This window comes from Rhinolophus hipposideros, assembly GCF_964194185.1.
Source record: "Rhinolophus hipposideros genome assembly, chromosome: 21".
Lineage (NCBI taxonomy): Eukaryota > Metazoa > Chordata > Mammalia > Chiroptera > Rhinolophidae > Rhinolophus > Rhinolophus hipposideros.
In genome coordinates, this window is record NC_138067.1 from 29918184 (window position 1) to 30030185 (window position 112002).

The window sequence follows — 112002 nt, forward strand, 5'->3', positions numbered from 1 at the left end:
CACCCTCGCCAACCCAGGGAGACTGCCAACCCACCCCCCACCACAGCCAAAAATACCATCCAGGCCTTCTGCGGACACTGCTCTGACTGACGCCCAAGGCTGCAGGGTCCCTTCTCCAGGAGACTCTTCATTTCCCCTTTACAATCTTACCCTCCCTGTTTGAGGGGTCCGGAACCTGCGGGGAGGCTGGGTCATGAACACTGGCTTTGGGGACAGTCTCAGCAGCCTGCAAATCTGCCCAATGCCCACTTCCCAGCTACCACTCAGAAGGGTTATTTCCAAGCTTCCTGCCTCTGTCTTCTTTCCGCCAAAATCAGATGACAATGATGCTGATTTCATAGGGGTGGAAACAGGTTCCGTGTGACCATACGTGTGAAGTGCTTGGCAGAGGACCCGGACCCCAGTGAGTGTGCGGTAAACTCCAGCCAGGACTGGTTATATAATCTGGGGGTCCAGGGCAAAATGAAAACGCGTGGCCCCTTGTTCAAAAGGCAGAAAACCCCCTTTCCCTTCTTCTGTACTAATCTGTTATTTAATGGCATGCTCCCATGGGCACAGGACGCTCAAAAGATAAGTGGGTGAAGAGCAGCAGTGGGGGAGGGGTAGTGGCAAGGGCCTGGGTTTCTGAGAACTCATTCTGGGAGGCAGGGAGGCAGGGAGGCCGGGGCAGACAGGACCGCCAAGCTCCTGACGCATGCTCGGTTGTCCCATCACACTTCCCTTGCAAAACACAAATGCAATGATAAAAATTATTGAGAATTTCAAGACAGCGACCACGGAGCATTAAACCCCAAGCAGAGGCCGGTCTGAGCAGAGATTGCCCGTGAGGTCAACCCTGACGGTAGCTATTATTTCTGTTCATCCATCACCCTGATTCTTTGACTCCAGAAAGCCATTCACTGAATAAACATATTCTAACCACTTGGGAATATCGAATAAAGCTGAACACAGACATACACCATAAGCCAGCAATTCCACTCCTTGGTATACATTCAACGGGAATGTGTACATTTGTGAGAACTTGTACTAGAATGTTCTTAGCACCACTACGCTCAAGAGCCTCACAGTGGAAACTCCCCAAATGCCCACCAACCGTCGAATGGTTAAATAAATGTGGTCTTATCCCTGTGACAGAAAACGACACAGAAGAAAGAATGACTTACAACTACATGACAACAGGGCTGGATCTCACAAATGTAATTCCGAACGAAAGAAGCCAGAGACAAAAGATCACACAGCGTGTGCTTCGTGTAGAAAAGCAAGACAATGAATCTATGCTGTCAGAAGTCAGGGTAATACTTACCATTGAGGGGCACTCCTAGGGGGTGCGAGGTGAGGCTGGGGGCTGGTAATGTTGGATTTCTCGAGCTCAAGGCCAATCACGTGGTTGATTTCGGTGTGTGAGCCTTCGCGGAGCTGTATACCTCAAATGTGTGCACTTCTCTGTATATGTTATATCTCAATAGAAAGTGATAGTAAAACATTATAATCACCTTTCCGAGAGGTTCACTGTGGGGATGATTTAGGGAGTTAAGGAACTGCTGAGGTCCCAGTGCAGCACCCCCACCCCAAGTCCCAGGTTTCCTTAGCCTTATGCCTAGCTTCTTATGCTAGATGTGATTTTGTGATTCTCAGAACATCTCTTGGGGTACAATGGTGATGAGAGAGAACCAGCAGATTCAATGCCATGAAATACAGCAACCTGGCACATCCTCTCAATTTTATTTATAGTCTTTATTCAAGTTCAGCTAACATTGGATGAGCACTTACTATGTGCCAGCTCCTAGGGACACAAGGATGAGGCTGTCCCTCCTCTCAAAGAGCTCAGGATCTGGTGACAGAGCAAATCCCAGTGACTCGGGATCCGTAGGCCTTCATCTACAATGGGCACGCTGAAATGCCAGTATCAGGGGTCTTGTCACTCAGCTCCTCAGAATTTCTGATTGGTGGCATGGAAAGAGTCACACGACAGCAAAGCTTAGCTGCTACACTGCTCATTGCATTGTTTAAAAGAGTAAAGAAAAAAAATGGAAAACAACATGCCTTCCCAACAATGGAAGATTGGTCCAAAGAGTGATGGAAAAGCCAAGTAAGGGAAAACTGTGCAGTCATTGGAGATAATGCTGGAGAAGACGCTTAAAAACTCTCAAGAACTGTGAATGAGCAGAGACTATACCCTCTGCTCATGTGCAAGCCCACGAGTTGGCCGGCGCGTTCCATGGCTGCTGGCAAAAGACATAAGACTCTTGGGTCTGAGACAAAGGACATTACTACACGCAGCATAGCAGGTAGCAGGAACGTTAGGTTTGCATTGGTTGTTCTTGTCCCAGTTCCCACAGGGGCGATATGAAGGGGCCCATGTGGATGTCACACAAAGCATGCTCTTCCCTGCTGAGGAGCCCTGACCTTGGGAAACCCCGATCTCTTCTGCTGGGAAGGAAGCCTGCCTGACCTTTGTTCTGGAGGGAGGCTCTGCATTATATGGGGCAGAAAACTACTTGCTCTTTACTCAGAGGGAAACACCATGTCTGACCACTAAGGCCATTTGTTACACAAACATCCTTGAAAAGACAGTCAGTGCTTCTGCTTGTAAGACATGCAGAAACCTGCGACACCCACGGAGAACTGTCTCTCATCAACGACTGAGAGAAATTTTGGGGTCACTGAGAAACAGGTTACAAAACAGACCCTATGGTGAGATCTTGAGAAATGGGCATACACGCAGCACATTACATCAGCACTGATATAAGACTGGCAAAATATACCCACAAATGTGCACAGGGGTTCTCTCTAGTGTTCTAAAATTTCTATAATGAACAAGTATTACTTTTTTATATGGAGAAAAATAAACATAAAAATGTGTTATTGCTATAGCTAATAATGTTTGCAAAATGTCAAGCCCTCTTATAAGCACATTCCCTGTTTCACCTCATTTAATCCTCACAAGGCAGGTGCAACTTATTAGTGCCATTTTCCAGATAAAGCAAACGGAGGCCTGAAAAGGTCATAGAGTGGGAAATCCGTACAGCTGGATTTTGAACCCAAGTGGTATGGCTACAGATATCGTGCTTCTAAAAATCACTTTCCTACGTGCCTCTAATAAAGCATCATTATTACAAAAGAAAAGGCCTACTTGCCAGCAGCTTTTTAATTTGTAGATGTAATAATAAATCTAAAAAATGGAGAGACAGGGATTTTTCTCTCCACCCAGAAAATAAAACGAATCGAAAACTGAGCATAGTTGGATAGGAAGTGGGCGTGATAACACGAAGATGCTTATAACTAAGTCAAAAGGCAGGATATATGATTTATGCAGAGCAAATTACAAATCTGTCAGAAAAAAATACATATGTACAAAGAAAACAAACCACTGGGACACAAGATGCAAAAATACTGCTGTGTTTGCTTTAGGTGAACTTCTGGTGATCGTTTTTTTCTTTTCTCCAGTTTCTGAATTTTCTATGATGTGGTTATAGTTCTTTTGTAATGAAAAAAGTTATAAAGATGTAAGAAGACAAAACACAAATGAAGCTAATCGTAGGCTATGAGGGCTAGTACAGAATGTAAATCCAATCCAGACCAAAGGTTGGAAATGCTGCCAGCAAGCCTAATCTGCCTGAAGAATGTTTTCCTTGGCTGACGCCTTGTTTAAACAAATATCCATTGTGTTCTGTCACTATTAAAATAGAGATTTCAGATAAAATTCATCTTTCTCTGAATGCTTGCCTTCCTATGACCCAGCAGTTCCACTCCTGGGATACATTCAAGAGAAATGTGTTCGCCAAAAGGCATGTTTTAGAATGTTCTTAGCAACTCTATTCATAGTAGCCCCCACAAGAAACCACCCAAATGCCCATCACGGTAAAGTGACTAAATAAACTGTGGTATATTCACACGATGAAATGTGATACAGAAGATGAGAATGAAAGATTTACAACTTTGCCCAAATTATATCAATTTGAGACATAATGTGGAGAGAAAAAAAGCCAGACACAAGAGAACACCCTGTAGGTGAAGTGTTAATACACACCAGCAAAGCTGATGTCCAGTGTGAGAGGTTGAGACAATAGTCACCTCCAGGGAGGGGATGGGGGAAAAGGTGGGATTTGGGGGCCAGCTCTGCCCTGTTTCTTGATCTGGTTGCTGAACGGTGTGTTCAGTTTTCGAATTCATCCAGCTGCACACTTTTAATTGGAACACCTTTTTGGGGCATGAACGTTATATTAATAATAAAAAAAAATTTTAAAATGGCAAAAGTGCATGTGATAAAATCTTAACATTAAAAAAAACAAATCCAAAGTCTGGTTTCTCTTAAAAAATCAGAAGCTCTGGAAACCCAAGCCCTTGTGGTAAGGGAGGGAGGGCTGGCGCCCCAGTGGCCCTAGCTGACTTAGCCTGAGCACACCCTCCCTATCTGCTTCACCCACCTCCCTGGCCCCCAAAGGCACTTGCATCGCAGTCTCACTTCTGAGGTGAGGAAGCTGAGACTGGGAGGGAGGAAGTGGCTTGCCTGAGGCCACACAGCCATGTGGGTGGCAGAGCAGTGACTGGAACGCAGATTTCCAGGCCCACAGGCCATCACCCCATACGGGTCAGTCTAACTTCAACTGGGCTGGAAGAAGGCAATGTCACACTCAAGGTTAAAGCTGGATTCTTGTTATGACTGCAGTGAACAGAGGCCAGCTGGTTCTTAGCCTCTGGCTTCTAATTTCCTGGACAGCCTGGAAGGGGACCTAGTTTCAAGCCCTCCTACTCTCGACTTTTCTCTCATGTTTAAAGCAACTGGGAACCATTGAGAAAGCGGTACTGACCCCCTGGTAAGTCCTAAGCCTGGGGGTGGCTTTACTAAGAGCAGGACATTGGGTATTCTCCCCAAGAGCCAGCAGACATGTGGGTGCTAATGCAGGGGGGTGTCCCATGGGCTAGTAACTCACAGTAACATCGAAATAGAAAGTCTCAGGTTCAGCTCTTTCCACAACCTATATTCTCATTGCAACAAATTCTATGGGGTGACTTCCGGGAGCAAAGAAAGTGGGGACTTAAAATATTCCACCCTTCCCCCTGCCTGAAATTCCACGATGGAAGCTTCCATCCCATGATTATTTCTCTTCCCCTGGAAAGGGCACTGCTTTTCTATTATCAGTCCTTGGCAGCTCACCGTGGAGGAAGGAGCTGAGAGTAAGTGCTCCAAGGTAGAAGGCCAGATACCTGTGATGTGGGGGCTTTGAGGGGCAGGACTGGAGAGTGGAGTGCAGGGAAGACACAAGTCTCCTCTACGAACGTATTGAGCCCTTTCTGTGTTCAGGTGAGGTCCTTGCCCTCCAGAGGGCACTGGATGGACAAAGAACCAGAATGGAGTGATGGACAAATGTCCTGGGCACACAGGAGAGACAGCAAACCACACAGGTGGGAAGGGCTTCACCTCACAAAGCCTCAGTTTCCTTATCTGCAAAGTGGGGCTCATATGAGTACACACTGAGGACTGTTGTGAAGCCTGGATGAGAAAGTCAGGGAAAGCGCTAAGTACAGTGCCTGGCATGCAGTAGGTGCTCAATAAGTGCCAGGGGTAGGTGTCATGGTTGCGCCTGGGGCTGGCCCTGGCCTGGTGGTTCTCACTGATTGTTTTAACCCGCTGAGTATTTTTGGCCCAGTTGCTGGCAGCTGGCCACACCCCCATCCCTACTCGTTCAATTCAATTCTCTAACCTGTAAGCCCCAGGAAGATGGGAACCCCAGTGTAGCCCCAGCACCTAGAACAGTGTCTGCACATGGTTGACACTCAATAAGTATTTGGCTGACAATGAATGAATGAATCAATCAATCAATCAATCAATCAATCAATAAGTGCACCTTTCAAGCCTAGCTCAAACGGCACCTCGTCTCTGAAGCCTCTGATTGCTTCCTCCCCTGGGCTCCTAGGGCGCGTGTACACCCCCTCGCCCCCCAGTGGTCTCTGAGCACCATGAAAGTGTGTGTTCTTTGAGGGCAGGAAGTGTGTTCTCACCCACCCAGTGCCTAGCACCGAATGTGTGCTCAGTCAGTACTTGCAAGAAAGAATACATGAACGGAATGAGTAACAAATGACTGATGAAGCTGGTGAAGCAGCGAGTGAATGAGGAGATGAGTGATTAGACGATAAACCCACGAGAGCTGCACCCCTGGCGTGTGGCCACAGGGAGGACTTGCTTCCTGTTCCCGCCTTCCCTCTCCCATCATCACATCTACTCCTGTAGTCAAATCTCCCTCAGCGTCCCTCCTCTAAGGACAGGTGTGATCTCATAGGGCCCACCTGGATAATCCAGGATGACCCTCCCGTATCAAGAATCTCAATCACACACACAAAGTCCCTTTGGCCATAGGAAGCCACAAAGTTTCCAGGGATGAGGATGTGGACAATGCAGGAGGCCATTATTCAACCTACCACGGTTCTTGCCAAAACACCCCAGGTCTTCCATGGACAATGCCTCCTCAGCCTTTAGATTTCAGCCTCCGCTTCATCATCAACAGGGTCTTTTGAGGAACTTAAGGTCAAAGGGTCCTGAGTTTGACTTCTGGACTTCTCTATTATTTCTCTATTTTTAGCCTCCCTGAGCCTCAAATCAGCAGGTCGTCCTTGTAATGTATGCAGTTAATGCCCATGAAATGCCCAGTACATCCAAGACTGGGCACCAACACTGGTTCTGGTCCTGCCTCGACTTTCCCCCATGGAAAGCCCACAGCCGGGGTCTTTGCAAACTCTCCGAGCTGGAAGGACACAGGGAGCCTATGGCATCCCACAGATCTCTTCCTTCAAAGCCACCTAGACAGATCTTCCCATTTCCAGCCACTACATCGGATGGATTTTTTTTGTCTCTGTGTTCTCTATTTACACAGTGATAAGATCTTCAAGGAATGTGCATAAATCCAAAGTTTAGGTTGAGTGTGAGTTAGCAATCCTGTTGAGAAGTCAAAGCCATCATGAGCATCTCAGACATCTAGAAACATCGTCTGAACACGTTGATCCCCGAGTTCCCTGCTCGTGGAGCACTATTTTCCTGACACAAGCCCCAACTTGCCTACTGGTATGAACCTCTACCACTGTGGAAATGCTTTGGGACCTCTCCTCCAAAGGAGGGCACTCCCTTCCCTTATAAATAAACCCAGGAAAGCCCATCTGCCACCTGAGCTAACTCTGTTGTCTGTCACACAGCAGTGCTATTAGTTAGTTCATATTTTTAAAATCAACCTACTGTGGTTTTTCTTTTCTTAGCCTTAGCCTAGGCATTATCCGTGAAATTAGAGTTTGGATGAGCTATATAGCTCAGTAATAACAGCACAGAGAGTGGATCCAGACTGTTGAGATGGAAAGCCTGGGTCTTCTACAGTGGTGTGACCTTGTTTAGACTTCCTGGGCCTCCATTTCCACATCTGCAGAATGGGAATACCAATAGCATGTACTGCATAGGGTAGTTGAAAGGATTAAACGAGTTCATATATGTAAAGTGCTTAGAACAGCTATGTGCTGTTTAACAACTGGCTCTGAGGTGAGCCCTGATTTGCAGTATTTGCTGATATCCAATTGCCTCGGTGTAAATACTTTCATCATGGCTGGTTTCAAGCTACTAATGTGAGGTCACCAAACGTGGAACTGGGAAGGGACGAGCACAGTTGGCTCCTGTCAGTCAATAATAGCTGGCTCCAGCACACCATTGAGCCCATAGCACTCTTGAGGATTACGTTAGTCAGTAGTTTTCAATATAGGGTCCCTAGACTGGCAGCGTCAGCACCACCTGAGGCCTTGCTAGAGATGCAGATTCTTGGGCCCCATCCAGAACCACTTGACCAGAAATGCTAGGGATGGGCGCAGCAATCTGCATTTTAACAGGTCCTCAGTGTATGCTCAAGGGTCAGAACTGCTGATGGAAGGCTTAGCGTGTTTTTGTACGTTTTAATACATTCCAATTACATAGCAACTAGCGTAATGACTGCTCCTCTGTGTTCCCTGAAGTCACATGCCAGTCTCCTATCTGTCTGTCGCCTTTTGGGAAGAATGACCTAATCCCAGGGACCACAGAGAGCCATAGAAGCAGAGGGACCGCGTCAGGGCCACACAGCTTGTCCGAGGCAGACCCAGAATCAGAGCCAGGTCTCCTCACTCCCGCTGGTCTTCACCCGGGGAGCTCGTTTCCAGGGATCTCCTGGGGTGGACCTAATGCCTTTGGCGTTCTGACTTTTCTTATTTGGTGGTCTTTGTTGATTCTCAAAAGGCCCCTGGCTGAAGGGAACATTATTTCAAATGAGAAAGCACAGGTTTAGGGGTCAGACAGATAGCTTTCAAGTGCCAGTTCTGCCCCTTCCGGCTACATGACCTCAGGCAGGCAGGCTGGCAGCCAGGCTGGCCATTCCCAGTGTGGGCTCCTCAGGCTGCAAATGGGGACGCACCACTCGTCCATGACCAGCTGCACCAACGCCTGGCACCCAAAGGCAAAGGGGCCATGAGGTCATCCCAGGGTTGAAATTGGAAACTCTGAAACCAGAGCCCAGAAACAGCATTTCAGAGTAGAACCCCAGGATACCAGGAAAAGGGCCTCTGGCATTTGTTTAAAAAAAAAAAAAAAAAAAAAAAAAACTAAGTGTGAAACATGAATCATTAAAAAGCTGTCTTGTCCTGTACTTGCAATGAAGTCCCAGGGGTTCCCAGAGAATTCAAAGGGATGCTGATGTGTGTTGTCACTGTCAGGGGTCCCCAAGAGTCAGTGACCATTACCAGGGGTCCCCAAGCATGGGTTGTCCCTGCCAGGGGCCCCAGGAAGGAAGGAACATTTATTCCCAGGAGGGAAGCATTTGTAGCATCTTTTTTCCTGACCTGGCACCCTTACCCATCCCCCACTCTCTCCTTTCAGGTTTATTAAAGATTTTTTTTTTTTTTTTTTTACTTCAGTACAAATAACTAGTGAAGTCACCAGTTTGGCCTTGGGAGAGATTTAACCCATCTCAATTTTCCCCCATTTGCACGTGGCAAAACCTAGTCAACACAAGGCTGGAACATGTTCTCACATTCCTTCCGAGTCCTTGTCACACTGCCAGTGTTTTAGGACAACGACAGTAGCCCCCGTTTACTGAGTGCTCACTGTGGCCCAGGTGCCCTCCTAGGTGCTGGGAATAGAGAAGAGAAGGGAGCAGATGGAGCCGGCATTGCACAGGGAGGCAGGTGGTAGGCGAGCACACGCAGGACTAAATCATTCCATTGCAGCCTGAGATGCTCCTTTGAAGAAGAAAAACAACGCAGTCTGAGGGGCAGAGAGGCCCGGAGGCCAGGGCCGGGGCCATGGGGCTGCACACTGCCTCCTCCATATTCTAGAGGGAAGGAAGGAGGGAGGAGGAATGGAAGAGAGAGAAGGAGGAATGGATGGATGGATGGATGGATGGATGGATGGATGGATGGATGGATGGATGGATGGGAAGAAGAAAAAAAGGGAGGGAGGAAGAGAGGGAGGAAGGGAAAGAAGATATTAGCATGGACTTTTGAGCCAACAGACTTGAGTTCAAATCCCAGCTCGGCCACTTCCTAGCTTGTGACCTTTGGCAAGTAGCTCCACCTCTCGGAGCCTCAGTTTCTCGTCTGTAAAATTGTTCAACAATACGGCATCCCTTATAGATGAGACCGATGTGTGCTTGTCACATAGTAGGCCCTCAATTAAAATGGAAGCCCCTCCAGCATGGGAGGGGTTCTTGCTCCCCTCCCCACAAACAACGTGGCCAATGTCTCCTCTCAGCGCAGAGGCTTTATAGGGGGCCTCCATAGGACACCCAGAGCCAATGCCTTCCCACACATAAATGAAACCTGAGACCCTAAGTTATGGTGACTACAGATCTTTGGGCCTAATGGCTATTGAAGAAGACCCGTTTAGAAAAACTTCCAGGCAGGACCCAGGTTTTAAGGCCCCTGAGGGCTTTTTAGAGCCAGTAGCCCCTCCACCCACCCCCCTACCTCCACCAGCCCCATGTAGGGCTGCCTGCACCCCCTAGAACTTTCCCTGACATTTGGTGTACCCCCAGACTGCCCCCTAAAGGTGGGCCTCGGGGTTAGGATTTTCTCTCCGAGCAGCATAGCCCCAGGCCCCAATGCCATCTGAGCACAATTCACCAAGCTGGGAAGGTGAGAATCCGCCCACAGCATCTGCTCAGGTGCTCGTAAGTCCATCTCGACCATCCCCACCGAGGACATCTCCATGTCACGTGGGGTAGGGGTGCTCAGCCCACACTGAGTCTCTGCTACTTTTGTAGTTTAAAAGGATTACAACATCCATATGGAAAAGCTCCTGATTTAACCACTAGTTAAAGCTCTACGTTGTTAAGGCACATAAAGGAAAACCGGTCTTCCCTCACAGGCCTTTAGATGTAACGACACTGGGAGCCATTTTCAAGGCAGATTCATTATTTGTAGTTTTGAAATATTTGAATCTTCTTTAGTACAAGTGAAAGATCCCGAGAATCAGAGTGTAGTAAGGACCTAGAACCACACCCCAACACAATGTTTTTCTCCAGGAGGGGCCCAAATGCCTCCATGCAACAGGACGTAGTCTGAAGTGGGTTGTCTACACGGCGGGTAAGCGGCTGTCCCTGAGATCTGAATCTGGCTGAGAGTCCAGCCTCAGCTGGTAATGGGAGGTCAGGTGAGGCACACAGAGCAGGAGGCCAGCAGGGATGGGTACCCAGTGAGGTGGCATGGGTCAGGCTCAAGGCAGAAATGATCTAAGTATTTCCGGCAGAAAGCAATTCAGTGAAAGGTATTAGGTGTTCACAACACTGATGGCTGGAGCAAGAGCAGCTCCAGGCTCAGCTTCAGTAAGAGCCCCAGATAACGCAGAACTGACCAGCTGCCACATTCAGGAAGGTGGAGAATCAGAGCACTCCCAAGCAGATGGCTGAATCAAGACCACACTCTCCGAGCTACAACCCAGGGGTCAGCGCCTCACTGCTGCCCTACCCCTGCTCTGGACACCCACAAAGCTGGAGACTGGATGCCAGAATCCCGATGCCCTTGCTTGTCAAGGGAAAACAAGCCACAGGGAATTGACTTCTGCCTCTCTCCTGCCTTCCAAATCTCACGTGAATGCATCTAGTTGGCACAGCGACACTTGCAGCCAGGACCCTAGCTCTAAGAGAGGTTGGGAAATCATTTTTAACTTTTCAGCACTGGCAGCACTAGAAGGAGTTGGGAATCAATGCTGAGAACCAAAGGTCATTGCTCAGGAGAGAGTCTATGCTATGGGGGCGGAGGGGTCAAGGACCCGGGGGGGGGGGCGGGGGGAGAGCTGGGAAGACAGGGCAGAATCCAGCCCCAAGGTCCAACAACATGTTCACAGTCCCAGCAGAAAGGAGAGGCATGGCATGGCCCCCAGACTACCTTTCTTGGATGACCCCAGTGGTTTTTAAACATGGTAATGGGCGTTTAACCTCAGTGTGACTACAAAGATTAACTCCTGCTACGCTCATCCTCTATCATTGATAATCGAAATTTTCATGGCCGTTCTGAATTGAGTGATGGCCATTCGTCGCCAAGCACTGTGCTGTGTGCCTCATGCAAGATCATATATTGGATATTTTGCAGCAACCTTATACAACGGGGACAGTTGTTGTTATTATTATTTAAAAGAAGATAAAACTGAGGCTCAGAGGGGTTTTGCAACTTGCCCAAAGTCATACTGCAAGTGAATGGCAGGGCCAGAACTGGAATGCATTTACTTAACCATGATATCACACCGGCTACCACTATTCATCTTTGATTTTCTTTTTATATGAGAAAACAAACCTGTGCTTCCCTCAACGCAGCTTGTTTGTCAGACAATTGTCCCCAAATATGAAGCGCATCGGGAGGTAAATAAAAAAGGAATCTTTTGAGGGGGAGACACCAGAATCCATGTGCTTCTGTTCAGAGCTAATATTCTATGCTAAAAGCATGCCTACTTACCCTGCTAAACAACTGTAACTACCTCCATGCTGGAAGTGACTACCCCTGGGAGTTGGTGAGTGGCGGGGGGGGGGGGGGGGGGGGGTGCTGTTTCTTGGAGGATACTCTGATCATCCCGGAAGCAATCTACAATATGGTCCAAGGTTGCCATAGCATCTCCCCATCTGGGCTATTTACATGAAATAGAGGAAGTATCCTCTGTCTCTAGGCTATTGTGGCTTTGAAGAGTGACTCCTTCCTTCATCCATCAAATATCATCCAGGAGTGGCAAACAAATGCTTGCAGGAATCAGACAGTTAACATAAATAAATTCTTGTAAAAGAATGTCAGGAGGATTAACCGGAGAGATGGGGCTGTGGGGCCCAGGAGAGTGCACACCCCCACAATCTGTGTGGGCCGCCATAGTCCCAGCTCCCTCTTGGCCCTGCAAGAATGGAATCCAAGTGTTATTGAATCTTTGGATTTGTCAAGAAAAGTTGACAGCTGGGCTTTTATGTGAAATCTTTCTGTTTTTAAGCACTAGCAACTAATTCAAAATTTAGGGTGGGGCTTCTGAGTACTTCTGAGTTGTGCAGGTCTCACTGTACCCCTCTGGGGACACCAGTCTCATGTAAGTTCAAGTGAACTTACAGTTGTGCATTAACAAACTGTGCAGCTATAAACACGCAATCCAATCATGTCAGCGGGCCAGATCTGGTTTATGAGTCACCAGCTCTCCAATTCCAACTCTAAATATCTAGCCATAGAGATTTGGCTAAAGTAATGGTTATACCACCACTCAGTATAAGTTACTTTTTAAAAAATAATGACTATAGGAGTATTTATTGATGGGAAGAAGTGTTCAACCATATGTTGATACATGGAAAAAGCAAGTTACAGAAACATGAACAGAATATAATTGCATTTTTGAAAATTAAATTGCGTATACTGTGCTAGTGGCAGTCGTTACCTCTAGGAGGTAGAATATCAGATCATGTGTATCTTTATCTTCTTTATCTCTCTCCTCTAAATATGTTTATGATGACAAGTAATACTTATACCATGAAAAAATGTAAGTCCATTTCAAAACTTCTTCTAAAATGGAATCAAAGTTTCTTTTCTAGCCAAAGGGAGAAGAGTAGGGCTGGGGTCAAAATTAGTAGTTCCCAACCTCAAACATGCATCGGCATTTCCCTGAGGGCATGATTCAATGTAGACTTCCAGCCCACCCACAGTGTTTCTGTGTAATCTGCTCTTCACCAAGTTCCCAGGCCATGCGAATGCAATCTGCAGTCCCGGACCCAACACATTAAGAACCACTGGGAAAAAGCATCATTAAGCTCAGTTCTCTGGAAAGACCTTTTCATTAGAGTATCTAAAATGTTCTGGATAAACTTGCTAAAAATGAAGATTCCGGGATAATCCCCAAAGGTCGTCCCTCCTGGATGCTGGGGTGAGCCCCCAGGAATCTGCGTTTTAGCAAATACGTCAGGTAGTTTTGCTGTGAGTATCTGGGGACACCCTTTGAGCAGCAGGGCACTTCTTTGTGGTGCCAGCCCACTTAGGTGGCATCCATTTATAAAGTGAACGTGAATTAGGCTACTATTGCCAGGCACGGTGCCAGGAGCTGGAGGAGCTGGACAGATACCAGAAGCAGCAAGCGTCCGGGTGGGAGGCTTCTGAGGGGGCTGATGAGATGCAGTGCAGGGATACGGAGCCAGGCCTGGGCAGTGGGTGTTCCCAGGACTTGGGCGAGGCAGCCTGAAGAAGGGCAAGGGGAGCACCTGGGGACATTCTTCCTCTTGATCTTTCACACCAACCATTTGCTTCTCAACAGCAACCAGGTTCATTTTGGTGGGTGTTTTCATTTTCAGACTCAAAACTCATACTAGTGCGCAGCCCCTGGGGTCCGGTTGGACGACCACAAGATCTGACGATCACTTTTTTCCTTAGCTTCCACCTGCCTCTTCCATCAGTTCTACTTCAAAGTCTTCAGCTAAAGGTGAGGAGCCTGACTTTCCTCCCTGTGGTTGCTGGGTGTGCTAGGTGAATGCTTTTGTTAGCCTCTTTCAAAACAGTCTCTAAACGTCTATATTCTAAACCGACGGGAAAACAGAAAAGAATCTAACAAATTCCCACCTGCCCGTTACATAGATGCCTACATTTTATTGTATATATTTCCTTCCCAGGGGGATCACTTCGTAGTCTGTGTAGATGCCTGACCACTGCACTATATGCCTGAAGCTGAAGTAGAATAATATTGAATGTCAACTATAATTAAATATATATATATATATATATGTCACGGGATATAAAGTACAACATAGGGAATATAGTCAATGGTATTATAACAGCTATATATGAGGTCAGTGGGGTAGTAGATTGGGGGGGTTATCACTTTATGAGGGGTGTAAATGTCTAACTATTACGTTGCTCTGTACAGCTGAAACAAACAAATACATAAATAAATAAATAAAACAGGCACAGCTGGATGCTGTCTTCCCTGCCTACTCTCCCTCCCCTGGTCTTAACGCTCCTTCTCATGACACTTGATGTAATTTTGCTGAGGTGTTTAGAGTCAGATTATTTTGTTTGAAAATTTAGCTCTGGTATTTTCATTCCGTAATCATTATCGTTCTGCAAGCTGCCTTTGGCATCACCTTTGTGCTTTGGGATTCATGGGAAGAATCGCAGCCTGTCTGGCCTGGGCACAGCACCCACGGCCTTGCAAATCCTCAGCAGTGACATCCGACCCGGAAACTGCTGGGATCGAGCCAACACAGGAAGCGTGGCATGTCGAGGTCTGCGTCAGCTCTCTCGGATGTACCAGAAATAACCCGTGGTGGACTGTTAGCCCTCCATTCAAGGGGGCCTCATTTGTCTCTTACTGTCCAGCTGCTGGGCAGCTCCCCCCAAACCATGGAGATGGGCTCCCCCTCCAGGTGCCAGGCAGACAGAATAGTCTCCTCCCTAGGCCCAGGCTCACACGGCAGGAGGTGTCCCCTTCCCCAGGGGACCTGCAGGTCTCTGCAGGCTGAATCCTCCCAGAGGCATTGGCCTGCCCCTCCTGGCCCCCCCAGAGACAGCCAAGGCCCCACACCTGCCCCACTTCCCCAGGGTATCTTAAGACTCCTCCAGAGACAGGTAAAAGGGAGTAGTCAGGGTATTGGGTTCAAGTCTCTGAAGGCGGAGGAGCTAGACAGGTGGACAGGTACATAAGTACCTTCCAGCGTGGGCCTGGGGGCAGGGATGGAGGTGGGAGCCAGCTCCCAGGAGGAAGAAGCCGGAAGCCCCCAGCCTATTCGCCTAGTTCAGCACAGAACAGGTAGGATCCTGATCTGAGCAGGTCTGGGTTCTATGTGTGGCTTGGAGAGCTGGGTAGGGCCCATCCTGCTCCAGGGAAGTCCCACTCACCAATTATTTACTGAGCATCTACGTGCCAGGTACTGGGGACTCACCCCTGCCCTGGAGATTTTGACAGTTGGGGAGGAGAGAAGCAAATGAGGGAGGGAGATTTCCTGGGGCTCCTGTAACAAATGACCACCAACTGGGCAGCTGAAAACAACAGAAATGAGGACTGAAAAAAGAGGTTCTGCGGAAAGTAACTTCACAGGGTGATCTGATCATAAATTCCTAACTGGCAGGTCATGGTGGGGAGTCACACCCCAGGCAGGCCTACAGCTTCTTTCATGAAATGGTTTTAAGCCAGCCCTGTCCATTGTTCTTGTGCATGTAGGTTAACACACCTTTGCAATACCGGAAGTAACACCCCTCCAACGGGATAGTAACCCTCAAGGGAGCACATAATCTTGTCAACCTGTAATCTGTAATCCCCACCTTACTTTCTCCACTCTTCCTTACGTCTCCTCCTTAATTTCAAATGAATAAAAGAAGCTGCAAAACTGTAAATTCTCTGAATCATGTGCGATTTTGCTCCCCAGCCTAGGTTGTCAGTTTGGCCCAAATAAATTCTTGCAAAAATTCTCTACAGGCGTGAACGTTTCTTACGTGAGAGGGTCTGGGAAGGATCCTACCTGTCTCCCAGCTTCTGTGGCCCCAGGTGTTCCCGGGCTTCTGGCTGCATCCCTCCAGGCTCTGCCCCCGGCTCCACAAGGCCTCTTCCTCCAACTTGTCTCCCTTTGCTTACTCTTATAAGGGGCACCTGCCATTGGATGCAGGGCCCAACCTAAATCCAGGAAGAGCTCATCTGGAGATCCTGAATTTAATTATATCTACGAAGACCCTATTTCCAAATAAGGCCATGTGCACAGGTTCCAGGACTCAGATGTATCTTTTGGGAACCACCAATCAGCCTACTGCATGGGCTGTGGGGGAACTTTCTAGAAGAAGCAGGTCAGAGCAGAGACCAGTCTCTCCAGAGGGAGGAGTGGTGCCTTCAGGAAAGTGAAGGGAGGACCACCTGATCAGAGGTCCAATGAAAGAAGTGGAAAGAAGAGTCCTGGCTGGAGAGCCAATGAGGGGGCCCAGCCACCGCTGGGAAGTTTAAATTTGATCACAAGGCCATCAAGAGCTCTTGGTGGGGGGAGAGGTTAGCAAAAGGCTGACATGGAGCTGCAGTTTGGGGAGCGAAATCCTCGTCTAAATTTAGGATGAACTTTTCTGGTAGGCAAGAAAAGGCTCGAAATTCAAGCAAAATCTTGAAAAGAAATAAGCTCTACAAATGTTTTTCTTTTAGTTTCATGACTTCAGCATTTACAGTCAAACAAGAAACCAGAGTATTGTAGGCCCCGAGGCTGTCTGACTCCTGGGCTGCTCCAGGCTAGGAGGCATGTGAGAGCTAAAAACAACAGTGGGTTGATGGTTAAGTTTATTTGGGCACTGATTGCCTCTCTAGTCCAGCAAGAGCAAAAGTGATGGATTCCTCTACTTGACTCTTTGTGGCATGGTACAGTCCTAATACCCCAGCCTCTTCTCTTATTCTGTCCCCTGAGGCTGGAATTACCCCCAGAGTTGGTTTTACTTTTTTAGGGCTATGTTATGACCCATATCCACACACAGCATGCCTGGGTTCAAATCCTGCCTCAGTAGGCAAATCCTGCCTACTTACTAGGTACTTGGGGTGGACTGCATTTCTGTCCACAAATACTTGGTGTTACAGCCCTGCCCCCACTGAACTTCAGCCTGACCACATGACTTACCGTGGCTTCCTGTTCATGGCAGAGCTGGGATTGGAACCCTTCCTTATCACCCTGTGCTTGCTCCCAGTACCAGTAGCCCCACTCCATTAAGGGGTCTGAGAGCCCTTTCGGGGTTCATCCAGGTGTCAGCCTGCTCTGGCAAAACACGGCCCAAAGGCATTTGTGTTCTCAGCATTCTGACTTCTAAACCCAGAGCGATAATGCGGGGTCTGTGGGCGGTGGTGCTGACAAGCAGAGGTAGAAGGATCTAACTGCTCAGTCACTGCCTTGGTGCTCGGCTGCGAGGTGCTCACGGCCCAGACCCTCCCCAGAACAAGGCTGGTCTCCCAGGACGACACAGAGAGTAGCCATCATAACATCAAGGTAACACTGTGCTCAGCAGTTTGCACAGCTCACTTCCTTTAGTCCTCATATAAATACATGAGGTAAGGCTGTGGTCTGAATGTGTTTATCCTCCCAGATTCACATGTGGGAATCCTACCCCCTGTGGACGGAAAAGGGGCCACATGTTAAATCTGACAAGCTCAGGAGACTGGAAATAACCACTAAGAATGACGTGAACACAGACATTTCTAACTAAGGAGGGCCATGGCGGGAACTCCCATCCTCGGCCTGTGGCTTTCTTCACCAAGGTCAATCTTTACCTTACGTGAGCCTGTCTGTTGTCTTTTTGCATCTATTAATAAGATAACCTACCCTTGGAATGCAAGAATAATCCCTTTCCCAATTCCCCAGGGGGCAAAAGCCACCACACCAGAGCAGGAAACTACAAAATCCCTTATCGTTATCTTGTTCCCCAAATACCAGCTCTATGTGCTGTAAAATGCTATTAACTATCCTATACCCACCAATGCAAAAGAAGTGTGTGTCTCTCCATTTTGCTCTTTATCCAATCCCAGTGATTTCCTCCCTTTGCTTTCTCCCACCCCCTTAATCTACAACCCATGGATTTCATGTAACCCTCCTCCTTTGATTCTAATGTATAAAACAAGTTGCAAAATGGCCATTTTCCGGAGCATTTTCTAAATCTGTTGAGACTTTGCTTCCCGGCAATCGTCATCAGTTTGGCTCAAATAAACTCTTATAAGCTTTCTCTTAGGCTGGATGATTTTTCGTTGACACCCCCAATGCCCTGGCATTAGGAGGTGGTGACCAGGTCATGAGGGTGGAGCCCTCCTGAGTAGAATTAGTGCCCTTATAAAAGAGACCCCACAGCTCTCCCTTGTTCCTTCCATGTGAGGGCATATGGAAGGAATTAGGAGCTAGGAGAAGGCTCGCCCCCCCCCCCTCATGCTGACACCCTGACCTCAGACTTCCAGCCTCCAGAACTATAAGAAATACATGTCTGCTCTTTATAAGTCATCTAGCCTATGGTATTTTGTGATAGCCCAACGAACTAAGACAGGAAAGTACTGTTATCCTGGCCCATTGTTTACAGAGGAGGAAACTGAGGCTCAGACCACCTGGCTGGACACCTCCGACCTGACCTGACTCGACCTACACATTGAGCTGCCGCCAATTCCCTGATGACTCATCTCCTTGCAGCCTACCGTTTTGGGTTCTTGTTTTTACCTCTCTCTGTAGCTCAACGAGAACGGGGAACAGGAAGCAGCAGGGAGACTGTCATGAGGACAAGTCATTCTGGGGGTGGGGCAGCAGGAGGCCTTTCCCCACCAGGGAAACATCTGGGGCTGCCTCTCCCCCCACCATCCAGCCTCAGATAGCCCCCTGGAGAGTAAACTGGTAATGGAGGGGCCTGGCCAAGTTGAGAAACAGAAGTCTCCCCAGGGATAAATCAGCTAGGAGCAACCACCTCCCCAGGGACACAGGAATACTTGCTGCAATTATTGGCTTGTTTCACTATACATCTCCTTTGCCCCACCCCCACCCCCTTGCAAGTCCCAAGAGCAGGAGCGGCTTCCCCAACCCCCCAGGACTAGCATAGTGCCTGGTCACAGCAGGTGTGGTGCTTTAAAAAGAAGGTCACGTGTCTTGTGTCTTGGCATTCCTAGCATTGAGAGGTGCGGTCAATGTCCCCTCCCCTTGAATTTGGGGGCTCATGACCACTTCCCCCAGTAGAATGCTATGGAAATGCTGCCATGTGACTTCTGAGGCTTGGTCAGAAAAAGCCATGCAGCCCCTCCCTTAACCTCTGGGCCACTTGCTCTGGCGGTAGCTGGCCACCATATAGGAAGTCCACAACCCTAACACGGTTGTGCAGAGGTCATGTTGCGTGCTCTGATCCACAGCCCAAACGGGCTATCAGACGACCGCAGCATGAGCTGCCAGCCACGTGAGGGGGCCAGCTTGGACATCTAGCCCAGTCAATCTGAACACAACCAAATGAGACACCTCTGCTAGGGAGAACGGCCCAGCTCAGCTCTTCCTAAATTCCTGTCCCACAAAATTCATAGCCAAGTAAAATGGTGGTGGTTTTATACCATTGGATTTTGGGTAATCTAGCACAGCTGTTTAATGATCAATGAGTGAAGCAATTCAGAGTGTGTCTCAGCAAGGAGACTCGAATACCTAGCGCTCCGTTCCCAACCCCTGCCAGGCCCTGACGGAGGCCAGAGCCGGGTGGTCAAGGCCTTGGGCACAGACGGGAGGAACGGGTGGAGGCAGCTCCAGGCAACAGGATCCCTAGTGGGTACAGGGGATAAAGAAATGGTAAAGGCAAAGCCCCTCGCTGCCCTTGAAGACCTCGCGATCCCATCAGACCCCTTGTGAAATCCCAACGAAGTCCTGAGTAGCAGCTTTCCATTAAAACCAAGCTCCTCGATACGCAAACCCAGTTCCACCCTCTTTGCTCTTCCCCTCAGCAAACATCCCCATGGAGCATTGGTCCAAGGTCCCCATGTCTCCCCACCCCCTTTGCCTGCTTACTACTCTCCTTCAGTTCTCAGGTGTCCACCTCAGGAAAGCCTTTCTCTCATAGGACCTGGCTTTTCTTCTGGAGCGGGTCTTGTTTGTCCCAAGTTCTCTGACCAGAGCCCAAAGTCCTTAGGCCAGGAAATCAGAGACCCAGTTTGGCTCCCTCTGTTCTAAATACAGGAAAACACTGGGGCACACAGAGCTAACAAGACCTAGTGGCAGACGAGATGTAATGAGAACTGAGCCCCTACCAGACACCTCAGAATCATGCTGCTCCTTAAGCTGTCCCACCTACGACAGTAGGTAACAGTGTTGCTCATTTTGCAGATGAGGAAACTGAGGCCCAGAGAGGTTAATGAACTTGCCTAAAGCCACACAGCTTTGAGCAGAGGAGCAGGTATTAGAACTCAGATGTGGCTGGCATGGGCCACCAGTTGACCGTAGGCCCTGTGCTGTTGTGGGAAAGCATAATCATGGCCTTGCCCACACCTGGCAGGATTCCTTCCTGTTCTGACTTTGGTTTCTGCTCTCTCCCGCCACCCTCCCCACCTCACACTCAGCTCCTCCAAACCCAGTTGTCTTATGTGTCTGAAACTCTTCTGGCCTGATTCTGAGTTCCCACTGGGTCTGGTGTGCTGAAAGTCCAGTTTTAAAGCTCTAGGACAACCTCAGAAAGGACGTCACAGCCCAACTTTGTGAGAGGATGTGTTCACTCAGCTTTTCCTGAAAAGACAGAGGGAAGGCCTCTGACATCTCAGTAAATATCACAATCCTGCTGTCATGTCACTGTCTCAAATCCAGGGCCTTTCCACTCCACTCACAAGCCACAGGGACAGGGGTATCAAGAGTCCTAGGTTCAAATCCCAGCTCTGCTTCTTTCTAGCTGGGTGGCCTCAGGGGAATCACTTAATCTCTTTGAGCCTCAGTTTCCAGAAAATGGGGACACAAACAGCACCTATTTCTTAAGGTGGTTGTTAAAAATTAAATGTGATTCTTAATATGAATGTGCCTAGGCCCCAGTAGCTCCATAAACACCTATTAATTCTGAAGATGACAATGGCCTTTGTTTTTATAGTAAAGAGAGAAGCTTTATAAGACAAATCAGAGAAACTCGTTTTTTGAAAAACAAAAAAAAAACATTTATTTCTGTAAACTGTTGGAGAGCAGGTGTTCTTCACAACCCCAATACAGCACAGATTTCCTCCCCCCAAATGAAATGAGCAAGGAAAAAAAGAAAAAAGAACAATATAAAATATGCTCATGAAGAACCAAGCTAATCTCATCTTTCTTTGAAAAAAAAATCCTTTTGACTGTACGGTGCGGATGTAGGATTAAAACCACAGATGTTCTGGTCCCCCTGAGGCTGGGGCTCTACTCCACACACAGCTAAGGTGGCAGAGCAGGCCCTCTGGTCCGAGCTGTCCTTGCTGTTGGCAGTGGACCTTCCTGAAAGGAATTAGTTCCCAGGTCTACCTAAATTCCCATTCCACACCCCGGGCCTCCCTCCCTAAAATTCTGGTCACTTTGGGAGCCTCTGAAGTTAACCCTGAAAGACTCCTCCTGTCAAATCTGGACTCAGACCTTCGCCCCCACTCCATGCCATAATGAGATGTCAATCAAAAGGGTGTGAATGGGCCGTTTCAGACCATGTGGCAAAGCTAACGCCAGGCAACTTTTAAGGCAAATTTTATCTCTTCTCCCTCGGTCCGAGTCAGGCCTAAACTTTCCACCACCGAGCACCGTCTCTGTCACACATGTGGCTTAGGCAACTTTGAATAGAGGTGGGTGAGGGGCCCTGGAGCACATTGTAGGAAGTCTGAGCCTGACAAATGGGATGAATGTGTGTGCTGATGAAGGCCGCCACCGATGGCACGGCTCCTGGCACAGGTGCCTCCAATGTGACAAGCAGGCGGGAGCGCCAAAGAAAACCAACATGGCGGCACTGGCCCAGGCTCCAGAAGCAACATGAGGTCATGGTGGAGGAGGCGAAGAAGGCTAAGAGCAATGCCAAGAAAAGGGGTCACCACAGGAAGCGCCTCAGATCTGATGATGTACATCACCTTGGCATCAAAATGATTTTTCTTCAGATCAAGAAAGAGGGGGGTAAAAGAAAAAGAAGATAAAAGAAAGATGTTCCATGAGCTTTGCGAGACAGGACATAACAGGGCTCATGAGGGAAGCAGGGAAGGGAAGCTGGGTTACAGACAGGGTGGCAGCGTTGCCTCTCATTGCATCTCCTCTCCCTGGTGGGCTGGTGGGCTGGTAGCTGAGGCCGAGGTTCCCCTCCCCCGGGGAGCAGGCGAATGATTTTGGCAAGGGGCAGGGGGAGGGCTGGGGTTACTCTGCCTGGGCATCATAATTGGCTCCCCCAGCCTTCTTGAGCTCGTTCTTGATGAAATCTTCCTCTAGCTCCTTCCGATCACTGATCACAAACTCTTTAGCGAAATTCTGTAGAAACAAAATAAAACACAGAGTTCCAGGTAAGAAGGGACAGGATCTAAGCCCTGCTCAGGCAACATACCAGGTAGTCTTGGCACCTTGAAAACTATTGAAATGATTAACACAAAAATGTGGTGGCATAATGAATGGTTTGGTAGGAAAAAACAAACAAACATGACTAGAGATCAGAAAATGGGTCAAGTCAAGTTACTGTGCAGTCCCGAGACCATGGAGATGGGCTACGGTCAGATGTGGGTTTGAATTCTGGCCCTGTCACTTTCCGGCTGTGTTCCCTTGGGCGAGTTCCTTGAATTCTCTGTGCCTCAGTTTCCTCATCAGTGAAAAACCATCTCACCAGGAGAATAATAGGAGATCGAGGTTGGAAAGGCAGGTTGATGCGCTGATGTATATTTAATATGAGATCCTCCAAGACAAAATAGAGAAAAACGGGAGAAGCCCTGATTTATAGCCTTTACCCATTTCCATGGTGTAAATATTCCCACAGCGGTTCATTTCAAGCTACCGGTATGACATCCCTGTACACGGAGTTGGGAAGAGATACATGACCGGCTGTCATATGCTGGCCCAGCTCTGATCACAACAGTGCAGGGCTTCCGGCCCCGGGTCGGAGTGATCAACGCGGGCACTGAACGTACAAAGCTCTCCAGCTGTACGCAGATACTTGAGGGCAGGGGTTTATCTGCATTTATTCAACAAACACCATGCCATGCAATGAGACTATAGTGATAAACTAAACGCAGTCAATGTCCCCTCTTGGGGTACACAAGTTTCAACCACAAAATCCCACAGGCCTGGCACACATGGGGCACTCAGTAAATCCTTGTGGCACGAATTAGTGAAGCAGGTGATCTGGCTTGTCAGATAACTTTGAGCCACAAGGAATCAAGTTAATTTAATATGTGGATCATAAGACTTCAATAAACAAAGAAAAATTTCAGGACCGTGACAGATGGGAATACACAGAAATTTACCAAAATACGAACAAGAAATCTGAAAGCCAGAAAATCTACCCCATAGAAAAAGTCCACAAGGAAATAACATAAACAATTAACCACCATTTATTAAGCACCTAAGTATACCAGACGCTGCCACACATTGGCAAACTTAATTCTTAAACCTTTATAATATGACCCAGCAATTCTTCTCCTAGAGATCTATCCGAGAGAAATAAAAGCCTACGTCTACACAAACACTTGTACATGAAGATTCCTAGGAGCATTCTTCACAACAGCCAAAAAGGAAAAACAATCTAAATAGCCATTAACAGATGAGTGGATGAGCAAAATACGATCTATTCACACAATGGAATATTATTCAGCCATAAAAAAGAATGAAATACTGATTCATGCTATAACATGGATGAACCTCAAAATCATTATGCTATATGAAGCCAGACACGAAAGACTATTGCATAATTCCATTTATAGGAAATGTCCAAGAAAGGCAGATCCAAAGAGACAGAAAGTAGATTAGTGGTTGCCTGGGGTTGGAGGGGGAATAGGAAGCACCTACAAACAGACCTGGGGCTTTTGGGGGTTCATGAAAATGTTTTGGAACTAGAGAGGTGGTGGTTGCACAATATTGTAAATGTACTAAATGCCACTAAATTGTATACTTTAAATGGTTAATTTTATGTTATGTGAGTTTCACTTCAAAAAAAAAAAAAGAACACCAGGAATACACAAAAAAGTCCCCATACCTCCAAGAATAACTAAACCAGAAGAACACTCAAGGTCAAGTTTTACAGTATAAACACAAACCATTTGTCATGTCAAAGAATGGCCACTAAGAATATGAACAGGGAGAGGGAGGTTAATATTTATCAAGCAACTAGTATGTGCCAGGCGCTGCCTCACACATTTTCTCACTTAATCCTGCTTCAGTATATTAACTTCCCCCCTCCCCCATGTTAAGACCCACAAGTTGGGCTTGGAGAGATTGTGTAACTAGCCTAGAATGACTAAACATCCTTTCTATTCCCATTCTACCATTCTGTGCAGCTAAGGGTCTGTGTGTGTCATCACAGGGTATGCGTGAACATAAGCTGGACAAAGGAGCAAAAAAGGAGAACTGAGAATGAATGTGTTTCTCAACCCTGAGGCACAGGGGAGGGGCGGAGGGCAGGAGGGCAGACCCGGGAGGAGGAAGCTAACAGCCCAAGGTGCTTACAGAAGAAGTCCAAAGTCCCTCTGCTTCATGATAGCTATATATGGCAATCTAAAGCAATAAGTACACTCCTGGTTTGTGTTTGTTAGCCATTAGAAGATTTAGATTAAGAAGAAGTTTCATCATGGCAAGGAAATCTACAGTGAAACTCGGACATGGAGCTGTGCACAGTCCAATCTAAAACTACCAATATATGGGAAATCAAATCATGGCCAAAATAAGGAACAAAACAGGATAGCAGAATCTAGTAAAAACTTAACAATAAATGTTCATGAACAAAATTGCCTTTAATAAAAGCTATTCCTCAAACTACAAAAAAAAAAAGCAACCCTCTACCCTATGCTGTATACCAGACATGTTTAGAACCAAATGATTAGCAAAACATTCTTCTATCAAACAAAAGTACATAGGAAAGAAACCTCACGTACTCCTACGATGGGGACCAGCACCTGCCTTCCAGAGGCCCAAAGAGGCAAGCGGGAGGTGACGGCCACACAGGCAGTCCCAGCACGCCTCACAGGCCTCCCCACACACAGGGTGCTCACCCACCCCCAGAAGCTTCCAAAGTGAGCCGAGTCTTCCCCTCAGGATGTGGACTCTAATAAAAGTCTGCAAAAGGTCTGAGACAACCCCAAACCCAATTCAAAAGCCTTGAGATCTTCCACATTCTTTCCGCCACACAAGGCCTTACAAAGCTGATGCATATTGTCCACGTACCACACACAGCCGTCCAACGAGCCACAATTTACGTGCTCAGCAGCCATAGGTGGCTGGGAACAGCACAGGCCTAGATACAACAGTAGTGTCCAAAAGAATACTGTACACAGGGAAGGAGAATCATTAATTATAAAACATCAGAGGTGATCTGAGCGGGAGGGGGGCTGAAAATGATCCAGGTCTTAATCTGGGCGGTGGTTTCACAGGCGTATACAAAAATTCACAATTTTTAAATTCAAAAATGTATCAGGCGGTACACCTACGATTGTGCATTCTTCTATGTAAATTATACCTTGGTTAACAAAAATGGGACGGGGGGAGGATGGAGCTAAAAGAAGAGAGCATTTGAATCCCTGGCTTTTACCCTCTCATTTAATACAGAAGCAGCAAGAGACCCAGAGAGGGGGAGCGATTTACCCCAGGGCGCACAGCAGCCTCATAGCAGGGGTCCAGGGGGCAGGTCCTGGCCTTATCTCTCTTGTGTCCTTTCTCCTCCTCATCCCACCTCGTGGGCTGCTCCAGATTACTGGGGCCTCCCAGGTCAGCATATCGTACCCCCAAGACTGTCTGAGCCAAATGTCAAACACTTCTAAGCAAAACGTGCCCGTCTGGGAATATTGTCACCTGTGGTTCTAGAAAGATCTTCTTTGTCATGTCTAAGAATGCTATGTCCCTGGCTAATAACTTCCAGACAGAGTCGCTCCCTTTTCTGTCACAGCAGGACGTTTCAAAGGAACCAGCTCCATCCAGCTACAAGCGACTCCAAAGATGGTTTGGAAATACACACCCACCAAGGTCAGGACACGTTTTGTCCCTGTGACTTTTCTCAAGTGCACATATGCTCATGCTTCAAAGATGTCAGACATCAGTCTGCTTCTGAGGAAGGCAACTCTAGGGAAGGACTGGGATTAGGAACCGGGGCTCTATACATTGTCAAGAATCTATTTGCGGGTCAGCTGGATGGCTCAGTTGGTTAGAGCGCGAGCTCTCAACAACAAGGTTGCCAGTTCGACTCCCACAAAGGATGGTGGGCTGCGCCCCCTGCAATTAAAGATTGAAAACGGCGACTGGACTTGGAGCTGAGCTGCGCTCTGGAGAAACACACTGTTCCCCAATATTCCCCAATTTAAAAAAAGAAAACAAGATGTTTAAAAAAATAAAAAAGAATTTATTTGCAAGCCTGGTTTAAAAAGTACATAAATATTTTCCTATCTTGGGTTTTAAATCATCTTTTTCAAATGGTTCCCAACTGCCTGAGTTTAAACCCCAGCTTCAGTCCTAAAGCATGATGGGAATAGGTTTGGGCCAAATACAAATAGGGACAATGGTCCATGTGCATCACCAGCGGCCCGTGGACTTACCCACGCTAGGCCTCTGACTCCTCATCTGTAAACGGCAACATAAGAGGACCTCCATCCTAGGGCTTCTGGGAGTGGCTGGTTCCTCTTCTGTCACCCCACACTGATTTCTCGATCGCCATCATTTACGTTTTAATGAAGGAAAGTCCAGGGAATTCCTTGGAATAACCAAGGCAGTGACACTGGCATCTCCTCACCCTTGCAGAGAGAAAAAGATGGCAAATCTAGCTGCACACCCAAAAGAGGAGCCCGGGGTTAGCCACAGGAGGACAGGCAGGAGGCCCGTTGGCCAGAACTATCAGGTTTTCTACCTAGAATATCAGATCTGTGGTGGGTCTCTAACGTACACAGAGAGTGTGGGGAAGGTCCAGGCAGAAAAAAAATGAGTGGGGAGACTTTGACAATTAAGTTTGTGATGTCAGCAGTGCACATTTCTACAAAATGGGGCCAGGGAAGAAAGGTGCCTTTTCTTATTGAAAGACAATGCAAGCTGATGCAATTCGTTCTTCCAGCAAACAGAGGCTTCCTAAACATCAGACACTCTTCTAGGTTGTCAGAAGTCAAAATTCCATATCTAGGAGTCTCTAACATGCCCAGAAGGAAGCACTCAATGGCTCTGGGTCCTGGTTTCCATCTCTCTAAAGAGGGCTGGACAACAGGTTCTCCCGGCCCTTTTCCCACCAGCCATCCACGGATTTGCACCTAAGTCTTTTGAGCACATGGGACCAAGTTTCAACTTGGACGCCAGAATCTGAGAGGCAATGGGGAAAACTGGCACAGAAAAGTCAACTTTGGGATGGATCAGAGTGTGGCTTTCAAAAGGAAGGCTGTGTGCAAGCTCAGGCCCATACCAAACCCTTACAAAAAAGCACGGGGGTTAGAATCTCTCCTCCCACCTGTGAGAGATGGCACAGAGGGTGGAGGAGACACATGCTGGCTACAATAATACATCTTTTCCCCAAGTGGGCGAAAATTATTTATAAACCAAAGACCTTGACGTGCTGAAGAAAAGCAGTCGGTCCACAGCAGCTGGAACATGAACTAGAGGAAAATCCAACCTGCTGGGCATTCAGCTACCAAATCCTCCTGAGCTCACTACACTTCCCTCCTATCCCCATTCAAAAGCGCTTCAAAGACCAAGGTTTTAAAAATCCTCCCAGGGAGGTGTAATTAACTCAAAAAGAACAGGTTCTTCTAATAGGTATGAGTCATAATAGGTACGAGACCTACAGAAAAGTGAAAAAAACAAACAGATCAAAATGGTGTGGTCTCATGTTTGACAGATTTGGGAACAAAGGCACCTACGTCGCCATCACAGTTCAGGAATGACAAGACCCTGCCTCACTAGAAAGAGAACAAAGGACAACAGAGGCACGTGGTCACATGTCAGGTGGCACAGGGTAACTATCTAATGCAGGTGGAAGGCAGGAATGCATAGTGTCCAAAAGCACGCTGTGGGTAAGTTTGGCCGCAAACCACCTAAGGGCAGTCACCCATATGCCTCAAATCCTGACCCCTGCAGGTCCACCTACCTCTTTAGCATTTGGGGGGGACTTCCTGGAACCTGACCCCTGCTTTCCTGACATTTCCATGTCAGGAAATGCCCATTTTCTGTGGACATTTACAGAAATCCTGTCTCTGCTTTGCCTGATTTTTGACTATGGCTCCATCCAGATCAGTGAGGGCAAGAATGTAGGAAACATACTCCATTCTCTCTTCCTATATCCATGGCAGACATCACAAATCAATCATGCACGTTTCCCCGAGTTCAGATTTAAACTCAGAATCCTTCTTAATCCAGAGCTCTAATTAGTCCCTGCTATTGACACACAAGATTAAATCCAGGATTAGTTAGGTCTTCAGTTCCTGCCTGGTCAAAATTGTGCCTAGCATTTCTTCTTAGTCCTTAGCCACACCCACTTCTGGGAACTTTTCCCGAAGAAGTAATTCAACTTTTTTTTTTAAGTACAGCACATATACTCACAGATGTTCACTGGCGGTAAATACCAGACTGTTTTCACTTTTCAACAAAAGTTGAATAAATAAATAAATAGCACTTATATTGGACACTTTGCATACATATCAGACATTACATACAGTATCTTATTCAATTTTTACAATGCCATTATCATCCCAGATTTTTAGAGGAGGAAGTTGACACGCAAAAAAGCGAAGTAGCCAGCAAAAGGTCACACACGTGGTGTGGGGTGGGGCTGGGATTGACACCCACATTGAACTCCATGCCCAGGACACACACACACACACACACACACACGTTGTACTACATTCACTGAACAGAACGTTATTCAGCCATTAAAAGCATGAAAACTGATAGCATATTTATGAACTGTTCGGTGAAAGGACCCACATACCTCCGCTACGATAAATCATATTTGTAAAAACATGTACCACATGACAAGAATTCCACTGGACTTAGCAGATATTACTGTGTGAGGTAAAGGACTGTGGCTGATCATCCCTGAGTGCCTTAATTTTGTCTGAACCATTTTTATAAACCACAACACCATAGGGGAGCAAACCAAGCACACGGGGCTTGTTCCGGAAGGGACTCTCACTAGGCAGAATATCCAGGCACAAATAATGACAAGAGAACGACAAAAGTGCAGAGTGACACATGGAAGGGAAGAGAAATCTGAAAGACACAAGATGTGAAGATGCAGGCTAGGCAGCCTACCGCCACCACAGCATGGCGGGTGTCAGTGTCACACGTGAAGAGCTGTCTAGACTCAGGGCCCCAGGCTCCTTCAGTTAAGATGTGCACACAGTCTCACCCAGCATCCCCACAGCATGGAAACTGTTACCACTGACAGGATCGGGACTCACTACACAGGTGGCCTGTTAGTGGAACCAAGTGGTTAAAAGACATCAGCTGGAGCACAGAGCTGGCGGCAGGGTTCCAACTGCCCACCCCCACGGTTAAAGCAGTCTTCGATCCCCCACCATCTGGCGTCTGCTTCAACACTCCCCTTGGTTTAAGGACTCATCCCTCCAAGCCTCGATTTCTTCATCTGTATATTGGGGGCAGTCACAACACATGGCTCATGATGAATAAGCAGGGCCCTCGACACATGACACCTGGCACCCCTTTGCACAGGCTGCTGGGAAGCTCTGTATTTGTCATCAGGTGGTTTGTGTTGTAAATATACGACAGGAGCAACAAAAAGCCCCGTTCCCTGAACGGAGACCCAGGTGAAATGCACCAGCACAAAAGGCCCTTTCTGGTTCTGAGTAGAATAAGGGCCTTTCCATGCACCACAGGCTTGGAGAAGCGTAAACACTCCCTGTAACGACAAATAGCTGAAATCCTCAGGAGAGCAGCAGCCCGTAAATCTCATTATACAGAGGTGTGTGGGTTCTCCCAGATGACCCAACCAGCACTCACCTCTGCTTTCTATTGAAACAAAAGCAGACCCTTTGGAAATTCCAATCCACCCTCATATCCCTCCCTGAGTGTAACTGGCTCCCACAATTTAATTCAACCCAAATGACAGTTATTGCACATTGACTAGCTTCTGTCCTAGGAATACACAAAGAATAAGACACAGTCTAGAGCCTCTGTGAAGGGATTCATTTCTTGGTTTTGTTAACACCTGTTACGTGCCTAGTACATAATAAAGTATCCATGGTCCCTGCCCTCGAGATGACTTTGTAGGGGTACTTCTTTATGTTTCATGGAATCTAGATCATAATAGAAACACAGATAAAGGGGCAATTAATATTGATTGAGGATGGTAGGAGAATGCAGTAAAAAAAAATGGGGTTTTGAAGGACGAATAGGAGAAATGGAAAAAATGGAAAAACCCTTTTCACATCCATTGTTTTTCTTCAATCCTTCTATCGGCTCTGTTAAATTTACATTCACTTTTTTCTAAGTGAGAAAAATTCTAGAGAGAAAGTTGCTTGTCCAAGGTTCTCAAGCAAACATTTGAGCTGGAATATCAGCTTGGGTCTCCCTCTCCCTAAGCCTATGATCTTTCCCATTCAAGACAGCAGCATTTTGTTTTGTAAATAGGTGCTGAGCTACCATATTTAGTGTCCACTTAAAAATAAAAGGGTTCCACCATCAAGGAAAATTGAGAACCAGTAAGTTTAAAAATAAATGTAAAAGGTTTGTTTCCTGCAGAACTTCTCAGAAACTTTCTTGTGCCATGTGAGTCTACAAAAAGAGAGTGTCTAAAATGCATGTGGTGGGGTGGCCAGTTGGCTCAGTTGGTTAGAGCGCGAGCTCTGAACAACAGGGTTGCTGGTTCGATTCCTACATGAGCCAGTGAGCTGCGCCCTCCACAACTAGATTGAAACCAACGACTTGACATGGAGCTGATGGGTCCTGGAAAAACACACTGTTCCTCAATAAAAATTTAAATAAATAAAATGCATGTGGCCTTGGAACATTTTTCTTGGTACTGGAGGACTTTGGGAAATTTGTAGTGGAGTGAGATGATTGAGTCCGGGCTCTGGGACCAGACAGTCTAGGCTCCAGTTACTCAATTTCCCCAGGCCCCAGGCTCCTCATCTGTACAATGGGGATAATGGTAGAACTGGCCTTGAAAAGAATAAATGATTTAGTAAGTGTAAAGTCCCTCAAAGTGTCAGGAACATGGTAGGGGCAAAATAAAACTACTGTTACGGATATTATTGTCATACTGGTACATAAAAGTGACCCTCCCTAAAGAGTGTTGGGTACATCTGGCCCTGGGGGGTGGGAGGAAGTCCAAAATTTAAGTCGACCCTGCACCAGGGGTTTAGAGGCCATCAGCATCCACACTAAGCTGATAATTCCACACTGTCACTGAAATTCCACACTGTCACTGAAATGTCCTTCCTGCCTCCACTGATTCTTGGAGGAAATACTTACTCTGCCATTCTCCTATTCCAACGCTGAAAGCTGAGATGTACCCTCCGGTTACTTGGCTCCATGGACATTCATACAATGTTTAAAAGCAAGTTTTTTAAATCGTGTGAATAAAGCCATCCTGCGAGCCAAGCATGATGCGTCACTGACCGAGACTCCCTGGCCGGCACAGACAGGTCTCTAACCGTGATGAATGCATTGTCCCCGTAACCCCAAAGAGGCACTAGAACAATGCGACAGGGGCTTTGTCCTCAGCACCAGCCTGGCACTTCTGCGTAGCAGATGACAGAGGTAGAGAAGCAGCCATGCGTGCTGTGTGCCTCATTCCCGGGGTTCAAGTCTGGTGTCACCATCACCCAGCCAGACTTGTTTGATCCCTTTTCCTCTGGTCACTGACATTGCTGTTTCTCAGCCTGACTCTGAATACAGACGGAAGAGACCCAAAGTCAAACCTCCTGGATTTTAACCCACCAGCCCTGGACCTGCTGCTCGCCAGCCTGGGGGATTTGAGGCCAAGTCCTAAGACTGCTCTAGGCCTCAGTTTCCTCATATGCTGATGCACCTCTGTGGCAGGCCCCAGCTGACATATGGATTGTTGGAAGTCAGCACTGGTACGGGTGGATGAGGCCAGGACCTTGCTGTGTTGCTATGGCTGTGACTCTGGTCCAAGCCATTTGCAAGACAATTAGGCAATGTGGGTCAACAAGATTCATTCCCCAGAACTGTGGTTCACCATATGGACCTACCATCTCCTAAAGAAACAATTCACAGCATAGAAAGCTGTGCCTCACAGTGGGGTCTACAAGGGAAAGCTGGGAATAAATACAACTACTCCTCCGGGTCTTCACCAGACACAGTTCTAAGCACTTTCCCTATATGTGCTCATTTAATCCCCACAACAATCCTAACAGGCAGATACTATAGTACCCCAGTTTCGGGTCTTAGGGGACTGAAGCCCAGAGAGGGTAAACAATGTACTCAAGGCCACACAGTATACAGTAGAACTTAAATCTGAACCCACACCTTCTGGCTCAAAAGGCTACACTCAGACCACTGCACTACCCTGTCTCTTTGTCAGACAAAGCAAAATAAGGTTCCTTTAAAGATGAGATGCTGGCATAAACAAAGTACCCCATTTTTAAAAAATTAAACAATTCAGAATGTCAAAACAATATGACACAGCAAGTCAACTCATAAATGGGGAAACTGAGGCCCAGGAAGGGAGACTTGTCCACCATCAGGCAGGTAGTTAGTGGCATAAAGACCCACCATCTTGATTTCAGTGTCTCTGCAGCAATTTACACTCTCTACATTTCACAAAAAGCACAAAGAAGTGGGTGTATTACTTTTATTATAATAAAAACCAAGGGTGTACTAATAATCTTAAACTAGAAGTCAATCCACTTAATCTTCACATGGAAATTGTGGTAAAAGGCAGCTGGGGAAGTGACCCAATCCCAAAAATACGGAATCCAGAATGGCCCATCTGGAAGACCCTTTAGAGGACATCTGGTCCAAGTCACCATTAAACAGAGGGGAAACTGGCACACATGCCAGGATCAGCCTGATTTTAGTGACTATCAAAACACACCATTATACCAGCAAAATTGACCTTCTGTAACTCAGATGGCTGCATTTGCCACTGTAGTATAAATGTGAGGTCTTGTAGGGCAGCTGGGTGGCTCAGGTGGTTAGAGCACAAGCACCGAACAACAGGGTTGCCGGTTTGATTCCCACATGGGCCAGTGAACTGTGCCCTCCACAACTAGATTGAAGACAATGAGCTGCTGCTAAACTTCCTGAGGGGAGGCCAGTTGGCTCAGTTGGTTAGAGCGCGAGCTCTCAACCACAAGGTTGCTGGTTCAATTCCGCTATGGGATGGCAATTCCCACATTAAAAATGGCAACTGGACTTGGAGCTGAGCTGCGCCCTCCACAACTAGATTGAAGGACCACGACTTGGAGCTGATGGGCCCTGGAGAAACACACTGTGGCCCAATATTCCCCAATAAAATTTTTTTTTTTTTAAAGTGAGGTCTTGTAATAGCTTTTGGTAATAAACATTTTTAAATGCAGACATGGAAAATGCAAAAGATAATGGTCAACATATTACATTGCACCTGCAGTTCAAGATGTATCCCAGCTCCCCTACCAGAGTGAACATCTGTGCTTTTCATCTACTAGCATCCCTCTTAACAAGGGTGATTATGCCAGAGCTGCCAATCATGAAGCCCCACCTCCCTGCCCACATGATGTGCATGTGATCTAAGTTGGGCCAATCGGGGTCCTTTTAAGGGAACGATTGACATTGAGGGAGGAGGGCTCTCTCAAGACCTGGAAGAAGCATCATGTCTGGACCATTTCTCCTACTGTGCAGAGGCCACCTGAGGCCAAACCCAGAGAAAAGAGAGATGAAAGGAAGATACTGCTTCAGCTCTGGATCCGGCCACACCTAAAGCTAGCCATCCCTATACTTCCTAGGTCTGAAAGCCAGACAATTCCCCTTTTTGCGGCACTGTAATTGAGCTTGCAAACAAGATAATTATAACCAACATTTGCAACTGAAGGTTCCTACCAAAAAGTCCTTTTTCTCCAAAGCATCCTCAGTCACTGGCCCATTTAATCAAACTGAGAAGAGTTCCAGATTTAAAAGGAACTCAGCAGACTGCGAATGGGTACAGGGTTTCCTTTGGGGGTGATGAAAAAGTTCTGAAGCTAGACAATGGTGATGATTGTACAACATTGTGAATGCACCAAAGCCTCTGAACTCACACTTTAAAATGGCTAAAACGATCCACTTTATGTTACTGTATTTTACCAATACAATCTACAAGATTCAAAAGACTGTCCCCATGGGACACATCCTGGCAAATACTCCCTCCCTGCTTGTTCCCTTTTCTCCTGGCCTCACCCAAGCTGGCCAATGAAGAGTTAATAAGTACGGATGGCAACATCCAGCAGGAGACCTTGGCCATGGAACATGCATTCTTTTGCATTTTCCATTCCACTGCCATAAAGTAGAACCCTGAAAGCTGACTAACCATTAAAACCCAACTGTCCTAGAGAAAAACAGCTTGTAGGGTGGTGTATATAGCCTTCCAAAGCAAGGGTGTCAGTGCTGGGCCGGGTACAGTGTGTTAACTGGTAATGAAATAAATGACATTTATTGAACATTTACTATGTCCCGGGCACAGTGCTAACCCTTTTAGAAGGTAATCTGACAACCCATATGTTTTTTAAGTGATCCTCATGCCTATTAATTCCGGAACTTCACCTCCTAAAAAATGTATTCTGAAGAAACAATTCATCAGAAGAGAGAAAGGAGCTGCAGGTATCAAAATGTTGGTTAAAACATTATTTATAAAAATAAAAGTTAGAAGCAATTCAAGAGGCAAAAAAAGGGGGAAGATTTAGTACATAACAGTGCACTTGTGAAATGGGACAGTCAGCCACCAGAAAAACGTCCATTACGAAGGCTCTGCAGCCACATAATTTATGAAATTATGTTAAGTGAAAAAAAGAAAAAAAAAAGGAAGCCAGCTAGAGTGTGACTGGCAGGCTGTGATTGCATCAATGCAGGAGGTAGATGAGCTCGCCCACAGAGCTGGTAGGGAAGACGGAAAAACAGGCCTTGATGATGGAATAATAGGAATTTTTTCTTTCTTATTTTTTAAATAAAAGTTTTATTTGGGGATAATTTTAGATTTACAGAACAGTTGCAAGAGACAGTACTGAGACTTCCTATGGATCCTGTACCCGGTTTTCACAATTGTTAACATCTTGTGGTATGCTTGTCACAACTAAGAAGCCAACATTGGAACGATAGCTAAACTCCAGGCTTCATTCCGATTTCACTAGTTTTCTGTTCCAGGATCTAATCCAGGATATCACAAGGCATATAGCCTTTTGTGTGTGTGTTTTGTTTTTATTTTTTACAATTCAATAGCTTTTGGTATATTCACAGATATGTACAACCATCACAATTAATTTTAGAATATTTTCATCACCTAAGAAAGAAACCCCCCTACCCATTAGTTACCACCTCCCTATCATGGGTGTTGAGAAATCCTTTTGCAAAATAGAGATCCCTTGGATAAGGAGAGAACTCTTTCCCTCACTTCCCTTCCCCTGGTTTTTCTTTCTGGAATTCAGATTTTCTTTTCTCAGCATGACCTCATGCTCTAGCCCCAAATGAACCACCTTAGAAGAAGTTTCCAATAGTATCAATTTTCATTATGTCCAGAGTGGAAAAAAACCTTTAAAATAGAGAGCTCTACAAGTAGAACTGTTTGGGAGCTCAGAGACAAAACCAAGGGCACACTCACCTTTCCCACTTTCCCGTCAGCCAAATAGGGATTTGGGAATAAGTCAGCCTGGCCAGTGCCCAGCTACCCGGTCTAGGCGTCTGTGCGATTGCTGATGCAGCCTTTGTCATTCTGTAGCCACCGAAATGATCATAAAGCCCCCCTGGCCCTCATGAGGTTGACATCTATTCATTCAACAAGTGTTATTGAGCACCCACTGTGTGCCAGGCACTGTTCAGAGAGGGAATGCATGAATTCTCACAGTGGGTCCTTTGTGGCGACCCCGGAAGTCAACCATCCATGATCCAAACAGGTAGTGGCCGCCATTGCAGTTATCCCTCCAGCCCCCCTTCTCCATGAGCCACCTGCCCCAACCTCAAAGGTAGACTCCCAGACACCATGCTTTTCCTATGTGATGGTCAGCATCACAAGCGCAGCTACCTGCCTCCTAGCCCACACCCTGAAAACAATTCGGGTAGCATTTCACCAGCAGCTCTGGTGATCCGCAAGGCTTGCTTGAAGCTAAGTCACAGACCCAGGCGCCAAACCCAGCCCTCTCCATCCCTGCTGGATGGAGACCCTCTGTGGTGGTGACCCCCAGATCCTGAAAGAACACAAGGCCAATTACCTGCACGACCTCCTTCACCAAGGTCTTGTCCGTGCCCGTTTTGGCTCGCTGCAGCCCACTGACGTTCTCGCCAATCCACGTAATAAGGGCGAACTTGGACCTCTTGCTCATGGCGTCCCCGGTGGTGAAGCGCACGAAGGCAAACAATCGAATGTCATCTGTGGCCAACAGCAAAGAGAGGACACAGGACTTGGTTAAAACACCCCAAAACCACATCCCCAAGGAGGGGCTATGAGCCAGTGAGTGGGCTCTGAGAAGCACAACAGGGGTCCAACACTGATGATGGCCAACATTCCGTCATTCGATCCCCAAAAAAGCACCTCAGGCTTGAATACCCATTTCACAGATGGGAAATAGAGGTTCAGAAGGGTCACATGACACTCCCAAGGCCACACGGGCAGTTGGAAGACACACTGGGATGTGAACTCAGGCCTCTCTGGCTGGCTGCTACGCCTGCAACCTCCCATCCCTCACACAAGTCAGGCTCAAGTTCTGGGTCTTATTTAAGGACTTCTTCAACTCTTCTTAGCCCGAATCTTTGAGGCCCCCCTAGGAATAGGAAAGCCATGTGGTGAAGAGATGGGAACTGCGCTGGGAGAGGCGTGCGATGAGGAGGAAACAAAAAAAGTGGCGCTTATTTTGGCTTAGGATACCGTTCTGGGCCCACTGGCACACTTAGCTTATGGCTAGACAACTAGGCCTTTGAGAGTTCTGAATATTTTCTCATGAGGTGCGTTCTGCTTGTTATATCTCGCCTATTCATTTTTATTAAAATGACTCAGGGGCCTATTTTGTTCCATTGATTTACATTTATGTTTTGTTTCATTGCCACACTTTTTTCATTACTGTCACTTTAGAATCTCTTCCCGGTCCACCATAGTCAGTTCCCCCTCAACCTCCACTGCTCTGCATTACCAAAATATTATATGTGACATTCTTGAGTTTTTAAAGTGCCGTGTGTTTGTATGCGTGCGTGTGTGTGCGCGCGCGCGTGTGTGTGTGTGTGTGTGTGTGTGTGTGTGTGTCCCACGAGGATGGCTTAGGGTCACTCCACCTCAGTACTCCTGACACTGGGGGCTGGACCATTCTTTGTTTTCACATCCCCCGCCCCCGCTATGACAACCAAATATGTCTCCATACATTGCCCAGTGTCTCCTGGGGGAGCAGGACCCTAGCTGAGAATAAATTTCTAGGCATAGTTTGTGTCCCTAGTTAATCAGGACTGCTTTTGTGTTTCCACCAAAATTCTGTGCTTTTCACTGAGGAAATCACATAGCCTCCCTCTGCTTATTTCCTAAATAGTGCCTATGTTAATGGCACTTACCAGTGAGATCTCGCTGGCATTCCTCACTGGTGAAGGCTGGCTATGGGGACGCTACTGGTTTGGGTTATTCATTTTGTAGCAGCCGCTCTGTTAAATAAGCTCTGGTGTCCTCAGTGGCTTTTAGTGGCTCTCTGTCGGATTTCTCAGGTACCCAGTGACAGCGTAGAGCTGTGCTTCTCAAACATTCGTGTGTATTTGAATCACTTGGGGTCTTGCGAAAATGCAGATTCTGATTCAGCACGTCTAGGACGGATCCCTGGGGACTGCATTTCTAACTGGCACCGGCTGATACTGATGCATTTGAGGTTTTTCAAGTTTGTCTGTTTAATCAAGGTGCCTTTCTTCTTAGACTCTTTCTAGGTGCCTCCATGCTGAATCCCACATAACGTTTAGGGTTACACTAAGGCCACAAGTCTTCCCAGTGTCATGGAGACACAGTCTGGAGCTGATTAAGTCCAATGCCTGGTTAGTACCTCAAAAACTGAGCACTGTCAGAAAACAAACTACGCCATCTACTAGGTAACCATTTATCCCAGGAGCACTAAGAAACAATTGTCGGCAGGCCAGGGACTCCAGGTTCAAACTGTACAGTCCAAGCGAAGGGACTGCACCATGTTTATTTCTTAAAGGAAACAGATCATTAGGACCATTCACACCGGCACAGCACCTCTCGGTTTATAGAACGCATTTATGTTTTACTATCTCATTTTGTCTTCAGAACGATGCTGTGTGGTGGGTGATGGGGGGTTGGTTACCGCCAACCACCTTCATCAACATCCAAATCACTATTTGATAGACGAGGCTCAGATGTCGTGTGATTATGTCCAAAGTAACACACTAATAATAAAGCCAGATCTGAAGCCAAGGAATGAGACAGCTTGGATACGTCTGCCCACCCGGCCATGGGAGTCTGGTGGGTGCCTGTTGTGGGACCTGAGCATGGGGGTCAGCGGGTGACAAGGCAATGGGGATAGAGAAGAAAGGATGGTCTCAGGACACGTCACAGGCCAAATCAACAGGGCGTGCTGACCAACTCGCCATGGGAAATACAGAGTCCGGGGGATTCCCACATTCAGGGGTGGGGGAGAGCCCCTCTTACTCCCCAAGGGCTCTGACTTAGTTTCCAAACATCTGAGCCTCAGCTGCCCCACCTGTAAAACGAAGTGATTTTTGTTTTTGTCCTTCCCACTTTTTTCCTGTTTTGAGTTAAGTCATATATAAAATAAAACTCACCATTTTGAAGCACAAAATTCAGTGACATTAAGCACATTCACAGTGCTGTGTGACCATCACCACTATCTAATTCCAAAACACCTGCGTCACCCAAAAGGAAACCCGGTGGCCACTAGTAGTCTCTCCCAGGCTCCCCTCCCCCAGTCCTAAGCAACATAATCCACTTCCTATCTCTGGATTTGCCTGTTCTGAACATTTCACACAGATGGAATCATATCCTATGTGGTCTTTTGTGTCTGACTTCTTTCACTCAGCATGTTTTCAAGGTTCATCCACATCGTAGCCTGCTCAGGACTTCATTCCTTTTAGGGTTGAATAACATTCCACGGTACGGATATGCCACAATCTGTTCATCTATTCATCTGTTGAGGGGCAATTTGGAGATGTTTCCAAATTGGACTGATTTTATACCCCCCTCATTATTGGATCATGTCGATTAAATATGTACGCTGTGAAACCCGCCTGGCTGACATGATAAAACCTTTTCCCTGAAGCTGTACCCACAGGGCGGAGCTGCCAGGTGGGTAGTGAGCACAGGAAATGAGGCTGGTGCGACAGAGGAACCGAAATTCACTCGGCCACAGGTGTCTGGTGCAGACAGAGCGTGGGGGTAAGCGGCGGAGCACTTCCCAGCATTCACGACCATAGTCGGAAAGCCAATGCATTGTTTTGAGGAGTGTTATTGGAGGAAAAGGAGAACCAGCACCAAAGCATTTAATTAAATTGCAGCCTTGACCTGCGGGGGAGGCGGGGCCACACATCAGATGTCAAGGCAATGCAAGCAAAAACAGGCAGGCTGGTGCCCTAGGAACCACTCTATTTCACATTTCCTCATCGGTCAGCCTGGACATGGGGGTTTTGTGACTGCATTTGGATCCCAACCATCCATCCCTGGCCAAAGTCTCCATGTGGGAAAGTTGCAAGACATGTGTCCCAAGTACCAGCCCGGGACCTGGCACAAGACAGAAGCACAATAAGTAAGTCACTCACCCCGACACACAAGGCCATGGGGAAACAAGCCTTTACGGACCTTCCAGAACTGCAGGCCAATGTCATTGAAATTATCATGGCAGGCAAGACTGTTTCCCTGGGTGGCTGTTTGGCGCTTATCTGACCACGGTTTGCCAACAAGATTGCTGACGTTTTTGGAAATCCAAGAGTCACGTAGGCTTATAAATGTTTGCTGCTCAAGATTTGGCCCGATATTGAAAAGTCAGCTGAGGCTGGAATGAAAAACCGGCTCATCTGAGCAACATTTTCGTAGCTGTCCACACAGACTGGCCACACTTTGACCTGCCTCTCTCTCCCTCACTTACCCTGAAGGAGGCTGTAAAGGCCATTTTGACCTCAAACTGATCTGTGCAGGAGGAAGTTCTAGTTCTTAGTCACCTGTTGGGCTGCCTTCCTTCTTCGCGACAAACTGGGCACACCAAACACAAACGTACAGCCAGAGCACAGCATCAGAAGTGGAAAACACACATCCTCTCATTCCTCTCCTGCTATCGGCGCACACAGGACAACAGGTATATTGACTGAAAGGCATAGCTGTACCTCATCATATATGTACATAGTGTGTGTGCGTGTGCATGTGTGCGCGCACATGTGTTTGTGTACACTAAAACGGCAAATCTGCCAGGGGACAATTGGTACTGGAGGTTGTCATCACCATCATTGTGCCACTCAGTCCCCAGTGGGGCCAATGGCACATCTTTTCAGACTGAGGTTCCGCAGTTGAGGGTGCAGCTCTGGATGACCCCCATGGGGGCAGTTGGGCCCAGGACATCACCCAAACTCACCAGGAAAAGACGCCCTGAGCTCCCTCTGTCAGCACAACTGTCTACGCTGATCACCCTCAACCTTCTGCTCTAGGGCATCCAGGTTGAGTCCAAGTTCTGGAATCCATTAGAGACTCACCCCTACTTCGTAGCAGCTCTGTGCCCTCTACCAGAGTCCTGAATGTCTCTGAGGCTCAACTTCCTCATCTGTAAAATGGGTCACATACCTACCTCATAAGGTGCTTGTGAGGATAAAATGAAAACAGTGAGATGCGAAGGGCTTGGCTGATGGGGATTCTTGCTATTCTTCTATCTCCACCCTGCCTGTGAAACTGCCCTCAGAGAGGTCCACAGTCGCCTCCAAACTGCCAAAGCCAAGGGAGAGCCTCCTAGCCTCTACCTTCTTCACAGGCTTTTTCTGTACCCACCAAACTCACTACTCTGGGTTTCAAAGCTGGGCACTCTTAGGCACACAGTCATTTAGTCACTCATTCCAGGAGTACTTCTTGAGGGCCTACTATGTGCCAAACCCAGCGTTAAGCACTGGGGTGTACAGATAAGACCAACGAGGGTCGTGAAGATAACAGAGATCACTGTTTATTGAGCGCTTCCAATGTGCCAGGCACTATTCTAAGCACTTAGTACACATATTTGTGCATTTCTTCATCCCAATCTTTCTGGGAGGTCAGCACTGCTCACAGTCCCATTTTACAGAAGAAGAAACTGAGGCTTGGAGAGGTCAAGTAATAGACAACTCTTTCACTGCCCATCAGAGAACTGGTTATATTGAGACCAGCAGTCCTCAACGTGTGGTCCTGGGACCAGGAAGTCAGCTTTTCCCAGGAATGCACTAGAATGTGATTTCAGACACTGCAAAGGGGGCAGGGCATGGAAACTGAATTTGAATGAGCCCCCAGGGGGATTCTAATGCCCCCAAACCTTGAGAACCACTGAACTAAAGAAAGAAGTGAGAAGAGGAAATGATGGGGCTTTTAGCTTGGAGAGCTCTACCCCTGGCAGGGGGAGGGGGTGAGGCAAAAGGTCTCCTGGGTAGAAAAGCTTAAGTGTCCCAAATTCGGCCCCAGGCCCCTTCCTTCCCACCTGCACCCCATTTGTTTTAAGGACGTAATCATGTAAAGGCGCTTCCTGTGGGGCCTGGCTTCTCAATATTATAATTTACAGAATTAGAGGCATCTAAGTGTGGTTCCTGAGCATCTCCCCATCAAAGACCATCGTGACTGTCCCCCCAGAGAGTCTCCCTCCACCCAAATTCCACTGCCCAGGAAAGAGCAGAGACATATTTAGAAAAAGAGCTACTGAATCACGGTACTGGGATGAGGGAGTCCTGTTACCTCTAGACCACCTATTTGACGTAAGCCATCATGAACAAAGATTCTCAAATGCATCACAAAGTCCCACAGAGCCCCATCTCAGGGGAGATGTAAGCCAATGACAAAGCAAGGTCAGGAGCCCTGTCTTTGACGACTGTCAATCCCCCTGTGCCCACTGTGCCTTCTGGCCAGAGCCATGAGCTCAAAGCCCAGGCTGACTATATGTTAGGTGTCCCCAATTTGAGGCTGTGGAAACCTTCCCCTTCCCATCCCGTGAGAGCCTTGTTCGTGAAAAAATGGTCTTCACACGGCATTAATAAAACTCCACTCTCAAAAGAACTTGACCCTTTGGTTGGTCTCTAAAGCCTCATCACAGGCAATGACAGGTTGTCAGCGTGGAAAAGCTCCTGGACCAGCCACCGGCACCAGCCTGAACGACCCTCGGAACCTAGAAACGCTAGGTTTAGTGCCCTATGTCTTCAAGGCTCCTCACCTTCAGTTTCTAGGTTACCATGCAGCACAAAGTCATCACACATCAAGTTCTCAGAAACTGCCTGGCGCAGAGGAAGTGCTGGCAAACACTGGCTGTCGTCCTGTTTTCTCTCCTCTGCTGCCCCTTTCTCCCTCTGGCTCTCCTCTAACCCCCTCCAGGACCCTGCCTATCCCTTCTTTCTCTCCCACCTTCCACCCCCTCCCATCCCCCCACAGCTGTGTCTCCTCCTCCCCTCTCTTCCCTCTTTCACTCTCAGTCTAGGACCAGAGAGCAGGTAGGGATTTAGAAAGAGAGACACAAGGCAGGAGGACCAAGGGGTGCTGCTAAACCGTGATAGCAAAGGGATGTGGGAAACAATAATGACACAAAGAAGGAGACATGACCACAAAAGAGCATGGGCAGACGGGTAAGGGCAGAATGGAGGAGTCAGACTGCTCTGCAACCACCAAGGCCACCAGGGTGAGCTGCTCTAATCTTTGCCTCAAAACTACGAATGGCATATGATCTGCACTAACATCTCGAGGACTTTCTCTGCTCCACCCGCCCAGGCTTGACATCTCCTGAGGCTCAGGAAATCCCTGCCAGTATTCTCACCAGGGTGACCCCAAAACAGGACCCACATTGACTAGGGGCCTTCTCCCAAAAGGGACCTCGTCTTCCCCTCGGCCTGCTCCCAAAGTCAGCCCTGGCTGGAGAAGGACAAAACCCAGAGGACCTGGGACCTGCCAAGCAGTTCCCAAATTTCTCGCACTCTTGCAAATGCTTTGGACGATGGTTTTCCCTCACTACCCACGAAACACATATTAGATGTAGAATAATTAGAAGTACAAATAAGCAAAAATTAGGGTCTCACCACCTAAGTAACCTCTGCAAATGTTTCGGGGCATGTCCTTTGCATCTTTTTAACTCCTTTCATATCTGTCCAGTTCCTGTTATATCCCACAGTGCCAAGCACATAGTAGGTACCCAAGAACTATCTGCTGGCCAACAGAAAGAAGAATGAATGAGACTGTAGTCATTTCATAATTTCCACCCAAACTTTGAACTTCAGAGCAAGACAAAGAAAGGGGAAAGAAGTGGGAAGGAAATTGCCCCAGCCTGAGTTACAGGATTGTAGCTCATTCTAAAGCTGACCTTGCCTTATATAGATAGACTCCCTAAGAAGCTATGCAAACAAGGCTCAGTGAGGAGAAACAACCCACACACCAAAAAGCTGAGCTGTCAGCTTTCTCCGGCTGAGCTCCCTGGAGTGGGTATGAAAGATAATGGGAAAGAATTCTAACATCCTGCCACCCAGGGCAAGGTGACAGCTGGACAGTATCCACACCAGTGCTTGCTTTCAGCAGACTGCTAACGGGAAGGGCCCAGGCAGTGACAGGAGACAGGACAAGGGATTGGGAACCATGTGCTCTCTCAGGGCGTACTGGGTGCCTCCTGCCCAGGGGCCTGCGGCTACAAGGAGCAGGGGTTCCCTCGCTTGAAGGGAGAGCTATCATTATTGAAAAGCCCCATATCACTCACTCTCTCGTCTTCCAAGTGACTTTTATTGTGTACCCTGACTGGTAAAACAAACAACAAAGCACCCCTCCTGTCCTACTCAAAAATTTTTTAGAAAATATTAAGAAGTATAAAAAATAAAGAAAACTCATCCCAGGAAGCAAAGCCCTGTGTACATTTTAGTTTATTCCTTCCTCATAGAGGATGAATGGAGATTTTGTTTCTTGATGTGATCTCCACTGTATGTGTACATATAGATACGTACAGTCTCTGCCTTGAGACCACACAGTATATGCAATTCGATACTTGGTTCCACACATTCCTCCAAGCACAGACTTCCCAAAAGGTTCCTTCCTGATTTGCATTAAACCTGGAATGACCCAGCTTTCCCAGTTTGACAGAGAACACCGGAAAATAGAGTACAGCATAGCCAGAGGAAACGAAAGATGATTACTTCAGTGGGAACCCTCAGGGAACGGGCTGATCTGGATATCCAAATTACCAGGATAGCGAGTGGCTTTCCCCCAGTGACAAGGCACCAGAACTTTTCTTTTTAAATGATGACTTTTACTTCCTTAAATGGAAGTCAGTGTGTTATACTCGACTCCACCCTCTGACTTAGAGCACAGGGGCTGTAACAGTTTCTGAAGGTTCTGCGTACACCATTACAGTGTCTACAATGAGACACTGAAGCATCTACAGGGAGACTGAAGAAGTCGGGGATCTGATGGCTTGAGCACAAAATGCCCCTGCAACGCACGGCTCTGCTTTCTTGTATCTACTTTTTAGAGTTTTGCTGTTGTTCCGCCGTTACTAGTTAGTCATTTGACAAGCACTTTTTGACAGTCTGTGATCCAAGAACTTTGCTGAATGACACACAATCCCCTCCCTCAAAAAATACAGCATCACAAAAACAAAATGTGAACACACAATAGTTAGTGCCAAAGCAATGAGAGCCATCAGGGTGTGAATAGGAACAGCAAAGAAAGAAGAAAATCAGCTCTGCCTGGGGGGTGGTGATCAAGGCAGGCTTCACAGAGGAGGTGATATTTGATATAGGTCTTGCAGGTTGACTTAGAGTTCATCCAACTAACAGGGTAAGACTGAAGGGGGCTCATGTCAACAACTTGAGGGATAGAGTGAGAGAGCCACACAGACAAAAGCAACAGCTTCTGTGGGCAAGGCCAAAATGTCTGCCTCCCCCAGGCCTTCTATTCCTAACTTGCCACAGGCATATAATTAGCTTATCATTAATTAGCATATAAGGAGCATATAATTAGCTTATCATTACTATGTGTAAAATAAGAGTTTAAAGGCTAGGGGTGACTTCTCTGAGGACTCCACAGCGGACTCAGGAATCTTGTTCCTACTCTACCTCAAGTGCCCACAACAGTACCTGACACACTGGGCATGCTCAATAAATATTTCTTGATTAAACGAAGAGTCTTTGCACCATTTTCTGAAGCTACTCCGCGAGCCTCAGTTCTCAGCTGCATTCAATTCAGTGGGAGATGCCATTTTATACGAACAAAACCAATCTCCTTCCTGGATTTTACAGGTGTGGCTGCCACCAGCAGAGAGTAGGAATGAATAGACCAGCAGAGGTGATCAGATGTGGACAGACAGATAACAAATGACTGGTCTGGACAAATGTGCCCTTTAAAAAAACCATGTGGGAAAGGCAGACCAACATGATATTGCTAGAATTGGCTGTGCCTGCATAATGTGGGGGGTTCTTCTCTACCTTTCCTGCTCGCATCGCCAAGTAGGGTACCTCGAGGGGCAAACGCCAACCCTCAACAACCTGGTTCGTATCCCAGCTCTGCCTCTTGCCACTGTGTAACCAGGGCCCAGTAGCTTTGCCTCTCTGATATCCTGGGCTAGATGATGGCTTCTCCATCTCTGCCTCGGAGCCCCTGGGTGGTGGGGACAGACAGACGGCTCTCCATCCCCGTGGCTATGAACGACATTCCCAGCCCTTGAGTTCGCCCACACATTTCCAACTGACTCATTTTACACTTATTGATTAACCCACACAAATATCCGTGACAGAACCTCCACGTCTCATTACTCATTTCAGACGCAAGGGATGAAGGCAATGAAACATCCCCGTGGCACCCACTCTATGCCAGGCTGGATTGGGAAGATGAAACCACAGCCAAGGGTACGGGGCTGTGTCTGGGTGCCAATCCACATCAGAAGTGGTTGACAGTGTAAAGCCCTCAGAACTGGGCTTGGCACAGAGCAAGTTGTAAAAATCACTGGACAGGGACGATGACAAGGCCCATGGTAACTATTATGGAGCAAATGGAGGCAGTGGGGACCACAGGGACACAGGCAATCAAGTCATTGTGGGCTGGTGGGGTTGAGAGTCACTGTGAGGTGACTCTAAGCAGGTCTGAATGGAAGGAAAAGTGACAGAAGTAAAAATGCTGACCTGGAAAATAGCCACAGAAAGGACCAAGGTGAAATTCCAGAAGGTCATAGAACAAAAGTAGTGGGAATAAAATACGTGCTGCTCAGCAAAGTCCAGCGTCCTCACCATGGCCTGTGTGGCCAGCCACGCTCGGGGCCCGCCCATCTCCTGACCCCATGTCCCCGCACGCTTGGAGCCAAGGGCCTACACAATTTGTGTCCTGCTCACCCCCCTTCTCTTCTTTACATGAAAAAAACGGAGATATCATTTACATACCAGAAAATTCACCCCTTTTAAGTGTACAGTCATTGTTTTTTAGTATATCCACAAGATTGTGCAACCATCACCACTGTCTAGTTACGGAACATTTCATCACCCCAAAAGGAGACCTCATACTCATTAGCCATCACTTGTCATCCCCTGTCCCAACCACAGGCAATCACTAATCTGCTTTCTATCTCCATGGATTTGTTTGTTCTGGAAACTTCAAATAAATGGAATTCTACAATAAGCGGCCTTCCGTGTCTGACTTCTTTCACTGAGCATGTTTTCAAGTTTCACCCACGTTGTAGCACGTGTCAGGACGTCATCCCTTTTTACGACTGAATATTCCATTGTCCTCAACGGACCATACTTTGTCCAACCATCTGGGTGGTTCCTACTCTTTGGCTAGGGTAAATAACGCTGCTGTGAGTATTCATGTACAAGTTTATGTGTGGACACATATTTTCATTTCTCTTAGGTAGATACGAAGCAGTGGAATTGCTTAGGTGGTTTTCAGGAACCCCCAAACTGTTTTCCACAGTAGCTGCACCGTGTTCCTTCCCCATCAGCAATGCATGAGGGTTCCGATTCTCTAGAGACTCACCAACATGCTATTATAGCCTGCTAGGGCATGTGACGTCATATCTCATTGGGGACTTGACTGGCATCTCCCTAATGACGTGTATTATTGACCATCTTTTCATGTGTCTATTGGCCATTTGTAGATATTCTTTGGAGAAGTGTCCATTCAAATCCTTTGCCCATTTTTTCAATCAGGGGAATTGTCTTGTTATTGTTTAGTTGTAAGAGCACTTTACATATTCTGGACACCTGATCGTTATTGGATATATGGTTTGAGGGCCATTCCTTTTGCTGGGCCCACTCCTCATTCTGATACCCACATGTCCAGGTCCTTCTCATTCAGGTCTCTCCTCAGTGTTAATCTCTCCTCTTTAGGCCTCCCCAGACCACCCTAACTAATGGTGGCTTCCCTGTACTGCAGCCTGTCTGTAGTCCATCGCTTCATTTTATTTGCTTTATGGCACTCATCTCATTCTGAAATCATCTCACTTGCTAGCTTGTCTATTATCTGTCCCTGCACTTCCAACAGAATGTAAACTCTGTGATTTAGATCCCTCAACTTCCCCAGGATCCAGAGTGCCGGAATCCTCGATTTAAATTTATTGGATGGATGAGTCATTATAAATCACCAAAAAGAGTAAGTTATTTTCCCGGAATTGGACACATGGCTGTAGGTTTTGCCAAATCAAGAACAGAACAAGTGGCATCCAGTTCGGGACTTCAAGAGCTCGCAGAGTGAACACAGGCCCTCCTCTGTTGGGCAGGGGGCCAGAGGGGAGGTGACTGCCTGAGCTCACACAGGGGCTGTTTGGAGGCTGGCTATTCTCACTCCTCCCCAGAAGGCCCAGCATGACCCACAGGGGGTCCCTGGCCTGCCTGAGGCAGCAGCTTCCTTCATTTTCAAACCATGAACAATACACTCCATTCTACAGTCAGGGTAGAATTAGAGCCAAAAGGGGGGGTAGTACTTCCAGGTCAGATCAGATGACCTCCAAGGGATAGCCTTTCAGACAATAAAAGCGAAATTAGAATTTTACCCTGGGAAGGATGGAGGCGTTTGAATTACAGAGTGTTGCTCCCCAGAGACCCTCACAGGTTTTCCACTGCAACAAAGGCGGAAAAATTACCTCTGAGCTGCGTAGTCCCACAAATACGACACGAGCCAGTGGCACAGGCCTCAGAGCTGTCCCTTAGCTTTCAAGAAAAGAGCTTGTAGAGAGTTGTTAGGAGAGTAGCTCCTAAGAGTTCTCATCACAAGGAGAAATTATGTTTTCTTTTTATTGTATCTGTATCAGATGATAGATGTTAGCTAAACCTGTTGGGGTGATCATTCCACCATATATGTAAATCAAACCATCATGCAGTATACCTTAAACTTATACAGTGCTTGATGTATGTCAATTATTTCTCAATAAAAATAGAAACAAAGGTAACATCTCGCCTGGCGTCTTTCTTCCTTCCTTATTTCAAAAGAATTCCAGCTGCAAGGGTCAGAAAGCAGCAGGGTGTCAGGAATGGGTAAGGCCCTGGGTAAGGAACACTGCTCATCCTCCTTGCTCAACCCTGGGCCAGTGCCTTCATGTTTGAGCCTCCATTTTCCCATCTCTGAAATGGGAATAACAACAGAGCCTACCACACAGGGTCATGGTGTAGATTACATGAAATCCTGATTAGATGACTGTAGCTAGCAAAACAGTGGCCCCTAAAGATGTCTATGTCCTACTCTCCAGAACCTGTGACGATGTGACCTGACATGACAAAAGAGACCCTGAAGCTGTGATTAAGGATCTCGACATGGGGAGATGATCCTAGATGATCCGGGTGGGCCCAATGTCATCACAAGCACCCTCAAATGGAGAAGACGGAGGTAGGAGAATCAGAACCAGAGCGATAGCCCTGTGAGGACTCAGCCTGCCACTGTTAACCTGGAAGATGGAGGAAGGGGCCGTGAGCCACGAGCCAAGGGATGTGGGCAGTCTCTAGAAGTTGGAAAAGGCAAGGAAACAGATTCTCCCCTCGAGCCTCCAGAAAGAACCAGCCCTGCTGACACCTTGATTTTAGCCCACGGAAACTGACTTTGGACTTCTGACCTTCTGAACTATAAAATAATAAAATTATGTTGTTTTAAGCCACTAGGTTTATGGAAATTTGTTACCTCAGCCATAGGAAACTCATAACAATGGCCCAATGGCCTTAGCACAATGTCTGGCAAATAAAAGTTCAGTCTTCGCCATTATTTTTTCAAGTATTATTCTGACTTATTATTGGCAAGGAAGTTTACAGAAACACATAGGAGATAAAAAAAGAATAAGTGCATGATAAAAAAAATGAGATAGATGATCATAAACTAAGTCTAGAACTAAAATAGGATCTAAAGCAGGTTAATTTCAAACTGCACTGGTGAAATAAAATATAAAATGCTGAGGCAATATCCCTGCCTCTGGGGACCTGCCTCTGCTGAGGCCACTGAGCTGAATTTGAAAAGCCAAAGGCATAAAATGAAATCGGTGAGCAATGCAGCCACGCAGGGGCTCCAGGTAGGAGACCTGGGCCAGAGGCTAATGGGGGCTGGGGGCATGGGCCAGGGGCATCAACCAGGGAGTCTCAGCGCCTGCTCACCCTCCCTATGGACCGCTGGGCTGTTATGTTGGCAGAGGAGACAGCAGGCTTTCCAGGGGTGAGCTCAGCTCTCAAACATCTCGGGACTGTCATTCATTCATCGATTCAACAAATGTCGGAGGAGAATGCTGAGTGCTGATGACACAGCAGAGACCCAAACAAACCAGGATCCCACCTCCCCCAGGAGCTCAGATTCTAGCAGAAGAGTCAGAAGACAGAGACACATGCTCATGGGATAACTTGGGGAACTGGGAAGTGCTACAGCCCATGACTTGGGCCCATACAGGGAGTGACACACCCACTGGGGACAAAGAGATTGGGACTGGCTACCCATGAGGGGTGGGGATTTTCCACTGAGGAAACCACCCCCAGAGTGACAAAGTCCCTCTTTCCAAAAGATTTAATCATGGAATTGAAGAAACAGACAAGCACGTAAACTCCGCATAATGGGACGGCATCACAAAGGCAAGGAAGGCATCTGAGCAGAGGGGACATTTACACTGGGCTTTGACGAATATATGTAAGTCCTCCAGGAAAGCAAAATGGGAGACTGCCCACAAGTCATTAAAAAAGGGGAGGGCAGGGCAGTAGAGCGCAGGGGGAAAGCGGGGAGCTTCAGTCATAGACCTGGCTTCCAAGCCCAGTTCTTCCACTTAACTGCACCACCTCAAGCAAGTAACTTTTGCTTCTCCATGGAAACCATCAGATTCCTCATCAGGAAAATGGGGATGACTCCTACTTAGGATGTCATTGTACTCATTGCATCCACGGCCCTCATGGATGGAAACAATTAGACGAGCTAATACAGGCAAAGGATCCACTGAGTGCCTGGCATTTGGGCATGCACGAGGTCAGAATTCTGCATTTTGAGGATGTGCATTGGGGATGGGTGGTTAGCTGGAAAGCATCTGTTGAGAAACTGTGCCAAGGTGTCCTGGAACTGACCTCCAAAGGAGGACATAGCCAAGCGACTAAAGCAAGCAGTTGAAAACTCCAGAATTAAACCAAAAAGTTTATTAGGGGAATTTATGGATAATTGGGCAACAGTGAGATGGTGGATCTCCGCACCCAGCGGGATGGAAGCTTGATAGATAGAGCCTCCAGGAACACAGGTGGCTTGAAGCCACCTGGCACGCGCTTCTTAAGAGCTGCATCGTCCAAAGCCCACCCCTCCCGGGATGACCCAGGTCACTGACAGCAACTTTCTTCTTAAGATGGCATCGGTCACACCAAGCGCTAGAAACCATTTTGCTAATAACATCCTGTCATAAAGGGCATCGTGTCATCTCTAAGCATTTGGACCTTATGGGCGAAAGCTACAAAAGGTTCTTAAGGGGTGAGGAGTTGATACAACCCGATGTGAAGTTTAGAAAGCCACCTCTGGCCTAACCTGTTCACTAGAGTTAGAGAAAGGGACTAACTCAGCACTCGGCAATGGGCTGGGCACACAGTAGGTGCCCAGTAAATTTCCTTTTTCTTTTTTTTTAAATTTTCCCCTCCCACCCCACCCCCCTCAGTAAAGTTCTTGGAGAAGGAAAAACTGATTAAGGGCAGAGCCCTGGGAAACACCCACACTTATGGTGCAGGAAGGGAAAGGAGAACCAGCAGAAGGAAGTGAGAACAAGAGATGAGAGACACAGAAGGAGAACTAAGGGAGCATTGCAGGGCAGAAGCAGAGGGAAGGGAAAATAAATTTTCAGTAAGTAGAGGTCACTGACAAATGCTTGAGGGAGCGAAAGTGGAATAAAGACAAAGAAATGGCCACTAAATGTGGCAACTAGAAGACGACTGAAGACCTATGCATGCATGGGGTTCCATGCTTTGGGTGTGGGGGACACCAGAATGTAACAAGGTGAAGAAAGGAGGGGAGCTGGTGGACATAATTATCTATACAATCCACAAGCAACACTTCCAAAAAGTTTGCATTGACTCCTTACGATTTTCAAACAGCCAAAACTCAATTCAATTCACCTCAATTCAATTTCACCTCAATCGAACACTTTTTCCGAACAAGGGACACCCTACTTACCAGGAAGATGGACAGTTAGCAACCTTCCCCATGACAGATGTGGCCACAAACTCAAAAGGAAGCACAAATATCACCAAAGGCAATCCAAAAAAAGAGCTATCACAAAACGCATGCACCTTATGACACAAGCCATGCCATGCAGCTCAGGACCTCCCAGAAACAGGTATATGGGGACAGAAGACTTGAATGTTGCAGAAAACTATGAAGGCAATGGCTCAATAGCCCTCTAGGGTACCACTTAAAAATCATAACCCAACATTGTTTCTGGAACAAAACCAGTGCTCAATCAATGTTTGTTGAATGCACAACTGACACACTGTTTAGCACTTTACAATGTCCAAAGCACTAATTTAAAGCTTCCTTTTGACCTCAGATTCCCGTAGACTCTCTGGACAACTTCTCTCCTTTCCTTGTCACTCAAATTTCTGAAATCCATATGTGTACGTGCAGCTAGAGGGAAAAAAATCCAAGTGCAGAGCAGCATGATACAGAGACTGCCAATTGTATGTGTGTTGTACAGCTACACACAGAGCCATGGACCGCAAGTGTATCTGTCTGTTGCATGCCATCCCCCTTCTTTGGGTTACGGCAAAGATTCTCACCTTGACCAAACTCTAGTCAGGCTCTCTGAGCTCTTTCTCCACTACGTCTCAACCTATGGACTTGTGTGTTCGTCTCTGTATCATCTGATTTTGGCAACACTCCTGCTAAGTCAGTTTAGCCAGAATCCCCCAGATTCTGTATCTGATCACCCTTCATAAATAAGCATGTTCCTCATCCTCCACGACCCCCCTGGGGATGTCTGATCACCCTGGGCTGCCTTCAGCAAGAATCTTGTTAGGTTGGTTTATCCAGAATCCCCTTTACCCCTGATGTTTCCTCTTGGTACTTTTCTATCCACTGGCCACCCCACCCCACCCCTCCCACCCCACCCTGCTCTTGGACAATAAATTTCCACTTTTTTTTTTTTATTGAATCCTCAGTTGTGCCCAATGTTTCTCCCCTACTACCAAACCTCATTGCAGTGGTCCCTCCCTACACCGATCACAATGGTCCACCTGGATAAAGTCTACCTTACCATTCTTTAACAAGCATCAGAATGAATAATTTTTCTCTTTAACAGTAAACACACCCCCATTCTCCTTCGGAATCATCCCTCTGCCACTCTCAGTACCTGGTAAAGCTGACCCCACCCTAGAGGTTTCTTACATTGTCCAGGCCTATGTTAATGCATTTTGTCATTCTCCCCAATGTAGAATACCAGAGAAGGGGGCTGTGAGAGAAGAGAGTGCACGGTCAAGGGGGGGCCTCTTTCAATCTCTTTCTTAAACATCTAGACCAAGTGGTCAAACAACCTCTCCTGACATACTTTCCATGATGGGGGTCTCACTACCTTCAGTGACAGTCCATTCTAACTGGAGGACAGCTCTCCCTCACACGTACCCAAAATCTATCACTGAAATTTCTACTGTGTGGTCCTCTTCTACCACATGGGGTTGGTATGGTGGTGGGAACATTAAAGTAGTTTATATCTTCCCCATGACAGCCCCTCAAACATCTCAAGACAACACTCATGTCCCCCTGAGGTGTCACTCCTCCGGGTTAAATATGCCCAATTTTCTCAGTCAATGCTCAGATGAGAGGTTTTGAATTCCTTGCCAACCTGGATTATTCTCTTTTAGCCTGTTCCCAGCTGACTACCCTGAGGATTACGGCCAGAACTCTTTTAGATGGAAAGGATAAAGAACTCATTCAAGCTGGCTTAAGAAAAAAAAAAATTCCATTGGCTCAAAAAAATTCAAATGTCTGGATCCAAGGGTTTAAGCCATGTCATCTGGTGTCCACTCCCCATCTTTGGCTCTGTTCCTGAGTTTTCAGACAGGTTCTTTCTCCAAATGATGGGTCCAAGTGCATCATTTTTAAGTTCCAAGCCTTTTTATTATGCTTACAGGTCTTAACCCCAGAGAAGGATAAAGGGATTCTCTCCCAAGAACTCTATCCAGAGACTCAGGGATGAATCTGATTGGCTTGACTTGAGTCCTATGGGCCCAACCCTGAACCAATCAGTTAACAGAGGGGATGGTTTACTCTGATTGGCCAGGTCTGGATCATGTGCCCTCCCTGTGGGGAGGGGTGGAGTCAGCCATGCGGGAACCACATTGACTGAGCAGGATTATTATGAAATAGGATGGAGAAGTTGCCCCAAAGGATGGGATGCCGGACAGACAGAAACATCAAACCTCACATCTCTGTGAGTAATATTTTGAGCTGAACACTCCAGGCTCACCAGAGCATCATGGGAATATTATCTGCACGCAAATCATCCTCCAGTCAATATCACAAGACATCCACCCCAAATCAACTTCATGCTGACAGTGCCCTCCATGAATGCACCTTTTCTGGTAACTACCCCACACATCAAATTAATTTCAACCTATCCATTGATGTACCACACCTTCCAAGAAGGTGCTACATTAACAATAGCCAAATTTATTGAGCAATGACCACCAGGCACTACCCTACAAGCATTAAATGTATCATGTCAATTGGCCCTCACAACAACCCTGGGCATTATGTTCAATCATTATCCTCATCTCACAGACAAGGTGACAGAATCTGAGAGACTTGTCCAAGGTCACATGGCACAGCAAAGCTACAAGTCAAGGCAAGACACCCTGGCTCCATCGTGGATGCTCATAATCGATCAGCTCTAAAATCTGCACCAACAGAAAACTGGATTCATTCCCAGATACCTGGATTCTTTCCAAAATAAAACTGCTTGCAACAGAGTACTTTGGGGTCCATCGATAAAGGAACAGTTAAACAATGTTACATTTATATGAGAGAACATTATGTAGCCACTTTGAAAGCTGGGCGATGACAATAAAACATCAGTTCCATGAGGACAGGGACCTTCTGTTTCCATATTTATCCTCAGTGCCTAGAAAAGTACCCTGCAGAGTAGCCATTTATGTCCATTGGAGGAAAGAAGGAAGGAAGGAAAGGAGGAAGGGAGGGAGGGAGGAAGGGGGGGAAGAAGGGAGGAAGGGAGGGAATGAACTAGGCTGGGTGGGTAGCTGAGTCCTAGAAAGACTGAGATAGGAAAGAGGAATTCTACCTGGAGGGAATATCCAAAATCAAAGGCCCAAGGAAGGGAGAGAGGGAGGGTGGGGGGGGAAAAGCAGGGGAGGAGAGGGAAGGAGAGGGGAGAGAAAGGAAGAGAATGAATGAAGAACAAAGGCATGAACATATTTCTGCATGGTAAAACTATATCTGAACTATATCTGGTTTTTATTCTCTTTTCTCTTAGTCTTGGTTTCTGAATATTTTATAACAAACATGTATTACTTGTAAGGTATAAAAACAGAATGTGATTTTATAGTTCAAGCCACTGCCTCGTCACATATGAGTGATCTGTAAGCCCTTTCTACTTCGATCAGAGAGATCATGTGTCCAGTCAGTCTGGCAAATGGCTCCTTTCCTGCAGCCTTTGCCAGCTGAGCCCTGGCTCCTCCTGACTCCCCTCATGGCTGTCAGGGAAACCAGAGACCCTCCAGCGCAGCTCAGTACCCATTTCCTCCCATCGCCTCTTCACCCTCCCACCTTTCTGGTGCTATCAGATCACATACTCTACTTCCTCGTTAATCAAATTAGATGACAACCACAGTAATTAACATTATGGGGCACTTACTATATGCTAGGTACCACGGACTTGCTTCCTTACTCCTCCTAATGACACTGTAGCAGAAGGATGACCAAGGATGACCAGGTGGGTGCTCCAGGCCACGTGACTGGCAAGTATTGAAACCCAGGCTGTCTAATCCAGGCCAAATCTTTAACCACTGTGCATGTTAACCACCTCTTAGCATGTACTGAGCATGTACCTACAGCATGTGGACCTGGGGCAAAGATCTAATGCATGCCCTCATGGGGCCTGATGCCTACTGCGTGCCAGCCTAGGGTCTAGTACCTACTAGGGGCTAACCTGGGGTTAAGTGCCCACTGTGTGCTGAGCTGGGGCATGCACGGAAGACTTCAGAACAGACAGCACAATGTCATCACAAGTGCTATAAGAGTAAAAATAATGCTATAAAGTGACAGTAATGAGAGCCAATGTGCAACGTAGTCTGTGCTCTCATTTTAGACATAATATTTCCGTTAACGCCCTCAGTCACTCTCAGAGGTAGGCACCGTCAGGATCCCCGTTTTACACACTAGAAAACTGAGGCCCAGAGGAAGGGATGTCCTTGCCCAAGCCACATAACCAGAGAGGTAGAGTAGGGATGTGAATCTAGAGCTTTTCTGATTCCAAAGTGTCCTGGCTTTGACACAAACAAGGGATGGAACCAGGCTGCATCCTACATGGGCTGAGATAGGGAAGAGGAATTCCACCTGGAAGGAACATCTAAAATCAAAGGCTCGAAGGCTGGGAGTGTGACACTGTGTCAGGCTGCAGGTGCACAAAGAAGGGTGCGGGAAGCTATTGGGCAGGAGATGGAGGTGGAGACAAATTGATTGGGGTGCCAATCAGACAGCCTGTGCTTAATTCAACGGGCAGAGGGGTGTCATGAAGGTTAATGAGCCGAGGAGTGACTTGATTAGAGATGTGCTTTAGGAAGTTACTCCAGTGATGGGGGGTAGAATGGATATAAAACAAAAAGGCCTAAAAGGCTGTTGCAATATGGGGGTGGCAGCTGAGAGGCAATGGACCTGTTTTTAGTTTGCCTCTCTTCTAGAAGTAGCTCCCACGCACCACCCCCCACCCCCCACCCCCTACACACACACACACTTTTCCCTTAGGAAGGGACCCTCCCTCACTTGATCTCCTGGTTTGGGTAGGGTTGCCTCTCCCCCTCTCCAGCAATGGGCACTGATCCAGGCCTAGCCAGCCAGAGTGCCAGGGATTGGTTCAAAAGGGGCACATGAATCCAGCCAGGCAAAGGAGAGTCTGTCGGTCTGGAGACCCAAAATCATTGGCAAAGGGTCTCTCTCTCTCTCCCCACTGAGATGGCTCTGCCTGTGGCCTGGCTGAGGCAGCTGGTGGCCATCTGTATCACCCCCTCCCAGAGAAGCTGCCCTCCTGCCCACAAGAAGGGTGATAATGGGGAAAGGCAGAGCTAGGAGATGGAGGAGAGGGGGTTTGAGTTTGGGCAGCCTTACCTGCAGCTAGCACTTCTCCTGGACTTTCCAACCATGGAAGCTACAGACTGATTTTTTGCTTAAGCCAACCTGCGTGCGGCTTCTCTCACTGCACCTGAAAGATCTTTGACCACCCACACCGACAGAAGTATGGGGCAGAAGCAAGAGCAGAGGTGGTTAGCGCAGGAGTGCTTAGTGCAGAAAGAGGGGCCAGAGGAGTCCAGTGCAGGGCCACAGAGGGCTCCAAATCCTGCCAGTAGAAAGAAACGGGAAGATGACGGCCCAGCAACTTTCTAGATCAGCGACCTTCCAGAAAACAGCTGCAGTGGACAAGGAGAAGCCCGGCCTGGGAACTGAGGAGAGATGAGAGCTGCAGGCTAGACAGGCAGATTTTTCTGGAAAATGCTGGGGAGGACAAGAGAAGGAAGACAGTAGGCAGAGAGGAGAGGAGAGGGGAAGAGGGTGTTACAGAGAGATAATGACTCAGGAGGGACTGTCAGGGAAGAGAGAGAGCCCAGGAGGTAACTTCCCACTCCCATCCCTACAGCCCCCAAGCGAGAGGCAGAAACCAGGTGTGGTTTTCAGACTCCCAAGTCCTCTGTGCACCTTGTGAGAAGATGTTTGGAAACAGGAAACCTGTGCTAGAGGGGACCCTCAGGCTTGTCAGGACACATGGCTAGCAATTAGAGCCACAAAGCGCTCCCTGCATCACCTGAGTGGGCAAACATGTCCTTTGTAAGCTGCAAACAACCCCACAAACCCCAACCAGAACCTACTGTACCAACTAAAGCCTCATGGCTTGGAGATGAGATTCTAAACCACTTCCTTAAGGCCAAGAACATTGGCCTCGGAGCCAGCCTGCCTGGGTTCAAGTCCCAGCTCTGCAGCGTCCTAGCTGTGTGATCTCGGACAAGTCATTTAACTTCTCTGGACCTTGGTTTACTCATCTGTAGAAGGGGAACAATCTCAGTAACAGAGATCAGGCATGTCAAGTGCAGGGACAAATATATCAAAAGTCACTAGTTGGTGTTCTGATTCCTTTGTCACTAGATTATAAGGACACAGCAGTGGGAAGGAACAGCTTTTCTGAGAGGAACAAGAGCAGACATGGCACCTATAACCAGCCTATACGTTTGTCCAACAGATGGCTGGGGAAGGAAGGCAGACAGACTTCCAGCCAAAGCAGACAGAGCCTTCAGATCCCACAGCCCATTCATAATATCAACAAGCAGCAGGGAAAGCATTTTTAGTTCCCCCACCAGACACGCTCCACTCCCATCCCTGTCATGGGGGGAAGGGTCAGAGTAAAAAAACCACAAAGCCCAAGAGAGGAAGGAAGTGTTCTCTGACCCTAGCAAGTCCTTCCAGCTTAGCAGGCCCAATGGCCAGGAGCATCTGTTCCGAATGTATTGACAGGATGCTTTCTTCCCTGGGTCACCTTCTCCTACTTGGTGGAGAGAACAATAGCTCCAGAGGCGGAACCCAGTCTGATGGGGAGTAAGTGATGGACGGCCAGGAGGAGGGAAAATACTGCTAGTTTACTGTCCCCAAGTTCAGGGAGGAGGCAAGCTGGCCTATGAGACAAAGCCTCAGAGCCAGCAAGGCAAAAAATACTGCTGAATCTTCTAGTTGTGCACCAAATCAGGGGAAAGTCAAGAGTACACTTATTCCACTCACAAAAGCATTCACCATGGTAGTGGAAGGATAACGATGGTCGAGACGGCTCTTAAGTCAGGGGCGTTGGTCCAAATCCTGACCCCACCAACTCTTCACAAGAGGCTCTGTGCAGCTTGAGATATGTGAGTTGTTCTAGTACTTTACATGTCTGATATTTTAAACCAATTCTTTACAAAAGCAACGCATGCATGTCTAGAGGCAGCTCTCAGGGAGACATTTTAGTTGGAAAAACATTAAAAAACAAACAAAACAAAACTCTAGTACCAACCACCCAGCTCATAGCAGACACTTCATAAATAGTCTTTGAATTAGACTAAATGCAACATATCATTTGATTAAGGAAGCAGTTAGTGAAAGGAGCAGTCACGTGATTCTTGGCATAATTTTGTATTTTTTATTTATTTCACAAAGGACATGTAGTTTGTAAGGACAGTCCTAGGAATCTGACACACATTAACTCGCTTATCTTTACAACAGCCACCCAAGATTACAGGTGAGGAAACCAAAGGCCCCCTCCCCCCCTCATGTTAACTTGCCCCAAACCACACAGCTCGGAAGTAGCCACTCTGGGATTCAAAACCACCTACCTAGCTGGCTCAGAGGCTCCACCCTAACCTCCAGGCTGCACTGCCTTTGTCTGAATATATCTGTTTCCAAGCTAGAGACCAGAGGCCAGGAGACAGCCCACTCTCCAATCTCAACTTTAAAGGGTCCTATTACCAACGAGTCTGAGCCTTTGCCTCTGTTGAGGGACTCATGGTTATACACACCAAGTGTCCTTTCCTTTTAATGGTTCAATATACACCAGGGAAGTGCACAAAGTTTACAAATCTTAGTATTTGCTTAATGATTTCTTACATATGTACACACCTCTGTAACACGCCCCCAGATGGAAATAGGAGACATTTCCAATGCCCCATCCCCCCAAGCCTTCCTAGGGCTGCTCTCCCAGTCAGTAGCTATCTATCCTGAAATGTGACCACGACGGTGACTTTTCACACCACACATTACTTTTGCCTTTTCTACAATTTCATATAAATAGAATCATATGGGGTGTATCCTTTCATTGCTAACTCTATATTCTTCAAATAAAAAACACATATATAACCAGCACGCTAACAATGATTGGTGTTGAAAGGAGGGTGCAGCTGACAGTTTGTTTCTCTTGCAATAAGCTCCAGGATTGTTTTTATTTTGGCTCACTGACGATCAAAGGGAAAGGTGGGAGGGCTGAACACTGGAGTTTGGAACCACATAAGTTGTCTGTGGAAAACCAGTGACCCGAAGGGGGCAAAGGAGCGGTTCCACCTGGAGAGAGTACTGTGGAGCAAAGAAGCCAGGTGGTCGGTCACCTCTGGTTGCTCTGGATATCCAGAGGGGAGAAGGCTTTCTGAGGCTTTAAAACGCTCAAATCTTGTTCCGCCAGCGCCAGAGATGCCCAGGGTGGCCACTGCCACTCCTCTCAGTTTGGCCACTGCCACTCCTCTCAGTTTGGCCTCTGCCACTCCTCTCCCCAGACGTTAATAATGTCCCCCCAAATCAGGAATTCCCCCCCCCAAAAGGCTCGTCTCCTCCTACCTGTGCACTGTTGGATGAAGTCCTGATATTCCGCTCCCTGCTCGCCGGGGACGATGGTGGAGCCATCATATTTAAAAGTCACCCTTTGGATTGGGAGAAGAAAAAACACACACACATCAGCGTTGGTAGCTGCACGGTGCCCAGCTTCCAGCAGGACAATCTAAAAGATGCTCTAGCTGGGGAGAAGCCAGCGCTGGCTTTCCACTCTGTCCTGGGTTAAGGCTGCGGGAGACAGCACGGGATGACCCTTAATCCGTCCCGTCTGGAAGACAGCTCAGTGCACCAGGCCCCTCGCGAGCTCGGGGAGCAGGGCCTGGAGAGCAATATAAAGTTCCTCACCAGATGACGGCCGAGCCGTCGTCGCGCACCAGGTTGTACGCCTCCCGGCAAGCCTCTTTGTCAATCTTGGTGGCCATCGCCGCGGGGCCGCAGTGGGGACACTGCCCAGAGCGACCGAGCGTTTCCCGTACCGGCCGCAGAGATCCGAGAGCAGCAGGGACGCGCCGAAGGCGGGCTGGCGACAGCAGCTAGCGACTGCAGCGGCGACAGCGACGCTGGGCTGCAAGATCCCAGCTCCAAGCACGGCGGTGGCTGCGAGTGCGCACCGAGCTCGCGCCTGGACCACGGCCGCGCCGCCCCGCCCCGCCCCGCACCCCGGCCGCCCTCCCAAGCCATCTCCAGCCATTGGCCGCCCAGGCCGCGGCCGCCCCGCCCCCCCTCGTCATTGGCTGCTGGGTTTCGGGGGCGTGGCCTCTTTTCTCGCTGCCGGCCAATCTCAGCCCGGGCGGGTTGCGCAACTGCTCAGCGGGAGCTGAAGTAGGGGCTTTTTCCTCCTCCCTCTCCCTCCTCCTTCCTCCTCTTCTCCTCCCTCCCTCTTTTCCCTTCTTCTCTCTTCTCCCTCCTCCTCCCCCTGTTCTCCTCCCAACACCCTCCTCATTCTTCCACTCTCCCAACTCCTTCTCCCCCCCATTTCCTCTTCCCCATCCCCTCTTTCACCTCTCCCTCCCCTTTCTCTACTTTCTCCCCTTCCTCCCCCTCCTTGTTTCTTCCTCCTGTTCCCTCCCCCTCCTTTCCCCTACTTGCTCCTCCCACTTCCCTAACCCCTTCCCCCATCTATTCCCTCCCTCTCCAACCTCCTACCTCCCTTCCTCCTTCCCCCTCCTCCTTGCCTCTCTTCCTTATCCCCCCCAACTCTTTTTTTTTTCCTCCTCCCTATACCCTCTTCCTCAAGCTCTTTCTCCCTCTCCTCCCTTCCCCTTCCCTTCCTTTCTCTTCTCCTTCCCACCCCCACCTTGCATCTCTCTCCTTATTCCCCCTCCTTTCTCCTCCCTCACCGCCCCCCCTGCCCCCCCCAACTTTCAGGGCTGCACAGCTCCAAAGGGGACCTCCAAGTGGGTGACTTAATGCATCAAACCAGAGGAGACTGCCCCCACCTCAGTGTTTGGTTCCAAGGTTTCTAGGTGGGGAGGAATTGGAAGAAATTAAGCATTTTAAATAGGAGGGGATAAAAAGTGGACTGCTTCCAAAATGCTGGTGGGATCACTGTTTACTTTGTATTCTGGTTATTTGCATTCATGTCTTATCTCCCCCTTTTTAGTTCCTCTGAGTGCAAGAGCTGACTCATTCTGTCTTCATTTCCTCCCTGACTCACTCATTCATTCCCTCATCCTGTCATTCCACGAAGACCAGTTGCAGTGTCAAGGCAGGTAAAAGGGCCAGACCCTGGAGACCAGCCTCTTGAATTACATGCAGCACTGCCGATTTCTGTGGGCCCTTGGGTAAGATTCAAACGCTCTGAGATTACTTTCCTGCAATGGAATAACACTAGTACTGACATTGTAAGTTTGGCTTATGGTTTAATTGAAATGATATGTGTAAACAAATATATTAGATATTCAATAAAAGGTCATTGCTCTTGGTTATTAAGTAATTAAAATAAATCCTAAATAGAAACCCAAAAGGTCAGAGAGGATGTCCAATTAATAATACAATTCTCAGTGGTAAACAAAAAAGTAAATCAATAAATCAGGCAATGGGTGGATGCGACCATATTACCAGGAAACTGGGAGCAGGTGTTGCTACTATAGAGGAGGAATAAACTTTCCTGTACCCTCAAGGTTCTTCTGGTTGGTCTAGTAATCAAATAGACATGAGACAGATTAGCAAGAGAAAATAACCAAATTTAATACATACATATGTATGGGAACCCCGCAAACATACAGAGACCCCACATGCACTAGAAGTTCAGAGACAGAAAGGGAACATGGGTATATAAGACATCCTGAGCTGGGGATGAGGTAAGCTGGAGTGAGGTAAGGTAATGCAGAGGGTCATTGAAGGATGATAAGAGCAGATGCTTAGTAAAATAGAAGTTTGTCCTGCCCTACAGATAGGTTAAAAGAGGTTTCTCTGATAATTGCTTATTATGGGCAAGACCCTTAATTCAAGTTCTTCTAGGTAGTTCAGGGAGGGGCAGAAGTTTCTCTCCAGCCTGAAGCTCAAGTTCCCTTTAGCCCAAAACAGTCTACATACCATAGAGGCACATCTCGGGGTGACTCCTTCTGAAGCCACACACTATAAATAAAAAGACAAAAAGAAGTTCTGGGCCGGCCGGGTGGCGCAGGCGGTTGGAGCTCCATGCTCCTAGCTCCGAAGGCTGCCGGTTCGATTCCCACATGGGCCAGTGGGCTCTCAACAAAAAAAAATAAATAAAAAAAATAAAAAAGAAGTTCTGATTTGATGCAGCCCAAATCAGTTCCTACCCTATCCCTGTTAAAGGTAATGGGACAATTGGCTGTTGGAAAGAAAAACAAACAAAAATGGATCTGTATATCACATCGTTGATCAGGGTAAATTCTAAAAGGATCAAAGATTTAAATGTAAATGGAAACCACAAAAGTTCCAAAAGAAAACATGGGAAGCTTCCTTTATAAGTCTGGAATTGGAAAAATCTTTCAAACCATGGTCAACATCCAGAAGCCATAACAAAATATAAATATATTCAAATATTTAAAAAGTCTTCAACAACAGCAAAATATATCGCTTCATGCAAAGTATAAAAGCAAAAGACAAAGCAGTGAAAAGTATTTGCAACTCAAATCACAAAGAATTAATCTTGCTGACATATAGAGAAGCCAACCTAAAAAAACAAAAAGAAAAATGGGCATGAGATATCACCAAAGAGATCAAATGGCTCTTTTTCTTTTTTTTAAGATTTCATTGGGAAAGGGAAACAGGACTTTATTGGGGAACATTGTGTACTTCCAGGACTTTTTCCAAGTCAAGTTGTTGCCCTTTCAATCCTAGTTGTGGAGGGTGCAGCTCAGCTCCATGTCCAGTTGCCGTTGTTAGTTGCAGGGGGCGCAGCCCACTACCCCTTGAGGGAGTTGAACCAGCAACCTTATGGTTGAGAGACAACTGGCCCATGTGGGAATCGAGAGAGAGAGAAAGAGAGAGAGAGAGAGAGAGAGAGAGAGAGAGAGAGAGAGAGAGAGAGAGACTTCTCTCTATGTACTGAAATGGAAAGTTCTACAAGATACATCATGAACAAAGAAAAGCAAGGTACAGAGCAGTATATTCAGAACAAATTTTGGTATTGCTGCCTTTTGAATAAAGTGCAGGAAGGTGTAAATAGATATTTATGTTTGTTTATATTTGCATAAAGACCTCTGGAGGAGCACACAAGAAAAAAATAACGGTTGTACCTATGAGGGAGAACAGGTAGGAAGCCAGGCCCAAGGGAGAGAGGGGTGAGAGAGGGATTTCGCCATATACCATTTTATTTTATTTTATTTTATTTTATTTCATATTTTTAACCCTATAAATGCATTGTCTATTGAGAATATTAAGTAACAAATAAACAAAACAAGTGGCTCTCATCCTGAATTTGACTCCAAGGTTCATCCTTACTGGAGGAAGACCTTGAAAATATTCCACCTGTACCTACCTGTTCTCCTTCTATTCATTGTTACTGTCTCCCTCTGCTGGACTGAAAATGTAAAAGGTTAGTTTTAAAGAGAACCCTGAATTTGAGCATGGTGAAGTCAACTTGTCTACCAAGGTGGAAAAATAAACTACACACCAGAAATAAATATTATGTGTAAGTACTTGTTTAAATTGAGATCCGCATAATATAAAAAAGCAATCTAATTCAATTCGTGTTTCTTTAGAAGAGAAATAAAAATATTTGACACCATATGCTAGGCACTGTGTTGAGAACTGGGGAAATGGTATAAATTCATTCATTCATTCATTCATTCATTCATTCATTCATGTCTGGCGCTGAGCCTATTACGTGTCCAACAGGCTCACAAACTCACTTGCCTGTAGGGGGCAGACACGTAATGTAAATGAGCCAAGATCGAGGCCTGCAAGAAAAATTTTTCTGGAGGTGATCCTCTCTGGTCTGCCCTCCGCTGGGTGTCAGTTTCATCTTGAGAATTGACATCGAAAGGGGGCTACTGGTTCTCAGCTCTACCCTAGCTGCCAGGCAGGAACGTTAGCATGAAAGTGTCAAGTCTTCCAATTGCCTAAGAAATGCAAACAATCTGGATCACTTTGAAATCTCTTGATTCTTAAACTTGGGCAAGAAAAATATTACAGATAAGTGCTGCCTGACTGCAAATTTGAACCAGACAAATACTCTCCCTGCCCTCCTGAGTCTTACACTCTAGTGAGGGAGATAAGCAGTTAATTCAGTGTGGATACTACAAGTTGTTAACAATAGAACACTCAATTCAAATAGACTTAAACAATGTTGGAGGGAAAGTAGTGGCCCAATGACTGAAAAGCTAAATGGAATTCAGGCATGCTTTGTCAGAATTTTGCCTCTATCTTCTGTATGTTTCCAGTTTGCCCTCTATTTTGCATTTCATCTTCAGGCAAATTCTGCCTTTCTGTTTGGCACACCTTACCCCAAATTCTTCATGGCTGACTTCTCATTCAGACCTCAACGGTTCCCCCTCAGAGAAGCCTTTCTTAACTTCCAACATGAAGTAGTCCCTTCTGTAACCTCCACTGGTCACTCTCTATCACATAACGTTCCTTTGTTTTCCATAGCACTCATCACTACCTGAAGTCACCTTTTCCATTTATCTCTTTACTTGTATATTATCTCCACTCCCATAAGAATGTCAGGTCCACGAGGGGAGGGACAGTGTCTATCTCGCTCACAATTGTATGCCCATCTTCAAGCACAGCACCAGTTCCTGACGGATACATAGTTCATTGGGGTTGAATGGATGGATGTAGGGTGAGAGAAAGAGAAGAGTCAAAGGAGGTGATACTTGCATAAAGATAGACATATAAATCAATGGACAGTTGTAACTGACAGTCCAGAGATAAACTCACATTTATAGTCAACTGGTGTTTGACAAGGACGCGAACATAAGTCCACAGGGAAAGAATAGTCCTTTCAACACATGGTGCTGGAAAACTGTATAGCACGTGCACAAGAATGAAGTTAGACCCCTACCTCACACCATATACAAAAACTTATCTCAAAATGGACCTCAGATATAAACATAAAAGCTATTCTTAGAAGAAAACATAGACATCAATCTTCATAGCCTTGGATTAAGCAATGATTTCTTAGATAAGACACAAATAACAGAAGTGATAGAAGAAAAAAATTAGATAAATTGGACTTCAGCAAAATCGAACATTTTTGCGATTTACTGAGCACCATCAAGACAATAAAAAGACAGCACACAGAATGGGAGAGAAAATATGTACAAATCATATATCTGATATGGATCTAGTGTCCCAGATCCAAACAACTCTTACAACTCAACAATAAAAAGACAAGTAACCCAATTGAAAAATAGGCAAAGGATTTGAATAGGCAGTTTTCCAAGGAAGAAACACAAATGGCCAACAAGTACATGAAAAGATGCTCAACAAGACTAATCATCAGGAAAATGCAAATCCAAACCACAGTGAGAGATCACTTCACACCCACTAAGATGGCTAAAATTAAAAAGACTGACAATAGCAAGTGTTGGGGAAGATGCAGAGAAATTGGAATCCTCGTATACTGCTGGTGGGAATGTAAAATGTTGTCTGCTTTGGAAAACACTTTGGCAATTCCTCAAAATGTTAAATGTAAAGTTATCATATGACCCAGGAATTCCAATCGTATGACTGTACGCAAGAAAAGTAAAACATACATCTACATAAAAATTTGCATGTGAATGTTCATAGCAGTATTATTCATAATAACCAAAAGTGAAAACCTAAATGTCCATCAACTGATGATGGAGAAACAAAATGTGGTCTATCCATACAATGGAATATTATATTACTCAGCCCTAAAAAGGACTGAGGTACTGATTCATTCTACAACATGAATGAACCACGAAAACATCATGCTAAGTTAAAGAAGCCAGTTGCAAAAGGCCACATCGTGTAGGATTCCATTTATATGAAAAGTCCAGATGAGCAAATCCATTGGGACAGAAAGTAGATTAGAGGCTGCTGGGAGCTGGGGGGAGGAAGTAATGGAGAGAAACTGACAATAAGCATGGGGTTTCTTTTGGGTGTTGACGAAGATGTCCCGGAATAAGACAGTGAGAGTGTTTGCACAACTTCATAAAAATAAGAAAAATCACTGAACTGTACATTTCAATAAATGTTTAAAGAAATTTCAAAAAAGAGTAAAGGAAGTCTTCCGGGTTTGGGGACTGAGCATGTGAGTGGGTGGTGGAGATGAGTCCAGTTTGGCACAGGTGGCACTTGAGCTGCTCCTGGGTCATCAAAGTGGAGATGTTGAGGAGATGCAGACCTGGAAGCCATGGTCTATGGGTGGTGATCAGGCCAGGTGTGTTGGAGATGGCCCGGGGAGGATGCTTTGGTGAAAGAAGAAGGTCTATGACAGAGCCCAAGGATCACTAGCACACAAGGGAAAAGGAGCCTCAAAGTAGATGGAGTTGGACTTTCCAGAAAGGGAGGAGAGGCAATGTGTTAGGAAAGGGGGAATGATCAGTTTTGCACAAGCTAGGACCACCCCTGTCATATTAGCCAGGGGAGAAGTGGGGGGGCCAGCGAGTGGGAAGGAGGCATAAGACAATACAGAAATAAATATTTCAATCTGAGAGTGACCAGGGAAATGGACAATGGACAGAGACTAGTGAGTGTGTGAGGCCCTAAGCTCCCTCATCTTATTGCCTCTTTTGAGTCCCACACCAGGTCAGATGAGCATGCAATGTAACATATATGGGTGCACGAAAATGTTATGTATTATTAGTAATAGTAATTAATGTCACATACATTTTGTAGTAACTAGATTATGCAGTATTTGTAATGTAATGTCTTCTTGTGGATTGTGTTCTATAATATTTGCCCAGCACCGTGCTAAGTGCTTTACCACTGTTTTCCAGGGAACTCTCACATCAACCCAAGGAGAGACGCCATCACTAACCACGCCCACCCCTGACATGGATGAGGGAACTGAGACGCCCAGGGGTGAAGCCGGCTCCCAAGGTCGCACAGTTAGAATGTTGCAGAGATACTATCGGAACCCAGGCAGTCTGCCCTCAGGGGTCTGAGCCTCCCCACCTAGAAGCAGAGTTCGGAGACCATGACATTGGTTCAGCATAGCTCAGCTACATGTGTTCTGAGACAATGAGTAAAATCAGTACTGGCTTTTTAAGACCATCATGTGTTTTTCATGGACTTCATTTCTGTCATTGCAAAAACCTTACAACATGTTTAAGGTCAGTGCCCTGGTTTCCACATTTGCCTTCAGGCTACAAATTGAAAAGAAAGACATCCCACCTCAGCTGTAATTAGAGATGGGAATAAAACATAGCCCCGAAACTTGCTGTTCTCAGCAAGGTGGTTGTCACTCTGAAGCAGGTGCCTTACATGGAATGGATATTTATAGAAAGTGATATTTATAGAATCGGTGCTGAGCTCACCGATGGTCAAATCTCTGAAAAGAGGCTCCCAGGAACGTTTGGAAAATGAAAATGCTGAGCGACTGACTGAGGGAGTATAAAACAGAGCTCCCGAATGGTCTGTCTCAGAAATTGTGAATCAGTCAGAGAGAATTCCATTTAGGTTCCAGAAATCCAGCTGGAAGACACTGAAAGGGCTAATGTAACCTGGAGTTTAACTGCCGGTGAGTAAGGGCAGTGTGGGTCCAGGTTGCTGAGTAGGGCAGTGTGGTCTGATATTTAAGGATTTGGACAGCAGCTTACCCAAATCCTGGCTCTGCCATACCCTTCCTGACCCTCGTTTTCCTCTTCCATGAAATGGTACAATGGTGGGATCACATGTGGAAAATGAATATAGGATATAACAGCAGCTGGTATTTCAAGTGCCAGCCACCCCTGCAAATCTGTATGCAATCTTAAACTGCAGTATTAGAAGTAGAGCAAACACTGGGCTAGAATCCACTGGAAAACAGAAACTATGTAAGTATATGTATTTAGTCAAGTATATAAACAGGAAGAATTGAATGCAGGGTATTGGCTGCATCAGAGACGGGCAAGCTGAGAAGTCGAGCAGGTTGGTGAAGCACCCAGATATTAGCCAAAGCACATAGGCTGGTGACTAGCCCTGGGCTGGAGGAACAGAGGAGGAGGGGATACTAGAGTCCTGGGGCAGGGGTCAGCCAGGGGAAGCTGGAGTGTAGAGGAGGTGTGGCTGCTGGAGATATATACAGAGAGGGTAGAAATACCCTGGCCTTTTTTTTCCTCTCCCACCCTCCAATTTCTTACCAGTGTCTCCCATTGGCCAGACTCAGTGGGAAGGCACTGGCCAGGGAGCCTAAGGAATTATAGCCTGCAGGGGTAGACCCTCCCCTCACTCCACTCCTACCTGACAGTGATTCAGAACAGAGGAAGGCAAGAAGGAAGAACAGATCTAATGGCTCCCAAGTAACGCTAATGCCCAGAACCAAGGAAAGAAAAAGGAAAAGAAAAAGAAAAAGTTCTACCGTGAGCTGGTCAGACCACACTTTGAGAATTGTGTTCTGATGTGGGGGTGGTTCTTAAAGGAGGACCCCAGCCAATCGAGGGCAGTGCTCAGGACTGGGAGGGGACGAGAAGCCACAGATGCAGGTTAACCTGGAGGAGAGAAGAACATGAGAATGGCCTCTCCATTTGGGAGGGGCTCTCTCTTGCAGCCCATGATAGTCTCTTATGTGACCTCCCAAGAGCAGATAAAACCAGTTACAGGAAGACAGAGTTGGAGTCAATATAAAGAAGTTATTTCCAACAGAGATGGAATGGGTTCCTCTGTGAGGTAGTGAGTTCCCTGTCACAGCAAAGGAATCATGAGAGTTAATTCTTGATCTAGTGTCTGTTGCTATTCTGAAGGAGTTTCTACTTTGGGCATGTCAAAGCAGTTTCAGTAACACAGAGGATCTTGTATTGTCAACTTGTATCATCAACTTGCTTTATAAAAACTGTCTTATTTCCCCTGAACAAGCTGTAAATTCTTCACAGACAAGAACGTATTTGTAGATCTGCCTGACTTTAAGCAAACACAATATATGAAAATCTTGGTTCTTGGTTTTACTATAAACAACCCCCCCCCCAAAAAAAAAATCTACCACAGAAATCCTTTAAACAGAAATTGTCCCTAGAGCATTTAAAATACACATTCGGGTTCCTATAAGATTTTTCCTGAGACATTTATTTCATACCAGGGAAGGGAAACTATTATAGGACCTCAGAGAGGAAGAAATTATTGTGAACAATATATGCAAATAAAAAGCCACAATTGTCTGCAGTATTTATTAAAGTAAACATCTCTTTGGCTTTCAATGACCCATAACCGCGGCATGCAGTGGGTAAAGAAGTATTGTTTAAGTTAATTAACAGAGAATACTCCATTTAATTCAATAAATACAATGAATTAAAAAGTAAATATTAAATTAAATACATTTAAAAATCAGTTCCATATTTGGATATTTAATAGACAGCGAAAAGGGAAGAAAAAATAGCAGAGAAAATGAAACTGGAAGACTAGGAAGAAAAGAGGAAACAGATAGAGAACTTCAGAAAGATGAGGAAGCTTTCTTATCCTATAAAATCAGGACCTTGGTCAATCAATTGTGATTGTGACTCTAAGAAGTCAGTTATCACAGTTCATCCACACCATATGTCATTTACTTGACCTAAAGTATATGAGTATACATTTTCTCTATGATCACTAGTGGCTGAAATAGGCCTGGAGTCGTTCTTCTCACATAGACATTTACGAGAATTTCCCATTTCCTCTTCTTGACAGTGCCTGGAGAGCCAAAAGATGCTTTCAAAGTAACCTATGAGCAGAATCATTCCCTCTACCTGGGGGTCAGAAGTCCCTTCCACCAAGCCTCCCCCAGTTTCCCCAGCAATCTCAATTTCAATTTCCTTAGTCACACACTTCCAGTCTTCTCAAGTTTTATCTTAGTTTTCATAGAAACAATATTTCTTCTTTTTATCCTCATGTTCCCACAACTTCTGTAACACTTCATGAAATCAATTAATGGCAATAAAAAAACACAACTGCCATCCACAAGTTTGGGAGCAAACACAACTGGTCAGGGAAGAAGTATGTTGGTGGAAAGTTCCGCATGCTAGTGTTTTGCACACAAGAAATGGGACAAGTCTGTTAATTTAGTGAGTCAATTAAATGGAAGTTGGTCAAGAGAGCATCTTAACAAATAAGGGCTTAAAAATTAAAATTAGACATGAGAAGTTAGAGGTGCTTTTTTTGCATTAGCTCATTTTATTCAGCCATCCATTCATTCAATAAATATTCCCTCCTTGACCTCACAATACTAGACAAAGGGCTTCCTGCAGGCTGATTGGCAAGGTTGTATTATTGTTCCCATTTTATTGATGGGGAGACTGAGGCTCAGCCATTTGTCTATTGTCACACACACAGAAAGTAACAGTGCCAGGCCTCAAACCCAGGTCTCCTGATTGTAGACCCTCAGGTACTTCCTGCTTTGTGATGCTGTGGGTTTAGATTTATCTTCCCCTTAGACCAGAAGTTCTGGTTCTCCATATTGATAGTGTGAGTAGAAAGCAGACAACTCTAGAAGCCATTTTGAAAAATGACAGATAAATGAATGGAAAGGAAAATTTTCCCCATGTCGGGAACCACAGTGCTGCGAGCAAACTGAAGGCACATCAGATGGAATTCTGAAGGTAATTTAAATAAGGAACTATTTAGATAACTAAGTTAAAAGAACCGACAAGGCCTATTGAGACATCCAGGGGCAAGCGAGAATGGCGCTTCACCACCGTAGGCCTGAAGAGGCAGAGGCAGGAAAGAGTGCTACTGCAGCTTGGGGAGCATTAGAACCACGAAGGAGGGGTTGCAAAGACTCCTTCTTAACTGAACTTGAGTCAGGCTCATCTGAGCCCTCTTCTCCATAAGGCTTCAACCTTGGCTCCATCCTGTCTTTGGCCTGCTGAGCCCCGTTTTAGCAAAGAATCATACTAAGTTGGTTTAGAGAGAATCTCCTCAACCTTGATATCCTTGCCCTGTCTTTAGCAAGAATCCTAATCCAGTTTAGCAAGAATCCCCTACTCTTGATATTGCAGCTTAGTATTATAATTATCCATTCACTGACCCCTCTACTATATTCAAAGGTGAGATGAAATTCTCTGCCCTACCTCAATAGTCTTGAATAAAGTCTATCTTGTATCTTTAACACATGTCAGAATAATTTCTCTCTAATGGGATCTTCTGGCAGAAGCTATATCCATTAAAGGAAGCAGACACTGACAGAGCCTCAGCCCAAAGCAAGGAGTGTAAGGGGAAGAAGTGCCCCAACTTCTCTCTTCCTGCCCTCCAATTTTCCGCTGGTACCTCCCATTGGCTGAACCCAACAGGCAGTCATAAGAGAGGGAACTCAGGTGATACCACCCATCAGGGTCAAACTTCCAGGACACAGAGAAGGTGGAGAATGGGTCTGGAGAGTGAGCAAACAGGGAATAACCAGCCCAGCCTGCTTGCCAATGAGTGGCATAATTAATTGGGTCAGAATTCAATTTTCCTTTACAATTTAAGAATTCTCTGAGATTGACCCAAAAGGAAGTGGCAGGGGCGGGCCTGCCAAGTCTCTTGTGTCAGAAGGTGACACCTAGAGAAGAGATTTAAGTGCAACAAGGCAGACAAGTGATATGGCAGAGATAACTCTCCAGTTCTCATCCTGAATCAAGAAAGTCCTGGTAAGGGTGGTCTGTGATCTTCAATCTGTTAGATGAGAAACGGATACTTGGTGAAGTGCATGCCCTTCAGATCCTCTGTCCCCCACCTCTTACTCCTGTCACTGCACAGTTAGCAATTCTGCACAGGTCTTGACTGTTTTGTGCAAAAAAAAAATCATAGGGACCCCCAGCCAGGACCACCTACATTTTGTCTTCCACACCCCTGCACTTCTCAGAGCCCTCTTGGGACTCATACTCCATGGCATGCAGTATTACAGAGCCCTCTAGGGATTCGTGCATGCACAACCCAGAAGTTGGCAGTGGGGTTAACTCCCAAGGGCTACCCTTGAGCAGTGGAGAGACTCAGGAAACAATAAATGAATGTGCCCCTTTTTGTCTCTTGGGTGGACAGTTCTGAGATGAATTTCATGGGCTCCCCAGGAGGTCCCACAATATTGACCACAGAGTCACCCCAGCATTGGACAACTTGGTATATCCCTGGACCGGCAACCTCTGATTCCCTATTCCACACTCCCGTCCTGCATTCCTGCTTCCTAGAATCACATGTGTTATGTAACTTGGAAAAGAAAAATGTGAAGCTTTCCAGTTGAGCTCAGCCTTCTGGGAACCAACAGCATGGGAATGGCCTGGCCTCGAGTACTCAGACTCAGAATCCAAGATTCTCAGTCACTGAATATGTCTTAGCCCTGAAATGCTGTCACTTCTGAGACTGAGGGATTAAAATATGAATAGACCCTGCATTAGTTAGGACTCACTTGTTGCAAGTGAGAGAAACAAAAATCATACCAGCTGAAGCCAATAGTTTTGAGGGGAAATGATGGGGAATTTACTGGCACATGAAACCACCCACAGAAAATAGAGGTACAATGGGACCAGTGGTTCAACATCACCATTGTCATTCTCTCTCCTTCGGTCTCTCTCATCTCTCAGTTCTGTTTGTCTGCATGTTGGCCACATGCACTTCTATTGTAAATGAACTACTTCCACGCAAACTTTGAGCTTACATCCTGCCCAGTTAGTGACAAAGAGAACTTCTCTCACCCAGCAAATGTGTAAAAATCCCAGGGAATGATTCTGATTGGCCTTGTTTAGATGACATATCCCCCCCTTTAGCCCATCACTGTCACCAAGGAACTGGCTTCTATGATTGGCTAGATATGGGTCACGTGCCCATGCTTGTGGGTGGGACTGTGTGGGAGTCTCAGACTGGCAGCTTCAATAGAAGCTTTTGGAAAGGAGTCTGAGTACGAATAGTTCTCTAAAGGAAGGTACAGCAAATGCTGTTGATATTCCATCCACATTCCTCAGGCCTTATGTCTTCGGCCGCCAGTATCTGCAGCTCTGGGTCTGAGGGCTTTGCTCCAAATTCACAAGAGATGCTCTGCCCACTGGCCCAGCGGGTGGGAAGTGTGAGCTGATTAACCCTGTGAGCAGCTGTCAGCCAGAAATGCTGTACATGTACCCCCTCTGCCCCACCTTTTGGGTGGGAGGATTCTAAGGGATGTGTTTTCCAGTATTTCCCAGAGTTCCCTGTGTATAAAGCTCCAGTCACCCTCAGAAGTGGCTGGTTTCAGCTGTGCTGTTAGGACCCCTTCCCTGTGCTGTCATTTCTGCTCTCAGTCTGTTTTCCTCCACTTTCCATGCTAAGCCCGCTCTGGGCAATAACTCACTAAATCCTCCCTGCGACCCTCGGCTATAGGCTCTATTATAAACCATATTTCACAGAGAAGGAAAGCAAGGCACAAAGAGGCTAGGTAATTTGCCCAAGATCACATAGCTGGTAAGTGGCAGAAGCAAGAATTCAACCCTTTACAGCATGTGTTGTTATCACACACACACTGTACTGAATGAATGATTGAATAAATGTGAGCAGCAAAGCCCAAACGATGGAAGATCCAGAGAGACGACAGCCCTGTTGAGTCAGGTAGGGCCATCCACGTCAGTCCCTGCAGTGGGGGAGAGAAGGGACAACGACAGGCAGTTCAAAGGGTCTGGCTGCTGATGGTAGAGAAGGCCGTCCAAGATGGGCACCCCCTCCGTGAAGGGGATTCCTGGGGACGCAGTGTTCCTTCCTCCCATGGGTCCCCATAGCCAAGGACCAGGCTCCACCCTCCCCCTTATCTCACCATGTTGCAATTGCATGTTCACGTGTCGGTCTCCCCCATTTCACACGTGGGACCAGGTTTTACTCCGCCCTTTTTGGCCAGGATTTGTTTGCCCAGCCTTGAAGTGACCCGTTTTTCTTGAATAAAGGAGAGGGACAGGATTCAAGACTCCAGAAGCCCTTGTGAGAGAGAACACAGCCAGACCGCACTCCAGGAAGCAACGAAGTAAGAAGCCGGTTACTGGCACAAGGTCAGAGCAGGACCAACTGCTCAGCTAAGGTACTGATTTACTCTTTCTCCTAAAGAGGGGCAGACCTGGACGTGGAGTCGGAGCTTCCACAGGACCAAGGGGTCCCAGCATCCAGGATTGTGGGGGCCAGGAACTCATAGGGAAACTTCAAGGTGATATTGAAGAGGGTTCTGAGAGGCTGTGTCTGAGTGCTGCCTGATGCCCTGTTCCTAGAATCTCATAGGTACTTCTGGGCTCAGTGGGAAAGGGTGTTTTGATTGATTAGCAATGTCCGTCATAGGTACGAGATGGGAAGCCGAGGGAATGTATATTATGTGTTTACCATCCCAGGTAGCTGGGCTGTGAGAGAAGGAAGTCGGGCAGTAATAATAGCAGGTAACTTCTATTAAGCAGGTAGAATGTGCCAGGCACCATGTTAAATGCTTTTCCTGCTCTATTTCATTTAATCTTCAAACTAACTGTAGGAGATAAGTGCTATTTTTGTCCCTCCTTTAGAAGGTCAGCCCCATGGGAGTCACTAGTTTATTTATCTGTGTTTAATGCCATATCCCTAGCACCTAAGAGCACCTGGCATATGGCAGGCATTCAGTGAAGTATTTGCTGTTGAGTCGATTCACTTCCATTTTGCAGATGACGAAACGGAGGCACAGAGAGGTAAGCAACTTGCTCAAAGTCATGTAGCTAAGGAAGTGCTGCTCTAGGGCAGCGTCTCCTCTAGAATGTTCTGTGATGATGGAAATGTTCTATAACCTCTGCTATCCAACACAGCAGCCACGAACGCATATGGCTATTGAGGGCTTGAAATGTGGCTCGGGTGACTGAAAAACTGAATTGTTAACTTAATGTCATCTTAACTAATTGAAATTGAAATGGCCACATTGCTGGTTGGTGACCATGTGGCACAACACAGCTGGAGAGCTTGAGGCTAACACCAAAGGAGGGATTCAGAGAACATGCAGCCCAGGTTCTTCACAGATGCACACAGCCACACGGACATATTTTAAGTTATAATTCCAGTGGTGAGGGCCAGGGGGTTAACCAATGCATGACTCAAGAAGCAACTGCATTGGTGCTCCTCTGACCATGACAATTCCGGGAAGGCTTTTATCCTTGTCATCTAGTTTTCCACATAAGACATTGCAAGTTTCCAGAGGAGGACATGGCTTCCTCAGGGTTACCTGCTGGCCTTGGATCTCAGCCAGGTTTGCAACCCTGAAACCACAAGCACTTCATTTTAACAGTTGGCAAGAGGAAAAGCACATGGTTGGCCTGGTGTGCCATGGAGGCGTCAGGCTGTGGGTGATGCCAGCTTCGTTAGGGACCTCAGTGGTAAGGGAAGAGGAGTTCTGACCTGACAGGCCCCCAGACAGAGTCAGCTCCAGGTCAAACTATGACATACGGGGAGCCTCCTGGACAACCTATACCTGGGACCTGCTTCCCCTCCCTCCTTCTCTGTGCTCTGGCAGGGGGCTAATATCTTCCTGAAGCTGATGAACACTCAGGTGTAAAGGGCTAATGGAAATGGGCTATCCATTTCCAAATGATTTCTATTTTAACAGGAAGTAAAGGCTTAAGCCGAAGGACCTCTCTCTAATTGGAGCAGTACCAGGCAGCATCAACAAAAACTCGTATCTGTGGAGCTTTATGCAGCAGGGTACTGTCGGAAGTGGTCGTCATGTACTAAGTCATTTAACTCTCCAGGAATACCATGAGAGAGGAACAAGTGTTACCCCATTTGGAGATGGGGAAACTGAGGCATGATGAAGCTAAGTAGCTGGTCCAGTTCATATCGCTGGGGAACAAAGCCAGCCATGCCAGGGCTCAAATCCAGGCAGAGTTTGGAAGAAAAGTATTGGGGAAGAGGAGGAGGGACGAAGTGGCAAGTGCCAATTGAGGGAGGCGTTTTTTTCTTTTATCTGAGATTAGGGACCCAAGGACTGGGCCCAGACTCTTGCTATGGCTCAGCCCATTGGCTGGTCTGATACTCCCGGGCCATCTGTGGCTTCTTATCCTCTGGTCTAAACAGTTGCAAATTTACAGAAGCCAGCAGGCCAAGAATTCCACTTGGGGATGTGACATGGGTTGGCCCTTAGGCCTGCTAATTTTTTGCTGGGATGCGATTTTTTGAGATTACTCAGCCTTTGGGAGGAAAACTGGGCCAAGGACGACGTTGGGTGAGAAGAACAGAATGTTTAGAGAACAGACCCCACCTCCTCTTCCTTCCCTTCTCCTCCAGAAGACTCAGGATCCAGGAAAGTCCTTAGGGGCGAGGGGGCGGAGAGCGTGCAGTTGCAAGTAGCAGTTCTCTTGGCTTGGCCCTTGCCAGGTCCTGCTGGTCACGGGAAACCTGGCTGGCAGCTCACTGACACCTCTCCCTGCCTTCCCTTAGTACCAGCTGTCACCTCCTGGGCCCCAGTGAGCTCAGAGCCAACTTGGTGGCCTGAAAGAAAAGCAGCTTGGAGCCCTTCTGGTGAACCTTCCAGCATGCTGGTTAACTGGTTAGCTGTTGGGGCATTGGCATACAATGGCCTGGATTCCTTATGCTGGTTGCTGCACTTACCAGCTGTGTGATATTAGATGTGCCATCCAATTATTCAAAACCTCAGTTTCCTCATCTGTAAAGTGGGGATGACAATAGCGTGGACCCATAAAGTTATGGTGAGGATTCCACAGGTGATCGAGAGAGTGTTTGTACGGGGCCTGTGTATCACTCGTGATTAACCTAGGCCTACCTTGCCTAGTCCCGCCCCCGTTTTTTATTTTTGCCATTCTGTGCCTCCAAATGATGTGCTTCTTTACAAGGGGGTGACATTCGTTTTTGAACTGATGTATTGAGAGTGGAAACATGAGCCTCCCATGTTCCTTTTCGGTGACAGTTCCATCTAGGAACCCGCTCCATCTAGGGCTGGAGGTCACACAGAGCCCCATGCTCAGAAAGACCCGGCACTTGGGGTTTAATGCTCTAAGACTGTTGACTTGAAATCCTTAATGATTCTATCTTTTGAATTTGTGTTCTGCAAGCAAAACTCAATGGAACAATGGAGCACGTGCTAAGGGCTTGGAGACTCGGTTCCCATGGGGTCCCACCTCTCCTCACCCTCTGCCTCCCCAGGATGGTTCTTGGCCACTTTTGCCTTCACCCTTGTCCAGTGACACTGTCACTCAGAAGGGGGCCTGGGCACAGGTACAAGAAAGCTTGGGCCGTGCCCATCAAATCATAGGGTGGGGCCCCAGGTTCCTGTGAAGGTCTGCAATGTCCCACAGGAGCATGGCATGAAACAGCAAATAAAGAGCACTATGACATGCCGAGAGAGACTGCAGAAGGAAGAGAAAAAGCTTTTTTCCTCCTTTATGAGCGAGGGGCCCCCTATCTGCATTTTGTGCAAGACCCTGCAAATTATATAATTGGCCCTGGTTCCAACTGATGTGCCTGAACCTCAGAAGTGACAGGGTTCTGAGCCACTGTCGGGAGGCACCCACTAGTACAGCCTTTGTGGGGTACGGGGGAGGTCAAAGCCTTACAAACCTGCATTCCTCTGACCCAGCAACTCCACTTCACCATCAGACATGTGCACAGAGGTGTGTGTATAAGAATATTCACCTGGTATTATTTATAATATGAAACCAGCTGGATGCCCAACAGTGAGCCCAACAACGAGGGAGGGTGAATGCATGACCCGAACCCAGGGATCAGCTGCACGTCACAATCAGATCAGAGAAGGAAACTTACTGACATGAGAAAAATTCATGATATTGAAAAAGGGAGGAGAAAGGCAGTTACCAAAACGCCAACACTCTTTGTCATAGATACATGGAGAATATATGCATGGGGAGAACACTGGGTCGACTTACACGTAAGTACTGACCACTATTCTCCTCGGGTGGGTGATTTTATTTTGTTCCCTTTTGTACATGTCTGTGTTTTCCAAGTTCTTTGCACAGAGCGTGTATCCCTTTTATCATTTCACAGAGGCACGACAGTGCAGAGGGCAAGGTTAGGCCTGCAGACTGTGGAACCGAGTGCCTGGGTTCCAAGCCCAGCTCTGCGCCTTACAAGCTCTGTGAACGTGGGCAAGAGATTTCACTTCTCTGAACCTCAGTTTCCCCATCTGTAAATAGGGAAAGTAATACTACCTGCTTCAAAGGGTTGAGGAGGTTAAATGAGTTAATACGTACAGGAAGCTTAGAGTCTAGCACATAGTGAGCTGTACATGTTGTTATTATTGTAAAGAAATTGTGTAAGGGAAAAATATGAAGAGATAACAATATTATTTTTGGATGGTGCAGAAGTGAGTGTTTTTTCCTTTTGGACTTTTCTGTAGTTCCCAAGTTAAGCATGAATTACTTTATAATTTGAGGGAAAATGTTAAAGAAAAAGAAGTGAAAGGTTCATTCACTAAGTGGTATTGGGAAAACAGGATAAAGTTAGGTTAGCCAAGTGTGTATGTTTTTCAAGTCAAAGATTTCTGAGCTTGTCCCAGGCCCTTATTGCAGGCTTTCCCCTCAGTTTGTGCATCTTCTCATTTATTTAAAAAAAAAAAAAAATCCAACATCTGGGAGATGTCAATGTCAAGCTGTAGGCTCTTAAAATAAAATAGCTACAAGTAAATCTAGATAGGTCGATACAGATATATCCATTTATACAGAGATCTATCTATCATCTATCTATCTATCTATCTATCTATCTATCTATCTATCTATCTATCTATCTGCCTATCTATCATCTCTCTCTATCCATAGCCTATCTAGCTAGCTAGAGAGAGAGAATCTTTAGCTATAGCTATTAAAAAGAATACATCCCACCCACAGCACTCTGAATATAACCCTAACACAGGACCGAACATGATACAGTAATTGATTATTTACATACTTGTTTGCCTCCCTCCCTAAGATCCCCAAAAGTGTCTTCTTTCTATCCCGGGCACCTACCACAGTACCTGGCACGTGGCAGGAATTCCCTAAAAGTCTGTAGAATGAACTAATAAACAAAGGAGTGCATGGATTCATGTAAGAGTGGAGATTCGTGTATCAAGATACAGACATAGAGCAAGACTGAGATTAGCTTTGTTGGGGATGGAGAGAGGTCCAGGACAGATCGAAGATGGGCCAGTAAGGCTTCAGAGTACAGACGACGCTTCAATAAAGTATTGAAGGGTGAATGCATATTTGTCCCATAGAAAAGGGGAGGTGGGGGACAGCAATCCAGGCAGTGACAACATAATTGAAACCTCTAGTGCTGGTTTTATCCTCACTCCCTTTAATTAAAAAAAAAATACTTTCTATATCTTTGGTTCTGAACAAATGAATAATATTTAATAAAAATCCCAGTCATCAAAAGTAAGTTTTAAAAAAAAAACCAAACCCATAAATGTAACACTTTACAGAGAGATGGAAGGTGTGATTGGGCAGTGGACTGAATCAGGAGTGGGAAGGCCGGAGAGATAGAGCAGGCTGGCTCTGTCTTATTGACCCCATTCACAGATGAAAACACTGAGCCTCGGAGGCAAAGCTTACTCAGAAGAAAGCGATGAAACTTACCCTGTGCCAATCTGCCCCTCCTGTAGGCTAGAGACATGCAATCCTTTGACCATTGCACAAATCCCTGTTGCATCCTGACTTTGCACCAGAGGTGACTGAGATCCACCCACGACTGGCCTCAGGAGGCAGCCTCTGGAGAGAGGTGCTATAGGAGGGTGGGGACAGAGCCAAGCCCAGGCTGCCGAGGGGCCACGCAGTACCTTGCTCGGAACCCTCTGATGGAAGGGGCCAAGTTGGGTGTTGTGTCTAGAACAGAAAGAACAAAGAAAGGCCTAGAAGATATGCCTCGTCATGCTGACTCCCCACACTTATTTTTTCTTCTTTTCTGGCCCACCTTCAGGGGCCACATCGGGCCATGTTTTCTTTATGCAGTCCTGAAAGACCCTCTAAATCCTACCCAGAAAAGACAGGAAATAGAAAAACTGGGAGAGAGAGAAGTTTTTTGTTTGGTTCTGTTACAGCTTTACTGAGATATAATTCACATACCATAACATTCACCCTTTTAAATCACGGAATTCAATGGTTTTTAGTATATTCACAGAGTCCTGGGATCAATACTGATTTCAGACCATTGTCATCACCCCAAAAGGAAATCCCTTGTCGTTTAACAGCCACACATGCACCCCTTTCCCCTATGCGAGGACCTCCGCCTCTAGCAACCAGTAATACTGTTTTCTGTCTCTATGGATTTGCCTGTTCTGGACAGAAATGTTCATATACATCGAAGCGTCCAATATGTGTTCTTTTGTACCTGGCTTCTTTCGGTGAGCATGTTTTCAAGGTTCTTCTATGCTGTAGCATGAGATAAGTTGGACAATTGATAGACTGATCAGTGATGGTTAAATTCATTCATTCCACAAATATTTACTGAGCGCCTCCTGTGTGCCAGCACGGGGGGGGTGGGGGGGGGCTCAGCCAGGGAGAAAACCGACAATAAATCCTGCCCTGGAGGGTTTCTACAAAGGGAGAGAGACAATAAGCCAATAAATAAGAATACGATTTAGAAAATTAGAAGATGGTAGGAGCTAAAGTGAAGCATACAGCTGGAAGTAAGGTGACGAGAGGGAGGATGTGACTTTACATAGAGGGGTCAGCGAAGTCCTCACCCGAGGCTGCACGCGGGGGACTTTCCAGCTGAGACCAAAAGGAGGTGAGGGAGCAAAGATGTCACCGCGCCGCTCCCCATAGCCCTCCGCTCCCGGGCCGAGACCTTGCCTGTCCCGTCCACGCCGTGTCCCCGCGTGTGGCACGGCGGGGGACACTCAGCGTGCGCTTCCCGCGGCGTGACTGGGCGGCCCCGCGCGCAGGCCCCGCCTCGCGCCGCCGGAGCCCACCTCCCCCCGGCCGCCGCCATTGGCCGCGCGCGCCTCCGCCCTCGGCCTCGCACTTCCTGGCGGAGCCATGGCCGCGCACCCGGCCCGCCCCGGGGCTCCGGCTCCGCCGCCGGGGGTCTCCGCGCCGCGGCCCTAGCGCGCCTCCCAGGTGGGCCTCCGCGCGCCCGCGTCCGGCCCGAGACCCGCCGGGCGCCGTCGGGGGGCGGGGGGGGGGGAGGGCCTGCCGGGGAGGGCCTGCCGGGGAGGGCCCCCAGCCCCGCGAGGGCGCCCCCCTGTGTGCTGGGGGCCGGGGCGCCCCCCTGTGTGCTGGGGGCCGGGGCGCCGCGGGCGGGGGGAGGGGCGCCGCGGGCGGGGGGAGGGGCGCCGCACCCCCGGAGGTGGCCCAGGTGCGGCCTGTGCGGCCGGCCCGCGCGGCCCAGGTGAGCGTCCCGGCGGCCTGTCGCGGGCGCCCGACCGGGTCGCGTCCCGACTCCGCCTCCTCCGCCTCCTGGCAGCCGGCTCGAGCCTGCCCGGGCAGCCGTTGTGCCGGCAGTTCCGCCCGGGGGTGCCGGGTCCGAGCGAGCGACAGCGGGGTCCCCGGAGACCCCGCCGCGGGTGAGTGCTGGCGGCCGGCCGTGTCCATCGCGACAACGGTGTGTTTCCTCGCGCGCTGAGGGCGGGCAGGTTCAGGGTTGAAACCCGGGGAAGGAGCTCGGAGAGGAGGCTCCCTGGGGGCTCATCCGTCCGGACGTGTCCTCTGTTCCCGTGTTTACGAAAAGATCTTTTATGCGTAACTGGGGATCGGCACTGCCCATGTGGATGGCCTTGACCCCTCATCTGCTTCCAGAAAGCACGGAGGCAGCGGACACCCAACACTCGTGTAGAGATCGGCCCCAAACCACTTGCCCGGAGACAAAAGGGGACCCACTACACGAGGGGGAAACTCTGTCTAGAAAGCTTGGCCTAGAAAAGAAAGCTTTTAGTGCTCAGGGCAAACTGAGCCCTGGCTGGCCTCCTGGAATGGTGGAGAGAGGGACCTGCTGCTTTCTGTGGTGTGACCTTGGGTGGGCCCCTTTACCACTGGAGTCTCGGTGTCAGAAATGATGGTGGCACCTGTCTCAGGGTGAAGGTGAAACAAGGAAGTCAGGGAGGGGCTGCAGGCACTGCCTGAATGTGGTTTCTTTCCCTTCCCTCTCTGAGCACCCCCAGCTCAAGCTGAGGGGCTGTCAGAAAGGACAGGGGTGGGTATAGCTGGTCATTGTCACAAAGTTGCTCGTTGGTCAGGAGAAGTCTTAGCTGTCCACTTCCTTTGCACAGGGAGTTGGACAGGATGAACTGTGCCCAAAGTTATTCCTTCTTTGGGAACACTGGAGCCTGCTCTGTGTGTTGGAATTATCTTGAAACTGTGTTGATGTCTTGTTACATTGTTTTTTATTAGCAAAGGCTGATTTGTTCAATAGGTAACAAATGACTCTTCTCAACTCAGCAGGGGAAAGAAATTCCTTCTTCAACTCTCTGTCCCAGTATGTGATTTGTGCCCCTGTTGCTGGCTTAGTTGTTCCTCTGTGTGTCCCCTCCCACCGAGGTCCCAAAGCCTGACTAGTGCCGTCAGTGAGTTGCTTAGCATTTCAAAGCTGGAAGAAACCTTAACATAGACGCAGCCATGAGGTCTAGAGAGGTTAACATGCTCGTTCGAGGTTAACATGCTTGTTCGAGTTTATCCTGGATGTCGCAGGCAGGGCATAGGCCACCGCAAAGGTTTCCTGCCTGCGGGCTTTTTCATTTTATTTTATGGTCAGGTGGTTAAGTGCATGGAAATCACCCTGGGTTAAGAGCCCAACTCTGCTGGCTTCTTCCTAGCTGTGTGACGCTGTCAGATTACTTCCGCTCATTGCTGTCAGTTTCCTCCTTCATAAACAGAATAGTAATAGGCTGGCCTCGGGAGCTGGTTGTGGGGATTAAACCAGGAAAGCACTCAAACCAGTACCTGTGTCTCCAACATGCTTTATTTGTGGTGTCATCACTGCACCACCTCCTTACCTTCGTATTTTGGAAGTATGTCACTGTCGAAGACTGGGCCACATTCAGCAGAACATCACGGTGAAAGACCCAGATTTGGTTCCCAGCCATTTTACTAGCTTTGTGACCTTGAAGCCCAATAGCCTCATCTGTAAAATGGGATAAGTGACATCAGCCCGGCCAAGTAGTGGTGGGGTTAAATGAGACAGCATAGGGAAATCCCTTAGTTTGGTTCCAGGGTCTGGACTCTGCAGTGATAACTCTTGTCTTTATAACCTTGATCTAGCCAAAGGCCTAGTCAAGATAAAGCATCAAAAGGGAGGTATTTGTAGGAGTGGTCTAAAAGACAGGGTGTTGTTGGATTTTTAGATGATCAAGGAACACTTGTTAAATGGGCTCTCTGATTTTAGCAATCTGATTTGCCAACTCACTGCGTAAGAGTTCTTTGTGGTACACTGCCTTCTTCGCCTCTGTCCTCTGTGTGATTGCTTTTGCCCTTGTTGTCACTGATATGGTCCAGCAGAGCCTGCAATTAACAAATGACCCAGAGCTATTACCATTACGATGTGCTCAGACATCCTGTTCTTGTTGTAGGGCCGCACACGACTTCTTTTATGATGGAAGGAAGCCGGCAGACGCGAGTGTCTCGGCCCTACAAAATCAGCGAATCTTCAAAGGTCTGTGAACGGTCGCTCACCACCTGTGCAAATTGCCTGAGAAGTATGATGTTTTTCTGATGAGCTCATCCTCAGTGTACAAACTGGTTTTCTGTTCTTGGTGATGGTGTCAGTCTCCTTAAGGTTGAGTAGAGGTAGCATGGGCCAGGAGTGGAAGAATCATAAAATCAGAGCTAGCTGGGAGTGATTGGAAGGATGTTAGAGACAGCTCAACTCATTTATTCTGCGCTTCAACCCTAAGAGGATAAAAGCCATGGGATTGCTGTCCCTACTTGGGGGCTCAAAAACTCCAAGGACGAGACCATTGAGAAGCCAGCACCTGACCTTATGGTGGAGGCAGCACGTTGCATACCTAGATGTTAAGGGCCCAGGGTCTTCCCCCATCATGACTTTCTGGGACCCTGGGAAGGAGTGAGGGTGGTTTCCCAGGGCTGGGCTACCAACCTGTGTCACACTAGCTGCATCAGAATCACCCTGGGAGAAGGTGTCTCATTAGAAATGCATATGCCTGGCACCACCCCAGACCTGCTCAGTTAAAATCTGAGAGCAGGACCTGGGAATCTACACCTTCGGCAAACTCCTCTCGGGACTCAGCAATCCCTGGCCCCACCGCTGCTATAGATAAGGATTGGGGGGCTGATTTGCAGGGCGCTTATGTCCATCTTTTTATACATATCAGTATATGTGCACATGTCAAGAGCATAACAGTTCAAGGTACACATAAGCCCCTAGGAAAAGACAGCGTTTCTTTAAAAAATGGCCCTCTTTTGGAGATTAAATATTGTGGTTACCTTAGATTATCATTCTTAGTGAGGCTACTATTGCCCCCAAAAGGGTGAAATTGGTTCTTGGGGTATGGAAAGAATTTTTACTCTCTTTGTGATTAAAGTACCTGCACAGATAAACAGAACATATGTGGCATTAACATTTTATGGAGGCTACTAGAAAAAAATACCTTAAGAGTGAAAAAGAAGATGAAAAAAATGACTGAAAAAGACTACGTTAGACAAAGAGAGTTGTGAGGAGCCTGTAGATTTGAGAAAAGAAGCAAGAGGCTCTACAGAGGTGCATAAAAGAAAAACGGGGTGTAATTTTTCGGGAGAGGTTGGTTCTCTTGAGAAACGGTCTCCTATTTCCATTTGTGTGGACTGAGAAGGCTTTTGCGAAGCCCGACTTTTATCTGCTGTGAAAACTCAGAAAGGTCTCGCTGCTGACTCAAAGGGGCTTTGTTCCGGAGCTTGGCTGTGGAGACCGTGTAGCTTTCTAAGTTTGATAGCACTGGAAATCTTTGTCCCTCAGAGCCAGAGTCTGAGTTTGTTTCTGAATCGAAGCTTTTAGGAATAGAGTTCTCTATCCCTTGGCTGATTGTATTTACATTCCTAACATTTTGTCTTAAGAACGTACCCTTGATTTTCTACATTAACGCACCTCTGTAGCCTGCAGTTTCTACATTGCAGCTCTCCCAGCACCACTGTTTTTCCCTGCCCGTGAGCTTGATGTAAATGGAATCAGAGGGTAGGTGCTCTTTCTTGTGTCCCTGGCTCCTTGCACTCAGCACGACGCATCTGAGATTTGCCTCCGTTGCTGCTTGTCATGATAGATTGTGCCTTCTCAGTGCGACCAACATTGTCATTGACTCTAAAATGTGTTGATCCATTTTGATGCTGAGTTCTTTTTTATTAAGAAATACCCTATACCTGCTGCGTCTGTCCACTATTAGCTCCCAAGGACCTGTGTTTCTTCACCCACTTTGCCTTGCCTCTGAAAAAGGCCCTAACATAGGAAATGAAAAAATGAACAGGGTTAATACCGTGAGAGAATGTGGGGGTTCGGGGCTTCCAAATTACACCAAATGCTGCAACTCTGTTTCTACTGTCCCTTTAAAACTGGGAAGTCATGTTTGTCTGTTTTTTGAAAGTTCTCGTCTTTTGCAGCTACACTGAAATCACCGGAAACGAGCTGTAGTTGAGATCCAGGTACAGAATTAAACATGCCTACTTAGCATGGAGACCCAGTTTTAGAAGCAGCTCTGCCCTTTTCCCTGCCCTGGCTCACTGGAGCAGATGGTTCCCCTTGGCAGCTGTCGTCTGGGGCTTTCCCTGGTCCCCTCCCCCTTGGGGCTGTTTTCCTTTTTACGGAGCAGCCTGGGGTCATGTGTACCCCCTTTTAAGTATGGAGTTGCAGCACCCCCACCGGCTTAGAGACATCCAGGGGCCCAGGCCGGACAGACAGCACACCTGATGCCCCTCACTTGCTTCTCTCGGGACACTGAGCCTTTACTATTATGAGGTAGCCTGCTGCTGTTGTGCTTTTTAATCTCCATTCTTCAGTCTACACCCGAGAGGAGCCCCAAGCCATTGTGTGCTGAAGCCCAGAGCATTCCTGCTTAATTAGAAGCCCAAACCAGGCCAGCCCAGCTCTCTCAGTGAGTAACCAGAACAAATGGAGTCATCCATGTATGGGACCCATGAGAAACCATCCTGTAACGTAAGGGCAGTACAGCCTGGCTTCCTAAACATGGAGGGGAAGGAAGCTTTAGGCAATGTATACGTGTGGTGTCCTCATCAGAATGTGAGCACCTATAATATAGACGGAGCAATTGATGTTGGAATTCACCAGACAAGGAAGGACCACCGGGAAATAAAGTACCCCAATTACAAATGGGTCAGAGGCAGTAAAGAGCAGACTTGGAGGGGGAGAAAGATATGAAACTCACTGCTATAGGACACGTGTTGAGAAGGAAGCTGTAAGAATTTGGACCTGTACGCCAGTCACAAAGCTGCTCGTATCTACTAAGCCATCTCCCTTTCCACCACCATTTCTCCTTTGCAGGCTTGGTGCTCAGCTTGCCCTCAATCGCCCTCAGACAGACCAGCTACCTAGTTGATCTTTCTGAATGGCCTGGTTTTCCCTGTATTGAATTTTCTTATTTTTTTATAGTGAATAAATAATTTGCAGAGTCCTGAAAGCCCAAAGCATAATTGGTCCTCCAAGGATTTAGAAACTGTTGTCCAGGTCTGACATAGCTTCGTATCCTCAGAAGCACACGACAGGCCTATAGCACTCAATAAATGTCTACTGACCTGAATTTATGGAATTAACTCCATAGTCATTATTCACATCAATTGATTTGTTAATTCTAGCATAGGATGGTGATTACAGGTTTGGGGTCTGGAATCAGACCTGGGTTCAAATCTCAGCCCTGCTACGTAGTCACTGTGGGGCTTTGAGCAAGTTTCTTAGTTTCTCTGAACCTCCACTTTCCTCATCTGGAAAATGGGGATTATAATAGACATTCCCTTGGGAGGTTGTCGTGATGCTCGAATGAGTGAGTGCATGTAAAGTGCACAGCACAGTGCAGGGTGCATAAAAGCCCCCAGGAAAAGATAGCGTTTCTGCATCTTACATGCCGTATATCTCCTTAAACCCTGGCAATGGCTGGTGGTGCCATGTCTCTGGGAGTAGGATCCCCAGAGCATCTCTCAGCCTTTGGGACCTGCCACATCCCTGGACCGATCAGTGGAAATGGGGGTCTCTGTAGCATGACCATTTGCCTTCCTAAGACAAAGAGAAAGCTGTCTTCCTCAGCACATAGCCTCGGTGGGGACTGACAATCTCAACAGCTTCCCTCAGGCGGGCTATTTGCCAGGATCTGTCTCATTAACCACCCACCGCCCCCCAACCTGAACGATGAATACCATCATCCTCACTTGTGAGATGAGGAAATGGGGCTCAGAGCCTCCTCGTGACTCAAGATCACTCAGCTGGTAAGTGGCAGACATGGATGCAAACCCGGATTCTGTCACTTCAGAGGCGGCACCCTGAGCCATCATGTGAGATAGGAGCGTGTTTCTCAAGCCTATGTGTTCATGACCCACAGGAAGGAAAGAAAGAAGAAAGGGAGGAAAGTAGGGAGGAAGGAAGGAAGGTTGATTTTATGAACTTTATTTAGAAAGGAAAAGGAAGACTGTACACAACACAATCACACACCCAAATACCCTCATTTCCTACTATATATACACTGTGATATTTTATTTCCCATTCTCTTTCATTCCATCGTGTTGAAAATGCTAGTCATGTTGCACTAGATTGACTCCAGGACACTTCAGCCGTGGGGGACAGGTTGGTGCGCTTCCCCTCTCCGGGCCTGGGTGCCCCTGAAGCCCTGACACACGCTCTCCTACAGGTGTACCGCTGGGCCGAGCACTCGACCACAGTGCTGCAGCGGCTGAATGAGCAGCGTCTCCGCGGTCTCTTCTGCGACATCGTCCTAGTGGCCGACGAGCAGCGCGTGCCCGCCCACCGCAACCTGCTGGCCGTGTGCAGCGACTACTTCAACTCCATGTTCACCCTGGGCATGCGCGAGGCCTTCCAGAAGGAGGTGGAGCTGATCGGCGCGTCCTACATCGGCCTCAAGGCGGTGGTGGACTTCCTGTACGGCGGGGAGCTGGCGCTGGATGGCGGCAACATCGACTACATCCTGGAGACGGCCCACCTGCTGCAGATCTGGACAGTGGTAGACTTCTGCTGCGAGTACCTGGAGCAGGAGGTGAGCGAGGACAACTACCTGTACCTGCAGGAGCTGGCCTCCATCTACAGCCTCAAGCGGCTGGACGCCTTCATCGACGGCTTCATCCTGAGCCACTTCGGCACGCTGTCCTTCACGCCCGACTTCCTGCAGAACGTCTCCATGCAGAAGCTGTGCCTGTACCTGAGCAGCAGCGAGGTGCAGCGGGAATGCGAGCACGACCTGCTGCAGGCCGCCCTGCAGTGGCTGACGCAGCAGCCGGAGCGCGAGACCCACGCCTACCAGGTGCTGGAGCACATCCACTTCCCCCTCATCCCCAAGAACGACCTGCTGCACCGCGTCAAGCCGGCCGTGTGCTCGCTGCTGCCCAGGGAGGCCAACTGCGAGGGCTTCATCGAGGAGGCTGTGTGCTACCACAACAGCCTGGCGGCCCAGCCGGTCATGCAGACCAAGCGCACGGCGCTGCGCACCAACGAGGAGCGCCTGCTGTTCGTGGGGGGCGAGGTCTCCGAGCGGTGTCTGGAGCTCAGTGACGACACCTGCTACCTGGATGCCAAGAGCGAGCAGTGGGTCAAGGAGACACCCCTGCCGGCCCGGCGGAGCCACCACTGTGTCGCCGTGTTGGGGGGGTTCATCTTCATCGCTGGTGGCAGCTTCTCGAGGGACAATGGAGGGGACGCAGCATCCAATCTTCTTTATAGGTATGACCCCCGCTGTAAACAGTGGATCAAGGTGAGATTAAAGCCAGATTCTTTCTTTACTCTTGAGGACTTTTGATCTCTGTAACCTACCCTTGACTGCCCCTCCCATCTCTCGGGCCTTGACCAGCGTCCTGCTTCTGAACGAGGTGTGATGATAAAGTGACGAGCCCCCTACTTCCCATCCACCCTTGTGCCTGCACCGCGGTTGAGAGGAGTGAGGGTTGACCGGCCGCCTTCTGCAGGATCGGTCATGGTCCAGAGCAGCGACGTCCAATGGAACTTTCTGCGCTGATAGAAGCATTCTGTATCTGCGCTGTCCGATGTAGTAGCCACCAGCTATGTGTGGCAGTTGAACACTTGCGACTGTGGCCACTGGGACTGAAGGGCTGAATTTTCAGTTTGGTGTCACTGTAGCTAATACATACTTGCGTGTAAATGGCCACACGAGGCTAGTGGCTACCATATTGGATAGCGCCGGTCTAGAGATCTGGCGCACAGTTAAAACAGTCTTCCCATGGTTCAGTCTCGGCCGAGCTCCTCTTTTGGAAAAGTTCGGAGCCAGTTTCAGGAGGCCACAAACGCTCACCCCTGAAAGGAGCCGTGCCCTTTTGGCAGGTGTGGCAGCTAATTCTGGGAAGAGTGTGGGTCTTGGCGTCAGACCTGAGTTCATATCCCAACTTGGCGAAATTGTAGCTGGGGATTTTTGCTGGTTCCTTGCCCTCTCTGAATTTTAGCCTCCCCCTCTGGAAATGGGTGGGGTGACATTGACCTTCTAGAGTCAGGGGTTGTAGCTCGTATTGATTGCCAAGTGCCTGGCAGGGAGAAGGTGTCTCTTTTCTCCCACAAAAGCCGCTCCAGGCTACCATCCATGAAAGTCGGTCTCAGTCTTTATACTCACACCTCAGTGTTTTTACTTAACTCGGTGTTTTTCTGAGCTCACAACTCAGAATAGATTCTGATGACCTTTTGATTTTATTCTCCAAAATCTAAAACCACCCACCAAGGTAGAAGTCTTGCCACTAGCAAGAGGCTTCCAGCTTTGGCGCTGCCCTCGAAAGCTTAGCAGTAGTGGCAGCCTGAATGTATGGCCTCCTGCAGGATAGTTCCTTCATGTGTTCTGCTTGTATCATTTAAAACAAAAAAAAGTTGAGTCCTCTGCTTTTCAATTTCCTGTTGAGTGCCACTTTCTGCCGGTTAACACAGGTGGCAATCAGCATTAATTACAAACCCATCTGATGGGGTGGCAAGAGGAAGGTTGAATTTTTATTTAAGGAAACCACGAAATCAACAATTATGAACGGTGTGTCCTGTGGAATTCAAGTCCCCAAGGCTGGCCACATGGCCAAACAAGTTTGGGGAACTGTGTGCTCCATCCCTCTCTTGGGGGTTCACAATGTCTCGAGGATTCTTGGGGACTCTGAGAATCCCTCCTAAAAAACCCTCCTTTCTTCGAGTTTGGCTCCCTTCCCCCAAACACATTTGGCCACTGCTTTCCCTTCTCGGGCTGTGTGTTCCCTAGAACACCTTTGGGAACTGGTGCTAGATGTTACGCTTTCCAGGGTTTGGGGAAGGGAAGGTACAGGTGTCTCACCTCCACAGGTGGCCTCCATGAACCAGCGCCGCGTGGATTTCTACCTTGCTTCCATTGAAGACATGCTGGTGGCCGTCGGTGGCCGGAATGAGAACGGAGCTCTCTCTTCTGTAGAGACTTACAGTCCCAAGACTGACTCCTGGTCCTACGTGGCCGGTTTGCCAAGGTGATTGGGGGTTTCGTGGCGGACTCCTCAAACATGACGACTTTTAGGTTATAGTTCATTCCACCTTGCTTTCTGGATATTTTGGCCTCCAGAAAAATCTCCTGGCTTGTACATAACAGTGGGGAGACTTAAAAAAAGGGGTGGAGGGTGTGGTGCTGACGAGTCAGGGCTCCTGTTCTAGGCCGTCCGAGTGCAAGTGTGAGCTCTGCCGCTAGGACAACCATCCCTCCATTTCTGAGTCTATGTACTTCCTGAGTTTTAGGGAGTATTGAGTTCAGATAGTGAGGGACTTACTTAAAAACCTCCGAGTTTGGGCAGGGGGAGTTCAACGAGGTGGGGGGATATGTGTACTATATCTGTGACACGAGCAAGCGTCTTCCCCCTCTCTTTCCATTTGCTCCTCTGTAAAGTAGGCATGCTGCTCAGACCTCCCCTGTCGGGTTACCATAAGGATGAGATAAGACACATTTGAGGAACGCCCCACACAGCATGCAGCACATGGGAAATGCTCCAGGGCGCGGAGCGCTTCTCTCTGCATTGGTGTGCCTTCATTATCAGCGCGGGCTTAGCAGAGGTGCACACCGAGTGTTTCACCAGTTCCTTGTAGTCGAACCTGCAGGAGCACGTTCTGAACCGGTCCTGCCGTGGAATGCCTCCAGGTGTCTTGGGGACTTTATCCCTGAGAGTTAGCAGGGTGCACGGGGTACGTGTCTGGGTGTGAACCCCAGCCCCTCTGGGCCCTAGGTACCACCAGCTTCATGTAGAGAGCTCCAGGAAGGCAGTGGACTAACACCTGGAGACCTGTTACCAAGGTGATTGGACAGTCGTGATGGTGGTGACTGATTGCCCTGTGTCAACTCTGGGCCGAGTGTTCTCTGGGATGAGTCCCTTGCTGTCCCCAGGAACCTCGTGGAGTGGAGATAAGCTCCTGTACCATTTATCATCCAAACCAGGATGGCAGTGAATGGGGCGGTATAAATACTGACCCTGTCATACGCAGACCAAGACCTGTGGTCTCCTAGGTTTGGGTCCTCAATCCATTTTACAGATGGGGAAGGGAGGCTTGATAATAGTGATACAAACGTCTGCTGCTGTCACTTTCTCTGGGCCATCCAGTGTGATTTGTGTACCCTAAAGGCTAAAACAAGCCTCTTATTCTTTCTAAGTGGACCTTAGGTGTTCACGGTTGGAATAATCATAACCCATGATGCTATCTTTGTTAGTGCATGCGTGCCCCCCCTTTATTTCATTTATTTACTCATATCTTTTTTCATGTGTTGACTTGTTTGTGTAACGGACCTTCATGAATCCACATCCCAAACCCAGAGGTGACATGTCCCGGGAATGTATCGCAGCATATGCTTTTGTCTCCCACCTCCCTCCTGGCTAAGTAACCGTTCCCCGACCCCGCTGAATTTTATGACGTTGCTTCCTTTTGTTTCACCTTTGTTTGCACTCTGTTTTTTTCTTTTTTGCCTTTATATAGGCTTCATTTCTTAGAGTAATTTTAGGCTTACAGAAAATTGAGCAGAAAGTAGAGTTCCCATGTATCGCTCTCCCTGAGCACACACAGGTTCCCCTATTTTTAGCATTTTGCAGAAGTGTGTGGTACATTTGTTCCAATGAATGCACTGGCATTGATACAATATCATTAACTAAGGTCCATGGTTGATATTAATCTTTGCTGTTGATGTTGTACATTCTGTGGGTTTTGGTGTCCACCATCACAGAATCCTACGGAATAGGGTCCCTGCGCGGGGATCCCCCGTGGCCCACTCCTTCACCTCTCCCCCCTCCTCTGAAGCCCTGGCAACCACTGCGTCTTCACTGTCCCTATAGTGTTGACTTGTCCAGCATGTCGTATTATTGGAGTTGCACTCTCTTTCGTTCCCCATTTCATACGTAATGTGATCAGGTACATATGTGTGTCTCCATTGCATAGTGTTTCCAGCCCTTATGAGAAGGATAGTAGTCCTGCGATTATGCCCACTTCTCAGGTGGGGAAATAGAGGGACAAAGCTGGGATTCTTGTCCAGGAGGTCTGCCACCCTTTTACTTGCCCTGCTCTTCCACTTCCTATCCAGTGACAGCTGCCACTCCCTGTGTTTCCTCCTCAAACTCTCATGACCCCCTGAGAGGGCAGGTTGTCCCCATTTTACAGAGGAGGAGACTGAGGCCCTGGCTCATGGAGGCCCAGCCCAGAGCAGCACTGGACTCCCTCTCTGACGCTCTGTCCATCTGTCCGTCACTCCACAGGTTCACGTACGGCCATGCAGGCACCATCTACAAAGACTTTGTGTACATCTCGGGGGGCCACGACTACCAGATTGGCCCTTACCGCAAGAACCTGCTGTGCTATGACCACCGCACGGACGTGTGGGAGGAGCGGCGGCCCATGACCACGGCGCGGGGCTGGCACAGCATGTGCAGCCTGGAGGACCGCATTTACTCCATCGGAGGCAGTGACGACAGCGTGGAGTCCATGGAACGCTTCGATGTGCTGGGCGTCGAGGCCTACAGCCCACAGTGCAACCAGTGGACCCGCGTGGCCCCGCTGCTGCACGCCAACAGTGAGTCGGGGGTGGCCGTGTGGGAGGGCCGCATCTATATCCTGGGCGGCTATAGCTGGGAGAACACGGCCTTCTCCAAGACGGTCCAGGTGTACGACCGCGAGAAGGACAAGTGGAGCAAAGGCACTGACCTGCCCAAGGCCATCGCTGGCGTGTCCGCCTGCGTCTGCGCCCTGAAGCCGAGGCTGGAGGACAAGAAGAAGAAGGGCAAGGCCAAGAGGCACCAGGACCGGGACCAGTGACCCCACCCTCGCCTGCTGGGACCCCGTCCCCACCGCCACCTCCCAGAGTATCTGTAGGCCAGCAACGACTTTGTAGAACCCCGGAACCACGATGTACCACTTAGCGGCTTTTTTTACTTTTATGATTCTTGGTATTTCTATATCACCGTAATCAATTAAATATTCTATGTAACTTTACTTATTATCTTGCTTGAATAATTAAACCTAGGCCCAGGCAGGAAATAACCCCTTACGTCTGTCTACGCAGGGCTTCTCCCCACATTACAAATGCTCGGGGGTGCCCCTATCCATCCCCCTGAAAGTAGCTAAGGCAGGGTCTATGCAGAAATTTTTGTAGTGAAACTTGAGGCTTTAGTGGGGACGGTTCTGACCCCCTCATCAATGCCTCCCCAAACCTGGCTGAACTTTTAAAAATACAGATGCCTGGGCCTCATCTCAGAATGATCGCATCTAAAACTACCAGGACTGGTGGGGGTAAGTGGCTGAAAACTGTATTTTAACCAGTTCCGGGAATGACTGAGCATCAACCACGTTTGGGAGTCACTGGCAAGGCCAAGTGCATTCGTTTTTATAAGGAGGGACACCGAGACCCCAAGTCACCCACTGGCTGAACAGTCAGGCGAGACCTGGGACTTCTTACCAGGAAGGTGTTCCTACTGGGATTTTCTTACCCAGTGACTTGTTACCGAATAATCCCATTTTTCCTGGTTGGTAATCTTCCTGAATTCTAAAAGGGTATAGGTAATCAGGGAGGAAAGGGGGGGAAAAGGCATGATGCTCTTTATAAACATTATTCTATAATTTGGGCTTTTTTTTTAACTTTCTTTTTTCTGGAACACATTGTTTCTTATATTACTGATGTACTGAGCCCCCGCCCCCCCCCCCCATGTACATTTATTTCTCAGGAAAGGAAAAGGGAGCACCCCCTAGAATTTGCCATTGTCTTCTGTGACTCCAGCTCCGAGAAGCCATCAAAAGCGTTTTTCCCAGTGAGCGCTTGTCAATCCCTAAGGTTGGCGAGTGCCTCCCCCAACTCAAGCAACAGACCCCAGTCCCAGCCTTCTGCTGCTTCGTCGTTTTGTGCCACTGGGCAAATTCTTGAACAAGTTTTGAGCTGTTTTCCTCATTCATTAAGCGACAGGGTTCGATGAAATAATCACCAGGCTCCTCCCAGGGGTGAAGCCCTTTCAGTCTATATAAGCTATTAGAATATATTCAGCACTTCCCTCTGAGATATGTGACTGCCCTGCACTGATTCCTGCAGTTACTAGAATGTCGAGAGTGTGGGCCCTTGAAGGAGAGTGTGAGACTACCAGCCACAGCCCTGTGTAACTCAAAGTACGATGGGAGAACAGGAGTGTGATGGGTTCTAATCATGAGCCAAGGGAGGCATTGATGATCTTTACCTTGACAAAGATCTGATTGCAGAAATGAGAAAACTTCAAGATGTATTATTAACATTGATATTAGAATAAGCTCAGTTTGTTTTTGTCTCTTTACTGCACTTCCTTTCCTTTCCTTCAAGGTGTACCTTGATTAGGCCTATTTCTGTAGTGACCAGGAGAGCGGAGAGTGACTTGGGCATTGAAAGCTTCAGTACTCAAATCATTGCCCTCTACTGCTAGTTGGGCAAGCGGTCTGCATATTGAGCTGGTTCCTTGAATGTGGGAGTTGCTAAAGGCTTACAAACTGCGGAGAAGTCCTGCAGGAACTATTAACACTTCCATCAACCCAGCATCTCCAAACTTCTTTTAATCTCATACATAGTTCCAGGCCTCCTTGAAACACATTTTGCAGAACTTTTGCCAACTTGGGGATAGCTTAGCCGCTTGCAATTCCAGAATAGGGTTCATGACTTGAAGACCCTTTACAAGGCATGGAACCTGTGGCCTGTTCTCCCCGGCTCAGCTCCGGTCATGAACAAAGAGGTGGCACTCAAGCACAATCCAGGGGCAGATGGGGAAGAGCTCATAGAAAGACTATTCATGCTTTGGGGAGCCAGATGGCTTTGACCTTGGGGAAAGGACAGCCATCAGTTTTTAACCTAAGCCAGCTATTTCATTTTCAAGTACCAGAACGTGTCCCAGGATGTGGGCCTCTGGCCTCTGTTTTGACTTCTTGTGCCTTTTGGGTTACTTATAATGTCCCGCACCTGCTATCTTGGGTTGCCTGTCCCGCCACTGTGAAGGCAGTTTGCTTTACTTGGCTTAGAATCTCATATTGTTGAGGTGAGGGGAGCATTCCTTTAAAGGTAGGCTTGAGCATTACGTTTCCTCTTGGGGATCAACTTTGGATGATTGGCGGTGGCTCCACTTACAGTAAGGAAGTTTTTCAAGCTTGTTAAAGGTCAAAGGACGGCAGCATGATGACCAGTGAGCAGTGTTTGCCTAGACATAGAGAGCAAAGTGGTGGGGCACACAGCAAGCAGGCTTTTGCTGTTCACGTGTTCAGATGGAAATCACCAACTAAGAATGGAAGAAAAGGGTTTTTAACTCAGATGGGCAGAGCTTGGGGAGGTACTCAGTTATGCAGGTCGCCATTCGAACTGCCAAATCATGATGGTGTCATTTCAAATCTAGGTAACAAAGGCCCAGATGCTTGCAGGCAGACACCTTGAGATGAAAACAGCAATATTTGCCCTCACGTCATCAAACTGTCAGTTCTCTGAGCTGAACTTTGAGAATATCTGGATCATTTTTTTTGATCTTTCAAAATCAGCATGGTGGGCTTTTATTCAGGTTTTGTTTTTCTCACTTGTAAAGAGCCCGACTTTGTCACGTCATAGCAGTGGTAGGTTTTGAGTTTGACCCTCACCCCAGTCATGTTTGCTGCAGTTTATGTTTGCTGAAGACATACATGCAGGCTGAGAGAAGGAAGGAGACAGAAAAGCTGGAGAAACCGTTTTTCCGTAGGGTGGTCTTTCTGCTGTTGAAGACATGCAGAGATTGTCTCAGCAACTTGCTTGTATGGAGGGCTCAATCAGTGTTTTTAACATTCTGCCATTTTAGATAGACCACCAGGTAGGACTTCCCAGTCTGGATCTCGCAGAAAATCTCGTGTGTGTGTATTAGATTCTGAACGTCCCTCCCCTGGCCCCGAATTGATAAGGCAACCTCATGATGACGTAATAGAAATCCCGGAAACCAACCCTAAGGGGTGTTCAGTTTTGGGCGGAAACCCAAACACCAAAGGGGGTGGAGTCCCTCCCCACTCTGTGAGTTCAGGTGAGTTCACCTGTGGTTCGAAGTACCTGGCCCCAAGGCCAGGAGGTTGGTGATCTGAGCCATGTGGGAAGTGAGAGGACCTCCGCCCCGCCCGCTTGGAGAGCGACCAGCCTTTCTCTCTACCCTGGCCGTCCGTGGCACGCTGCAGCCTGAGCAGCACCTCCCAGACCTTTTAGCTCGCGGAGCTTTTGGCTAGAATCTCAGACCACTGGTCCCGAACCTGGAGGGGCAGTTCCAGCCATGGCCTGACATCCTCGCTGCCTCTGTGGATTCTGAATGTCTTCAGAGACGGGGGGAAGCAGTGTCCTGGCCTCCAGGACAAACCTCTGGAGCATAGGGCAGCCTCCACGGGTCCTTGGAGATCCTGCCCTCTGCATCTGCCAACGCTGGCAGTTTTTAAAGTTTTTTGAAATGTTTTGATACTTTTTTTATACCATTTGCTAATAACCATTTTGTAGGTTGCCTGCCGGGGTTTTCCACCTCACCCCCGACCTCCACCCCTTTAAGCTTGCACTAGACAGGAAATGTCTTGTGGTCAGCGCCAGGATTCCCTCCGCCTCGTGTGACTTTGTCTTGGATCTTGCCCTCCTCCGTGGCTCTGATCTGATACAACTCATTCATTTTGTAAGGCCACACGTGGCCTATGAGTATGGCCGACTTAGGCTCCCAACTGAGCAAGAGGGCACCGATTTGCCAAGAGGACACTCTCACTCCCTAGACATGTTCCACACTTCTTCCGAAGCTCCTACCTCAGCAGTGTGCAGAGTTGAAAAGATACCTGAGGACTGATCCACAGATCACCTTTCTCATACGGGTCATTTCTCAACCCAGGGCATAGCTGGGGTCCTGATCCACTCCCGTCCACTCCTTCTTGTAAAGAAATTTTAACATGAAATCCACAAAATCTGTCACAGTGAACCATGCTGCACTTTATAGAATTGCCCTCAGCATTGGAGTTGTTCTTTTCTTTGTAGGGTTTTTTGTTTTTAATAAAATGTGTGGCTTCTGAGGATGTTTTGGGGTCTCAAGAAATTGTCTTTTGGTTGCCTTCGTTAAAAGAGTTGAATGAATGTACAAATTGATGGGGCCGGGAGGGGGGCAGAGGGGTGAACCCTTCCATGTCAGTTTTCTTTGAGGAAAGGAACTCCACCCTTTCAAAATTACTTGAAGCCACCTTTCCAGGTTTCCTTTCAGTTTAAAGAATAAAGTCCTTCAGATCAATTGAAGTTAATCATTACCACCAGCCTTCTGTCAAAATTAGTAAGATATTTGACCATTAATTCATTGGGTATGTTCTGGCTACTAATGTTACCGAAATCTATAATCGCATGTGTTTGTTTTTTAATTTGTTGCTTTTGTATTTGTAACTTTATAACACTCGAAGCTTTTCTGTGTCTTCTTTTTAATGAATTTTCTGCATGTTGATTTTTTTTCTTTGTTTTTAATTCCATACAGAGTATTCAGTTCCCAAAACACATAAAAATGATTTGCCTGCTATGGTATGGCTTATTTTATAATTATGTTCCTAGTCTTGTGTGGTTATTGTAATGCTCTTCAGTCTTATTTTCTGTGCCCAAATAAAAAAAGAAAAAAGAAAAAGAACCTCTTGCATATTGAGTCCAAATATAATTTGGAAATTAACCAGACTGCCTTTTAGTGTTGTGGTATGCTGGGACATTTCGATTCTGCTTTTATTGTGCTTCTAATTACTGTATTTTACCAGGAATTTCATTCAGATCCTTGATTGCAGTACTAAGTTCTGTGACCTGAAATGAAACTATTTGCTTAAATTTGTGTCAGTTGGGATAATTTGATTAGAAAACAAAACGAAAAACCAGGGGAAACAGTTTATGACAAGCAATTACCTTTATCAGAAAGATACAATAACATTTCTATAAGAACAGAGTCCACTTCTTTTCCCTTAGTGCCAAAGAAGAGCAAGATGGCACCCTTGACCTACTGGGATTTTGCAAGACTGCCAATGGACAGGCCCAGTCACAGCTGGGTACCTTAGGCAATGAAGCAGGATGGGAGGATGGTGCGAGGTACCTGCCGTGCCCATCACACCTGGAACCTGGGTTAGAATTTGCTCTGAGCCAACAAACTACCCCAAACAAGACACTGGCTGCTAGATGCTAACTTCATCAGGATTCTTTCATTTCAACCCCAGAGGACTCTTAGCTTAGAAATAACATTCTTGCCATTTGGGGGATAAAGAACCCAAGGCTCAGGTTAATGACCTTACCTACCCAGCTGGTCAGTGCTGGTCTTGGTTTTGGTTTCCTTGAATGCAGAACGTTGGACAAGGACTTGAAGGTAGGTGGTTTCTTTGGGGAGGTGGTCCCCAGGAAACCACAGAGAGACAAGGAGGAAAAGCTAATAAAGAAGTGCTTTATCTATTGCCGAGTATTAAGACCCCCCAAGCGGTGACTGAAAACCATAATCATCAATTGTTTTTGCTGACAAATCTGAGGGTCGACTGGGTCAGCTAAGCAGCTCTCACCTGGAGCTCACGCGCAGTCAGGTGGGGGCTCCTAGACACTTGCTGCAAGGTGAGCCCTGAGGGGGACTGAACCAGCTGGGGCTCCTCAGCATTCCACACCCCCACCTCAATCTCCCTCCATCTGTCTCTTCTGTCCCCTCCCCTCCGCCTCCCCTCTTCTCCCCCTCCAGCCCCCTTGGACTCTGTTCTCTCCATGCTGTGGCCTTACCCAAACTTCTTACATGGCAGCGAAAGGCTCCCAGGGTGACTTTCCCCACTACAGTTAGCAGCTTCATGGCTTTTTTCTAACTTAGCCTGAGAAGTCACGCTTCTCAGTGTCCCTTTGCTGCATGCTGCTCCTTGAGGCCATCACAAAGACCCCTCCCCCCAGTCCTATCCCCCACCCAGGTTAGGGTAGGGGAGACAGAGATGGCATCTCTTGCCAGGGGAGTGTCAACACATTGGGGCAGCAGCTGTGTTCCTGTGCCATCCGTCCATAGGAAGGAGAGCAGGAGTATTTACTGGCCTCTGCCCCATCAGGGCTGTTCCCAGAGGCCTGGACATCCTCCGCTGCTGGGCTGCTGCTCTGCCCACTTGGCTCTTCAGTGTCTGAGAGGCCTTGGAGCAGAAAACAGAGGGTGACGCTCTCAGCCGGCCCTGAACAGCCACTGTGGCTGTGGCTAGACCCAGAGGAAAATGGGCCTGGCTCAGACACTAGAGGCACCTGGATGGAGCTGCATTTTATCCTAAGTCTGCCAGCTCAGACCCCTCTCTGTCAACTACTGGAAAATGACCATCATTGAAAGTCCCCACGTGGAATATTACGTCCCCAGGTGGCTAGCCCTTAGGATGCAAATATGTGAGCTGAGGGGTTAACCAGGGGAGTCCTTAACTTTCAGTCAACCATCAGCCAATATTGCTGTCCCTTAACTCAGATGGCGGAAGCAGCAGGTACGGGACAGGTAAGTCTGCATGGGGCTGGGTGCAGGGCAGACTGAGGACCCAAACCCATCTCTTCAGAGCCCCACCCAGACAAGGGCCTCACCACACGTCAACTGAGGCTAGGGCCATCGTCTCAAGGACCTGCCCATGTTCTTGAATTAAGACCAGCTCATATATCACCTTGTACGTGGAGCTTGACAACTGCATTCATGAAGGTGGCACGTGGTCACTAGGTATCTGCTGTAGGTGCTGGGAATCCGATGGTGCCTACCAGATGTCCTAGTGACAGACAGCCATCCTACCGGGGAGAAACAGACCCGCAGACACAGGGCAAGTAGGGATGGTTGATACGAATGTACTGAAACCCAATGAACTGCACACTTGAATACATTTTATGTATGTGCACTGTATCTCAACAAAGCTTTTTCAAAAAACATCTGTGTGGAGGGAGCGCATGGCAGGTGAGAGAAACAAAAGGCATCGGGCAAGAGAGAAAGTGGTAAGAAATGAGAGCCGGGGACAAGTCACAGGGGGTTTTGTGCAGAGGAGGGAAAGGACCTGATTCCCATCTTCAACGGAAAGTGTTGCCTGCCGCTTACAGGAGGAGGTGAGGGAAAAAGGTAGAAGCCTTGAGGGAGACCTTCTTGTTGGGAGGCATCGGGTCATCTGTGCCTGGATGACGCTGGCCGGAAGCAGAGACTGCTCTGATAAATTCCTCTTGGAAATGCACCACGGCTGCCTTAGTTACAAACTGCATCTAGACTTGGTGGCTTAAAACAATTATACACTGTGTTTCCCCGAAAATAAGGCAGGGTCTTATATTAATGTGTGCTCCAAAAGACACATTAGGGCTAATGTTCAGGGGATGTCCTCCTGAAAAATCATGCTAGGGCTTGTTTTCTGATTAGGCCTTCTTTTTGGGGAAACACAGTAGGTGGGGCCCAACTAGGAGATTCCACTGCCCTAAGCTGTACCTCTCGGTGGTACAGCTTCACTCACATGTCTGCTTTGTGGGGGAAGGCTGGCCTCAGTGGGGACCATTGACTGGACACCTGGCGTTTGCCACATGGCGGTTACAGAGAAGTCTGAGGAGTTCTCACCTGGCAATTCAGGGCAACCCGAGAGAATGTTCTAAGAGACAGGAAATGGAAGCTGCCTATCCTTTTTCTAAAAATGAACACAGTACACTCCTGTGTGCAGAACTGTGTACAGTTTTATGAATTTTAACAAATAACCAATTCATTATTCACTGCAAAAATAAAAGCCCAGCAATGGATGAGTGGATGAACAAAAAGCGGTCCATCCGCACTCTGGACTATTACTAACCCAGGAATGAAGCTCTGACACACACGATGTGGGTGTCTTCCTCCATTGAAGGCATTATGCTAATCAAAGAAGCCAGGCACGAAGGACCACATAGTGAATGATTCCCTTTATACACAATGGCCAGAATAGGCAAATTTATCGAGATACAAAGTAAATTAGCTGTTGCTTAGGGCTGAGGTGGGTATGGATTTCTGTCTGTGGTGATGAAAATGTCCTAAACTTGACGGTGGTTATGGTTGTCCATCTCTAACAATACAAAAAAAAATCATAGAATTACACACTTTAAATGGGTGAATTGTGCGGTATGTGAATTATAGCTCAATAAAGCTGTTTAAAATATTACAATCATTTACCTCTGAGTTCTGTGTGTCGGTCTTCCAGATAGCTAAAGGCTAAGAGCCAGGATCTCCCTACTTGGTTTCTAGAACTGGGGACAAGATGGTGAGAACAGAGGCAGCATTCCTTTGGGAGCAATTCTGTGTGCGCAGATCTCAGGGCATCCTCCAGAGGGCACTCTAGAGCAGCGGTTCTCACAAGGTGTCTCCCAAGAACTTGGTAGACACGCGGTTTCTCAAGCCCCACCCCAGATCTGCCGAATCATTCCCAAGCAATGGGTGTTTTCCCAAGCCCTCCTGGTGAGCCTAGGGTGTGCTCGATTGAGAACCACTGTTTTCTAGAGGGTTCTGCCTCCTTCCTCCATCCAGAGGCCTTCCCTGGGCTAGGGGTCTGTCAAATTGCCAACAGCTGTGCCCAGTTTGTGCCAGCCCAAACCTGAACGCCGGGGCTTCTCTTCAAGCTAAAGACGACCCCGTCTAGGGGGAGCTGAAGCTTCCAGCCTGAACAGGGACCACACACCTGCTGCATCCCAGAGAAAGTGAACCTTGTGTGGATTTCCTGTTGACCGGTCAGGAAACACTGGGGCGTGGCCCAACCCTTTGAATAGGCTGCAGCCTCCCGCTGGCTCAGCAACTTCATGCTCCCCTCATTGGACTCATTTCACAAGGCAAGCCACAATAGTGATTCATCTTCCCCCGGTGACATGGCCCCACCCCTTCAGTCATCTAAAGGTACTAAAAGTGTGTAACTCCTATATGCAGTTCTCAACTAGGTGCGCTGATGCTCTGGCCTTTTTGGTTCCCTGCCGGATTCAAACTGAGCATTTGCAACTAAATAGCCTCGAGCAAAGCTTGGCTCCAGGTCTCCTGTTTTCAGAACTCGGGCTAGGTCACGTCTCTGTGGTGTGGAGACAGCGTGGACTGCGGATCAGGAACATGGATTTTCGCCACAGAGCGTGTAGATCTTTGTATCACACGTAACGTTCACCAGAGAGCACTCGCCATGCAAGAGGCATTAAGCTACTAAGTAAGCAGAACAATTTTCCAGTAGATGTCAGCCAGCTTGTCCCTGCCCACACCCATGCGGGCACATGGGCACATGAGCAGAGTAGTCACAGAGGCAGGTGACTGCGCATGGGTTCCACTCACCAAGGCCCATCCAGCTGCTGCCACTGCCTGTGACATAGACCAATGTTGAGTTCCCGATATGGAATCATCCCTCAAAGACACCCACCTACCGCTTGGCGGCTAGTTGGTTACATTGGACCCCTTCTGCCCTGGAAGGGTCAGCAATTCATCTTGACTGGAATCGATGGTATTCCAGGTATAAATTTGCCTTTTTCGTCCACAGGGTCAGAATATATACCCACCACATTGGTCTTTTGTTCTTGGACTAGAACTTACATCACAGGCTCTCCTGGTTCATGGGCTTCCAGATTTGAGCTGGAACTACACCATCGGCTCTCCTGGGTCTCCAGTTTGTAGATGGCAGATGGTGGGACGTCTCAGCCTCCATCATCACATGAGCCGATTTCTTAAAATACGTAAATCATGATATATTTATATCTATCTATCTCTTGTTGGTTCTGTTTATCTGGAGAACCCTGACTAATATAATGTGATAATTTGACATTTAGAGAAGACCTTATGCATGAAGATGTTCATTAATATTCATAAGAGTGAACAATTAGAAACAATTTATGTACACGAAACATGCACAGGGCAGAACATTGGACAATCACTTAAAATGATGTTTATGAGTTCTACCTTTTTAATACCATGGAAAAATACTTGCATTCATGTCATGGGAAAAGCCAGAATACAAAATCAGATATCCAGTAATAATAATAATAGCACTGTCATTTCTTGAGCAGTAACTAAATGCCAGGCACTGTCTTGGGTGTTTTACATGCATCATTGAACTAAAAGAAATTCTCACCGTTATGTTAAAAATATATTTTCAAAGGGCTTGGAGGTTATATACCATAAAGCCCACAGTGTTTGTCTTTGAAGAGAAATGCGTTTTTTTTTCCTTCTTTCTTCTTTGCTTTACCACATTGAGCTTGTGTTGCCTTTATGATTAGAAAGAATTTTTAAAAGTAGGATGGAGTCTCAGTCTCCTGCCTCTGACCCTTCATCCAATTAATCTGAGATCATGGTCCGAATGGGGGTAATCCCAGGACAGTTGGTGGGGTGCCTCTTTCCCTCTCCTGGAAGGCTACCATCCCCAGAATCTGCCAATGAAGTTAAATTCAAAATTACTGTACAACTAATGTATCAATAGTGCTAACAGCAGCAAAATCATCTTATATGCAAATCACTTGTATTTAATTGTAGAGAACGCACAGCATAGCAATGACTTATCAAATGGTAAATACGCCTTTATGATTGTTTTAAACTTCCATTAAAGGAAAGCATCTTAAATTGGAAAGAGACAATTCAAGTCACATGCCTGTTAGCCAAAAAAGCGTTTGTCTGTTTGGAGATCCCAGAATGATCAACATCGCATTCCACCCTCATGAAACACTTACTATGTACCAGGCATCTTGCAAAGAAAGTGCTTTGCATTCGATGTGTCAATATGTATTCCTTGCAACCATGCTAGAGATTCGTCTTGTTATCACAAGACTACAGATGAAGAAACAGACTGAGAAAAATTCAATCACGTGTTGAGGGGGCAAAGCTACAATTGCTTCTAGGAGCCTAGAAGCAAGGCAACCTGAGCCACCATGCTGCACTGCCAGTAAAAGTGTGTCCTTAACCTCTGCTATGGTGTTCACACAGGCGTGTTGATGGCAATGAAGTGAAAGACAAGACAGGTACGTGCTCTGTCATTCCCTTAGCTTGTGTTTCTCTCTCTCATCAGATTGAGAGCAACCAGAGAGGTTCTACGAGTAGATAAACACCTCCTCCTGCACTGTCCCATCTACCCAGTCCAACAAATCAGAAATATGGCATTACGATAACATTATCTCTACCTCACCTTTCACATTAGTTGACAAATTCCATTACTTCGAAATCTTTAAATTCTTTCCCCTGTTACCCAGTGCCTCTGCAGCATCCTATTCAGGATAGCTTAATGGGAAAGTCTGTGAATTTTCTCTAGCTTCAGGCATGGCTGTATCCAGGAGCTCACAAAGTGTCTCCAGCCTGGGATACAGTTACAGGCTCTTAACTAGTGACAAATCCTCCTGCCTCTGTGCTCCTCCAGCCTCACCACCTTCCCACCCCTACCCCCACTGGTTTCCATGCCAATGCATGTAATTTTCCCGAATTGGAGACACTAAATGGCCCTCGATGTCATACCAGACTACTACAGCATTGTCCTCAAGTGTTCTCAAGGGTCATCTGACTCTCAAAGGCACCGGGAGCCCCTGAGGGGTTGTTACAAGGAAACTGAGGCTTCTAGCACTGCTCTTGCCCACCTTCATCTACGCTGAGTGCAGGAACTGGGAACTGAGCACAGACCTCTGGGACTCCGAAAGCCACCTTGTAGATTCCAGTCACATCTATGTTAACACCAAGCTTAGGGAAAAAAATTCAAACAATCACAGTATTTGTGCCAGAGTGCTGGAGGCATGTATTATTTTTTTTAACTCAAACTCTCTTGATTTTTGTTATAATAATCAATCTTGCCTTTAGAGGAGAAAAGATCATTGTTTTTGTAGGCTAACGGAGATTGCAAGAATGCTTTTTTCCCCTGAGCTTCTGTCTAGCAGAAAAGAAAAACCTATACTAGATAAAAATCAATGAAAAATAAGAGATTCTTGGCTGAATGGGAAAGGGAAGGATTGGTAGGGTGACTGGAACAAGAAAAATGAAAGGACATTAAATAGCGATGTTGCCACTTTAACTCATTAATAATGTGAATGCGTTGCAGTTAATAGATCATTTTACGTGGTTTAAATTGCTGTCCCATTTGTCATCCCCACTGGTCTTGGTATCTGCCCTATGAGGCAGGCAGGACACATCGGATTCTCCTCACTATATAGAAACCGAGTGACAGAAAATCAGTAAGTCCTCCAAAGTCTTAGAGTGACTTTGAGTCAGAATTAAGAATGTAATCAAGACCGGTGATACGTCTCCAATGGCCAGCTATGAAAACAGACATGGGCATATCAAGCACAGCATAGGAAATATAGTCAATATATTGTAACGATGATGTATGGTGTCAGATGGGTACTAGACTTAGCAGGGTGATCATTTCGTGAGGTACATAAATGTCCAATCAATATATTGTACGCCTGACACTAATATAATATTGTATGTCAATGGTAATTGAAAAGGGAATTTTTAAAAAGCTTTTTTAATAAGACCAATGGTACTTCTTACACTTTCTTTACTCTCTTTCTTTAGCAATTTCCTTCCCTGGCCAAGGTCCTTTAAGATGGTGGTGTCTGCATGTTGGTGTGTTGTCTGGGTACAGTGCCTGACCCCCGGGAGGGCAGAGACAAGGAAATAAGCACAACGTAGACGTGAAGAACTGCATTATATGGATATTTTACTTAAGGAGAGATGTCATCTATGTAAGTGCTGCGGCCAAAAATAAAAGAGTGAGCAACAGAATGAGACACAATAAAAGGGTGAGCAAGTCCACTCAGTACGCCCATCGGTGAGGAGATGGATCTCAGTGAGTGAGAGCTGAGCAGCAGCAGGACGCATTCCCTCCTGTTCCCTTCCTCCTCAGGCAGATCGCTGGGCTGAGTTTGATGTTGATGTCCATCAATAAACAGATTTCAGATAACAGGCCCTGCAGAGCAAGCCATAATTAGGGGCTCAAGTGGAAAACCTGAGATTTGACTCAGCTCTGGTTGAAAACCCCTCTGTGTTGTTTTTATTATGTGACACAGACAGAGCCACACAGGACAGCAGTTCATGTGACAATGGAGGCCGAGATCAGAGTAATGAAGCTACAGGCTGAGAAGTGCCATGGATTGCCAGCAACACCAGAAGCTGGAGAAAGGCATGACATAGGTTCTCCTACAGAACGTCCAGAAGTGGTGACCACCTTGATTTCCTATTTCTGGCCTCCAGAGCTGTGAGAGAATAAAGGTCTGTTGTTTTAAGCCCCCTAGTTTGTGATTATCTGTTACAGCTGCTACAGAACACTCATCTCGTGACCCAGCAGGATCTTCCTGAGAGACATGGGACTACTCTGATGGGCAAATTTGGCTCAAGGACTCCTGGATGGCCACGCAGAAACTTTTAAAGACCACGCTGTTGCTAAGGACTCTTCCGACCCAGCCCTCCTTCCTTCCCTTTCTCTACACCCCAGTCTGATGATTCTCTCCCTCCTCCACCAGTTTTCTCCCAATTTCCCTCCCAGGCAGTTCCTTCTTGTTTCTCAGGGGACATGAACGGACCCCCTCATATCTCAGATTCAATGGTTATCAAGATCTTGGCATGTTTTCTTCATCTATTCCTGTTTCTTTTCTGTCCTCCAATATTTTAAAACAGATCCCATACAGCATGTCATTACACCTTTATGTATTTCGGCATACATCTTGTGAAATAAGCAGTAGTATTTTCTAGCATAACCACACCACTGGCACACCCAACACATTTTTTTGGTAAATAATTCCTTTGTGTCCTCCAGGCCTTACCCACTCTCCCAGGTTGTCTCAGAAATGTCTTTTTGTGGTACTTGGTTTGACTCAATTTCCAAGTAAGATCCCAACTTGACATTTGGCAAACCTATTTACCTATTTAAAACCCCAACCTGCCTCACTTCTAAGAGGTAAAATTTTAGGCAAGTCGTGATTTTTAGGTGAACTTCTTTCCGTGTCCCCATGGGGAAACCAACAGTCTCCACCTTACTGGGTTTTGCAAGAATTCAATGAGGTCATTCATTCGTTCAGTTCTTCAACAAATTTTACTGAGGGGTTGCCAAATGTCTGGAACCATCATAGGTGCTGAAAAATTATCAGTGAGTAAGACCCAGCACCTGGCTTCATGAAGCTTAGAGTCTGGTGATGGGTAACGCCCACATGAAATAACTAGACTATAGACTCAGCTAATGATATGTGTTGCGGAGAAAAATAAAGACGGATGACAGGAAGGAATGTGGGTGGGTGGTGGCCATTGTGGACAGGGAAGTCCGTCCAGATCAGAGACCTGAGTGAAAGAGCGGATAGCAAGTTCTAGGCAGATGGAAGGGCACCTGCAGAGTCAGGTAAGATGGGAAGCCTGCCGGGGCCTGTCGCTATCAAACTACCTGGTCTTAGGTCCCTTTACATTCTTCAAAATTACTGCTCCCCAAAAGCTTATGCTTTTGTGAAATATCTATTGCTGTTTACCATTTAGGAAGGAAAATGGAGACATGTAAAATACGCAGGACAATTTATTAATTATAAACTCATTGTATGCCAACATATAAAAACATTGTAATGAAAAATAACTATTTTCCAACACAAAAAAAAATTTTGGTGAGAAGGGTGGCATGATTTTGGTAAAGTTCTTGAATGTCTGGCTTAGTCAGAAAACAGCCGGATTCTCCTATCGGCTACTGAATTCAGTCTGTTGCGATATGTTGTTTTGATGGAAATAGAGGAAGAAAATCTAGCCTCACACAGATAATGTTGTTGGGAAAGGGAGGCAGAAGTATTTTCCTAAAATGTGTATTGCTCAAGAGGAGGGGCCTTTTTAGATAACTGGGGACATTTTTCTTTGTTGCTCTGCCAAAAGAAAAATTTCTTATAGGAAAATTGCAAAGTGAAATGTAAAATCATATCAATGAACTTTTTGTACCCTGTTCAATCATAATCCTTTGGTCTGTGTTGTACTTTGAATGGATCTTTTACTCAGGCATGATTTTATAACATCTCACATGGGTCATTTGGAAAATACTGATTCACTGGGTTATTCAGATCTTCCAAATGTTGAAGCATTGCATTATTCATTATTATTTTTTTTTAAATCTTGTTTCTTACTATAACCACCAATCTCACCAGAAAAGTCTTTAAGTGTTGGGAAGCTGCCCAGATCACAATGGTAGAGAGATGAGTTTCCCAAAATTATGATTTTTGCTTGAAAGCTTGAATTTTATCACGGGCAATAAATCCTGTCAAATGCACTGAGCCCTTCCTGTGCAAATATCACCTTCCTTCCCAAGGAGTCTAGGTATTGTAATAATGTTTTCTTTTCTTTTTTTTTAAATTAAAGTTTATTGGGGTGACAATTGTTAGTAAAGTTACATAGATTTCAGGTGTACAATTCTGTAATACATCATCTATATATCACATTGTGTGTTCACCACCCAGAGTCAGTTCTCCTTCCATCACCATATATTTGATCCCCCTTACCCTCATCTCCCACCCCCCAACCCCCTTACCCTTTGGTAACCACTAAACTATTGTCTGTGTCTATGAGTTTTTGTTTTTTTCATTTGTCTTATTCTTTTGTTTTCAGTTTTATATATCACATATCAGTGATATCATATGGTTCTCTACTTTTTCTGTCTGACTTATTTCACTTAGCATTATAATCTCAGGATCCATCTATGTTGTTGCAAATGGTATTATTTCATCTTTTCTTGTGGTAGAATAGTGTTCCATTGTGTATATATACCACTTCTTTATCCATACGTCTATCGAAGGACACTTTGGTTGTTTCCAATAATGATAATTGCCATCATCTATTGAGCTCTTGCTGTAGATTGGACATCTTGCTAAGTATTTACATATGTTATCTTGTTATTATATTCGTTTTCCTACATCTCTACCAGGTATTATTTCTCCCATTTTACAGATTGGGGAACCGAAGTCCAGAGAGGTGAGGTAGTGCCTTTTCTAGCTTTTTGAGGCTGCCTGAATTTCTTGGCTCATGGCCCCTCCCTCCATGTTCAAAACCAGCAGCACAGAATCTTTTTTTCTCTCTCTCTTCCTCTCTCCCTCTCTCCCCCTCTCTCTCCCAACTGCCTCTGTTGTCCTATCTTCTTGTCTGTCTGACTCCTCTGCCTCCCTCTCATAAGGACCTTGAGTTTACATGGGCCCAACCAGATAATCCAAGATAATCTCCCCATCTTTGGGTCCTTAACTTAATCACACCTGCAAAGTCCCTTTTGCCACGTCAGGTAACGTATTCACAAGTTTCAGGGATTAGGATGTGGACATTTTGGGGATGGGGGGGCACATTATTCTGCCTACCATACCTCCTTTTACAAAAGATTCACTGAAAGGTTAAGTAACCTCCTGAAGTTCACAAAGCTCAGTGGGTGGGGGAGTCAGGAATTTAATTCTTGACTCTGGGTTCCTCCACTGCTCCTCGACCTATCACAGGTACCAGGGCCCGCTAAGCATTGCAGGGCCTACAGTGCTTGTTCATATTTTCCTTTTAACATTTATCTCTTTGTATTGAAATCACGTGTTAATATCTCTGTGAGTGATTTAAAAATTAAAAATGAGTCTTTATTATAATTTTTATTTTTTGTTCAAGCACTGTTATGATAAAAATCAGGTATCAACCACAGTAAGTCGCCAATGGGTTTTCACATGCTTCCAGTGTATATCCATGCGCAGATACAATTTTTCTGTGATTGTAACCATAGGATGGATACAATATCATATTGTTTCTCCAACTTGTTATAAAAATTTCCAACACACAGAAAAGTTGATAGTACCACTTAGATCCAACAATTGTTAACATTTTGCATTATTTGCTTCCTCTCTACGTATATTTGTATGTTTATATGACTTCATTTTCTGAACCATTAAAAAAACTCACAGGCATTATGACATTCACCTCTAAATTCTTCAGATTCATAGCCTAACAATAAGAACATTCTCTCACACGGGCACAGTTGGTTATCACCCTATGAAAGTTACCAATTACTCACTAAAATCATCTACATCAAAGCCATACTCGAATTTCTCCCGTTGCCAAAAAATCTTTACCAGCTAAAAAAACACACGAGGTTCCATTCAAGATTGTATTTGGGTATGTCTTTTTTGCTCTTTTATTTTAGAACAACCCCTCCCCCTATTTATATTGTTCACTGGCATTCCATTTTTGAAAAGGCTACACGTCTTGTGGGATGTCGGAACAGATCTTTCTGTTGATCTCTGCTGCTTAGCACAGGGGCTGGCAAGAAACACCGGCTCTCTGTACATGTGTGTTGACAGTGGTTACAATCGCAGTCGCTCATTTCCAGAGGGCTGGCTCTCTTGGCCAGTGCGCTCCCGCTCACCTAATTTGATCCTCCAAGAAATCTTATGAGACATTTTGTTGGTCTCATTTGTAGGTGAAGGAACCCAAAGCGTAGGACAAAGAGGTGGAAACCGTGCCAAACCAGATGGAAGACCGCGTGGTCAGGCAGGGGGCTCCCTGTGTCTTGAACCCATGGCCCCAAAGCTGGCGGCGCCGGATACCTGCAGTCCGTGGGTAACAGGCAACGGAG

The 112002-nt window shown here is 47.1% G+C and overlaps 2 protein-coding genes across 3 annotated transcripts; one reads left to right on the forward strand and one right to left on the reverse strand.

Moving 5' to 3' along the window:
* Window positions 1–21084: 21084 nt before the first annotated feature.
* COTL1 (coactosin like F-actin binding protein 1) lies at window positions 21085–61075 on the reverse strand. The gene is made up of 4 exons (XM_081032538.1): window positions 60766–61075; window positions 60427–60509; window positions 36470–36627; window positions 21085–22412 (listed from the first exon to the last, which is right to left on the reverse strand). The coding sequence occupies exons 1-4, from the start codon at window positions 60840–60842 to the stop codon at window positions 22302–22304; spliced, it is 429 nt and encodes a 142-aa protein (XP_080888664.1). The 5' UTR covers window positions 60843–61075; the 3' UTR covers window positions 21085–22301.
* A 20800-nt stretch (window positions 61076–81875) lies between these two features.
* Window positions 81876–99092, forward strand: KLHL36 (kelch like family member 36). 2 transcript variants are annotated; one of them, XM_081030719.1, is made up of 5 exons: window positions 81876–81974; window positions 84419–84544; window positions 88688–89761; window positions 91330–91487; window positions 93744–99092. In XM_081030719.1, the coding sequence occupies exons 3-5, from the start codon at window positions 88844–88846 to the stop codon at window positions 94297–94299; spliced, it is 1632 nt and encodes a 543-aa protein (XP_080886845.1). In that variant the 5' UTR covers window positions 81876–81974; window positions 84419–84544; window positions 88688–88843; the 3' UTR covers window positions 94300–99092. The 2 variants fall into 2 exon arrangements, with proteins under 2 accessions (XP_080886845.1, XP_080886844.1); XM_081030718.1 differs by having other exon boundaries at window positions 81879–81974; window positions 84419–84501.
* Window positions 99093–112002: the final 12910 nt, after the last annotated feature.

Excerpts from the sequence above, each read along its gene's own strand:
- KLHL36 (XM_081030718.1), top strand. The coding sequence starts at position 84,439 with ATGATGGAAGGAAGCCGGCAGACGCGAGTGTCTCGGCCCTACAAAATC. Across the intron at positions 89,762-91,329 it reads GCTGTAAACAGTGGATCAAG|GTGGCCTCCATGAACCAGCG; the intron begins GTGAGATTAAAG and ends TCACCTCCACAG. Across the intron at positions 91,488-93,743 it reads TACGTGGCCGGTTTGCCAAG|GTTCACGTACGGCCATGCAG; the intron begins GTGATTGGGGGT and ends GTCACTCCACAG.
- COTL1 (XM_081032538.1), bottom strand. The coding sequence starts at position 60,842 with ATGGCCACCAAGATTGACAAAGAGGCTTGCCGGGAGGCGTACAACCTG. Across the intron at positions 60,510-60,765 it reads GACGGCTCGGCCGTCATCTG|GGTGACTTTTAAATATGATG; the intron begins GTGAGGAACTTT and ends CCCAATCCAAAG. Across the intron at positions 36,628-60,426 it reads CTTCATCCAACAGTGCACAG|ATGACATTCGATTGTTTGCC; the intron begins GTAGGAGGAGAC and ends TGTTGGCCACAG.